General features: G+C 44.8%; 2 protein-coding genes across 6 annotated transcripts; one reads left to right on the top strand and one right to left on the bottom strand.

Moving 5' to 3' along the window:
- Positions 1–7,408: 7,408 nt before the first annotated feature.
- On the top strand, positions 7,409–13,277 carry LYSMD4 (LysM domain containing 4). Of its 2 annotated transcripts, XM_036278124.1 has the most exons (3): positions 7,409–7,454; positions 8,638–8,924; positions 10,965–13,277. In XM_036278124.1, the coding sequence occupies exons 2-3, from the start codon at positions 8,646–8,648 to the stop codon at positions 11,574–11,576; spliced, it is 891 nt and encodes a 296-aa protein (XP_036134017.1). In that variant the 5' UTR covers positions 7,409–7,454; positions 8,638–8,645; the 3' UTR covers positions 11,577–13,277. The 2 variants fall into 2 exon arrangements, with proteins under 2 accessions (XP_036134017.1, XP_036134018.1); XM_036278125.1 differs by lacking the exon at positions 7,409–7,454 and having other exon boundaries at positions 7,931–8,924.
- Positions 13,278–39,785: 26,508 nt separating this feature from the next.
- On the bottom strand, positions 39,786–131,581 carry MEF2A (myocyte enhancer factor 2A). 4 transcript variants are annotated; one of them, XM_036278120.1, is made up of 11 exons: positions 131,484–131,581; positions 90,598–90,789; positions 86,060–86,263; positions 72,122–72,253; positions 68,856–69,075; positions 68,048–68,107; positions 54,391–54,578; positions 51,367–51,390; positions 47,613–47,736; positions 42,000–42,126; positions 39,786–40,704 (listed from the first exon to the last, which is right to left on the bottom strand). In XM_036278120.1, the coding sequence occupies exons 2-11, from the start codon at positions 90,649–90,651 to the stop codon at positions 40,338–40,340; spliced, it is 1,500 nt and encodes a 499-aa protein (XP_036134013.1). In that variant the 5' UTR covers positions 90,652–90,789; positions 131,484–131,581; the 3' UTR covers positions 39,786–40,337. The 4 variants fall into 4 exon arrangements, with proteins under 4 accessions (XP_036134013.1, XP_036134012.1, XP_036134016.1 ...); XM_036278119.1 differs by lacking the exon at positions 72,122–72,253 and adding an exon at positions 71,919–72,056; XM_036278123.1 differs by lacking the exon at positions 51,367–51,390.
- Between the last annotated feature and the right edge of the window lie 12,598 nt (positions 131,582–144,179).

Raw genomic sequence — 144,179 nt, 5'->3', positions numbered from 1 at the left:
GCATATGTTCGAACCCTAACCCTCAATGGGCTGTTGGAGGTAATTAGAGGTGATCATGAGGGGGATCCTCACGGTGAGGTTAATGTGCATGTGCAAATGTGTACATATATGTACATGTATGTATAGAATGTCCTACCATGTGAGAATACAGCAAGAAGGGGGCGATGGGCAAGCCAGAAAGAGGGCCTCCGTCCAAACACAAACATCCCTCCTTGCACCTTGAGCTTGGGCCATTGACAGTAAGAAAACCATGAGCTTTGGCATCCAAGAGACAGGACTTTAAATTCAAACTCGGCCCCTCCCAGCTGTTTGTTCTTGAGGGAAAAAGCCCAAGGCCAGGAGTGCCCAGCTAGCTGGACTCAGGGTGACGTCACAGCGCCCCCTGCCGGCCGGGCGCCTTGCTCTGTGCCTCCAGTCTAGCTGCCTGCAGAAAAAATAATCCTCCTAAAAATGTAGATACGGTAACCCAGAGCCTCAATCACCTCTTCCGTTTTTGTTTTGATCTATGATGTCGTGCATTCAACCCAAAATAGCCATCAGTGATTTTAAACATCTTTACATGTGTTTATTGCTAATTTCTATGTCCTTTTTTTTTTTATTTTGAGAAATGTCTAATCAAATTCTTCATCCATTTTTAAGTGGGTTGCCTGTTTATTGTTGAATTCTTTATATATTCGGGATATTAGACACTTGTCAGATAGACGCTTTTCAAGTATTTTCATCAACCATCTGGGTTGTCTTTTCACTTTCTTGATGGTGTGATTTCATGTGTAATGTTTGTACTTGCGATGAAATCCAATTTGTCTCTTTGTCTTTGATAGCTTATGCTTTTCATGTCACATCCAAGAAAACGTAGCCTCGTCCGCGGTCACACATCTGCAAACCTGTTTGTTCTTCTACAGTTGTTTTAGTTTTAGCTCTTAGATGTAGTTTTTTTTTTTTAATTCATTTTGAGTTAATGTGTTTATATGCAACAGTGGTGCAAAATTAATTTGAATATTCAGTTGTCCCTGTAGGATTTGTGAAAAAGACTATTTTTATGTCCATTGAATGATCTTTTTTTTGTTATCCTCACCCAAGGACATTTTTTCATTTTTGGGTTTTTTTTTATTCAGATAGAATGGGAGTGAGAGAGAAGAAGAGAGAGAGAGAGAAACATCGACGTGAAAGGGACACATCGAGTGGCTGCCACCCTCACGACCAACCAGGGCCGGGGACAAACTGCAACTGAGGTACATGCCCTTAGCGGGAACCAAACCCAGGTCTCTCTGGACTGCAGGCCAATGTTCTAACCACTGAGCCAAACCGGCCAGGGCATCATTGAATGATCTTGATATCCTTGTCAAAAACCAATTGCCCTTTAATGTGAGGGTTTTCTGGGCTGTCAGTTCTAGTTCGTTGATCTGGGTGTTTATTCTTTTTTTTTTTTATCCTCACTCGAGAACATTTTTCCAGTTTTTGTTCAGATAGAGTGGGAGAGAGAGAGAGAGAGAGACATCAATGGGAAAGGTACACATCGAGTGGCTGCCACCTACAAGGCCCACTCAGAGCCGGGGACAAACTGCAACCGAGGTACGTGCCCTTAGCGGGAACCGAACCTGGGTCTCTCTGGACCGCAGGCCGATGCTCTAACCGCTGAGCCAAACTGGCTAGGGCTGTATGTTTATTCTTATGGCGATTTTGATTACTGCAGCTTTGTAGGAAGAGGTGAAATGGGATATTGTGAGCCCTCCAATCTTGTCCTTGCATTTCAAACTTGTTTTGGCTCTTCTGGGTCCCTTGAATTTCTTTACAAATTATAAGATCAGATTGCTCATATCTGAAAAAAAATTTTTAAGTTGGAGCCCAGCTGGTGTGGCTCAGTGGATTGTGCATCGTCCCATGGACTGAGAGGTCTCGATTAAATTCCCAGTCAGGGCACATGCCCAAGTTTCAGGCTCGATCCCCAGTAGGGGGCGTGCAGGAGGCAGCCAGTCAATGTTCTCGCTTATGATGTGAGAGAGAAACATCGACTGGTTGCCACCCGCACAGCCCCAACTGGAGCCAGGGACAAACTGCAACCGAGGTACGTGCCTTTGGCTAAAATCGAACTCCGGACTCTGTCCTCCACAGGCCAACGCTTTAACCACTGCGCCAAACCGTCCAGGGCCATGTGGTTTTGTCTTTATTCTGTTAATATAGTGTATTATATTGATTGATTTTCATACGTTGAACCAACCTTTTATATGCTGATTTCTGGGACCATCTCAGTGTATCATGATATATAATCCTTCCTATAAGCTGCTGGATTCAGTTTGCTAATATTTTGTCGAGAATTTCTGCATCTATATTCATAAATATCATTGGTTTGTCGTTTTCTTGTCTTATGATGTCTTTGTCTGGCCTGGTATCAGGGTACCACTGACCTCACAGAATGAGCTAAGAGGGGTTCCCTCTATGTCCTGATAGCGTCTGTGAAAGATCGCATTCTTTATTCTTTAAACATTTGATATCATTCACCAGTGAGGCCATTTGGCCTTGGATTTTGTTGTTGCCACAAGTTGGTAGTCCTAGCAACGTGGGTGTGGGTGGGGTGGGAAAGACCCAACTTTTATCCTCTCACAATGTAGCCCAGAAGCGGCTGCTGGAGAGCACGTAAGGGGAACTAGACCATGATTCACTAGAAAGTGTCAGTCGCCTGGTCATCAATGGGCCATTCGTCACCCAAACTGATATTGGGCTCGTTGCAAAGCTACGACACGGGCCAAGACCTGGAATCAGGTTGTGCCAAAAGAAAAGTGTGGGTGCCTTGGGAAAAAGAGCACACACCTCACATCCCCCCTTCTCCAGAGCGCCGCCAACCCCACACCGGCCACCTTTTGCAGAGGGGGAGGGTAGGAAACTCAGCAGTTTCAAGTCCAGTTTAAAAGTGGACATTTCCCAAAAACAGTCCCCAAATAAATCCCATTGTGAGTATGATTTTCATGTTTATCAAAGATGGAATTTCAACTCAGCAGGAAAAGGAGGAGCTACCTAATAAATGGTTCTGGCACCGTGGGCCATCCAGCTGGAAGATTATCCAGCTGGACCCAATTTCACGCCATGTGCAAAAAAATAGATTCCAGAACAATGAAAGATTTAAATGTTTTGTTTTTAAAGTAATACAATTCAAATGCTAAGAAGAAAATATAGGAGATTACACCTACATGAAAAGTTCTCTGCCAAAACAGGCAACCCCAAAGCTATGAAAGAAAAGGAAGCACATCTGACTTTATAAAAACGGTACGTTTTTTGAGTGGCAAAAGGCACAACAAATTCTACGTACAAGCATAACTTTGGAAAAAGAGATGTGTTGTGCTGGAGACAGAAAAAGGCAAAGAGTCCATATCGACTGGGTCGCATCATATGGAATTTGCTGGGGTTTTTTTGTTTGTTTGTTTGGCCAAAAGAGTAAAATATCAACAACTTCATATAGTTCAACCGAATACAGTATTGAAAGAAAAAAAAGGGAGAAATAACCAAATGAAAACATTGGCAAAAAGGAAAGCAGTTACAGCAGAGATTTCTAGTTGCTTATTATAATTACCATCCCCCCTCTACTCTTATTCTTCTCATTAATAGACTCCTGATTTTACTCAGGGTAGGAACTCAAAAATTAAATTTCTCAGCCTTCCTTGCAGCTAGGTGAAGCCACGTGACCAAGTTCTGATGCAATATATGTCAGCTGAAGTATTATGCGTAATGTCCAAGAAGTTTTCATAAAGGGAGGGAGTTTGCCCTCCTTTGTGCCTGCCTCTCTTCTGCTGCTTGGAATGAGGATGTGATGCCTGGCACTCTGGCAGCCATCTTGGAACATGAGGGCTGAGGACAACAAAAATAGCCTCTGCTCTTTTGGGCTTTTCTGCTATATACAGCGGACCCTAATCCAGTTAACACAGCAATTCACAGAGGAGCAAATGTAAACAATCAACACACATAAAAAGGTCCTCAAACTTGTTAGTAGTTAGAAAAATGTAAATTTAAGAAACAGCATGTTATTTTATACCTAGCAAACTGATAAAAATAAAATAAGCATTAGTACGTATTGCAGGGAAAGGGGTTCTCTAAAGAGTGTTGCTGCAATGAAAATTGTTGTGGCATCTGTCTGAAAGCAACCTGCCGGTTTACATGGACTCTTCAACGGAGCGATGGCCACTCCTGGGAGTCTAACGCAGAGGAATAAGAGACTCCATATGTGAAATTTATTTTAATAATACTTTCTGTAACCTAATATATCTAAAATAGTACCATTTTAGCATGTAATTCATGTAAAATTATAAATGAGGTCTGTCCTCACCCCATCCCAGGGAACTGGGGAGGAGACGGGGAAGTGGAGGTGTTGAGTTGGGCCCTCTGAACCTGGCAGGATTCCCAGGCATGCCCAGGAAAGTCAGAGCTGGGTTTAAAGGTTGGCATGGGAGAGAAAGCGAGGTGACTGGAAAGCGGGGGTGGGGGGACATTGAGGATTTGCTCCTGAGAGGGACAATGTGAAGATGTTAAGAGGTACCCGTGAACCCTTTAAACACCTGGCTGTATACACCAAGGTCTTGGGGGTGGCTCTCCAGGGAAACCGCAACTGGAGACTGAGTTCCCACTAGGTGGCGATGACAGAGCAGTCCCAGGCTCCAAGCAGGAAGCGGAGGTTCACGCAGAAGTCAGCCTGCAGTGACTGGGGAGCTCGGGGCCGGGCGTTGGGTGTCCCATGAGGGTACTCATCTGGTCTGAAGGGTGTTGGCCCCTGCTGACATTGCCTAGGACAGTCTGCCCGGTTCATCAGGCTCCTGTTCATGGTCACCTACCCACACCCTGGCCCCAGGGACAATCCAAAGCTGCTGATGAACTGGCTTAAAACTCACCTGAAAAACCTGTTCCCAGATCAGAGCAGATCTGAGCCCCTAAAGAGCCCCACAAAACATCTCCAGCTACCTAAGTTAGGGCCAGAAGGTACTTTCCTTTAAAAATCCTCACCCAAGGACATTTTTGCGTTTATCATCAGATAGATCTGGAGGGAGATAGGGAGGAAGAGAGAAAGAGAAACGGCAATGTGAGAGACACGCATTGATTGGTTGCCTCCCACACAACCGTGATGGGGGCCGGGAATCAAGCCCACAACCCAGGTCCATGCCCCTGACCGAGGCTGGAGGCTCTAACCACTGAGCAAACTGCTCAGGGCCAGAAAGTACTTTTTAATGAAAATTGACTTTTATGCATTTCTGTAGTCACGTAGTCATGGTAATCATGATAGCCCCACCTTCCTGCAATGCTGGCTGTCTACCAGGTACCTGCCCAGCGCTGGACAGTTAGCAGCACCCTCTTTAACCCTCACAATAACAGTGTCCATCTCAGATCCCATTTTACAGATGAGAAAAGTGAGGCTGCAGAGGCCACAGAATTTTCCTATACGTCCTAAGGGATTCAAAGTTGGACATCTGACTTCAGCACCTCTGGCTTTCACTGGGTGCACCCCCTCCTCCTAACAATGTAAATGTGTGCAGCAGAAACAATGTTAAAAGTGCGATTGTACATCAATGAAGCAATTAAAGTCACCCAGGAATAACCACTAGAACATTCTTTATAGCTCTCAGGTGGATGTGGGGTGATGCTGTGGGGTATCTTTCCCTCCCCTTGTTTTCTAGCAATTTCAAAACAGTGCCTTTTATTCCCAAACATCCTTCTACGAGATTATTTGAAATGAGTGTGCTTTATTCCCTAAATGAGCTCAGTGAATTCAACCAAATCCCTTACTACTGGCCACTTGGGGTTTCTTCCATTTCTCACCATTAAGAACAGTTTTGCAGCAAATGCTCTTACATTCCCTGATTATTTTCTTGGTAAATTCATAAATGTGGGAGACAGAATCAAAGAAGATGCACATTTTAAGTTATTGCTGCAGAAGGCTACCAACGTCCCAATTGACATCCCACCAGCAGAGCTCGAGAATATTCTTTACCCATCTGCCATCACAGGCCACGTAATCCTTTTAGGTCAGACTTTTTCCAGCTTCTTGCAGCTATCTGAGTTTCCATTGATTTGACCATCTGCCATGTTAATGCCTTTTTTTTTTTTTCCTGCATGTATTTCTTTAGTGAATGAGTTGCATCATTTGGCAATTTTTCTACGGAGTGTTTGTTTTTTCTTATTGAGATTCGAGTGCTTTTTATATATTAAGACTATTCACATATCAAAGATGGCAAATAGTTTTACCCAATTGGTCATAGGTCCTTTAACTTTTTAATGATGTTTTGCACTGTGCCCAATGCAATATATTTCCTAAACATTTTTTTTCCCCTACCACTATCCCATGAATTCTTGAAGTTGGCGATGTCTTTGGAGCTATGAGCTTCAACGCTCACAGCGATGCTTCTTCCAATTCCTAACAAGGACTTGACCAACACTTGGAAGAGCTCAGGAGGTTTTATTCTTTCTATTATGGGTAGGAGGCTGAACCCTGATGACCAGTGGGTTTCCCTGAGTTACTGGACAACCCACAGTCTAAGAAACCAGACCAAGACTACCAACTTCCGGAGTAGAGGTGGCAAATTATTGTCACCTTTCCTGCCTGTACTGGTTGGTTGGTTCTGGCTGTCTTGGATACTCTGGATGAGCTGTCTGTGGCCCTGTGATGAACTGGCAGTGACAGCCAGGGACCGGGTAGGAAGCATGTGCCTTGTAAACTGACACTGGGAAAGGTAGAGGGTGTGTCCAAATACTACAAAAAGGGGATGGGTGCTTCATCCATTCATCTACTGTGGTCTTGGTGTCTTATTAATTTGATGAGGTCTCTTTCATTTAAGGATTTTAATCATTTGTGGTGTTTGTTACATTTATCTTCCTCAAATTGCCGTTTTTGCTTTTTAATCTGGGTTGTCTTTCTTGGATTGAAGTTCTAAACGTTTGCCAGCCTACATGTGATAAATTAAAATTTTTTGGTCCGTGTTGTGTTCAATGTTTATCTGGGTGGACTTTTTTATTCGCATGGATCGGGGCGGAGCAAACTCCAACAACAGAAGCCCTCGCGCTGGGGGTCAGCCCGTGACGCCCACCGTACGGACCGCCCCTCGTTACAAGCGATTGACACACGAGGCGGGGCCAAAGGCCACTTACAGGTGAGAAAGCTGAAAGCTGGGAGTGAGGCATTGCAGCGAATTACAGCCTGTGGCAGGCAGGAGGGCGGGGCGAGGGTCAGGTCCCAGAGCTGGACCCCGCCCCCGTCCCGCCCCTCCTCAGGCCCCGCCCCCAGGCACGGGCCTCGCTCCCTGCAGGTCCGGTGCTGACCTGTCAGGACAGCCAGACTCGTTTTAGTGCCCGCCCACCGCTGATTTCATTGGCTGCTTCGCGTTCCGCCCCAACAAGACCTGCTGATATTAGCAGCCAATAGGCATGCGCAGCAGTGTCGGCAGCCAGGCGGCGGGTCGCGGCGAATCCTGGGAGCTGAGGTACCGGGGCTCGCTGGGGTGGTCTGGTACCCGTTTGGGGGTGCTAAGCGGACCCTTACGACGCGGTGGCTTAGCCCTGCTGCGGGGGAAAGGGGTCCGAGGCAGGCCACCCTCCTGCCTCCGGAGGAGCGGCCACCACGGCCGTAGGGTCTGGCCCGAGGTTGTTGGGGTTGGAGGTCAGAGGTCGTGCCTTGTGGCAAGTTGGAGTCCGGTCAGCGCAGAGGCGGGCCGCTCCCCGTGTTTAGTGTCAGCTCCCGTTTGGGGACCCCTCTCCTTTCGTGGAGGAGACAGTGCGGGAAACTGAGGCCTGGAGCCTCCAGGGCCCCTCGCAGGCCCGGAGCTCGGGCGGCCGGGCGGGCGCGGCCCCAGGGTCGGGCCGCCGCAGGTGACCCTCGGGGCGGGGGCGGGGCTGGGGAGGGGCGTCGTCGCGGGCCCCGGCTGGCCCCGGACGGGCCGCCCTCCGTGGCTCCCGAGGGCGGGATGCCCGCTCTTTGAGGCTGTCATTCCCCATGTGTGAGGTTTCACTTCTGGACCCATTGGGAAGCATTTGGAGCCGGGAAAGGGGGCTGTTGTGGTTTTTGCACTCGGCTGGAAGTGACAATACAAACCAGACGTGGGGTGTCCTGAAGGCAAAAGGACTTGGGAGAAACGGGACGCGTTTCTGAGGTTGGCAGGAATGTTCCCAAGTTGCCCTCCGTAGTATATAACGTGAGCTGTTTCAAAAACCAGAGTGTTCGGTTTTTAGCTCTTCTAAGCAAGGGGCCTTAGTGACGGGACGTTGAAATGGGTCAAGTTGAACAAGAATTTGTTTTGCACAGCGGTTCTGACTTAATTCTCGCTGCAAGGATCCCAGCCACTTCCTGACTGCTGGGTGACCATGGAGAGCAGTTGTTTTTCTCTACATTTGGGGTTTTCGGGAGTCACAGGGTGCGCATGAAGACGAAGAGGGGATCTTGTGTGTTTTTTTGTGTGTGCAAAATAATGGAATTAGGGTGAAAATGATGTTTTTATTGCCTATCTCTCGCCTTCTGTTTCAGCGTAAATGCATTGTTTTGTACTGCTGGTAATTCTTGAAGATTTACACTGATTTGGAAAAGGTGTCATCTCTAAGATACTTATCTGTATTGCAGTCAGAGGAATGGATATGCTTTGTGTCAAATTAACCCTGGGGTTTGGTTTTCAGTTAAGAAAATGAGGCAGAAGGCGGTGTTAACCAAGACCTTCCAAGGCCCAGCCACGGTCTGTAGGACTCCGACCAGCCAAGTTTACGTGTTTGAAAATGGCGATGGGGACTCAGGGGACTCCTCTGAAGAAGAGTCCCACGGAATGGCTCTGCGGCCCCGGGGCAAGGAGCGCCAGAAGGGTGCCCACCACCCTCCCCAGCCTGGAGCTGGGAGCATCGTGATGCTGCAGCGGGAGCTGGCCCAGGAGGACAGCCTCAACAAGCTCGCTCTTCAGTATGGCTGCAAAGTAAGACATCCCACAGGTGAAGGTGTCGCCTGCCCTCCGCCTCTGTCCATGTAGAGGATGTCACTGATGAGTGGGAGCCCTCGCTGCCCCTTCCTGACCAGACGGTGGTTGCGAGAGGCCTCCTCATGCAGCAGTAGGGCCTTCCCTGTTTAGCCAGAGATGGAAGGCAGGTGGAAGTACTTTCAGCTCTGAAGCCTGGGGTCATCAAGAGTGAGGGTTAGGGATCTCAGGTGGTGGGGCTGTTCCCTTTCTGCAAAATATTTCTACTCTTCCCTGTCCCTCCAAACTGAGATTCTGCAACCTTTTTTTTTTTTCCTCTTGAGCACACTTGATTTAAGACTTAATGGGGCCAGAGACATCAGGCAGAATTAATCTTTGGTATACTTGCTTTTTTTTTTTTTGGCTGCTTCTCTTTTCCTGACCCCTTCTTACTGGTTGTAACTTATTTGATCGATAAAGTTTTACCTTCTCCTTGGAACTGCATGATCTAGCCTTTGTAATCTGTGTATCTCTGTAACCCTGTTTCTCTCTAATTATGTTTTTAGCATTCAGAGTGATTAACAATGGCAAAGTAAGTAGGAAAGTATTTATAGAATTGCTGCATTTTCTCCTGGTCTAAAACTGTTTGTTTTGCGTTACTGACACTATGCTGCGACTTTCTGTGTGACTTTCTCTAAGGCTACCTGAGCAACTTATTTTAAAAATATTTTCCTCCTTAAAGTGACTGCCATGTATCTAACAAGGATTAAATGGTTAAACACATGTGTAGGGTGTGGTGATGTTTCCCAGGGAAATAAACAGGCTGGTCTCTAGAAACACATAGTGGGACTGAATTGTACTGAATTTATACATTTGATTCTTAAAATCAGCTTCTATAGGCATACAGTTTGGTTTATAGAACATGAGCTGAAAAAGACGACCTGAATAGATGCAGTGAGTTCCTTGGAATGGTGATGTTTAATGAATCCCTGAAGACTGTATAATGCATCCAATTAGTGGCCAGTTTTCCTGTTGAAAGTAAATACATTTATGTGAGTTTGTTAGGGACTAAGACAAAACGGTCTCAAGCACCTTATGCTTGAGTTCCAGGACATAAAGGTGTCCTTCACCCCAATTTAATTAGATGATCAAAAACAGTTGCTAAATAATTAGGATAGTGGAGATTATTGATTTGAATAAGGCTCTATCGAAAAGTCTGGTAGCTGTATTTACAGTCTCTAAGTAGACCTAATAAGTTAAAACCGTAGAGGCCATCTCTGTTGGCTTTCAAACATTATCTTTGACTTACAGCCCCTCTACCCCCTCTTAAATCTTAGGGTCTGATTATGGGAAGTGTTTGTCATGAACTTTGTTACTTTATAAAACTCCTAGTGGTGGTCCTTTCTCCTCAAGTCCTAATATTGGAGTAGAAAATTTCAGCCCATGGCTTCCAACTTGATTTGTGATTCCCTTGACGTTCCTAATTATCATAGAAGTGCTGCGTGCTGTGCAGCACCTGTGCAGACGGAAACGTGGGAAGATCACCTTAAGATGTTGTTACTGGTAAACTGAGCTCTGGGTGTCTGCAGCTGGCGAGGGCTTCGTGTCTGCTGGGTGCTCCTGTGGACCGCAGCTGCAGAACTGGGTTCTGATGTGGGAGGAGGGCACCAGATGGGGGCACTGTTGCCTCAAAAGTTAAAAGAAGTAGAAAGGGCAGAGGCATTCTTTTTACCACCATGGCGGTTTCACCTAAAAGCATTTTGCTGCAGTCACACTTTAAACAAATAAAAAAGCCTTTTCCAAACTGATCTTACATTGTTCAAACTTGTAAATCTGTGGGACATTTTGATGAGTAAGCTCTGCATTGAAGGTGAATTAAAGCCAAAAAGCAACCTCCTTTCCCCTGAACTAATGTATGTGTAGGTGCAGTTTCCCAGTGTCCATCATACTCAGGTAGGCTGGGCTTGGACCAGCCTCCAGAAAGGTTAAGAGCCACTTTTTGAATGTTAATTCTAAGGAGCTAGATGTATCTCGTGATGTTTGTCTTCATGGCTTCCGTAGGTTGCAGATATCAAGAAAGCCAACAACTTCATCAGAGAACAAGACTTATATGCTTTGAAATCTATTAAGATTCCTGTGAAAAACCACGGGATCCTAACAGAGACCCACAAAGAACTCAGACCCCTCCTGAGCCCATCCTCAGAGACCAGAGAGACCTTCGAGGGGCAGCCAGACCAAGACAGAGCAGCCACGGGCGCCAGTGCCCCATCCAGCCCCCTGACGGAGTTCTTTAAGGGCGTTGACCAGAATATTGAACGTGTGGTGCAATCAGAAATCTTTATCGGTGACAGTTACTGCTTGGAGACCTCTGGTCAGCCACTACTTCCGGCTCCTCCGAAGACGCCGACCAACGGTGCCGACTGTGGAATTCAGTGGTGGAATGCTGTTCTTATCATGCTTCTCATTGGGATTGTTTTGCCAGTGTTTTATTTAGTCTATTTTAAAATACGAGCTACCGGAGAGGTTCCTAGTAGCTTGAACACAACTGCTGTCCCCAATGGCTCGATGGCAGTGAGTGCGGTTCTAGGACAAGCCCCCAAATTAGCGATTGCAGTGCCAACCAGCCCCTCTCCAGACAGCCAGCTCAGGCAGACCACCTGGGGAGGGAACTAGCTGCTGCTGTTCCTAGTCAGCCCAGTGGTGGCGACCGGGCTCCCGCTGTGCCTCCGCTGGCCCTGGCCTCTCCTAGGGCTGCATTTACTCTTCTGCGGCACACGGACATGTTTCAGAAGCCACCAGTGTGCTCTCAGCTAACACTCGTCCGCAGTGTGAGGGTGCTGTCCTCGCCTAATCCAAGGCAGGGGAGCCCAGCCCAGCACCTGCAGCCTCCTATGTCCAGGAAGGGGTGGCAGGAGAAACATTGATGAGACATGTGACATGGCCCCTTTTTCTGAAGGCATTCAGTGGACTGGTCATGTGTGTCTCCACAGTAACACACTGTGGGTCCGAAAATTGGCTGTGCGCAGAAGAATGGCCTTGGCACTGGGCCCCGGAGTGGGAACTCCTGGGCACGGCTTTGGTCGCCTGGCTGTTTGCAGTGTTCCCTGCCTGCTATGGATGGGTGACTGGCTCTGACGAATGGGATTCGTGTCTCCCTGGCAAAGGTGCTGTCCAACAGTGGTGAGCGTCACCCCGTGGTTAGAGCGTGACAGATGACAGTTGTAACAAACCCGGCTTCATACCTGCCTTGCCAGTGAGCCTTTCGGAGGCCCTGTCGCTCTGAAATCAGAAGCCTACATCCCGGGCGCTGTCCTGTCGAGTCAGCGGCAGCTCTGCTCACCGCCTTTAGAGCTGCTTAGTCCGACACGCGGTGTGTTTGAAGCTGCTGCTGTGCGGCCGGTGCTTCCGGCAGAGCGTTGGGGCTGGGCCCAGCTTCGCCTGGAGAGCGCCCCGCAGCCTTCACTAACTAGATTCCCCAGGCCGGCTTTCTTAGAGGGAGCCCAGTGGAGATGGAGTGCCCGTCATGGAGGCCCCACCGTGACATAAGGCCAGACAGTGGCTGGTCCAGCATTGCCACGAGCAGCAGCCCCTGCGCACACCTGGAAGCTGGTGCAGGGAGAACCGGTGCTTCCGGTCGCTTCCCTGACTCCATTCTCAGGAATCCCAGAGCCACAGGCTGAGTCCAGGGCTCCGTGTATCCCGTTTGGTGAATAACACTATATACAGTGTGGCTCAGATGTTAAAAGAGCAAACACTTAATGCAGGACATAGAGGTGACCCCTTGCTGTGAAAAGCCATAGAGGGAGGGACCGATGCCTGTCCCCCAGGGGCTTGCCCCTCTTCTCCCATTCATTCACAGTGGTGCCCAGGGTGGAGGTTCAAGGCGGGCATGGGTTGGCCTCTGTGGCCCTTCAGTGGAGCAGGGTGGATGCGGTGACCGCCTGCTTTGGCAGGAGCCCATCGGGGTCCCACTGAGGAGCGGGAATGGGCTGAGGTGGCTGGTGCTCCGCCTCGGGTTTGTCTCCGGGGAGGTGAACGTGCGTGGTCGATGCACTTGCGTCAGATCTCACTGCAGAGTAGGGAGTGGCGTAGGAGAATGCTTGAGATCCCGTTTCTTCCCAGTTCTCTGAGAAGTGATGTGCCCTGGGTTCCAGGAGTAAATTTGAAGTGTCTTCAAAATAAAATATGTTCTTCAAAACCAAAATGGTCTTCTGGATAAAATGAACCTGGGAACCTTTGCTACAAAAAGTATGTTGATCGTAGGATTGCTTTTGCAGCCAGATGTTTACTGTTCCCCTGAGGGCCACGGGGTTCCATTTGTCACCATTGGCTTCACCAGGCGGGGCTCAGAGTCCTATGGGAAGTGATTTTTGCCAGGCAAAGAATGAATAACTGTATCCTATACTTTTTTCAAATGGAATAAAATCATTTCTTCTGTGAAGGAAAATTGATTCCTCTTTTTCTTTAACTTGGGGGTTGGTAACTCAGAACCAAAAGACACGGGACAGTGTTGGAGAGGGTAGAGGTGTCCATGTCTGGGGTTGTGCGCAAGGTTATCCTGACAGGTGCCGGTTATCCCACAGTCCTGCTGAGGGGTCTGCATAATGTACTTTAAAAAAAAAAAAAAAAGATTGTTTTATTAGGTAGAGATATAAGATGCCATGAAGCTCCTTTTCCGCCTATTTCACTACATTTTTGGTGTCTTTGGGGAGTTCATGTTTTAAAGAAATGATTAAATTTGTTCAATGCAGTCCTTTTGGTTGAACTGGTGCTTAATGTTGAACTGGAGTGGTAGGGAGTCGGTGCTATCAGAAAGATGCTCTTTTTCCCCGGGAGACAAGGCTGCAGAGACTAAGCAGAAGCTGTGCATCACCCAGAGCAGGACCGCCTGGCTGAGGCCACGCCACAACCCTGCATCAGGCCGTTTGTTTGTTTGTTTTTCATCAAATAGAGTGGGAGAGAGACATTGACATGAGAGAGAAACATTGACGTGAGAGAGAAACACTGACGTGAGAAACATCGACTGGTTGCCTCCAGCATGACCTAGCCAGGGCCTGGGACAAACCGTACCCTTGGCCAGAATCGAACCCATGACCTGCGGGCTCTAACTGCTAAGCTAAACCAGCCAGGGCAGACAGGCAGTTAGTTCTTTAAGCTGCCTCTGTGTTCCCTGTGAACACCGTCTGGCTTGAGGGAGAAAGATGTGGGCCCTGTAACATTTTTCTTCTTTCTCCTCGTTTTATTGAGACACAAGCACGGTGTAAGTTGAATACATCGCATAATGACTTAGGTCGTGAAGTGATTGCCGCAGTAAGTTTAGTTATGTCCTTATTCTCACAGATACAAAAAAAGAGGTTTCTTCCTTGTGATGAGAACTCTTAAGATTCACTCTTAACTTTACTATGTATCGTACGTACAGCAGCGTTAACTGTAGTCACCATGCTGTACGTTACAGCCCAGTACTCATTGACCTTATAACTGGGAGTTCGTACCTTTTAACCACCTCCATTCAGTTCCCCTCCCCCTCCTCCCTGCCTCTGGTAACCACAAATCTGATCTCTTTTTCTATGAGTTTGGCTTTTTCTCTTTTTTAGGCTCCACATATAGGTGGAATCATATTATATTTGTCTTTCTGACTGACTTATTTCACTTAATATAGTGCCTTCAAGGTCCATCCATCTCAAATGGTAGCACTTCCTGTTTTATGGCACAATGATATTTCATTTTGTGTGTGTATAACTTTTTCATCCGTTCACTTGTTGATGGACACTTAGGTTTTCTCTGTCTTGGCTGTTGTAAATAAAGCTGCTGTGAACGTGGGGTGCAGAATCTCCTCGACATAGTGTTCTCATTCCTCTGGTATATTCCCCAAAGTGGAACTGCTGGATCGCATGGTAGTTCTAGTTCTAATTTTTTGAGGAATCTTTATACTCTTTTCCATAGTAGCTATACCAGTTTACAATCCCTTTTCTCCACCTCCTCCCCAGCTTTTGTTATCTCTCATCTTTTTTTTAATCCTCACCCGAGGATATTTCTCTATTTATCTTCAGACAGAGTAGGAGAGGGAGAGAGGGAGAGAAAGGGAGAGAGAGAAACATTGGCATGAGAGGGACACATCTACTGGTTGCCTCCCGCATGACCCTGACCGACTAGTGCCAGGGACGAACCGAAAACAAGGTACATACCCTTGGCCGGAATTGAACCCGTGACTCATTGGTCCGCGGGCCAACGCTCCCGCTGAGCCAAACCTGCCAGGTATCTCTTATCTTTTTGATGATAGCCATTCTAACACGCATGAGGTGATATCTCGTTGTGGTTTTGAGTTGCATCATTAGTGATGTTGAGCACCTTTTCATGTACTTGGTGGTGGTTTGTATTACTTTTTTGGGAAAATGTTCAGGTCCTTTGCTCATTTCTAAATAGGTTTATTTGTTTTTTTGCTATTGAGTTGTATGAGTTCTTTATACATTTTGGATGTTAACCTCCCCCCTTATTAGATATAAGGTTTGCAAATACTTTTTTCCATTTCATAGGTTGTCTTTATATTTTGTTGACTGTTTATTTTGCTGTTTCGAAGCTTTTTAGTTTGATGTCACTTGTTTATTTTTGATGTGTGGCTTGTTCTTGTCATACCCCAAAAAATCACTGCCAATACCGATGTCAAGAAGCTAACTTCCTATGTTTTTTTCTAGGAGTTTTATGGTTTTCAGTCTTATATTCAAGGCCATAACAATCCATTTTGTAGTTAATTTTTATGAGTGGTGTCAGATAGGGTTCTACTTATTTTCTTTTACATGTAAGTATCCAGGTTTCCCAGCACCATTTATTGAAGAAAATGTCTTCTCCATTGAGTATTCTTAGCTCCTTTGTCAAATATTACTTGACTGTGTATGGATATGTTTATTTCTAGGCTCTCGAGTCTCTTTCATTGGCTTGTGTGTTTTTATGTCCTTACCATACTGTTTTGATTACTATAGCTTTATAATACACCTTGAAATCAGGAAGTTTGACATCCCTTGCCTTGTACTTTGTTAGGATTGCCTTGGCTAGTTATAGCCTTTTGTGCTTCCATTATAAATTAGGATTGTTTTTTCTACTTCTATAAAGAAAAAAATTCCTCTGGAATCTTGATAGGGATAGCATGTGAATCTATAGATGACTTTGTGTGATATGGGAACTTTAACAATATTAAATCTCCCAGTCCATACAGGAATGAATATCTTTCCATGTATTTGTATCTTTAGTTTGTTTCATCAGTATCGTCATTTTCAGTAGAAATGTTTCATGTCCTTGGTTAAATTTATTCTATTGTTTTTGATGCTTTTTTAGATAGAGTGGGAGGTAGCGAAGGGGAGAGAGAGAGAAGATTCAACGTGAGAGAGACTCATTGAGTGGTTGCCTCCCTCACGACGCCAACCAGGGCCTGGATTGAATCCGAAACCCAGGTACGTTCCCTTGGCTGGGAATTGAACCTTCAACTCTTTGATCTGCAGGCTGGTGCTCTGACTGCTGAGCCAAACTGACCAGGGCATTTGATGCTATTTTAAATGGGATCATTTTCTTTATTTTTTTTTTAAAGATAATTCATAGTTAGTGTATACACTCTACTGATTTTTGTGTGTTGATTTTTGTATCCTGGAGCTTTATTGAATTTATTGATTGGATCTAACAGATTTTTGGTGGAGTCTTTAGGATTTTATATATATGAAATTGTCATCTTCAAATAGAGGCAATTTTACTTCTTCTTTTCCAATTCTTATGCTTTTTATTTCTTTTTCGTGCCTGGATGCTCTTGGCTGGGACTTCCAGTATAGTGCTGAATAGCAGTGGTGAGAGTGTTTTGCACCTGAGCTCAGAGGCAAAGTTTTCAACCTTTCACCGTTAAGTATGATGTTAGCGGTGAGCTTGTCATATTTGGCCTTTATTACGTTGAGGTACATTCCTTTTGTACCTAATCGGTTAAGAGTTTTTGTCATGAATGAATGTTGAATTGTGTCAAATGTTTTTTCTGCATCTATTGAGATGCTCATATGATGCTTAACCTTCATTTTGTTAATGAGGTATATCACACTGCTTGATTTGGGGATGTCGAGCCATCTTTGCATCCCTGGAATAAATCCCACTCGATCATGATGAATGATCCTTTCATGTGCTGCTGACTTTGGTGTGCTAGTATTTTATTGATAATTTTTGCACCTAGATTCATCAGGGATTTTGGCTGGTAGTTTTCTTACATTGTCATTTTCTGGCTTTGGTATCAGAGTAATGCTGGCCTTGTAGAATGAGTTTGGGAGTGTTGCCTCCTCTTTGATTTTTAGAACAATTTGAGAGGGATTGTTGTTAATTCTTTAAGGGTTTGGTAAAATTTACCAGTGAAACCATCTAGTCCTGGGCTTTCTTTGTTGGGATGGTGTGATTATTGATTCAGTTTTTTTGTTTTTTTTTTATTTACTAGTAATTGGTCTCTTCAGATTTTCTGTTTCTTCCTGGATCAGTCTTGGTAGGCTGTTTCTAAGGATTTTTTTCAGTTTCCTTAAACTGGGTTGTCCCAGTTTGGGGCATATAGTTGTCCATAAAAGCCTCTTATGATCCCTTGTATTTCTGTGGTGTCAGTTGTAATGTCTTCTTTTTCATTTATAATTTTGTTGAATTGGGTCCTTTCTTTTTTGCCTTAGTCTAGCTAAAGATTTGTGTTTATCTTTTCAAAGAACCAGCTTAGTTTTATTAATTTCTATTGTTTTCCTGTTCTGTTCTATCTAATCTTCATTATTTCCTTCCTTCTAACTTTGGCTGTTCTTCATTTTTTAATTTTTTAAGATGTAGAGTTAGGTTGAATTCTTTTTTTTTTTTAAGTTGCTTTTAAAAATTATAGTCGACATACAATATTACATTAGTTTCAAGTATATAAAGTACTAATTTGACATTTATATATCTGATGAAATGATCACCATGATAAGTCTAGTAACCGTCTGTCCTGTACAAAGTTAGTTTTCCTCTTAGAACTGCTTTTGCTGCATCCCATCTGTGTTGGTATGTTGTATTTCCATTTAATTTGTCTCAATGTACTTTTTTGTTTCACCTGTGATTTCTTCTTTGGTTCATTGGTGGTTCAGGAGAGTGTTAATTTCCATGTGTTTGTGAATTTCTCAGTTTTCTTCCTGTTACTGACTTCTAGTTTCATGCCATTGTGCTCAGAGGAGATAGATACTTGGTGTGATTTCAGTCTTCCTGCATTTGCTAAGAATTGTTTTGTGGCCTGGCGTGGTCTATCCTTGATGTTCCCTGGGTGCATGAGAAGAGTGTGTCTTCCTCTGTTGTTGGGATAGGATATATATGTATGTCCCTTAGGTCCATGTGTTCTACAGTGTCCTTCAAATCTGCTTTCTTACAGAGCCTCTGTCTGGATGATCTGTCCACGGTCAAGTGTGGAATATTCCTGTCCCCAGCTGTTATTGTATTGTTTATTTCTACTTTTAGCTCTTAGTTTCTCTTTACATATTTAGGTGTTCTAGTGTTCGGTGCATAAATATTTACATTTTTCTGTCTTCTTGATGGATTGACCTCTTTATCATTATATAATGATCTTCATTGTTGCCTAGTACCATTTTTAGTTGAAAGTTTATTTTGTCTGGTACAAGTATAGTTACACCTCTGTTTTTTTGTTTTAATTTTTTTTTTCTTATTGGTTTCAGAGAAAGAGGAAGAGAGAGGGAGAGATAGAAACATTAATGAGAGAGAACATTGATTGGCTGCCTCCTGCATGCCCCGCACTGGGGATCAGGCCCACAACCTGGGCATGTGCCCTGACTGGGAATCGAACCAGCGACCTCTTGGTGCATGGGTTGATGCTCAACCACTGAGCCACACCAGCTGGGCATCGTTTTTGTTTTTGGCTACCCTTTGCATACAGTATCTTTTTCCATCCTTTGTTCTCAGTCTGCATCTCTAAGGCTAACATGAATCTCTTAAAGGCAGCTTATCTTTGGATTTTTAAAATCCATTTTGCTATTGGACATCTTTTGGTTAGAGATTTTAATCCATTTATGTTTAAAGTAATATTGTTGTGCAAGGCCTTACTACTGCCGTTTCATTCATTGTTTTCTGGCTCATTTTATTTTTATTTTTATTATTTTTTTTTAATCCTCATCCGAGGACATTTTTCCATTTTTTGTACAGACAGAGTGGGAGGGAGAGAGAGGAAGAGAGAGAGAGGGAAACATCGATGTGAAAGGGACACGAGTGGCTGCCACCCGCACGACCAACCAGGGGGCCGGGGACAAACTGCAACCGAGGTACATGCCCTTAGCGGGAACCGAACCCGGGCCTCTCCGGACCGCAGGCGGACGCTCTAACCGTTGAGCCAAACCGGCCAGGGCATCTGGCTCATTTTATAAAACCATTGTTTTCTCTTATCCTGCTGTATTCTTTGTGTGTTTTGGTTTCTTTCGGTACCAGTGTGCTTTGACTTCATCATGTTCTTTTGTGTGGTTACCACAGGTTTTCTTCTTGTGGTTACCATGTGGCTTACATAAAATATCTTGAAATTATAATACCCTATTTAACAGGTAACTTATCTTCTATATGTCCCTAAACATTATACTTTTACCCCTCCTCTCCTCACATTTTAGGCTACTGATGTTAAAGTTCCTGTTTTTCATATTGTGTAACCAATAGCAGATTATTGTGGTCAAGGTTATTTTTACTACGTGTGGTTTTTAATTTTTAAACTAGAGTTATAGTTAGTTAGTTACATACCACCACTGTCGGATCGCAGAATCTAACTTGGACTCTATTGACCTTTGCCAGAGGGTTCATGCTGCCTTCTCATGTTTGCTGATGTCACCACATCCTTCTGCCTTCGGTGCGCTCGGGCCCAGCGGGCTCCCTGGCCAGCGGGCGGAGGTGGTTTGGAGGCCCGGGCCTCACCCGGTTCAGAGCGAGTCACCACCACTAGGTTAGGTTTTCAGAGAGCGAGGACGGGGCGGGTCTCTGTAAGGGGAGGTGCTGGGACTTGGCTTTCCCAGCCGCAGGGCGGGGTTGAGGCTGTCCCAGACCAGGGCGGTGCAGGAAGCTGTAGTCACTGCGGGGGCGGCGCTGCCGGCTTGCTCCCTGTGTTTCTCCCCCGACCACCCTCCACCACTGCTCCCCTGTCCGTCTTTACTGAAGAGCAGAGAGAAGCTTCCTCTCCCCGCCCGGCCTGTGTCCACCGTCCCTGGGAAGCTTCTGTCGGACACGCACCGGAGTTTCTTGGTGTGGAAACGTGTGGCGGAGCTACGGCCCAAGTTGTGGGAAAGGTGGAGTGAAGTGTCGCTCTCCCTGGCAGGAACACCAGGGCATCTGTCCCCCCATGAAAATAGGGTGTCAGAAAGGCAGCGGACCGACTCCCAGCGGACGGCTTCGTCTGTGTATGGGGTGACGTGCGGGAGCGCTGCCACTGTGCCGGGACCAGTGGGGAGCGCGCACCGCAGGGAGGTGCGGCTTGGAAGAAATCGCTGGCGGCCGCGGAGGGAGAGAGGGGAGCAGACCTGTCCGAATAGCAGTGCGGGGGGGGGGGGGGGGGGGCAGCGGGGTGGCCTCGGAGGGAGAGATGGGAGGAGACCTGTCTGAATATCTGAATAGCAGTGGGGGGGGGGGCAGCGGGGTGGCCGCGGAGGGAGAGAGGCGAGCAGACCTGTCCGAATAGCAGTGCGGGGCGGGCAGGAGGCAGTGTTCTGGGGAAGGATCAAAGGCAGGTGAAGATTTCTCTTTGGGAACAGACCACACGTGCAGAGTCGAGGCCACTCTCTAACCCGTGCAGCAGGTAGATGCCACAGAGCTCCAGGGACTTTCTGGGGCTTCTTCGTCGCAGGTGAAAGGCTGGGCTGTCTGAGATCAAGCACAGCTGGAAATGGGGCCCAGCTCCAGAGCATGGTGGCCCTCAGGACTGCTCTTAGTGCATGACCGCCGAGGCAGGGTTTCAGGAGGAGGCAGCAGAGAGAAGAGTTAAGACATCTGCAGGTCCGTAAGGACACAGCCTTGCAGTGATAAGAAGTCAGATCCACCGCCTGACCCCTAAGGGGAACCATAGCATCAGCATCACCCTGCTGGTGTCCTTGGTGGTGCCCTGAGCCAGTGAGCCAACCCGGCTCCGTGCCTGAGACAGCATCCTCATTGGGGGCAGTGAAGTAGCTGCCCTCAGCCATGTCCCTGCATACCCAGTGCCTCGGGCCGGGCTCCCCCCAACTCATTTCCAGGTGGGAAGGACGGCCAAGCGGGGTGTGGGCGTGGGAGAGGGGGCAGTGTCCATTTCTGCCTGTCTCCATGAGCCCGCGGGGGATCGTGGGGCTGCTGAGGACAGTGGGGCTGGCCACTGCCCGCCTGCTCGGCCCATTGGGCCCCGTGGCCCTGGGAAGGACTCACCTGGTGGCAGTGTGCAGCTCCGACCTGTGACCTGTACCCACCCCATGCTGCTCAGAACTGCAGGGACCCTGCGGGTGTGTTGTGGAGGACTCGGTCCTTGTGACACCCCGGGGGAGACTCCCAGATGGGGAGACACTGTTATTACACACCCCGTTTATTACCCTGTAGAAGGAACATGCGCCGTCACTCGCTCACTCACAGACCTTCCAGATCGCCAGTTTGTGCCGAGAGGCCGCGCTAGAAGGACGTGCCCACCCTCCGGGCACTTACACCAGTGGGCCAGCTGAAGCCTGTGCAAGAGTGAGGAGGCAGGGTCACGTTCGGTCCCATGAGAGGGACGTGGGTCAGGGGACGTGGGTGATGGGACCAGACAGGTTTGCTGGCGGAGGTGGTCTTTCCTTAGGATGACACCCAAGAGGAGGGTGGGACTTCGTAGCACTGTCTCCAGGTGCCGTGAGTAGGCTGTTGGCCTGGCAGGAAGGAAGTGTAGAGGGAGCAGTGAGGACGCTGCAGGGCGCTGGGGCCCGTTAGCTCCCCCCCCCCCCCAGGTTAGTGTGTGTGAGTGACTGGGAACTGGGACGGACAGGGGCAGCCATCGGCGTCTGTGAGCAGCAGAGACCGTCGAAGAGAATAGCGTGAGCCATTTGCTTGCGAGGAGCCTGGACGTGGTTTTCTTCATAGTTCTTCTCATATGAAAAAAATTGAGCTGTTATTTCTCTAAATACTTTTTGTGATCATTCCTGTCCGGTTACCTTAGGTGGCATTGGGAGGTGGACCGCTTGCTCAGCAGGGCGTCCGTCACGGTGATCGGCTTCCTCTCTGAGGGACTGGGTCGCCCCATGCCACTCCCTACATGGCACTAATTAATTAATTAATCCTCTGTTAGTCCTCTCAGGGCACCTGTCATCACAGGGCTCTTTCACCTCTAGAGGTTGTTTGGGCCTCTGGTAGCTCTTTCCTTTCATGGTGGTTTCATGCTTTTGAGCATGTGGAATAAATACATTCAGAGTAGCCGTTTCAGCGTCTTTGTCTGATCATCCTGTCGTTCGTGTCATTCCGGGTCTGCCTGTAGTTGTATGTTGTTTTCCCTGGTCACGGATTGAATTTTCTTGTTTTTCTGCACGCCAGGTAATGTTTGATTAGGTGGTGGATATGGTGAATTTTGAGTCATTGGGTTCTTGATTTGGTTGTCTTTCTTTAAAAAATTGTGGGCTTTATTTGGGACCTAGAAATCGGTTTGATCCTTCTGATGTTTGCTTTTAAATTCTAGGAAGCCCTGGCCGGTTGTGCTCAGTGGTTAGAGCGTTGGCCTGCGGACTGAAGGGTCTCAGGTTCAATTCCAGTCAAGGGCACGGACTTGGGTTGCAGTTTCAATCCCCGGCCCTGGTCAGGATCGTGCAAGAGGCAACCAATCGATGTGTCTCTCTCACATTGATGTCTCTCTCTCTCTCTCTCTCTCTCTCTCTCCCTCCCCCCCTCCCTCCTCTCTTCCCCTCTCCCAGCATCCCTCCCCCTCTCCCAGCATCCCTCCCCCTTCCCCTCTCCCAGCATCCCTCTCCCAGCATCCCTCCCTTCCACTGTATCTAAAAATCAATGGAAAAATATCCTCAGATGAGGATTAACGAATGAATGAATGAATGAATGAAAATAAACTCTGAGGGCAGGTCCAGAACAGCCTTCAGTCGGGCTGCCTCCGCCTCACTGCCGTGGTGGCGCTCTTGTTTTTATTGTCAGGTTTCTTTCTTTGATAGGAAATAATACCTGTGGTGGTCTAGTTCCTGGCACTAGCATGCAAATCAGCCATAGCTGTATTTTTTAAAAATATGTTTTTGCTGATTTTTTTAGAGAGAGAGGAAGGGAAAGTTAGATAGAAACATTGATGTGAGAAGCATCCGTCGGCTGCCTCCTGCACACACCCTTCTGGGGATGGAGCCCACAACCCGGGCATGTGCCCTGACCGGGCTTCGAACCGGGATCTCTCAGTCCATGGGACGATGTTCAGTCCACTGGGCCACAGCGGTTGGGCTCCCATAGTCATGTTTTTTAAGAACAAGATAATTTTTCTTTTCCTTCCCCTGGCTTCACCACCAGGGCAGGCCAACTATGTGTTTTTCCTTGTGGAGGTGTAATTGACATAGGACATCTTGTTATTTTGGGGGGAACAACATAGCGATTCGCTATTTGCATAAACTGCAAAATGGTCACAAGGCTAGTTAGCACCTGTCACCTCACATAGTCACACACACGATATTTTTTCTTGTGTGACTTTCAGCATCGCCTCTCTCAGCAGCTTTCCAGTGAGCGACACAGTGTGTGGACCAGTCGCCATGCTGTACTTACACCCCAGGACTGACTGACTTCACAACCTTCCCCGTTTCTCCCACCCCAGCCCCGCCTCTGCCACCACCGATCTGCTCTCTGTATCTGTGGGCTTGTGAATTGTTTTCAGTTACACTGGGCATTCACTGTCATGGTCGTTTCGGGTGTACAGCACGGCAGTTGGACGTTTATATAAGTTAGTAAGTCCAGGGCTCCCCGGCACCGCCAGGCCATTCCAATATGACGACTGTGTTTCCTATTCGGCATACGTCCCTGTGACTGTTTTGTGACTGCCCATCCGTCCTGCTTACTCCCTTCACCTTCTCCCCCAGTCCCCACGCCCGGCCCGGCAGCGATGGTGACACAGCCCGAAGACCCTGCTCCGCCGTGTGGTGGGAGGTCTCTCCCCTCTGCTTGGTGGGGTTGTGGATGCCGCCTGCCCCGAGCTCTGGGAGTGGGTCACCTACGTTTCTCTGTTGGCTCTTGTCTGAGCCTCTGTGGTTTCTTCATACGCACGTGCAGGTCAGTGCCCAGCCAGCCCTGGGAGTCTCAGTCCAGCCCCCTTGCCACATGCTCTCCCCACAAGTCCTGGGTGCCTTGGCCTCCTTGCACTCCAGACTCCATCTCTTGGACTCGGCGAGCCTGCCGGGCCCTGCTGTGGGACGCTTTCCAGGCAGTGGGCCGGGCGTCGTCACTGCGCCCGGTGGCTTCTTTGTTCTCGGGGAAGGCCTGCGCCGCCTGTTGTCCGGTGCCGTGTCTCTGGCCAAGTCTTTGTTTGACGTGAAGGAAGACATCTGGTCCGAGTTATTCCCTGTGGCCAGAAGCAGAAGTTAGGAGAGAGTCGGGAGGGGCAGCCACACTGGTGGCATGAGGGGCAAGACTGCTTCAGAGGCGGAGCTGAGGCTGAGCCTGGACTGGGTCGCGTGACAGGTCAGAAGGGGCGGTGGTCTTGGAGGGCTCAGGACCGCGGTGCTGAAGGCCTGCAGCTGATTTGCTTCCGCAAACATCACTGCAGCCCCGTAGGTCCAGTGCTGGGCTCCCTGGTGAGAGGGCTGTCTCCGCAGAGTGGCTGGAGAGGTCGCCTGTGGCCTGGCAGTCCGGGCAGAGTCCGGGCAGTGATGTGCTGTCCTTATCCTTGTGCCTCTTCGAGACCAGGGTCTAGCCCTCCTCCCTGAGCCTCTCGCCCCTGGCAGCAGGTGCTGTTAGGACAGGTCGCCGCTGCCTTCCTCATCTCGTCTCCTCCTCACCACTGCAGACCTCGGCACCTGCCCTCCCCCTTGGTGTCCACGAGGCTCGGCGCCTCCCCTGTTTCCAGGCCCTGTCACACGCACAAAGTAATAAAGCCTGCACAGCGCCCTGGGGGAAAGGGAGGATTTGATGATCTTTACGTGAGTCCTATGGTGTAGATAGAAAGAGATTAGTAGTGGAGCATTTTATTCTATTGTGGGTTTTGTTGTTGTTTTTCTTTGTCTTATTTTATTTTTTCCTTCTCCATTTATCCCCCCTGTACCCTCCTCCACCACCCCCACAGTCACCACACTGTTGTCCATGTCCATGAGTTCTTTGTTTCTTTTTTTGCTGAATCCCTGGGCCCCAGAACCCTCCACCCCGAGCCGTCAGCCTGCTCTGTGAGTCTGGTTCTGTTTGCATGGCAGTTCAGGTCGTTAGATGCCACATGTGAGTGACATATGATACTTGTATCTGACAGGCTTATTTTACTTAGCATGATGCTCTCCAGGTCCATCCGTGTGGTCACAAAGGGTGAAATTTTCTTTTTTACAGTCAAGTAGTATTCCATTGTGTAGATGTACCACAGCTTTTTTATCTACTCATCTACTGATGGACCCTTGGGCTGTTCCAAATCTTGGCTATTATAAATGATGCTTCAGTGAACATAGGGATGCATATATTCTTTTAAATTAGTGTTTTGGGTTTCTTCGGATAAATTCGCAGAAGTGGAAATGCTGGGTCATAAAGTAGTTCCATTTTTAAGTTTTTGAGGTAACTCCACATTGCTCTCCACGGTGGCTGCACCAGTCTGCATTGATGCTGACGGGAAAGGTCTAGGAGAGAGAGAGATTGACACACCAGGAAGAGGGGTTGGCTGTCGGAAGGCAGACCTTGAGGAGAGAGGCTGGGCTCCCATGAACATGGACAGCCTGGCCTGAGGTAGGAGCGAACGTGTCCCTCAGGTCCTGCAGGGAAGGCAGAGCACGTGGGGACTGTGCGTCTGGCTCCTGGGTTCCATGGGGGGAGGACCGGTAGGTCTCATTTGACTGCACCTGTTTTCTCAGTGGAACATGGGGAAGGAAGTAATCAGCTGGGAAGAGGAGGAGGAGGTCTTGGAGGTTTGAACAGGAAGGAGAAGGTATAGGAGTGATGGTAGAAAATGAGGACGTCAGCAACTAGGATATCAGAGTTGCACTTCTGGGCAGTTTGAGAGCCTCGAAAATGTGTGGCCGGTAGAAGTAAAACAAAGTCCAGAATTTGCCCCAAACACGTAGGAAACATATGGTAAAGGTGGCACTGGAGTCAGTGGGGTAAAGATGAACTTTTGACTAAATGGTACTGGGATAACTAGATAGCCAGTTGGAAAAATAGAAAATTAGATCCTACATAAGAATTAAGTCCCAATGGATTAAGGATCTAAAAGTAAAAGATGAAACCATACCAGTACTAGAAGAAAACGTGGGTGAATTCCTCTCTAACCTTAGTGTAGGGAGAGAATTCTACATCTAAGTCAAAACCCAGTCAATACAAGAGAAGATTAATAAGTTTGTCTACATAAAAATGATAAAATTTTGCATGCCAAAAGTACCATGGATCCATAAGTGCACTTACACACTGGGAGAAAATATTCACAGCTTCGGGCTAATATCTGTCATATGAAAAGGACTCTGAAACATTGAGGGATAGCGTCTAAAAACCTGATAGCCACGCGGGAACAGGACATGAGCAGACAGTTCACACACTAAGAGGAGATGGTGGCCCTCAACGGCGTGAACATCTTCACCTTCAGCCCGGGGAGAGAAAGGCAGGTGCACACATCAAGAGATACTTCTCATGAATCAGACTGCTAACACGGAACAATGACAGCATTGTGGTGGTGAGGGCGTGGGGAAGTAGGCATTCTTGGGCCTTTCTGGAGGAAATGCACATGGCAGCAGACCTCTGGGGGCAAACTTGGCATTGACTCCAAGGAGGCACATGGACTTCCTCCAGGTCTCACTGCCAGCACCCTCCCAGCAAGGTGAATCTCTAACAGTGTGGAAATACATACGCCTAAGATTTGCGTGTTCATGGAGCCTTGCAGAATATTGGAAACAACTTAAATGCATGTTCATGGTTGAGTGTACCGTGGAATACTATACAGCTATAAAAAAGAATGAGGAAGATGTCTATGAATTGAGCACTCTATGGGGTGATCTCCAAGTATATTGTTTTTTGGTGTAGTTTGGTTTGGTTTCACAGAATTTAATGAAATCGAAGTCATCAAATTTCCCATTGTGGTTTGCACTTTGGAGTTTCTCACTCTAGGTCAAAAAGACAATTTCCTATGTGTTTTTCTATGTCATTATTCTATTTTACCTTTCAGATATTTAATCCATTTGGAGACAGCCTTCTTTGTCATGTTATGTAGGAATCCAGTTTTATTTTTCTCTATGTGGTAAAATAATTTTACAAAGAGTATTTAGTAAACTGCTCTCTCCCCAGTGATTTTGGGAATTAACTTTATTGTACATTAAATGAACACGTAGGTCTATGCATGAGCGCTCAGTTCTTTTCTCTTTGTTCATTAGGCTTTTTTGTACTAGTATTACCTGGCTCTTATTTTTGTGGTTTGGCAATATGCCTTCATATCCGGTAGGGCATTCCCAACCTACCCCTTTCATCTTCTGTGGACTTTTTATATCTTTTAATATGGTGAATGTATTAGTACCTCCATCCCATCACATCATCGTCGTTTCTTTCCTTGTCGTAAGAACCTTTAAGATCTAGTCTCAGCAACTTTGAAGTATGTAGTACAGGACTGTTAATAGAATGGAAACTGCATTAGATGACCAGGAATTATTCATCTTCATGTTGTAACAGCAAGTGTGTGCCCTTTGACCTCATCCCTTTACCCCCCACCCCAGCCCCTGATAATCGTCATTCTACTCTCTGCTCCTACAAGTTTGGCTGTTTAAGATTCCACATATAAGTGATATCATGCAGTATTTGTCTTTCTCTGTTTGACTTATTTCACTTAGCAGAATGTCCATAGGGTCCAAAGGACAGGATTTCCTTCTTTCTTGTGGCTGAACAGTATTCTGCTTTTTGGTATTCACGAACACACACACCCCCCTCACATGTTTTATCCCTTTATCCATTGTTGCTATATTTTGGCTATATATAATGCTGCAATAAGCATGGGTGTAAAGATATCTTTTTGGTACCCTGTTTTATTTCCTTTAGATAGATACCCAGAAGTGGGATTGCTGGATCACATGGTAGTTCCCTTTCTAATTGTTTGAGGAGCCTCCATACCATTTTCCACAGCCGCTAAAACAATCTACATCCCCACCAACATCCGTGAGGGTTCCCTTTTCTCCACATCCTTGCCAACGCTTGTTTACTGATTCATGGATGATGGCAGCCATTCTGGCAGGCATGAGGTTTTAATTTGCATCTCTCTGATGATTAGTGACGTTGAACATTTTCTCATTTTTCTATTGCCCATCTGTATGTCCTCTTTGGAGAAGTGTCTATTCAGGTTCTCTGTCCATTTTATTTTTGAAGCCCAAATAAAAGACTTTATTAAGGTCACATTCAAATGTAATAGCATGGGTCCAGATTTATTTTATGCTTCAAAAATATTACAAGGGGGGAAGGTATAAAATCCATGGTAAACATACACAGATTCTTTGGATGAGGAAATGGATACTGCAGCAATGAGGGGAAGCCAGCATCTAGGTATATGTACATTTTAAGCTAGAAAGCTTCCCAGGCGCTGAGAGCTGCAAATACTATAAAACATTACAGTGACATGTACGCCAGGGTCTCCAAGGTCTCTGCCCATTTTTCTAATTGGATTGTTTGTGATTTTTCTGCTATTAAGTTGAGTTCTTTATATATTTTGGATATTAAGCCGTTACCAGGTACATGGTTTGCAAATGCTTTCTTTCTGTAGGTGGTCTTTTCATTTTGTTGACTGTTTTGCTGCACAGCAGCTGTTTAGTTTGGTGTCGTCCCACTTGTTGATTTACGTTTCATCGCTTATGCTTTGTGACATTCAAAACATTGCCAAGGCCCATGTCACGGAGCTTCTCTCCCTATGTTTTCTTCTGGTTTTATGGCTCTGGGTCTGTGTTTAAGCCTTCCGTCCGTTCTGAGTTCATTGTGGTGAGTGGAGTACGTTGGGGTCCAGATTCACTCTCCTGCATGGGGCCGCTGTTTCCCCAGCACTGTTCATTGAAGAGGCTGTCCTTTCCCCAGCCGAGTGTTCTTGGCTCCCTTGCCCACACTAGTTGACTGACGATGAGGGGTTTATTCCCGGGCACCCGGCTCTGTTTCATCGTCTGTCTTCATGCCAGAGCCGTGCTGCTTGGGTTCCTGGAGCCTGGTAGCACAGCCTGAAATCGGGCCACGTGGTGCCGCCGGTGGGGGTCTGTCTCAGCTGCTGGGCTCCTCCAGGGTCTCTGTGGCTCCTCCAAATTTGGGATTTTTTCTTTTCTGTGGAAAATGCCACTGGAATTTGATACAGAACACACTGAATCTGTACATGGCTTTAAGTAGTACGGATATTTTCACAGTATTCCTCTGATCCATGAACGTGGGTTATCTCTACTGTTTTTTGTTTTTTTTATTTGTTACGTCAAACTCTGTAGTTTTCAGTGTACAGAACCTTCACCTCTTTGGATAGGAATAACTCTGAGTATTTAACTGGTTTAGGTGATCTTGTCGATGGAATTGTCTTTATTTCTTTTTCAGATGTTTCGTTGTTAGTGTATAGAAACAACTGTTTTCTGTATTTGATTTTGTATCCTGCAACCTTGCTGAATTCTTTGATTAGTTCTAGGAGTCTCTTGGTTGTCTTTAGTATTTTCTCTATATAAGATCATTTCATCTGCAAACAGAGACCATTTTACTTATTGATTTCCTATTTAAGATGCCTTTTATTTATTTTTATCAGGGAGATATGTTGTATTTTGTCAAATGCCTTTTCTGCATCTGTTGAGATGATCGTGAGATTTTTGTATTTCATTCTATTAAGGTGGTTTATCAATCACATTGATTGGTGTATGTTGAATCATCCTTGTTCTCCAGGGGTAGATCCTTCTTGGTCACAGTGAATGATCCTTTGAAATGTGCTGTTGAATTTGGTTTGCTAATATTTTGCTGAGAATTTTTGCATCTATAGTCATCAAGGATGTAATTGTCTTTCCTTATAGTGATTGTCCTTACCTGGCTCTGGTATCAGGGTAACGCCGGCTGCATAAACTGAGTTCGAGTGTGTTCCCTCCTCTTCCATTTTTTGGAACCGTGTAACAAGGATGGTTGTTAACTACTCTTTAAGTTTTTGTCAGAATTCACCAGTGAAACATTCTGGTCCTGGTTTTTCTGTGTTGGGGGTTTTTGCTTACTGATTCAATCTCCTTACTCTGTATTGGTCTGTTCAGGTTGTCTCCTTCCTCCTGATTCAGGTTTGCAGGCTGTATGTTTCCAGAGGTGTATCTGTTTCCTCTGGGTTATCCAGCTGTTGGAGTGGAATTGTCCCTAGCAGTCGCTCAGACGCTTTATATTCCTGTGGTATATCAGTTGTAACGCCTTCGTCATTTCTGATTCTGAGTCTGCTGTTTTTCTGAGTCATTGTAGCTAAAGGTTTGTGTTTATCATTTCATACTTCCCCTCTGATCTTTCCTCCTCTAAATGAGGGCTTATGGCTCCTTTCTCTAGTGCCTGGAGCAGTAAACCAAGGTTGTTTCCATGAGCTCGTTCCTGATTCTTATCTGCGGTGTTGACGTGTCCCTCTGAGGACTGTTCTGCCGCATTCCACGTGCCAGCAGAGTTGTGCTTCCAGATATTTCTTGATTTCCCTTTCCATGTCTCCTGAGACCCATCGGATTTTTGGGAGCAAGTTGTTTAGTCTCCATTTATTTCTGCTTTTTCCAGCTTTCTCTTGTCAGGAACTTCTGATTTCTTGCCATTATGACTGAAAAACATAACTGGTCCGATGGCATTCTTAAGTACGCGAGGCCTCTCTGTGGCCTGTCACGTGGTCCAGGGTAACAGATGTTTCATGTACACTTAGCAGAATGTGTCTGTGGTGTTAGATACAATGTTTGTTTATATCCATAGGTCTTCAAGTTCAACATTTCTGTGTTGATTTTCTGTCTAGATTTTTGTTGAGTGAGGGATTGAAGTCTCTCTATATTCGTAATGTTGTTATATCTCCCTTTAGACATGTTAGTATTTGCTTAATAAGGTTATCTGATGTTACATATATGTATTTATTATTATTGTGTCTTTTCAATGAATTGACCCCCCCTTCTTGTGTAACTGTGTTTTGGGCTTCAAGTCATTGTGGCTGATTGGATGGCTTTCAGTGTCCTCTGGTGTGGCTGGTTGGATGGATGGCTTTCAGTGTCCTCTGGTGTGGCTGGTTGGATGGATGGCTTTCAGTGTCCTCTGGTGTGGCTGGTTGGATGGATGGCTTTCAGTGTCCTCTGGTGTGGCTGGTTGGATAGCTCTCAGTGTCCTCTGGTGTGGCTGATTGGATGGATGGCTTTCAGTGTCCTCTGGTGTGGCTGATTGGATAGCCCTCGGTGTCCTCTGGTGTGGCTGGCTGGATAGCCCTCGGTGTCCTCTGGTGTGGCTGATTGGATAGCCCTCGGTGTCCTCTGGTGTGGCTGATTGGATAGCCCTCGGTGTCCTCTGGTGTGGCTGATTGGATAGCCCTCGGTGTCCTCTGGTGTGGCTGGCTGGATAGCCCTCGGTGTCCTCTGGTGTGGCTGGCTGGATAGCCCTCGGTGTCCTCTGGTGTGGCTGGCTGGATAGCCCTCGGTGTCCTCTGGTGTGGCTGGCTGGATAGCCCTCGGTGTCCTCTGGTGTGGCTGGCTGGATAGCCCTCGGTGTCCTCTGGTGTGGCTGATTGGATAGCCCTCGGTGTCCTCTGGTGTGGCTGATTGGATAGCCCTCGGTGTCCTCTGGTGTGGCTGATTGGATAGCCCTCGGTGTCCTCTGGTGTGGCTGATTGGATAGTCCTCAGTGCCCTCTGGTGTGGCTGGCTGGATAGCCCTCGGTGTCCTCTGGTGTGGCTGATTGGATAGTCCTCAGTGCCCTCTGGTGTGGCTGGCTGGATAGCCCTCAGTGTCCTCTGGTGTGGCTGATTGGATAGCCCTCAGTGTCCCCTGGTGTGGCTGGCTGGATAGCCCTCAGTGTCCTCTGGTGTGGCTGATTGGATAGCCCCTAGTGTCCTCTGGTGTGGGACGTCTTTCCGCCCCTTCGCTTGGAATCTGGCTGTCCTCAGAGATGAGTGTCTTGTAGCATCTAGTTGGGCCTTGTTTTTGTGTCCAGCCAGCCAGTCTGTGCCTTTGATTGGAGAATCCAGTCCATTGACATGTGGAGCAGTAACTGATGGGTAAGAATGTACCAATGCCATCCGATGTTTCCTGGCTGTGTAAGCTCTGTCTCTCTCTCCTGCTGTTCTCCTTGCCTCTTTGTAAATTGATGGTTTTCTGTGCGGTGTACTTGGATTCTCCTCATCTTTGGTAATTTAATTTGGTCACATAATAAAGATTATCTTTTTACTTTCCCCACTTTGATCGTTTTTATACACCATGTACAATTTTAAATCATTGATCCATTAATAATTATTTTGAATTTTTTGTTTCCATTTCTGGATCTCCGTTTCTTTGGGCCCAGTTCCCGGAGACGGAGCTGTTTCCTGATTCTTCACGATCCCTTTAGCCGTGAGCAGGGCCTGCACATTGGAAGCAGTAGCCCCCTTCTTGCAGACTTCATGGAATGGTCTTGGTAAGGGGAGCCCCTTGCCTGTGGATAGGGGCACAGGGGACCATGTTGTGACCCCAGATCCAGTGGTGAGGCGCAAGTGCAGGGCGTGTGGCAGCACTGAGTCCCATGGGGGTGTGATGTCGCTTTGGTGCAGCCCGCTGAGCCCACCTTCTCAACTGTGTGCCCCGTGGTGAGCGTGCCGGGGTCTGCGGTGGTTAGAAGGGCAGTTGGGCTCCTAAGCCGTGTGTCTGGGACTAGTAGCCAGGGACCAGGGTAGGCAGTGATGGGGGCTGGAACCGGTGGTGTGCGCCCACATAGTGGTCAAGGTTGCTTGCAGACACACCTAAAGTGATGGAGGTCAGGACAGGTATCGAGGGCTGAAGCCAACTATGGGCTCCTGGCATCCGTGGAGGGACCTGGGTGTCATTGTGTTCTGTGGCTCCGCATTCTGCCCCGAGCGTGCAGCGGAGGCCAGTGGCCGGGTCGGGCCGGGGTGAGGTAGATGCTCGGCAGCAGGTGGGCATGGTGTTGCTGGCCAGTCACAGGAGGCAGGACCTGCTCTCTGCCTACCAGCAGCTGCTGGGGCCCTGATGCTGGCGGGCTCCCCCTCCCCCTTGGCGTGCACACCGAAGGGAAGGCTGGCGCTGGGCACTGGGCTCAGGCAGGTAGGTGCACAGCTGGAGGGCTGTCTGTAGTTGGTATGATGTCACTGGTCAGCGACAGCGGGCAGCACTGAGTCTAAGCCCCAGAGCAGCTGCAGGTGGCCCTGGCTGTTGCTGTGTTTACCATGGCTGCACACTATCCTCTCCAAGTGTTTGTTCTGCAGTGGTGGCCAGTGGGCTCCCAGCTGGTGGCATGAGGTGCCCAGCTGGAAGGGGCTAGTTCTGAGCACGGAGCCAGTGGTGGGGTCAGCCCGGAGCACCTCGGCCCAGGGCCCTGCACTTGCGTAGGGTAGAAGCCCGGCTGGCTGAGCGTGGCTCCCGGGCTCAGGTGTCAGATGTCTGACGCACGGCCAGGGAGACCTTGGATGGCTAAGGGCGAGGGTCCAGGTCCTGGCACCTGGGAGGAATGGGGAGGAAGCATGGAGGAACTGTGGTCTGGCTGGGGTCAGAGGTCGATCCATGAGGGGAGGCCTGAAAAATCTCTACGAGGAGGAAGCTGCTGAGCTTGCGAGAGGGTCTCTCAATGCCAGCTGGGGGAGCAGGGCGACCAGGCCCCGTGGAGTCAGCTTCCTGGTCTCGTGCTTTCTCCGCTGTGCTGTTGCGGAGACTTCCCAAGTGGTTCTAGGTCTCCTGGCCTGTTTTTAGTGGATAGCGGTCTAATCATTGATCTTGGGGGAGGCTGGGATTTCCTCTGGCGCCCTTCCCCCCACCCCCTGGATTCTCCTTGTTATGCTACTTGCTTGCTCTGGTGTGGACTCCCAGAATATGTTGGCCAAGACTGGAAAGCTGGCATCCTTGCCTTGTCCCTGACCTTAGGAACAGCACTCAGCCTCTCACTGCCGACTGTGATGCTAGCTGTGGGCGTGTGGTGCATGGAGTCCTTTACTATGTTGGGGACTCCCTCCTGTACTCAACCTGAGCATTTCTGTATGAAAGGGGGGGGTCGTTTTGTCAAATGCTCTTTCTGCATTTATGGGGTGATCGTAGGATTTTTTGTTTCTCATGCTGTTACTGTGGATCACCATCTTTGTATCCCGGGGATAGATCTCACCTGCTCATGGTCAGTGATCCTCTTCCAAATTCAACGTGCCTTTGAAGTTGGTTTGCTAATTACGTTGAGAATTTTCATTTGCCAGGGATATTGGCCGTAATGTTTTCTTACATTGTCCTTACCGGGCTTTGGTTATCAGGGTAATGCTAGCCTTGTAAAATGAGTTTGGGGGTGTTCCCTCTTTGTTTTGGGAATTGTTTAGGAAGGATTTTTAGTTATTTTAAATGAAGTAATGTGGTCCTGGGCTTTTTTGTGTTGGGAGGTGTAGAGTAAGGAGATTGAATCAATAATCAGACTTCCTGGTTCTTCATGCTTCGGTCTTGGTAGGAATTCACCCACCTAATCGAGGTCGTCCCATCTGTTGGCATTTATTTCATGAGCCTCCATATGTAATGTCTTTTTCAGTTTCGATACTTTCCCTTTGTCTGGTTCAAGATTTATCCATTTTATTTTTAAACCCAGCCCTTAGCCTCACTAATCTGTTCTGTCTTTCTGATCTCTATTTCATTTATTTCCCCTCGGTGTGTACTGTTTTACTTCCTTCTGCTAAGCCTAGGCTTATTTTGTTCTGTTTTAGTTTTCCTTTAGTTGTGAATTGAGCTTGAGATCTTTGCTGTTCTTTTCTTTTTTTTTTTTTTTAAGAAAGGGAGGAAGGAAGAGATAGAAACACCGATTGGCTGCCCACTTCCCCACAGAGGATCGAGCCCACAACCCGGGCAGGTGCCCTGACCGGGATTCGAACTGGGACCTCTCAGTCCGTGGGACACGCTCAGTCCACTGAGCCACACCAGCTAGGCTCTTGCCTATTTTTTTACATATGTGTTTATTACTATAAACTCCTCCTTTAAGAACTACTTCTGTAGCAGCCCATAGGTTTTATACATTGTTTCCATTTTCATTTGTTTCCAAGTATTTCTTGATTTCTTTGGGGAAGCGTAGACCCAGCGCTGGCAGGGAAAACAGTGGGGACTGTCAGCTGTCATAAGACGTGGACACCATTCCTTCCAGACAGACGCTCCCGTCAAGGTACATCAGACACATCCACACGGGCGTGCTGCTCAAAGGAACCGACCAGTAGTCTTCCAGACAAGACTGAGGGACCGGTACAGAGAAACAACTACTAAATGCCCCGTAGGGCCCTGGAACAGGCACCAACAGTAGCGGGAAAATGGTGACATTCAAATCAGGTGTTTAGGTAACAGGACTGTCTCAAGGTTCATTTCTTGCTTCTGACAGTGGTTACGTAAATGCTAACATTAGGGGAAGCTGAGTGACGGATACATGGAAACCATTCTTATTCCAACTTTAAGTTAAAAAATTAGTTTAAAATAGTTTTAAGAAAGGTAAAACGGGACAGGACGGGGTTATGCAGTGAAAGCCAGTTAGTACGACTGACTTTTCTTCCTCAGGGACTTCCGTCTGCTCGAGGAGAGCCAGCAGGCAGACGAAGTGCAAGGAGGTGACTGGGGTCTAGGACACGCCCTGTGAGCCTCTGGAGAGAGCTGTCCTCGGTTCCCAGGGCTCCTACTCCGTGCGGCCTGGGGGCACCGGGCCACCGGCCCTCAGGAGCCCTCTCCCCAGTGTTTCCGTGCCTTGTGGGGCTCCTAACTCTCGTGGGAGACGGGAAGAAACACGGCTTTCCCCTCAGTTCCACGCTCAGTGGTGCTCTTCCGTGACAGGCAGACGGCACAGGCTGGAGCCAGCCACCTGGCAGAGGGTTCCAACTGAGAAATCCTTTCTGAGTCAGCTTAAAAACAGGATCAAGGCTACAGGAAGGCACTCGGGGAGCTGACTAGGAAATCACAATCAATGGATTTGAAACAGCTGCAGGTTGGTTCGAGTACTTTCGCCACAGAACTCAACGAGCCTTCAAAACCCACCACGAGCCTCACTGTAGCCAGCCAATAAAAACAGCATAAAAACTTAGCTTTTAATTGACAGCAAAAATCTGCTTAGCTAAGCTTAGAAGGTACCTACTGCTTTTAAAAACAAAATTCATGCCCTGGGGGTTTGGCCCAGCAGTCAGAGCGTCGGCCTGTGAACCAGGGAGTCCCAGGTTCGATTCTGGCCGAGGGCACGTACCTCAGTTGTGGTTTGTCCCCAGCCCTGGTTGGGGTCGTGCAGGTGGCAACCAGTCGATGTGTCTCTCTCACAATGATGTTTCTCTCTCTCTCCCACCCTGTCTGAAGATAAGTGTAAAAATATCCTCGGGTAAGGATTAAAAAATTAAAAAAAAACTTCACTTAGTAAATCTGTATTCTGCTGTCACTAGCTCAGCATTATGTATGCATTTTGGGTAAAATAAGTAGAATCTCCTGATAGCCACCACCCCTGCCCCCAGGTCAGTGGCATGGTGTGCAGAAGGCAGAGACCCTGGCGGCCGGAAAGGGTCGTTGGCTGAGGCTGCTGGGCGCGGCAGCGGGCAGCTGTGGGGGGCTCGGTGCAGACATGACAGAGGCTGGAGTACACAGGAAAGAGCCAGTCCGTCTTTACTGTAGTGAGTGCAGGATACAAACAGTTTACAACAACCTCTAGCATTTTCTTAACCATTTGATAAAAAGTTCACTATAATATTTATTGTATAATGAAGAAAAAACACATCAGGGAAAAACTGAGATTAACTTATTTTTCATCTCGAGGATGGCAACAAAGTCCAGCTTGTGCCGCCAAACGGTTTTACATGATCAAACCGTGTACAGCTTCTTGTGTGAACTGTTGACTACAAACATTTACCAAATACATAAATCTCTTTTAAAAAAGCCATTTTAAATATAGCAAAGCAGTGTCTTCTTGCACAGCAAAGTGAAGAAAGTTTCTACAGAGAAATAAAAGTTTTACATTTGTAAAATCTTTTTTCACATTCTAATAATCATCTAGCTTCTTATGATCCAACAGCAGGAGTTTCTGGTTCCTTATTTACTATGTATTTCTTGTGCGCATGATGGTTACTACAGAAATGTGTAAATGCTTTAGTAGTTGTCCTTCTAGTTAAAGGACATGGTAAAACAGATTGTTCTTTTGAACAAACCCCTGATTTAGTCTCTAACACAATGGACATCACTAGGGCTCAAAAGATGGAGTTTTGGTTGGGACCATCTGTAGACAGACAATGGTGACCTTCACTCTCCATGTAATTAGGGTCCTGAAGGAAGTACAGCAGTTGGAAGCTGTACTTGAACCAGTGCAATTCACTCTAAGCTTTTTTTGTTTTTGTCTTTTAGTAATAAAATACTTCATCTGAATGGATAAATTTCTCTTGTGATGGTGTCATACAAAACACATGAGTCTAAAAGGGTAAGAAATGTAGGTTCTAAGTAACCACATCAGTGCCTTGCCCCGCCTGGTCTCCACTAGATGTGTGTGTTCGTACAGGTGTCATGGTGAGGAGTGTCCCTGTCACGTCCATATGCTCCGAGTCACCGCGCTTATGGGAAAAGGGTTAACAGTCTAATCAGTTCCTGAAAACAGATACATTGTTACTTGGTCATTGTGACTGAAATACAAACTCCGAGCCTTGTGTAGTATTTTAGAAAAACAGTAGCTGTACTGATTATAAACCTGCATAGAAAGAAAGACTACTGAGATAAGTCAGAAAAGCCATCTCATAAGGCACACAAGAAAATAGACAGTAAATGCGACTGCTAGCTCCTGTTCCAATGCACAGCAGAAGTTCATGGACATGCATCAATGACGACGAGGATCACGGACACTTTCAAAGCTATGAGTGGCTTACAAGTGGTAAGGATTATCTCGGAAATTCAGTGTTGGGAAGGCTGTCTTGTTTCAGTTAAGGGTGACCTTATGAATGTGCCTGTGAGTGCGTCGTTCAGGAAAATAAGAACGTTTTAAAGAAAAACGAGTCCTTTCCGAATGAGCCGTATGTCTAGACTGATGAGAGCAGGGAGCATGCCGCGCTCCCTTTTTTGGCCTCTATCAAAGTTGACTACCCAAACTGTCATTAAGACAGTCGCGTTTTGCAGCTGTGAATGCACAGGTTTACACCTGCGTGTCAGTCAGAAACCTGACCGGTGATTTGTCACAAGTAGCATGTAAGGAAAACGTCACAAGGAATGCAATTTAGGGGGAAAAGCAAAATGTAAGTACAAATTGTAGGTAGCTGCTCAATATTAAGTTTAAAATATAAAATAGCAGCATTTTTGAACCCTTATTTTGAGTTTCTCAGGAAAAGTAGTAGTTAAAACTCTATGGTACAGATAGATATACAGGACTTTGAATTCTGTTCATGGCACAAGCCCAGACAGCGGACGGACCTGCCTCCCCACTCAGTGTCGTCTCGTGAGAGGGGCCTTGGTCAGAGCCTAGGCTGGGGCAGGCGCCTGTGCCCACGGCAGGGCCGCATCTGTAACATCTGTAACCGGCCAGCATGCCTCCCGAGGGCCGAGGAGGAACGAGCCCTGCGCCAACGAGTGTTCCCTAATCGTTTACCACTTATAAATCCTTTGTGCTCATCTACTTAGCCAGTTCTCTACACTGATTAAATTAGGTCAGCTTTTTCTACTATATTTTTTCCTCACAAAAGGCAAGTTTTAAATAATGCCTTATAAAATCTGTTACAGCACATTTTATATTTATGCAGGATGAACTTAACACCGATTTTTTTGCCACTTTGCTATTTATGTACACGTATAAAATCTATAATGGTGCTCAACCCCTTACAGCACAAAGAGTACAATGCAACGTCACATTCACCACCAGTGAGGGGAGGGGCCCCTTACACAATCCTCTGGAAAGACTGGGCTAATCATTAAAATCCAAAGTACAGTATATTTAACAAAATAGTAAATATTAAACAGTGAATACTCTACTTAATAAGGATCTCGCCTTTTCCCCCCAAATTGGCGGCAAATCCACAAAAATATACTTTTTAATCTGGTGACCATACAATACATAGGTACTTACATCGAAGGTGATAATATATTTAAGATGCTATGTACAGAAAGAGTTTGGCTCAACTTTTAATTTATATATAGAATAATAAGTGTTCATGGCTTTTTTTTTCCAAGGTTCTGCTTGCAAGATATTTTTTTTCCCTCTTAGAATAAAACTGAAAAGTTAAAACAAGATAAAGCTATTCTCTAAAAAAGAAAAAAAAAAAAAAACATACAGCTTTGGCTTATATAAATAATTCATAGCAGAATGTTTTCAAAAGTAGTGAATATAATTTTATATATAGTCATCAATTCATAAGGGTGTTTTCTTTCATATAAAATATACATGAGCTAAAATCAGTTTCTTTAATTTTAAGATATGAATGTAAAAAGAAACTTCTGACATATTCCAATTATAACTTAATATATTAATTTTGTTAATGCTCTATATTTCTAGGCTAGTATTTTCTGAAGATCTCATGCGTTTTCTATTCTCTCTCTTATTAGCTAAAGATCACTTCTTTGACCCAATACATTTTTGCACGTGCAAAACAGTTACGTGTGGGGCTTTTTTTTTTTTTTTTTAAATCATCAACAGCCCTTTACCATGCACCCCTTTGCAAAAGAGACCCATGCCAGGTTGGGTGGTTAATATAAATGATGTGTTATGTACAGTATTGCTTTCTGGTTCCTGCTTTCTACTGCTCTGTTCTACAAAGCACTTTTCTCAAGTACGACAGTCACCGCACAGTTAAATGAAACAAGTAGGCCTCAGTTTCTGCACACTAGTGTGGGAGAATTATCTATGGGTACACGCTTCTCTGCAAAAACTGGGTATCTTAGGAAACAAGTAGTCCAAGGAAGTGTCAGACTAGACTCTGCCTACAGGGTGCTTGGTTTGCCACGGGACACACACCTGCAGATTGACAGGGAGTTTGCAGGTAAGTGCCTGATTCTGTGTATGCAACACGCACACTCGCACACTCACACCCACATACATACATATGTGAAGGGACATGTATGTATGTATGTGTGTACATATAAATATCTTTACCTCATGTCCTTACCGACCCATCTAGACACGCAGGGCAGTTCACTGCAGCAGGGCCAACCAGCAGCCTTAGGTCACCCAGGCGTCCATGCGCATCCGCTTCACAGACGGGCTCTCCCTGTCCTCAGTGTTCGGGGGTCGGCCCAGCACCACCGGGGAGTGGAAGTCCCCCCGTGGATCCTCCCGGTCGCTGCCGTCGTAGGAGCTGCTCGAGCTGCTCAAGCTGTCCACAGGGGAGCGCCCCATTTCCTGCCGGGGCTGGGGGGGTTGCGAGGTTGGCGGCGGGGGATGCTGCTGATGCTGCTGCTGCTGCTGCTGCTGGAAGCCGGACGGGGTCATTCGATCCCGGGGAGGTGAAATTGGTTCTGACTTAATGTTGATGTTTTGGTTGGTGTTAATGGATAAATTCGAACCCTGAGATAACTGCCCTCCAGAACTAAAGGAAAAACAAGAAAGATGTTGGCTGGTTTGTGGGTGAGCCTGACTGCAAAGCGCCCAGTCTGAGATGCTGTCAGACTTCCCCAAGGCGGGTTTTGACCATTTCTGCCGGTGCTTGGCCTCCCCGCCCCCACGAATCCCATCTCCCTGGCAGGGCCAAAACGAACAGTCTGGTGGAGACCTTTAGTGGCTGGTTGTGCCGATACCCTGGCACCTTCGTAGCTGGAGCAGCCAACACAGGGTCAGTGTCTAATGGCTCGGATGCCAGAGGAGCAACATGGCAACTCGCTCTGCTTCCGCCCTGCCCGGCTCTGCCCGGCGACAGGCACCCCTTTGCTCGCGGCAGCTCTGAGAAGTCAGCCCCAGCACAGGAGGGTATGACAGGCTGTCCCCACCGAGCACAAGCCACTCCCACCTTCCTGCAGGGCCCTGTCCGGGGTGTTCGCCAGGAGGCTTAGCCCAGGCCCGAGCCTCTGTCCAGGACACAGTTCCCCAGGAGATCCTCACCACAGGATGCAGGGGAGGGCTGGCTGAGCCGGGGGCTCTGAGGCAGGAGGCTGGGTGTCCGGATGCACTCCCGGGGCTGCCCTGCTCCTGCTTCTGCAAAGCAGCTGCCCCTTCTCCCTCCTGCTAGTGCTGCCTGCTCCCACCTGGGCAGCGCTGTAAAACCCTTTCCATTTACAGGGTGGGTCGAAAGTACGTTTACAGTTGTTTGTATGGAAAATACAAGGATGAACTGTTCCGTGTACTCACAACTGCAAACCTACTGTTGTCCACCCCGTGCGTTCCCTGGGTGAGGCGCAGCGGCCGGGTCTGCACAGCCCACCCGCCTCCCCTGCGAGCGGGCAGCCAGCCAAGGGCGTGGCTCGTCTTCCGCCCCTCCGGGCAGAGTGAGGCCAGTGGGCCTGGACGCCTGCAGGCTGCCTCCTCAAACGGGACTCAGACACAGGGTTTGGGGAGGGGAGCAGGCGGCTGCATCATCGGAAAAGGGGGGTGCATGGGGGTGACACCTGTGCCGGAATCTCGGCAAGGAGGGCCTCGTTCCTCAGCATCCAAGCTGATCTCTAGAGCCACGTAAACAAGAGTTCTCTCCAATTCCTCGGGCCACCTGAACACTTCGTAGAAGCAGGAGGACAGCAGGCCCCGGGACAGGCGGGGGACAGTATCCCCGACCTCGCCTCTGCTCAGGACACCGGGGAACATTCTAGTCGCTGTGGGAGGTTCGTGTGAAAGTCTCAGGGACAGGAAATGAGTGCAGGGGCGGGAGCCGATCCGGGGGTTGCAGTTACTCACACCAAGGAGCTGAGGGCTGCTTGTCCTAAGTGGTGCTGCTGCCAGGCCGACACCTGCCCCAGGGACAGCACGCCCGGGGGGCTGAAGCCCTGCAGGGCCGACAGGTCCGCGCTGCTCAGCGAGTAGTCTAGACACAAGGAGAGAGACAGCCTCTAGCAAAGCCCGTCTTCCGACACAGCTTCAGGAAGTTCCAGGGAGAGGGAAGCCTGGAGTTTCACAACATGAAACCACACACCTGTGTCTAAAACCCACAAAATGTCTTCTGCGAGGTTTATGGGCCTAGCGGTATTTAATGGTCTGGGATTATTTCAGTAAGTTTCAATTTTGTACCAAAGGTTTGTTCATAATTTCACAAAAAGTTGAGATACTTTTCCCAGACTGGTAAATAATTAAAAGGCCACCACTTTATAAAGGCTGTCCCTAAGCAACTTATTTTAAATAAATACACCCCCGCCACCCTCATAAACAAACGGAACCCTTCGCTCAGCAAGCCGCTGTCCCTGAGCATAGGGGACATTCTTGTCCAGCTAGTTCTGTGGCTTCAAGGTACTGCCAGCAACACACGTTCAAGTTGGTGAACAACTGTTACAAGAGTGTGATACAGGTCATTGTATATGAATGCTTCAGTCAAAATCACTTTGACCGAGACTTGGGACATTTGTTCTTCGCAATTATTTCAGTTCCTCATTAACACTTGTCTTTCCCATTTAGTTCTAAGAGGTGCAAAAAACTCGACTTTTAACTTTTTTCTCTCAAGGGAGGTGTTTAAAGAAGTTGGTCTTCCCAGTGAATTAACAGTTTTTTAAAGCAACTAAATGGTGTTTTTCACAGAACTACAGCATATAAGCCAAACATTTATGTGGAACCAAAAGATCCTCAATAGCCCAGGAATCTTGAGAAAGAAGAACAAAGCTGAAGGTATCACACTACCCGCTATCAAACTAGACTATGAACACGGATGGTACTGGCATAAAAACAAATCAATGGAACAAAGAGCCCCAAATAAACCAACCCATGCTTCTGTGGTCCATTAGTATCTGACAAAGGAGGCAAGAGTATAAATGGAGTAAAGACGGTCTATTCAATAAATGGTGCTGGGAAAACTGGACCACTTTCTTTGGATTTAAGACTTAAAACCATAAAACTCCTTGAAGAAAACAGGCAGTAGAATCTCTGCCATTTCTCTTAGCAGCACTTTTATATATCTCCCCGGGCCAGGGAAGCAATCCAACTTAACAAATAGGCAGAGGACAGATGGCCAGGAGTAAGAAAAGATGCTCAAGATCACCAATCATCAGGAGAACACAAGTTAAAGCCACGACGCGCGATCACGCGAGGTGCTGGCGAGGGCGGGGAGAAAGGGAGCCCTCCTGCACTGTGGGTGGGGGTGCAGCCTGGTGCAATCACTATGCGAAACTACATGGAGGTTTCTCAAAAAATTAAAACTGAAACTGCCTTATGACCCAGCAAGTCCACTTCTAGGCGTATTTCCAAAGAAATCGAAAACACTAATTCGAAAGAATATCTGCACCCCTATGTTCATTGAGGCATTATTGACAATAGCCAAGATCCAGAAGCAACCCAGGTGAATAAAGTCTGTGGTACATATGTGCGATGGAATATTAGCCATAAAAGGATGAAATCTTACCATTTGTGACAGCGTGGATGGACCTAGAGGGTATTATGCTAAGTGCAATAAGTCAGAGAAAAATATCATATGATTTCACCTACATGTGGAATTTAAAGAGCAAAATAAAATCGACAGACTCAAAGATACAGAGAACAGACTGATGATGGTTGCCAGAAAGGAGGGGGTCTGGGGGGCTGGGTGAGAAAGGTTAGAGGATTAAGAGGAAAAAATTGACAGCCACAAAACAGTCACAGGGATGCACAGTCCAGCACAGGGAATACAGTCTACAATGCTGTAACGATTATGTGCAGTGCCAGGGGGTACTTTGTTAAGCACTGTGTAAGGCACAGATTGCTGAACCGCAATGCTGCGCACCTGAGCCTGGTACACTCCCGTACAATGTAGACTGATCGAAACGAGGAGCAGCTGAGTTGAAGCAGCAGTGCTGGTTCTTAGGGCTCCATCCCCCCTTTCTCCTCTGTTCTGAGATTACCTCCTCCCTCCCCACAGAAGCTGAGGTTGGGGAGGGGTCCATCACACTGATGCCTTCCACAGTGACCCCTCACGGTTCACCAGCTGTCTCCAAACACCTCATTCCTTCAAACCTGCTCCCCACCTTAGTAGCATTCACCGCACTGCCGGGGCCCCAAACCTGTGGTCCTCTCCGCTCCCCAAGCCCGGTCAGCTCTCGCTCCTGTCTCTCAAGCCTCCCCGGGGCCCACCCACTTCTGCCCCTGCACACACTGCAGCCAGTGATCTTTCAACACCACAAAGGCCGACACCTCACTGCTTAAAGCCTTCTTAAGGCTTCCCAACTCTCAAGATGATGTCCAAAGTCTTCAACACGGCCCAGAAAATCCCTCATCGCTCCAGTCTCAGCTCGAAGCTCCTGGCCCCGCAGCCATCGTCCACAGGGCTCCCGTCCTTGGAGCGCCTCCTCTGACCCGAAGTGCAGGGGACCCGGCCAGCAGCGTGAAGAGCTCTAGCACGGCCGCAATGGTGGCTGCGGAGTCCCGTCAACCACGCGCTCCGCTTCCCGCGGCTCCTGCCCGAGTGAATGTCCCACACTGAACGGTCGTGAGTGCACCCAAGCACACGTTTGAGACCTGCAGTGACCTCGCTGACAGGCACGATGAGGTACCTCACTCTTCATCCCTTTACTGACTGTGGCATGTTTCTGATCTAAATCTATACAGGAAGGTAGATTATATACTAAAGAAATCACACACTAGATTACACACACAAACACGTTTTAAAAAGGCAGAGAGAGAAACGTGTTAAAGATAAGGTGGTGAATTAAACAGGTTCAGTGCTGAGAAAGAAAGCCGGGCCTGAGTCTGTTAGAAGGATGAGCCTGAGCTAGTGATGGACGGTTTCGAGAGTCTGACTCTGTTTTTATGTTCTGGTCATTCCTTCTGAACTTGTAGAAAACAAGTCCTTTCTAATCTACTGTTGTTTCTAAAAACAAGTATAGTGGGAGATGTGCGGTCAACATGGCAGGGTAGAAACCACTGCTCACTCCTCCCACAACCCCATCCAAATCACAGCTAAATGATGGAACAGGCATCACTGAACCACCTGAAGACCAGAAGAAGCCACCTCACTGGTGAAAGGGGCAGAGATGCAGAGTGGCATGTCCCATGCCCTTGGTGTGCCAATGAAGTCACGAGAGAGATCTCAGCTGCAGAGGTCCCCCGCGGGCTCCCTGCCCAGGGCCCTCGTGCTAGGAAGCTATGCCCATACGTCGAGCGTGAGCCTGAGCGCGGCCCCCCGAGAGACATGGAGGGCTGCTGCAGCCCCAGGTGTCCTCCGAAAAGCAGTCTCTTCAATAAATGGTGTTGGGAAAACTGGACAGGTACATTCAGAAAAGGAAACGACCACTTTCTTACACCATTTACAAGAATAAAGACTTAAATGTAAGACCCAAAACCATAAAACTCCTAAAAGAAAACATAGGCAGTAAAATATGACACTGCTCTTAGTAATATGTTTTTAGATATGTGCCCTTGGGCAAGAGAAACAAAAAACCAAATGGGACTACATTAAATTAAAAAGTTTTTGCACAGCTAAGGAAACCATCAACATAACAAAAAGAACCTACTGAATGGGAGAAGATATTCACCAATGCTACATCCCATAAGGGGTTAATATCCAAATGTGTAAGGAACTCATGCAAACACCAAAAAGACAAGCAATTAAAAATTGGGCAGAAGACCTGAATAGACATCTCCAAAGAGGGCATGGCCAGTAGACATGAGAACACGCTCAAGGTCAGGTCACTAATCATCAGAATGATGCAAATGGAAACCACAATGAGATAATGAGATATTACTACACCCCCTTGCTGCATGGCCATTATCACTAAATCAGCAATGGACCAGTGTTGACGAGGATGTAGGGAAGAGGGGACCCTGGTGCAACCATTGTGGGAAGCAGTATGTGGTTTCCTCAAAAAAATGAAAAATAGAACTACCATATTTATGATCCAGCCAAGGAAATCCAGAGCACCGACTGGAAAAGATACATCCAGGCCTGAGTTCACTGCGGTGTTACAAGAACCACGATAGGGAAGCACCTGAGTGTCCACAGAGAGGGGCCAGAAGTGTGCACAGACCAGGGAACGTGCCTCAGCCGTGAAGGAGGAGGGAATCCTGCCCTTTGCGACAACATGGATGGACTTGGAGGATGCTATGCTAAGTGAAATAAGTCAGACAGAAAAGACAAATGCACAGGATTTCAGTTATATGTGGAATCTAAAAACAAAACAAATGAATTTAAAAATCTCAGATACAGAGAACATTTTGAGGATTGTCAGAATAGAGGGATTTGGGGGGGCTGGTGAACATGGTGAAGGAATCAAGTACAGCTGATAGGGACAAACTAGTCGCGGGGCTGTGAAGCACAGCACAGGAGAGCGGTCCGCCGCAAACCTGTCTCGGATGCTCTGCGCTGTCATCGCACCTGGAGGCCCGTGCTCCCGAACATCCCTCTTCTCCTGCATTCTCCAGGCTCAGAACAGCCGGTAACCTCAGGCCTTCCCCTCCATATGTACCAAGTTAGCTGGGACCGGCTCCTTACCCCCACTGAGCGGGGAGGGGAGGCCCGCATGGTGTCACCCAGGGTGGCCATGGTGAGCCCCGGGCTTCCCTCCGGATCTGCAGTTGATGGGCGTGGCCTTCCCCATGCTGACTGTGGGAACGTGGTGGACATTGCCCTTAGACCTTCGTTTCCAACAAAACCCTGACAGTTGCTTAAAGGAACGTGGAATCCGGGCAGCGACAGACGCCGCCTCTGCACCCTCAGGGAGCTGCGGACGGCGGGCTGACGGCCAAGCGCGGGCGATTACCCTGAAGTCCGCTCCTAGCAGCAGAGGGATAAAGCCCTGCTCTGCTCTCTGAAACCCCGGGCCTAGCCGCCCCCCCCCCCTCCTGGGAGGCCTCCGGTCTTGCGTCAGCGGTGAGGGAGGAGCCCACGGGCGTCCGCCGCCGCCACTTGGTGGAAAGCACCCTCTGGACACTGGAGCGCCCTTGAGCGTTCCCCATCGGCCCCTGAAATGGGGTATTTAGGATGAGATGTCTAGATAAACCTACTGAGTGACAGTCCGTCTCAGAGTGAGGACGGGCTGGCTGAGGAGAAGCAAAGGCCCTGGAACCGCAGCCTCTAAGGGCAGGAGCGTGGAGGAAGGGGGGGGAAGCGCACCCAGCCCGCGGCCCCCACGCCCACGCCCGGGGCCGCCCACACCCTCGCCCGGGGCCCAGGGGCGCAGCAGGGGACAGCTCCGGCCCCGCCCGGAAGGGGGCGCGCTGGGTGATGGGCACCCCTTCCTGGGGCACCCTGACCTGCGCCAGCCTGTTTCTGGGGGGTCAGAGAAGTCCGTGCTGGCGCGCTCCCGGGACGCCCCTTTCTGCCCGCGGGCCAGGCTCCGTGCTGCTCACCCCCAGGGGAACCCCACCCGAAGGCCCGGGCTGGCCCAGCGCGCTCACCGGAGCTGTAGGCGGGCACTGCCGAGTACAGCAGCCCCTGCGGGGGCAGGCTGGGCGTCGCCACCGACACGGCCGGCGTGGCCAGCGGCTGGGGGGCCTGAGCGCCGCTGATCCGCTGCGGGTTCTGTGAGGAGAGAGAGAGCCGTTACTGCGGGGCACTGGCGGCCTCCCTGCTCCGGACAGTGCCTGAGCTCGGTCTTCTGCGGACGTCGTTCCCCGAGCAGGGACGACACGAGGCCTTAAAATAAATACTAATGCGAATAACCAAATATTTAACTTTGAGGGACATTTTTACATTGACCTTCCCTTTCCCCTAGTTTTTCCACGCGGAGTTCACTGCTGTCGGACACGCCCTGGCACAGGAGCCTGACCAGGAGCGACGGCCCGGGGTCAGCGTCAGAGGGCTCGAGGCGCAGACGCCAGGCTGCCGGCGGGGACGGGGCGGCTGGACACCTCGGGCCAGCACAGCGCGCGTGGAAGTGCACAGTGCGGGGAGCAAAACCTCCGGAGGGTCCCGGCTCGCGGAGTGCAGCGCGCATCGGGCTTTCCTCCCGGCCCCTGCCGCTGCGCAGTGCCACGCTGTCGGGGCGGTTCTGGGTCCACAGCGAACTCGGGGAGCACATACAGCGACGCCCCTTACCCCCGCCCGCACACACACAGCCCCCTCGTCCCCAGCACTGCACACACACACACACAGCCCCCTCGTCCCCAGCACTGCACACACACACACACACACACACACACAGCCCCCTCGTCCCCAGCACTGCACACACACACACAGCCCCCTCGTCCCCAGCACTGCACACACACACACACACACACACAGCCCCCTCGTCCCCAGCACTGCACACACACACACACACAGCCCCCTCGTCCCCAGCACTGCACACACACACACAGCCCCCCTCGTCCCCAGCACTGCACACACACACACACACACACACACAGCCCCCTCGTCCCCAGCACTGCACACACACACACACACACCCCCCCTCGTCCCCAGCACTGCACACACACACACACACAGCCCCCTCGTCCCCAGCACTGCACACACACACACACACAGCCCCCTCGTCCCCAGCACTGCACACACACACACACAGCCCCCTCGTCCCCAGCACTGCACACACACACACACACACACACAGCCCCCTCGTCCCCAGCACTGCACACACACACACACACACACAGCCCCCTCGTCCCCAGCACTGCACACACACACACACACACACAGCCCCCTCGTCCCCAGCACTGCACACACACACACACACACACAGCCCCCTCGTCCCCAGCACTGCACACACACACACACACCCACACACAGCCCCCTCGTCCCAGCACTGCACACACACACACACACACACAGCCCCCTCGTCCCCAGCACTGCACACACACACACAACACACACAGCCCCCTCGTCCCCAGCACTGCACACACACACACACACACACACACAGCCCCCTCGTCCCCAGCACTGCACACACACACAGCCCCCCGTCCCCAGCACTGCCCGCCGCTGACCCCTGTTAACAGCAGCTCCGGCGTGTGCTCCGGGAGCTCCTGCAAGGGGAGGCTGGCACAGAGCTGTGTGGCAGGAGCCTGGGCAGGGCTGGGGGAGCACGAGCGGGGGCTCCATCGCCAGGCCCTCACCCACCCTGGGAAAGCAGGGAGCAGACAGCGCTAACAGCCGAGTGGGCTCCCGGCCGCCCCCTCGTGTGCAGGAGCCACAGCAGAGCCTCGGCCCTGCTTCTGGGGACACTTCCCGGGCCCGAGGGCCCAAGCAAACTCCACGTCCTGGGGGTCCGTGCACAGGAAGCCCTCGTGCAGCTCGGGGTCGTGTCTAAAGAAGTGAAGCCTCGTAACTGACACTGGGGATCTAAGCCAGATCCATCCAGTATAACTCAGTGCCCTGAGATGAGAAAGAACCAGGCAGTGGTCCGGTTTTCTCCCCATTTTCAAAGGGTAACCAGTAATCAAACGAAGGCCTCTGGACAGATCTAGATAACTTGAACGTGGATGGTTTGATAAGGATGCAGACCTCAGTTTCTTTCTTTCTCGTTTGTATTGTCTGTACAATCTTAAGTGAGAGAACGTCAGAAAGACCACCTGGTCTGTGGTTACACAGCCTGGGTGCTTGTCCCAGACCCACCATCCGGAAGCCCTGGGCTGATCACTGCCCCCGAGCCTGTCAAGGGGGCAGACAGTGGTCTGGTGCGCCCGCCTAGCGGTCCTGGGAGGACTGAGGCAACCGGAGTACCGCACAGATATACAGTACTCACTGCCCACTACCCTCAGCCCGACATCTGTACGACTTCTGACCCACAGCTCGTCCCCGGGAGCGGTCACGAAGTCAAGCCGTTGTAGCACAGCACGGCAAGGCTGCTAAAGGAATCTCTGTAGCCTGGCCCTCACAGGAGTCCAGTAGGCTCCGGAACACCTGTCCTTCCTCACTTTGGTCAGAGCCATCCGTGATTGTATTCTAGAGTTCAAACCAATAGGAACCACTTTCTAAATTGTAACATTGTGTCTGGCACTGGATTGTACAAGAGTGAGTGACTTCCAGAACCACTAGGAGGCGACATGTCGCTAGATAATTCACAAGGAAGCATTCATGACAACTTCTGAAGGGTAAATAGTGAGGTCTAATCTAATATGAATTATTTTATCTCGGATTGTAAACTTCCATTTGGTAATCATCACTGTATCATTAAGTAAAATATTTTCCCAAAAGATAGTTTAAATCTGCACATGATATAATCCAATACTACAGTGACAGCTAATTAGTATATTCCAGTTAACCAGTACCAAACCACATATAAAACTGTGAGTGATCACAAAGTTAAATAAAGAGTGAACTCTTATTCTGAGAACAGAACACAATCTTATTTTAAAATAAACAAACGGTGCAAAACACACCAGCATGCATGTATGTATGTAAACGAAACCAGCAGGTGCCTTGCCCATGCTTCATGCAGCCTGAGCCCCGCCCGTGCTGGGAACTACACTCTTTCAAGTGCATATTCCCCCTGAAGGCCTCCAATCAGCAGCTGACTTTGATCACTTTGAACATGATCACTTCTGTGAGGTTTGGGTTTTAGTTCCCAAAGAAGAAACAGATCAACTGAAAGTTATTTTAGTCAAACTTGTTTTCTAGAAGCAAATAGAAATCATTTGTTTTGGAGAAAAAGATATTAATAGCTACTTTTGCGAATGAAATATCTTCTAGTAAAAAGTAGTAAACTGTGGAGGCTCCATTACCCCTTGTGGTTCAGATCACTCCATGCAGGGTGGAGTGATTCCAACTCTGAAAAGGTGACCTCACCAGAAATGATGTCATCATTTTGAAAGAAAGAAATAACACAAGACCATGTGTTACAATCTGAGGAACTTTGAAGGTGAAGTCATTTTCTAAAAATATGTTAATAATTTGGGAAACTATATAAGGTATTTTTGCATCTTTCCTTTAAAAAAATCTTTTAACATGTTTTGTGATCATGGGCAGCTGTTGGTTTTAAACATTTTATTCCAATGTTCCCTCCAACGAATCAAATGGATCATGACATACAGTTATAAATAGAAAAACTAGACACTGTATTACCAGTAGATCGGTTTAGTTATTCAAAGTATTTGGATAGTGTTCAATAACAAGAAAACAATGTGTGTAGCAAAGGGAACATTGGTTAGGAGAAAACAAAGAAGAAAGTTAGTGCTCTCTACATCTTTCCAACTCCCTTCAAGCAGAATCCACACTCACCAGCTCCAACTCCTCTTCCTCCGACTGTGCTCGGCACATGAGAGGGATACGAGAGTTACTAAGACTGTCGGTACTCGGAAACGAAGTATTTAGGAAAACATGTTATTTGAACACTAGCAGTTGCTGCAAACTCTAGACAGACCATTATATACGCCACGGATACAAACAAACTGCTCATTGTCTCCACACTTGTGGATCTCAAAAGACTGGAAAGACTTCTGAATTCTCCAGGGCCAGGGTTTAAAGACAGCCCCCACTGCACCTCCTTTTCTGCGGGCTGCACCCGCACATGCTACCACCAGTGTTGAAGGGTCCAGTGGCAGGACCAGTCTACCTGGGACTTGAGCACGCTACCCCCGAACCCACATCGTAAGCCCCTTGGCCCGTGTGGTCCGCGTGCCCTGCATCTCCTGCGGCCTCTGTGCTGCTCAGTGGACAGAAAGCCCTTGTCCTTACTGCCCATCGTGAGCAGTGCTATGAACAAGACTCAGACTGGTTAGTAAGTATAACTGCTTTCAATAGCACAGGTTTATGTATGTATACTATTTGCAAATATAGTGTTCCTAGGAATAAAATAAACTCAACAGAGAAAACCCAGACACATGAAGAAAATAAGGCCGTAGGAGAAGTGAGTGATAGTCACACACAGAACAGAGATGACGAGTATGTCAACTCCTTTCCTCTTGCGCCCCCAGAAAACATTACTGCCCTAGAAGTAATCTACTAACTAGCTTTTTCTTATTTTACTTGAACAAGCCAAGTGTCTTGGTCAGCCTGTGAAAGGTGTCTATTAGCATCATCACTGATACATGAAGCAGGTTTATCTGCAAAGAAACGGCATAAAACAGGAGGGAGGCTGGCTGCTGACTATGACGAGAACTGACGTGGACAACACTGCTTTTCCGAATGTGGTGAAATGATCTTCAACTCTACTGTTACAGAATATGCACACACCCGCGGCTACAAAGTCCACATCACAATACTAGGTGGGCCCTGGCCGGTTTGGCTGAGCGGTTAGAGTGTCGCCTGCAGACCAGAGACACTGGGTTCGGTTCCCGCTAAGGGCAGGTACCTTAGTTGCCGTTTGTGCCCGGCCCCAGTTGAGGTCGTGTGGGTGGCAAGCAGTCGATGTGTCTCTTTCACATGGATGTTTCTCTCCCTCCCGCTCTATCTGAAGACAAATGCAAAAATGTCCTTGGGTGAGGATTAAAAAAAAAATACTAGGGGGTGTAGTTTTCACCGTAACCTACAGGGATAAGGTGCTAACAGTTCACATGGTCAGTTCTGAGTATCCCATGGAGAGGCTTCATGATGTTCTTTACAAAATGAGAGTCTTGACGAGTTGCTAAATGCCTACATGTAGTCTGTCCTTAAACTCTGCCGTTACTAGTGATGCGTGTAGACGTGGCTGAGACAGGTCTCCTTTCCCACAGGCCTCACAGGAGGCTCCTGTTCCGAAGGGCAGGAAGGGAGAGGGTCAGGCCACACCCCTGCCCCCCGCTGTGCCGCCCCCTCCAGCACACACCTCGGAGGAGACTGCTCCAGGACGCTCCGGCCTCTTCCCTGCGTGCCGTGAGGTGCACGGAGAAGCAGCCTACAGAGCACCCAGACACCCCCAGATCGTGGCTCCAGGGGTTGGACACAGTCTGGCCAGTGAACACTTGGCCTCCAACGTTCCCAGTCCCGTAGCTTAGCTCATTACCTGCGCCTCTCTACCCAGATAAGCCTGTGCTCAAATGTCCTGTCCCAGCAGGACCCGCCTCTCCCTAGACAGAGTCCGGGCCAGGCAGTGGCCCTGAAATGTCAGCACTGTAAGTGTTCAAGGAGAACTGGAACTTTCTGTTTGCCCAGCATTTTTTCATTGTAAGGCGGGCAGCGCCAGCGTCCAGCTGTCCGTGTCTCTGACTGACAGAGTGCGTCTTTGTCTATGACGTCGAGCTCCGGTCCTGGCCCTCGTACTGCCCCTCCCTCGGCTCCTCACCGCTGCCCGGCAAGCTCGGTTCTCGGGGGATGAGACTGCGCACAGAGGTGTCTGGGAATCTGACGCATTATCCAAATGTAGGACTATCTACAGCCTGATGGCATCACTTTCACCTATGAACCTCAGGTGGAAGTTCAGAAGCCACGAAGCACACAGACCAGCTGGCACACTGCGTGTTCCTCAGGCAGTGGCCACACACAACTGCGGAAAGCGTGCATACAGCCCTGGCCAGTGTGGCTCGGTGGTTAGAGCGTCGGCCCTCGGAGCTGTGCAGGAGGCAACCAATTGACGTCTCTCTCACATTGATGTTTCTCTCCCCCTCCCTCCCTCCCTCCCTTCTTCCTTCCTTCCCTCCCTCCTACTTTCTCTGGAAAAAAAAAAAAATCAATGGAAAAATACCCTCTGGTGAGAATTAACAACAAAAAACTTGCACATATATTCTAATTTTTTTTCAAAAGTAAATGAGGCTGTTACTATAAGGACATTGTCAAGGCCTGGGCTGGGGAGACCTATGTTCTTGAAAGACTTAAATGGGAAGGTTATTTGAGAAGGAATAAACAGAAAACTTATTTGGAGAATCTCAAGTTTTCTCGCTCCTCCCTATTCTACAGCAGTTCTCTTTGGTTTGCAGAATGTTCTATCACATGATACGTGTCTCCTCTCTGAAAAGCGTGTACGACAGATTACTACAGTGCGCACAGTACAGAAAACATGCTCAGGTCGGGTTTCATTCACCAGTTGGGACGAGATCTCTAAGCAGAGGCCCAGCCTGGTGACGTTAAAACTGAGCACAAAAGTAACTCTCCATATTTAGCTTTGATTTTAAATAACCAGTAAGCAGATTTATTTCCTGTTTCTCCATAATCTAATTTCTGTGTATTTAAAATAGACTTGTTTCTTCAAATGCTCATTTCACAAAGAAATAATCATTAGGAAAAAGTCTAGAGTCCACGGAAGTATGGAACATTCCAAAAGAAAACACAGACTGAGTATGTGTAAAACACGTGTTTTAAAGAATGAAACTGGAGGAAGGTTGAACATACCAGTGGAGGCATCATGCCCTTGCTGGAAGGAGGGATGACGACTCGAAGGTCTGGCTTGCGACTGTTCATTCCAAGACCACCACCGGCTGGAGGAGGGGGAGACTTGGCCGGCATGACTTTACCTAAACTATTTGCACCAGCAGCTCCAATCAAATTGGGAGAAGCTCTCGAGTTTACGAATCCATTCCCTGGGGAAAAGAAATACTCATTAACAAAAAGATTCACTGAAATACTTGGGTGTGAATATGAAGCAAATTCTCCCGTTTTGATTTCAAATGAGATTTATAAGAAAACTAGTTAGTTAATCATGTACCTTTGAGTATTTTAAAAATAAGCAAAGAAAAGTGAAATATCTATAAAGCTTCAGATTAATGCCACTTGTTTTCTGCCTTAGTCCTTGGACCTGGCGAGATAGCACTAAAAATTCAAGGCCTCACCTCTCACCGGCCCCCGGACCCCAGCCGCGGGCTATCAGAGGGCGCTGAGCCAGCGCAGGCAGCTGGGAGTCGGTCTCTCTGAGCTGCTGCTCACCCAGCCCCAGCCCCAAGGCCTCCCTGCGGCCAGAACCCCGCGGCCGGGACCCCGCAGCCTCCCTGCGGCCGGGACCCCGCGGCCGGGACCCCGCAGCCTCCCTGCGGCTGGGACCCCGCGGCCGGGACCCTGCAGCCTCCCTGCGGCCAGAACCCCGCGGCCGGGACCCCGCAGCCTCCCTGCGGCCGGGAATTCTTCCTGGCGGCGCTGCCTCTGCCCCCTCGTTCTCCCGCTGCCGTTAGGTCTTCTTCTCTGGATTATCTGACTTATTCCTCTAATTCCTGCTTTTGAACTTTCCCTACTAGAAAGGCCTGCCTCTCTCGGAGGAAACAGGCAGCAGGTGCGTGGTGGTGTGTTCCCGGCAGGCACTCTGGGGCACCAGCTGACTGAACATAAAAGCAGTGACCGGCCCCTTCCCGCTGGCCCTCCGCACGGCAGCAGCCCGGCGGTTCTGTGGGCTGGCTCTGCATCAACTGCCCTGCTCCACACTGGCCTAGTGACAGGCACTTGACTCAGATCCCAGCCAGTAAGTAAACAGCATCTCCCTCACCAGGGAATGGGATCCACCAACATCCGTCAGAACCTAGGGAAAGAAGTAGTTACATGGTGGCGAGGGAAGCGTCTATGTTCCTCTACACATGAAGCATTTCGTTCTCGAGCCGTTTTTAAACTCAGAAGAAAGCCAGGATGGCGGAGACGGGGACTGGGGGAAATGAGAAGCCCTCCCACACTTGCAGCTGAGCCTCTTCGGGGTCTTTCCAGTCACATATAAGTGAGTAAATGCCCTATGCTATTTAAGCTTAATTCAGATGGTTTTCTGTTAGTTGCAACGGATTGTATCCTAATAGAAATGGTTACTGTTCACCAACTTAACATAAGTTCAATGGTGGAGATAATGCCAGAGATTTTTTTAAAAATCAAGTAACAGGTATACCATAAAATGTCATTTATAAAATAGAGGCCATTATGCTATTTTAATTTCTAAGTAAATCACAAACGTAACAGGGCAAAAATAGAAAACAAAATTAACAATAAAGTTTAAAAATATTTTTTGCAAACTCAATTACCAAATCCAAGATACAGTGTTAACTGCCATAAAAAATACAGCATAGGTCACTCTACTATTCCATGTTTTTAAAATAAATCACTTATAATAACATAAAAAACTAAGTTTAACATGTGCATAGTGTGCTTTTAGTAACAGAAACTTTGTACCATGAACCCTGTATTACTTTTCTATTTTGAATAGTCCCTGGTATCTGTCTAGTCTACTACAGTACATAGATGCTCCTTTAAAAACATTGAATAAAAGAATAAATGTACTGGATTAAGAATTCCTCTCCTAGGAGAGTGAACACACTTGAACATAATAAAGGCCACAGATGTCAAAGCCGCAGCTAACATCATATTCAGCTGGGAAAAACCAAAAATCAGGAACAAGAGAGGAATGTCCATTTTCATCACGCTTACGCAACATAGTACTGGAAGTCCTCGCCACAGCAATCAGACAAGAAGAATAAAAAAGGCATCCAAATTGGAAAGGAATAAGTAAAACTGTTATTATTTGCAGATGCCCCAATAGTACATAGAGAGAACCCTAAAGATTCCACTAAAAAAAATCAGTAAAATAGCAGGATACAAAATAAACATTCAGAAGTTGGTTGCAAATTTATATACCAATAATGAACTATAAGAAAAGGAAACTAAAAAAATAATTCTAGTTAAAATTGCATTTAAAAAAAAATACCAAGGAATAAATTTAACCAAGGAGATAAAAGACCTCCACTTGGAACATCCTAAGACACTAAAGAAAGAAAATGAAGACAAATAAATGGAAGCATATGTTGTGCTCATGGATAGAAAGAATCATCATTATTAAAATATCCATACTACCCAAAGCAATCTATAGGTTCAGTGCAATTCCTATCAAAATATCAAGACTGTATTTCACAAACTAGAACAAATATTTCAAAAATTTCTATGGAACCACAGAATACCACAAATAGTCACAGAAATCATAAGAAAGAAGAACAAAGTCAGAGGTATCATGCTACCTGATATCAAACTATACTACAAAGCTACAGTAATCAAAACGGCATGGTATTGGCATAAAAACAGACATGTGGATCAATGGAATAGTGGAGATCCCCCCCTCCAAATAAACCCACACCTATATGGTCAATTAATCTATGACAAAGGAGGCAAGAATATACAATGGAGTAAAGACAGTCTATTCACTAAGTGGTGCTAGAAAAATTGGACAGATACATGCAAAAAAATTAAACTAGACCACATTCTTATACCATATACAAGAATAAACTCAAAAAGGGTTGAAGACTTAAATGTAAGACCCAAAACCATAAAAGCCCTAGAAGAAAACGTAGGCAGTAAACCCTCTGCCATTCCTGTTAGCAATATTTTTTCTGATACCTCTCCTCAGGCATGGGAAACAAAAGGAAAAATAAACAAATGGGACTACACCAATCTAAAAAGTTTTTGCACAGCAAAGGAAATCATCAACAAAACAGAAAAAACTACTGAATGGGATGTATAATGATACATTCACCAATGATACACCCCAGAAGGCGTTAATATCCGAAATTTATAAAGAACTCATACAAGTCAACACCAAAAAAACAAACAATCCAATTAAAAAATGAGCCAAGGACTTGGACAGACACTTCTCCGGAGAAGACGTCAAAGGGTCAATAGACATGAGAGGACGCTCAGCACTGCGAACCAGGAAAACGCGAAGTCAAACCACAAGCTATCACAGCCGTCAGAATGGCTTCATCAGTAAACCCACAAGTGTTGGTGAGGGTGTGGAGAAAGGGAGACTTTGAGCACTGCTGGTGGGAATGCAGACTGGTGCAGCCACAACAGAAAACAGTATGGAGGGTCCTTGAAAAATTAAAAATGGAACTGCTTATGACCCAGCAATTCCACTTCTGGGAATATATCCAAAGAAACCCGAAACACTGATTCGAAAGAACAGATGCACCCCTATGTTCACTGCAGTGTTATTTACAACAGCCAAGATTAGAGAAGCAATCCAAATGCCATCAACAGATGAATGGGTAAAAAGCTGTGGTGCGTATATACAGTGGAATATATTACTCGGCCATAAAAAAGAAGGAAATCTTGCCCTGGTCGGTTTGGCTCAGCAGTTAGAGCGTCGGCCCACAGAGCGGAGGGTCCTGGGTTCGGTTCCCATTAAGGGCATGCGCCTCGGTTGCAGTTTGTCCCCAGCCCCGTTTGGGGTCGTATGTGTGGCAACCACTTAATGTGTCCCTCTCACATCGATTTTCTCTCTCTCCCGCCCTCTCTCCCTCCTACTCTATCTGAAGATAAATGCAAAAATGTCCTCGGGTGAGGATAAAAAAAAAAAGAATGAAATCTTACCATTTGCAATACCCCGAATGGGCCTAGTGGGTATCATGCTAAGTGAAATAAGTCAGAGAGAGAAAGTAACTATCATATGATCACTTATATGCGGAATCTAAAGAACAAGATAAATGAAACAGAAATAGACTCATAGACACAGAGAGCAGACCCGTCTGCCAGAGGGATGGGAGATGGGGGAATGAATGAAAAGTGAAGGGATTAAGACGTACAAATTGGTAGCTACACAATAACCAAGGTGATGTAATACGGAATATAGTCAATAACATTGTGATAACTATGTATTGTGTGCCAGGTAGGTACTGGAAATATCAGGGTGGGGGAACATTTTGTAAGGGATATAACTGTCCAACCACTATGCTATACACCTGAAACTAATACAAAATAACACTATAAACTGTAATTGAAAAATTAAATATTTTTTTAAGGATTCCATTCCTAGTGTTCATTACAAAGTTGGCGCTATATATATACATATATATATATATATATATATATATATATATATATATTCAGAAGAATGAACTAGATGTTCCTGGGGTACTGAACAGGCCCCCTAACTTCTCTGGCTAGGACTTGGCATTCCCACAACAGCAGCAACCATCTAAAATCACACAACAGGCCCTGGCTGGTTTGGCTCAGCGGTTGGAGCATTGGCCTGTGGACCAGAGAGTCCCAGGTTCGGTTCCCGCTAGGGGCACAAAAAAATAAACCAATCAATCAAACCACACAACAGTAGAGAACTGCCTTTACAATTTACACGCCTGTCATGTGTAGAGCACGTGCAGAAGGGGGGACTGGGAAAGGAGAGAAGACCTGCGGCGTCTTCAGCAGCTTTGCACCTGCTTAGCAAGTGCGGGAGCAGCACATCCACAGGCAGGAAGGTGCCAGAACCACGCTCAGGGAAGGGTGGAGGCAACACGCCAGTGGGCACACACCTGGCAAGGGAACAGGAGGCAGAGCAGACACAGGCAGGGCTTGAGCAGGGGGCTCTGTGGGAATGACGACCAAGCAGTCTGAATGGACACAAACCGGCAGAAGGCAGGCACTCCGGCCACCCGGGAAGGAAAGGCGGGCAGAGCCGCAGAGTCCACGGCGCGGCGTGCTCCACTGACCGGCAAGAGGGGACGGTGGCTGTATTTGTTCTGTTCCTTCCCCTCCAGTGTAAGGCAGAAAGGACAACTTCAGAATCCACCAGAACTGGGCGTGTGCGCGCGCACGCACACGCGCACCGGGGTGGGAGACCCGCAAGCACGACCAGAAGCAGCGCTGTGTGCGTGACACTGGCTGAAAACCGCCCTGTGGCCCACCGCGAGAAGACGGTGCCCAGGGCGAGCACCGCTGCAGAGAGCTGCTGCCGGCGCATCTGCTCCGCGTCAAGGGTGTTTGTGTTCGTTTGTGGCGCATCTTAATTTTATTAGCGTTTCTTGAATGAAACAGAAATATTATTTGAAACCACTTAAAATGTATATAGAATTTGGCAGTTCATGAAACATTTTACGAAGAGTATACAAGAAAAAGGGTCAACTGATAAATAGACATATCAATTCTAAAGTTAAAATAATATACAACTATGGATTAAATTCTTGAAGATAATCTGGAGTAAGTAGACACTTCAATATATCTGCTTACACTATATTTAGAGTTTGAAAAACATATGTTATTTAGGTTAATCATTTACAAGAAACACTCAAAACTGATGTTTTGCCAACAGGATATAATTAACTTTGTTGGACCCTAACCAGCATGTTTTCAGGGACAAAGAAACCGGAGCGGTGAGATGTGGCACTTGGGGACTGCTGCGTCTCTTCAGCTGCTGTCATTCAGAGTGTCAGGTTCCAGATGGTGAGTCTCCTCGCTGTCCCCTCCCCCACCCAGTCCTCGCTTTCTCCACAACTTCTACCCAGTGGCCTACCAGTTTCCGTGCATGTCCGTGATTTAGCTCTGCTGCGGGACTGGGCTGCTAGCTGACCTGATGAGGCCCTGGCCCGCCTTCAGCTTCCGTGACCTGGCAGGTGAGGCCCTGCACCCAGGCGACCCTCCTCTCCGCACCCCAGAGCGCAATTCCTGCCCGCTGGTGAGCTTCAGAAAGGAGCGCGGTCAGGAAAGCAATCTCCTCCCTGAGCCGTCCCCAGTGGAGTCCAGCTGGTGTGTGAGCTGGGCAGGGACAACTGCCAAGCAAATTATCTGGATATAAAACGCTTATCGAATAATTTTAGTCAAAAATAGGAAGGTTTAATAGAAACTAATAGAATGTTAGACTGACATTAATAAGCACAGATTAACAGCATTTTTCTTAATTAAATAATGGCATGTATGTCTGTTCTTAATCTCTGATAATACTTAGGAGATTCTTACTTGATTACACTCGAACTGAAGGATAAAGCAGTATTTCCGCTCACGTGCACTAGGAGACGATACAAAGACATCATGCAGAAGGATGCGTCAAGAAGCGCTCGCTCTCATCGACCTGCGGAGCCTGTGGGGCCTCTCCACGGTGCAGTCGTAACTGGAGCCCAGTTGGGGCGCAAGGCCCGAAAGCAGGGCCGCAGCGGGAAGCTGGGACGGAGGGTGCCAGGGTGCTGTCAGTGGCTGGCGACTCCAGGCGGAACAAGACGTTCTCAACGCACCTGTCACTGTGGAGCACAGGACACACTGCCCAGTGGGGTGCCTCCACTTCATCTCTAATGACAAAAATGAAGCTACTGTGGAGAAAGACTGTTGAGGTAGGTACTCTTAGTGTATGGCTCCCCTTGCATGGCCTACAAGTTTAGAAGTTAAGAACCAGCTGTCAATGAGTACACTGAATTTAATGCGATTGTTGTTCAAGTGTGTTTTCGGGTTTTATGGTGAATTACGCCCTGGCACCAACTTGACGGATGTGTTCCCCAGGGCCCTGCACAGTCGTGCCGCCAGGAACGGACAGACCTCGGACAGACCTCGTCTCAGCCCCAGCAGGCGGGCCATCCTATCAGGCTGGCTCCGAGTTCAGAACACCCGATCGCTGAGATCACTCGAGGCTGGGATGCACGGCTTGTCCGGCACACTGCTCTTTTAGGGCTCAACTGTGGGCGACGATATGATGGATGTTCTATTATTGGAAATCTATTCCAAGTTGAACAGACATGCAAAGGATTCAGAAAATCTCAAAGGACTCTGAAAAATTCATCCAAAACAAGGTTCAAGAATCTCATATTTGACAAATGTTTCGTAACAATCTGACAAACTTTCAGCTGATTATTCAATAAACAAAAAGACATTGTAAAAGTCTATAAAATTATGTCTTTTGTATAAAAAAACTGAATGAGGTTTCTAAAATAATAAAAGACCATGGGTTTTAAAAAAACTGATGACATATTTACTTGACTCAATGGAAATTCCTGCATGATGGAGAGAATAAATTTGGCCCCTAAAGATTATAATCGAAGCCAGACAACGCCCACGATACGGCCGTGGCCCGTCCCGGACACTGTGTCCTCCTCGGTCGCTCTGCGAGGGCTGCCCAGCGGGGCCACGTGTCTCCTTCCACAGCCTTCGTGCATCCCCAGCCCCACCGTGGCTTCCACCACGTCTGCACATGACTCTCACCTCTGGGCTTCTGCTCTGCAGCTCCTAACTTCAGTCCACATGCAGCCACCGATGGCCACTCCCCGCTACGCTGCTGTGGTCTGGAGCTCGGCCTGCTTCACACATGCGGTCTGCCGCCCTCCCTCATCCCAGCCACCTCCGGAGCCACACGCTGTCGTCCTTCTTCACCTCCCCGCTGCCTCTGCTACCGTGCGGACCCTGAGGACCCTCCCTCGACCCCAAACAACACCAAGGGCACCCCGAGCCTTTCTATTCCTAGTCCAGAACTCTGTCCTTCCTCACACGTTTAGTAAGTGAAGTGGCTGGAGACCGAAGATTCTACTTTACGCTTGACCTGTAAACGTAGGCCCAGAAGTGAAAAGGCGTTCGCTCCCAAAGCATCTGAACGACGGTGCTACCTGCATGTTAAATGGAAGCCTCGAGAGAACACGTCCTGTAGACCACCATCCCGCCATCGGAGAAGCACACTGCCACGTGCAAGGTGCACGGCTTACAAAGGCGCACGGCCGGCAGGTCGTGTCTGGATATACGACATCGGTTGAGAAGAATTATCACGTTGAAAAGAGAAAGCAATGAGCGCCCACAAATCACCGCCGTAGAAACTACGCTGGAGAGACCACTATCGATGCAGCACCAGAGGTTCAGAAACGAGGACAGGGAAGCGCATGTTCACGCCGTCCCAACATAGATCGCTACTATATCAGTTTGGATTCCCCTCCTTTTCATCTTCCATGTGCATATTTTTTGCAAAATTTTAATATACTTAATTTTCATACTTTTGAATATGTTGATTTCTTCCTATTATTCACTACTATAAATAAAGTTGTAACGAACCTTTGCATATTCTAGTTTATTTCTTTGGGAGAGATTCCCAGAAACAGGATTAGTGGGCTCAGAGGTATAAACAATTTATGACTACTGAAACATCTTGCCAAAATCTTCCAAGAAAGACTGTTACTAATTTACAATGCCACGAGCATGTATGTTATTTTTTAAACTTTTATTAACACATAACAGAAAGGCGCACAAAACAAAAACCTGAAGATCGAGGATTCATCGCAGAGTGCACATCCCTGTAGCCAACGGGCAGCTCGAGAGAAGGACGATGCTGGAACCCTGTCAGCGCCTGCAACTGGGCCCGGGGCACTCCTGTCCCGCCTGCCGAAGGAACACTGTCGTGACTGTCAGTAGCACCTTGTCTTCCTTTACAGTCTGACATCTGTCTCCACTTGCATCCTTCACACTGTAGTTTCCTCACCTGCTTTTCAAGCTTTACGTAGATAGAATCATTTAGTATTTGCATTCTCTTGCCTTCATTTTACGTTGGTAAAATCCATCCTTATTGTGGATTACTGTTATAGTTTCTTCATTTTCGATGCATTACAGTATTCCTTTATACATAACTGATTTGTCCATTCCATGGGTGACAGAAATCTGGATTATTTCTAGGTATGGGCTGTGACATACGATGCTATGCACATTTTGGACATGTCTCTTGCTGCCCATGTGCACACATGCATTTCCCTACAGTTCATACAGATGAGTGACAACGCTAGGTCACAGAATACACGTATCTTCAATTTTAATACATGTCAAAACGGCTGCACCACTTGTACTGCATGAGTGTATGAGAGTTTGGGTTTAGCCATAGCCCTGTCAACACTTGGTATTATCTACTTTGCTTTAGTTGTCCATTCTGGTAGGTGATAGTGTCTGCAATTTAATTTTGTTCTTCCTTGCTTACTGAGCTTGAGCATTTTTTCACAAATTTATTAAATACCAGGATAGTTTCTTTTGTGAAATGTCTCTGTTCTTATGCATATTTTTTAATTGAATTTTTTTGATGATTTTTATGTATTCTCAGAAAGCCCTCTGTTTATAATATGTACAGGCACTCCGTGGAGATATTTAAGGTTCAGTTCCACTGTAATAAAGTGAATATTCCAATAAAGCAAGTCACACAGATGTTTTGGCTTGCTGATGCATATAAAAGTTATATATATATTACATGGTATCAACTTTATCAACTAGTAAGTGTGTGCAACAGCATTATGTCTAAGAAAACAATGTATTTACCTTAATTTAAAACTATTGCTAAAAAAATGTTAACCATCATCTGAGCCTTCAGTGAGCTGTAATCTTTTTGCTGCCCAGGGTCTTGCCTCGATGTTTATGGCTGCTAACGGGGGGGACAAGGGGGGCAGTGGAGGGGGGGAGCAGTGGAGGGGGGCAGGGGGAGCAGTGGAAGGGGGCGGGAGGAGGGGGAGCAGTGGAGGGGTGGGGGCAGGGAGCAGTCGAGGGGTGCTGAAGGCTAGAGGGGCTGTGTCGAGTCCTTAAAGTAAGACAATGGCGTTTGCCTCATCAGCTGACTCTACCTTCCAGGAAAGATTTCTCTGTATCTGTAGCACGAGACGCTGTTTGAGAGCATTTTGCCCACAGACTTTCTCTCAAAACTGGAGTCCCTCTCCCGAACCCTGCCGCTGCTTATCAGCTAAGCTTGCGCGCTGTTCTAAACCCTTTGCCATTTCAACATTCACAGCATCTTCACTAGAAGGAGGTTCCGGCTCAAGAAAACACTTTCTTTGCTCATCCATCAGAAGCAACTCTTCATCCGTTTACTCTAATTCTAGGGTCCAATTTTGGGGGGCCTCAACCCAACATTGGAAGAACGTGCTAGGCTCTCCCAGTTCTCGGTGGGCCCTGAGCTTTGCTCTCTGTCCTCAAGATCTGCGGCTATCACACGGCCTGGGGGACAGCCCGCGGTGGGGCTGCAACGCCGCCTGGAGAAAAGCGGCCATGGACTCCGAGTGTCTGTCTTCGTCATTCCCTGGATCTTGTGCCTGTAACGCATCATCTTGTTAGCTCTCAAATGCTTTCAAGCAGATCTTTAGAATACTTCGCCTCAGTCCAAATGTCCAAGTTGCCATTATCACAGAAGTCTATCTTGCTTTTTTTTATACCTCCATTTTAATTTTATTTATGAAAGTTTTCAAATTAATCAAAAACTATCTTTTCTACGTATCATCTTAAGATCAGAAGCAATAGTTCCCCAAATCTCTGATATAACATAACTGATATGTTACATACTAAGTCTGGAGATTCACAAAGTAGGTTCACATTTTAAGTCTCTGATAAGTCCTGCAGTGAAGAAACCTATTTAGTTTTATTTAGCATGTGATTTGCAAAACACAGACAAGTCTGTGCCTCTGATATAATTCCAAGAAACAATGCTTTGAAAACTGCAGATTAGAAATCATACCCACAGCTTTTAACGTATTTTCTTCTGAATTTCTCTGGGAATTTAATGTTTAATATTTTTATTCATGGAAACTTTATTTAGGCATAAAATGGGTTTATATTATTTCTTTTTCCAAAACCATTGAAGCAAAATGGCACCACTGTTGAAAATGAGCTAATATATATTATCTGACTCTTCCTCACAAAAATAACACTTTAAAATACCTATGAGGAACCACTTATTGGGGTGGGGGTGGGTATTTATAGCAAGAAACACTTTACATCCACATATGCTCTGAGTGTTGCACAGAAATAATCACTTCCAGCTGGCATCTGAATTAAGTGATACAAGATGTCTACTTAGGTTAATCTAACCTCACATGTTAAAAAGTAGTTATAGCACAAATGTCATTTAGGATATAATCCAAATAAGTAGAATTAGACTTAGTAAAGGTAAAATAAGTATACAAAAGTATGAATCAATGAAGAATCAAGACATCCACTCTTGCGGAAATGTGCACTGAGAAACAGGATGTCTCTCTGTCTATGTAAATGCTTTTAAATAAATCACTAAGCACTTAGAATATGTTAATACTTACTTGAATTAAAAATTTTAATAAAAATTCATGTCCACTAATTATGACTATTACCATGGTGACGAACACTAAACATGTTGAGATGGTATCCTGGGGGGGAGGGGGGGGCGTGGGACAGAGCTACGGAAGGAGAGGAGGGACAGGCCGAGCAGCTCTGCACACACCCGTGATCGTGTGCCCAGCCTGAGTACTGGGACCCATGCAGCCCTCTGAGCCTGAGGGTCTGCAGAGGGAGAAGTCTGCACACACCCGTGATCGTGTGCCCAGCCTGAGTACTGGGACCCATGCAGCCCTCTGAGCCTGAGGGTCTGCAGAGGGAGAAGTCTGCACACACCCGTGATCGTGTGCCCAGCCTGAGTACTGGGACCCATGCAGCCCTCTGAGCCTGAGGGTCTGCAGAGGGAGAAGTCTGCACACACCCGTGATCGTGTGCCCAGCCTGAGTACTGGGACCCATGCAGCCCTCTGAACCTGAGGGTCTGCAGAGGGAGAAGTCTGCACACACCCATGATCGTGTGCCCAGCCTGAGTACTGGGACCCATGCAGCCCTCTGAACCTGAGGGTCTGCAGAGGGAGAAGTCTGCACACACCCGTGATCGTGTGCCCAGCCTGAGTACTGGGACCCATGCAGCCCTCTGAGCCTGAGGGTCTGCAGAGGGAGAAGTCTGCACACACCCATGATCGTGTGCCCAGCCTGAGTACTGGGACCCATGCAGCCCTCTGAGCCTGAGGGTCTGCAGAGGGAGAAGGGGGCTTACAAAAAATGGATTAAAAAGAAGAAATGAAAGAAACAGGATTACAGGTACAAAGTTCACATCAGGATGGCAGTCCGAGTTTGAAATTACCAAAAGGAACACAGAAAACTGAGCGGCAAAGACAAAGTCTAGATTTAATGTGCAGAGAAAAAAATAAAATGAGGAAAAGAGAACATGTTCATGGTGCCAGCAGGATGCGAAAAAAATAAAGGCTTGGGGAGAACATCTTCAAATAGCCAAACTCCATGAAATGAAACTAAGTTTGGAAATAAAACCAAGACCTAGTTAAAATTATGAAATTTTAAATGAAACAGAAATGATTGATTCCAGCCTTAACCCGCCTAGAAAGGAAAAGGGAGCAAGATGGATAGTGTTGGGGGAATAAAAACATGTATGAAAAAATGTAACATGCAAACAACTAAAACAGAGTTAAAAAGACACTATTTGGAAATACACATCCAAGTGTGACAGCCTAATGTATAATTGGTAAGACCTTTATGAATTTTTCCATATTAATTATCTGTTTACAAAGATCCTACAAGTCTTGTCTGTTTAATTTCATTAAAATATCAATTAATGCAGTGGTAGATATATTAGGCAGTTATTCCTACTTTAGGTCACTGTTTTATAACTTGTCTTACGAATAATGCCTGTTTATTTCTTTCTCATCATTTTAAATTAAGTTATTAACTCATCTCCATCAGGCTGAAGCTTTCACATTTCTGTGGACTGAGGTGAAGCAATCGGAATTTCCCTGTGAGAGGTGTTCTCAGATGCCTCCAGGAACACACAACGCATTATGAAGCAGAGACGGAATACCTGCTTCTACCTTCAGGTGACTGGTGACCCGGATGACCTAATATGATCATCTAAAGGGATACAGTTATTCTTATAACTCTGACATATATGCCATATTTTTGTCATCGCAAGATCACGATCTATCTTTACCAGCACTTCTGGGTGGGGCGGACACATTGATGACATGGGTTTAAACTGCCAGTCATCGTGGGAGAGGAGCCAAGCAGAAGTACAGATGTGGCTGCAACCACGACAAGATGTGTGTGCTCCTCGTGCGAACACCAGAACAGACCCTGCAGAAGTGCCTCAATTCTTTCGTCATGGTGCGCTCTCCGAACACATTTCAACCATTGTTAAGATGTACCAGTAGTCTGTTGACAGTCTAGTTTTGGTGAGAACAGATGACACAAAAAGCTTCTCCTTAACAGTTTTGATGTGAACACTGAACTAAGGCACAGTAGTCTTTAGAAAGAACAATGTCTGCTATGAAGGAGGCCCTCAGTAAGTATTTAATGAATGAAGGAGTAACTGGACTTCAGGGCAAGGTGTAAGGAATAAAACAGGGCAGTTATAAAAACATGTTAAGTATTAGCAAAAAGTACCCCTCCGAAGGAAATGAAGTCCAAAGAGAGAAATGTCCGCCCTCCCCACTGTCCCTCCTCGTCTAGCAGAAGGCCTCGTCTGAGGGACGCTGTCCCTTTCCCCGTGCGGGGACGGAGGCCTACAAAGTCAGACGTCAGGACTCACTCACCCACTGGGCTGCTTCCAGCTCCGTTCGGCGCTGTGAGGTCTGACGTGCTCAACATCCCACCTAGGACCACGGAGAGAGGGGAGGACAAACAATGAACGTGAGCTGTTCTTGTCTGAATGACTGCAAGCTAAACAGACAGAGGTTCTAAAGAACATGAAAATTCAAGACAGCCCAGTCTGAACTTGGCATTAATGCATAATATAAATGTGTTACATTACCAGCCATTATTACCTAAAAGGTAAATCATAAGTAAGGATACAATAACAACATGACGAATAATACAATGCTTGGTCAATAATAGTATAAGAACACACTGTTGCACAGCCTCTAACTGAACTGCTTTGCCACCCCGCATGTCCGCTCCCTCCTCCGTCCCGGTGCGAGGCCCCGGCACCGGCGCCAGACCGTCCACACTGACGAGAGCCGGCAGTGCCGCCGGGCACCAGGACCCGGCTGCGAAGGCACCGAATGCCCGTTTCCGCCGAGCTGGGCCACACTCGGGCGGGGGACTCGCAAAACACGAACTCCAGCCAGTGAAGTCTCTCCCCGTATCTCAATGTGAGCGGCCCGCACTCAACTCTACACCTCTGCTCACGTATCCGCATCAACGTCCTGTCCAAGGTGGCTTTCCCAGGGGGCCCGCACAGCAGGTGCACACAGGGTTCCACCCACCTGGGCCAAGCCGCCCGACACGAAGAACACGCCGAGAGCCACCGCTTACCCACCAGCACGGCGAGGAGCATGTGAACTGCGTGTCGGCAGTTCGGTTGTGCCCCGTCGTGTTCCGAGCCGGCGGCTCACTACATACCTGCACTGCCGGTGCTCGGCGGTCTCTGCGGGGCGCCAGGGGACACGTTCCTGTGCAGTGCGGCCTGAGGTGGAGAGAGCATGCTTGAATCTGCCAATGTGGAGCTGGCCGCCAAAGATGGGGACACGAGTGAGCTCCCTGGGTTAGTGTAGGACAGAGCGTTAGGGCTGCTCACAGGGACCGTCACCGACATGGAGAAGTTCTGGGGCGGCAAACCAGGCTGCAAACAACACACAAGAAGAGAAAACTGTTAGTTTCATTTTTATCTGTGTTGAATGTATTACCTTATGGACTTTAATTTGACAAGATAACTAGTTATTAAAAGTAGAGAATGGGAATAGGTTCTTACTAAATCAACTTGCAGGTTCAAGCTATTTTCTTTGGAACTATATTTAAATATGAGTATGTGTAACATGAACCTTTTCAATTTTTTATGTATTGATACATCTATACTAAAAGAATGCATACACTATATATTCAAACATTCATAGAGATAAAAACTAGAGGTTAAAACCTAATATTAAAGTACTGTTGTCAAATTTAGACATTACAAAATAAGCTGTGTTACCAAGTAAGCATAAATTAACACTTTAATAAAAACCAATTTAGTAACATTACATTTCTATTGTGAGATTCCAATTATAATGAGGGGGAAAGTGTGCACAAATATTTTAAACTTAATACATAAAATTTCAGACATTATAAATAAGCCCTGGTATGATTTAATTGACTGACATTCTTAATGAACAAAACTAAAAACAAGTCAAGTTATACATGTAGCACAATGCAACCTACTGTAAGGACAGTGAACAGAAACCATCTAAACAGTAAGATTAACTCCTGACAAGCTCTCTTCAAATTGTATGATGATTAAATTATGACATGAATTATTTTCCTTCCTTCCAAAATATTCCACACCCCCTGTAAAATATTTTCTATTTTCCTTTATCATTTCTCCACAGACCATTTTCAATATACTTGTTAACCATAACAAATAACAACACTCTTTATAATTTAAAATGAAAGAAAAAACCTTTCCTCTTCAGACTTTTAAAGAGTGATTTGCAAAGTAAGGTAACACTGCTAATTCAAAGTTGGAAGAACACAGTTTATGTACTCTGTTCAACAGTTTACTTCAGGTAGAAAATTACAATTCATTAACAGATGCAAAACAATGGATATAAGATTTTAAAATTTTCAAATGTAAAACACTTTTATCTATACAATATTTATTCAGCTTAACATTAACTGTATGGTCACCAACATCCATATTAGGTCAAAATTTTATTCTTTGTTTGCTTTATTTTTTAAAGAAGAATAATAAGCCCTGGCCGGTTTGGCTCAGTGGTTAGAGTGTCGGCCCGCGGACTAGAGAGTCCCGGGTTTGGTTCCCGCTAAGGGCACGTACCTTGGTTACAGTTTGTTCCCAACCCCGGTTGGGGTCGTGTGGGTGGCAACCACTCGATGTGTCTCTCTCCCGGGGGGGCCCCACACAGCAGGTTTGATGTTTCTCTCTCTATATTCCTCCCTCTCTGCCTCCCGCTCTATCTGAATATAAATGCAAAAATGTCCTCGGGTGAGGATAAAAAAATTTTTTCTTTAAAAAGAATAACGATATTAGCACAAAACTATCTCCTTAAGTCTATTTTTCATGAGTGGCTCGTGTAGTACAGGACTACTCTGACGAAATAATCCAGGGCGCATACTTCAGGGAATTAACTCTGACAGTGACACAGGTGTGGCGCTGCAAGGACTTGCTCCGTGAGGCCTACGCACGTGCGGAGCGCCCGAGATCAAGGTCTGAGCAGCGGCCAGAGGAGCGTGGCCGGGGCGCTCCCAGTGGGAGCCCTCAAGAGCTCTCCGAGGGGTGCGAGCTCCAGGAAACAGCTTTGTTCTGGTGGAGGCTGAGCATGGAAGACTTTAAAGCAACTGTTTTGCAACCAGTTTAAGAACACTGCTTCCGCCCTGGCCTGTTTGGCTCCGCGGTAGAGCGTCGGCCTGCGGACCAGAGAGACCCGGGTTTGGTTCCCGCTAAGGGCACGTACCTCGGTTACAGTTTGTTCCCGGCCCTGGTTGGGTCGTGTGGGTGGCGGCCACTCGATGTGTCCCTTTCACTTCGATGTTTCTCTCTCCCTCCCCATTCTATCTGAACAAAAAAATGGAAAAATGTCCTTGGGTGAGGATAACAAAAAAAAAAGAACACTGCTCACTGCTTCCTCTCACCCAAATGGAAGCATGGCTCTTCCTCAGTACCTGCAGGGCAGGAAACGCACAGGCGTCGGGGTGCTGAGCCCAGTGGCTCGAGGACATTTGCAAAGAGCCAAAGAGCGAGCTGCTACTGTTACAGCAACTCTACAAAATAATTAGAAATAACTTTGAAACCCCAAATTTTATGATAAATCTGACCACTTCGCACTTTATAGTCTCAAGATCTATTTCAAGGACATGAAATATTTTTTAAAAGTCAAAGGAGGGAGAGGGAAGTCATATGCACCCTACAGTTAAAATCACTGACATTTAGAGCCGGACAAGACTTTAAAAAGTATGTGAGGTGGCCCTGACCGGTTTGGTTGGAGCATCGGCCCATGGAGCAATGAGTCGCGGGTTCGAATCCAGTCAAGGGCATGCACCTCAGCTGCGGTTCGTCCCTGGCCCTAGTTGGGGTCGTGCGGGAGACAGCCACTCACTATGTCGATCTTTCTTTCTCTCCCTCCCACTCTTTCGGAACGAAAATGGAAAAATGCTCTCAGGTGAGGATAAAAAAATTAGATGAGGCAACTCACTGAAGATAAGGAAGCGGAATCCAGAATGTTCTAGGAGCCCTACCCATAGGTACAGGGCAGGTAAGTAGCAATGCCTGGGTTAGAAAGTTTCTCTTCCCTTCTGGCACGGAACATGCCTTACACGGTTTCAGCAATTTTATTCTAAAGTTCTATAAAAATAAAAATTAAAGCTCTCCCCCTCCTATTTATTGTTGTCATCACCCGCTGTGAAAATAAACAAGACGTGTGGTCAGTCTCTTCATGCACAAGTTAAAAGCACAAACCATACTTTAGTACTCACTGCGATTTTATGATTCCGCATCATATTATCAAATTCCTCATTAATTTTTTTATATTTTTCTTCTGTATGTGGAGTTAGCACATAGGAAGTATCAGGGTCTGGGCTGTCGCACCCTCTGTGTTCCTTCTTGTTCAGAGCCTAAATAATGAAGTTAACAAAAAGGATCAACAAATAAAAAGTAGAGGTAAAGTAAAAGTACTTACAGGGCCTCGTTTGAAAATAAAGTCACTATCTTCATTTAGCCTGCTGAGTCTGTCCTCCGAGAGCGGACTGTGCTCAAAGTAATCGTCACCGTCAGGGCTCTCACAGCCGCTCAGGCCTTTCTTTCTCAACGTCTGAAATACAATCGAAAGTTCACACACACATGGTACTAACGTGCCGTGAGCGTTTCTGTAAACTTATTAAGAGAGCACAGACTGCATGGAGCTACACAAGAGCCGCTGCAATGGTTCTGAATGATCACGAACGTCCTCTAATCCTCCAGAAGGTGAACTTGAGACATAAGAGCAATTACGTTCCCATGGTATATTAAGGGCAAAGGAACATGTCTGTCTGGACTCTCCCTTCCCAAACTTCCCAGAGAGACCCACTGCGCAGACGGTTGCCCCAATCTGAAACCCTCAGCCGCGTCTGGTAAGGCAGCACGCACGGCGCAGAAGGGGCAGCCTGTCACAGCGACGCCTCGGGAGTTACACGGAGCCTTCGAAGAAGCGGACACTCCGGCAACTTCGCCTGTCGCCAGTCCCGCTGCGAGTCCATCCCCGCCCCCAGAAGGCAGCAGCACAATCCCCAGTAGCTTCATTCTTCATTTTTTTTCTGAAATACTCTCATTTCCTACATAACTTTTAAGTATAAAGATTCAAATACTTATTTAACATATGACGGCGATGACTCTTGCCTATGTACAATGGACATGGTCGTGACCTCACATATTTTAAAATTCGTAAAATGTAAGTCACTCCACAGGCACCGTCCCTGCTCCTTGTGTGGCTCTTTGCACAGAACTTCGTGGCTCATTTCATCTGCTGAAGTGACTTTCTGGAGACGTTTCTTGAATGTCATCAAAGTATCCCCTGGACCAAAATGACTTTTTTTTCTTGTTACGAATATGGTAAAAACAGTGCACAGTTGGTCTTCTAATGTGCAATTAAAAAGAAAAAATTAAAATCGTCATGAAATGACTTGTCCAATATTTAAAACAAGGACTTGACGATCTATGAAATACTAATATACTTCTAAAATAACTATGTATTTTAAAATCCTTGTGGGTCTTATTTCACAGTAGAATTACTGGTTCAGCAACTTAAATTGCTTTGAGATTTGTTGATTTTCCAGCCAACCCCAGGGAAGTTTTAGGATTTTCCAGGTAAGTCTACCTCACAGAGCTAATCTAATTAGTAAACAGCCTGATCAACAGACTAACACTAGAGAAGTTCATTAATAATTTTTTAAATTTAAGATATTTTTTAATGAATTCATAATAATAGATTTTGGTATCCTTTAAAACAGGACTTACAATAATTGTGAATGCTTATTTTACTCTCTCTTGAAAGAAATAAAAAGTACAAACACATTAAGATTTTATCTTTTTTTTCCTTAGTTTCTCTACAGTGAAATTATTTTAAAATTTTCACTGTACTAAATTTCATTTCTTTCCATGCTTAAAGACTCATAAGAAATCACCAGTATAGACATGTCAGCTTCTCAGATCACTCGGTATGTGCTAGGAACCCCGCACGCAATGCCTGGCACCCCCACCACAATCGCTGACCCTGCGCGCAGAGCAAACACTACAACCGGTTGCCCGACGTCGGCCCCACAGCTCCCAGTTCTGTGGGTCAAACTAATCACAGGGACTTGAGTGTGTCCTCAGCCATAAAAGGTGCTGTTGTGAGAACTAGGATGAAGACCTCACCCTCCCCCACTTTGTGGTGGCTCTCCTGCCAAAGCTCGCAAGTTGCTATCTGCAGTGAAGGTGTTAACTCTCAGGACGCTGGTGCCCAGGGAGCCTGCGCAGCCCTGGAGACAGACAGACAGACAGACAGAGCCTTCACACTGGCTTGTGATTTATTCCTGCCTGAATCCCCAGATAGTTCCCCCTCGTGTTCATGTATCTCCTGACTAGGTCATTCATAGTCTTGCACTTCCAGCCACAGCCGTCGCCAAGTGTGTGTCTCCTTGAACATTTTGTAATTGCGGAAGAAAGCCACTGGCCTGTGTTTACTAACGACACGATTTGTGTTCCACAGGTTAGCCCACGCGCACGCATGAGGAGCGGCCGTGCTGTGCTACCCCCGGCCTGCCGGCCTTCCCGCAGAGGGGTGCCGGTGGCTGCAGGGACTGAAGAGGCTATCAGCTCTGCAGATAACAAGCTAATGTACCCTGCGGGACGCCAACTTGGGTCTTCTTATCACTAGGACATGGAGAGTTGTTGTGAGGACCCAGCTACCATAAAAAGCCTTTTCTGTCTTCTTTATCACCACCACACAGCATAATAGTGAGAGTCCCTCCCGTGTCTCCAGCACGGGCGCGTGGAATGCAGGGGCGGTCAGCGAGGCCGGGGAGGCGCCCCAGCAGCAGCTGCTCTAGGTGAGCACAGGAGAGACGCTCCTCAGTGAGGGGCACAGTCGGAAAAGCCACCACCACTGCGAGGGAGCTGCTTCTACGTGGGGAAAGTCATCGAGGATGCGGACGCTGCATTCTCAGGGGCGGACGCTGCATTCTCAGGGGCGGCTGCTGCCGACCACGGTGCTCCGCTCCGACCCTGGCCTGGGCACGTGCCGGGCGGCCTCCGGCGTCACGCTCAGACTTGGGGAAAGCGCAGCCGTGCCAGAGTAAGCTCGCATTTCCGCAGCGTATACCATTTGAGTTGCTTTTCCTAAGTAATTATATTCTGAGACATACATCACAAAACATACATTGCTAAAGGGATCAGTGGTGATGAGCAGTTAGGTGACTCATCACTTTAGGCTAACTTGATACAACCTGTTCTATGTCCTTTATATCAACGTTCTAAATATTTTCTCCTGAGACATAAATTTGGGGGTTATGTTCTGATTCAAGTGGTTAGCTGGATGAAGACTCAGAACATCCATGTCTCACATGAGGACCATCAGATGTGCCCCAGGAGACGCCTCCTGCAGACCAGCCGGGGGCCGACGACACCGCAGGCCTGGAGCTGGGGTTCCCGGGGCTGCCCCCTCCCGCCCTGGGTCCCATCTGCTCGCACCCCTGCAATAAACTCCCCTGAGCCTGCACTGTTTAAAATGGAGTTCTGTACCTTAAAGCTAAAGAAACTTGAAGAAAACTATCATAATCCTTTAGGTCACAAGTTAACCGTCTCCTTAACTAAGTCATGTTAAGTCCCAAAACAGGTCTGGCTGCAGCCTCTACAACCTAGAGTCCAGAAAGGGTCCCAACCTAGAAATAAAATGACTGAAGATTATTTACTGTTTGGGGCCAAAGGTAATTAATTCATAATGGTACATGCACCAAACAAAGACCCTGAAAGTCATGAGTTCTATTGTTCTATTTATAAAGTATCAGCAACCTTATCTTTCAAGTCAGGAAAACATGTATAGATTATGGGTATATAACACTGCTTGGCAGGCCCTATGCATTACTTGCTCCTATTTTCTAGTCTGTATTATTAAATCTTTTAGTGAAACTAGAAATAGAAAGAATAAGGGAGGAGTGGGAAAGGGATGGGGAAAATGCTGTTGAAACTTTATAAGTATACACGGGTTCTCTTTTATACAGAACACTTAAGAAAAACATATTTCAAAATGAATTATAAATTAAAGGCAGTTACTTTTAAATAGATTTCTTTTAGCTTATATTTTCTCATCAGCATAAGATGGTTACATCTGATATAAAAACTGATCAGCAAAGAATAATGTATTTAAAATTTTATATACACTTATTTCCATTATAGTTATACACACACACGTGTGCACATGCATACTTATATACACACATATACATATATAATCTTTGGTGTTTGTGTACAGAGTAAAGAAATCTAGTACTCAGGATATTTTTCATTAAAATTGATAAATATAAATAAATATATAGCTTACTTCATTAAGTAAACAATGAAGTAAGCTATAATATCTGATGTAAAAACTGGCCGAAATTCCAGAGAACTGGATTTTTTAGAAGCTTGAGCTAGGCTACTAAATTCTGGATCCAGAGTCTATACTGCCTGAGTGTTTTACCAGAGGCCATGTCTGACAAAACTGCGTTTTTACTACAGCCAAAGGACAACTAACACATTCTTTAATATAGGCTCAATTCTATGACGACAACTGTGAAATTCCATTCCAAACTGACAGCATCACAGCACCCAGAAGTAAAGCCATGGGACGGAGCACTCAAAAGGCGTACATATACGTGCCCGGTTCCTAATGCCCGAGGGCTGCCACCTGTGCCCACCCACCGGGCAGCTCGCTGGGAAGCCGCTGAGCAGGAGCTCCCCACAGCCTGGCTGAAGGCTCATCGGGCAGAGCGGGCACAAGGTGTGAACGAGCACTTGAAAATAAAAGAATGATGTCTTAAGTTCCAAGGAACTTAGACTATTAGGATTTTTTTTAATGAGAAAAGTTTTTCCCCATTTTTAATCATTGTTTCCAATTTTGAAGGATACTTCTTACACTTCCTAGACATGTTAATACATAAAAACATTTAATTTTTTAAAATTGTGAGGCATACATAAAGCACCTCAACATTTATATAAAATTCAATGACTGAAAGGAACACCAGTAATTCTCCAGAACCAGACGAGAACAGCACCCTCTACCCTGCCACAATCACACCACCCTCTGCAGGTAGCCCATCCTAACGCAGATGACAACTTTCCAGATTTTCTTTGTAGGTTTACTACAGGCATACATATTCCTAAAAATGTAATTCAGCTTCGCTTATTTTCTAAATATGACGCGAATGGAACACGTGCAGTGTATTGTTTTGCCTAGCCTCTCGTGTGCGTCCCTCTCAGGCTGCATGGCGCTGCAGGGCCCATCTCGCTCAACACTGTATCGCACTGCACGGGGTTGCCTGGGGCGCTGCGGACAGCCCTCGGGGTCGCCGGGGCGCAGCGGACAGCCCTTGGGGTCGCCCGGGGCACAGCGGACAGCCCGCGGGGTCGCCCGGGGCGCTGCGGACAGCCCGCAGGAGTGGCTTCAGGCTTCTGGCCACTACAAACATGGTGCCATGTACACTCTGCAGACAGTCTACTGTGCGTCTGCACATATTTCTGTAGGGTATGTTACTAGGAGTGAAACTGTTAGTTCACAACATGTTCGTCTTCAGCTATCCTAGACATTGCCAAACTGTTTCTCCATAGTGTTATCAATAAACATTTTCTACCTCTGATGAGGATTTAATTTGTATTACTCTGTTTACTAAGAAAATAAAGCACACGTCATATCTATTGGCCATTTGGATTTTCTCTTTTGTAAAGTGCCTGTCAAGTACTTTGCCAAGATTTCTACTGAGCTGTTTCTTTTTTTGTTGTTGTTAATCCTCACCCGAGGATCTTTTTTACCAGTGATTTTCAGAGTGTGGAAGGGGGGTGAGGCACAGAGAGAGGTGAGAGACACACACTTGTTGCTTCCTGCGCACCCCAACAGGCCAGCTGCAGATAAAACCCACAAATATTTTTAGGTTTTCAAGATAAGATTCTGGAAATAATAACTCAAGTGAAAAAATTTTTTTAAAAAGAAAAAATTTTTTTAGTTAAGAAAAATTTTAGTTAGGAAAACATTTTTTTTTTTTCTGTGAAAACAAAGAATGGCAGAAAAATATTCTCCACTGAATTATAAGAGGTAAATTCCAATTTAAGTAATCAGCTTTGGTTTATTCTCTAAGACTCAAGAATGTAGCTTATTTATGAAGTTTTAATTGCTAACTTCAAAAACAATGTTGAAAGTTTACCTTCTGGTGTTTTATTGCTAACGAGTTAAGAACTCTAAAAAATATTCTTTGACTGGAAAAAAATATAATGACATGTCAATGTGCCTATATATATATATAATATTCTTCATAGAATGTCCTTAGGATATACAAGTATCAAAGCATGTATTGAAAGTTGTGAATCAACCCATCAAACGTAATTATAAGGTATGTTTACTTTTCCAAAACATAAGATCACAGCACCATTTGGAATTGTTTATGGGCACAGTACTGACTCTATAATTGTAGATTAAAAAGCAGAGTTACAGCTAATCTATGCCAAGAAGACACCCCTCTTTCTGTAGACTAGAGATCCCTAAAAAGAGTTTCTCTCTCAGAACTAAACTAAAAAAATAACTTCAAAATAAATATAAAAACTATTCAGCCATCTGCTTAAGTTGAAACTGTGTGTCTGAATGGCCAGGGTTAGAAAGCGTGTCTGCAGAGCTACCTTCGCAAGGGAACTGAGATGTCACCTAGACTACACGGATCGCACCTTTCCGCATCCACAGTCCAGCTTCACATGAGTACGTACCCTGCCTCTTCTGCTCTTAATGAGCTTCTAGGTCTAACTGGATGTAGTATGATGTAGTATGTAATATTGGTGGGAAACATCAGAATCTTGGGATTCTAAGTATCTTGAATCCTTCTGAAGCATATCCAACAAAAGAGAGTTATATAGAAAGACAATAAAAACATGTCATCTTGTTAGGAACATAGTAAAAACACAAGCCAGTAACCACCATGCTCTCAGTGTCTGGCACAAAGCCTCGTACATAGTATGATATCTATGCAATATTAAAAAATGGAGAAATAATTATTTCATTCAACGTTTTTACCCTTTATCTTCTTTTCTCTTTAACCCCTTTCAAAAAACAAAAATAAAAACAAAACAAAAAAAACTGCAGTTCAAATCTAACAGTTTATAGCTTGGGAAGTACAAGAGAGTAAGCCAAGGGAGCTATTCTATTCAGCTCTTCCAACAGCTACCCAAACCTTCAGCAGAAAGTCGAGAGCCTCACACACCTCTTTGGGAGCTGGTTCATGTCTCAGGTCTCAGCAATTTCCACCCTTCACGCTAGACGACAGCTATACTCAGCTGATTTTAATTCTGTATCATAACTGTGCTATGTCTCATTTCCTAATCTCCACATAAGCTTCTTCCGCTGACCTAGAACATCTTTCTTCTACCCCTTCCCCTCTCCAACCCAACCCTTCGAAGGACTCAGGTGATGGTATCTCTTCTAGAGTATTTTCTCTGATCCCTCTCCCAGTCCTCTGTACCCTCTCTCCTTCTCTCACTGGTCAAAAATGTGGCCACTGTATCAAAGCACTTCCAGAGAAAAAGAAAAGTGAATCTGATCATCAGCACTAAAACACTCAATCTCTGACAGAAAGACAAAAAGGAACCAGAGGTGGTCATCAATATTCACGAGAAATGCATCACGAAAATGGGAGCTATATCACAAAATAATATATGTCACCCTTCCCCCATGACCTCCTGTTTATAGAGCAACATCGATCTCTGACGAAGAAAATCTGACCTCAAGAAAATACAAACCGCACCTAGAGATGCATAGTTCCTGATAAAAAGCACACAATGAAAACCGATAATTGTGATGAGTAATAATATTCAAATGCACAGTGAAATAAGAACTGAGCAACAAACTGAAGGGCGCCAGTGAGGGCTGGAGGTGCTGGGGGACAGAGGGACGGAGCCCTGAGAACAGCTGCTCACCCCGTGAGTCACTGTCCTGCGCCTCGGGCCCTGCTGGGGATGAAGGAGCAGGCGGGGCTGGAGGTGCTGGTGGACAGAGGGACGGAGCCCTGAGGACAGCTGAATCACTGTCCTGCGCCTCAGGCCCTGCTGGGGATGAAGGAGCAGGTGGGGCTGGAGGTGCTGGGGGACAGAGGGACGGAGCCCTGAGGACAGCTGAATCACCGTCCTGAGCCTCGGGCCCTGCTGGGGATGAAGGAGCAGGCGGGGCTGGGGGTGCAGGGAAGCTGTCACGTCCTCAGGGTCTCACTACTTTCCCTTGCCCTGCTGCTCCACCGCAGCCTGTAGAACACGAGGCCCCTTAACGCTCCCTGTCTACTCCAGTCCTGTCTGTGACATGGGACAAAGAACTGACTGGCTCATTAAAGCTCTCTGAGGACAATATACATAATACCACTGTGGAACCTTAACATAATCACACTTCACGTTCTTTAAGGTCAGCACCAGACAACCTCAGGAGACAAGTCACTGAGCTTTCTTTCTTGCTCAGCTGAGGAACTGGGGTCCATCTCCTACACATCCTCAGCAGAGCCCCCTAAATACACTCAGAGGAGCACTTGGAACGGGGCACAACTGAACTGAAAGGTAACCCATTAGAAATGAGTTCCCTAATTTGCAATTCGCAACACTATTGGTATACTATTTTGAATTGCTTTTAGAAAGGTCTAGAGAGTTACAATCTCTGCTTGAAATTATTTCAGAGGATATTCTTAGGAATAAAAGTATTTGAAAAACTAGATAACCACTGGCAAGAGACTTCACGTTAATGTGAGGTTTTTAGTTTTCACTGCACTTAGGACAAGTCAATTCAAGTCAGTGCGAGATCGCTGAGGCCTTGCCTCAAGTGTCTGACGCAATAGGTCTGAGGTGTGGGCCCAAAAACTAAGATTTCAGTACCTTCTCCGGTGATGCTGATACTGCTGGCAAGGGTACCACTTTGAGAACTACTGATTTTAACACTTTTTTAAAAAAAACTAATTCTTTATTAATTTTAGAGAGAGAGGAAGGGAGAGGGAGAAAAACAGAAGCAGTGATGAGACGGAACATCGATCGACCGCCTCCTGCACGCCCCCTCCACTGGGGACCGAACCCACAACCTGGGCATGTGCCCTGACTGGAATCGAACCTGCGACCCCTTGGTGCATGAGCCACACCAGCTGTCTGAGAACTACTCATTTTAAATAATGTACTCCGAGAATGATTGCTTTTATTACCACCTATTTTTATTTAATGATTGATAGGTACATCTTATATTGATTTTAAGATATATCGTATTACTTTGGAAATAATCTCTTATATTATTTCTAAATTCCTTTCTAATTTGAAAGTGGGGGGGTTATAAAAAAAATGTTTTTCCCTTTAGAATCTAAATTATCATCTTTCTTCATTCATCGCCCTGCCTCGGTTTCCTCAGTTGTGAGGCCTCAACAGAGGAATTAGTGAGATAATATACACACAAACCCAGGTCACATTAAGTACTTGATGAGTGTTATCTATTATTCTTATTACACTTATCCTCACTTTTTCCTGTTCATTGTTGGGGAAAGCTTATTCATGTCTGCTACATGTTATACATGACGGTATAGGTATGGAATCTTATCTGCTCCTGGTGAAACAGTCCAGAGCACCAGAGGACTCAGCAACGGGGACAAAGGGAGGCGGCCGTGGCAAAGATTGGGTTCTAACTGCAGTTCTGCCACTCAAGTGCCACCTGACTCGGCACAAAACATTACCTGGGTCTCCGTTTCTACTCTGAAAAAGCTCACCTAGGTTATGAAGATCAAATGAGATAATGCAAGTTTTTTTAAGCTCTGTAGTATTCCTGTGGTGAATAAAATACCTCTATCTGGGAACAGCTCACCGGATGTGAACAGGTGAGACACGTGGCCATGGCCCCGTGCTTACACCCCTACACGACAGCGCGGGATCTGACTCACACATAGGCTACTGCTGATATTCTCCAGCGCCACCAAATCACAGCTATTTAAAAAATACTCAGCAGGAATATCTAATATTTCAAATATTCTTGCAAAGCAAAAAAAGGGGGATATAAAAGTAATTTCAGCCCTGGCCAGTTTGGCTCAGTGGTTGGAGTGTCGGCCTGCGGACCAGAGAGTCCCAGGTTCAGTTTCTGCTAGGAGCATGTACCAAAAAAAAAGTAATTTCAGGCGTTTACTGTGTAGCAGCTGCTGAAACCCTCATGTGTGCCTTTAGCATAGTATTTATTTTGATGCAGAACCTTTCCGCTGGTTCTGGGCTTTACCTTAGTATAAATTCAATGTATATACACACGTGTATACAGGATGAAACAAAAGGAGGTTTACAGTTGTTAGATGGAAATAAGAATAATTAATAAATAGGAACACAAGAGTAAGCTCTGTGTTCATGTATTCAAAACTCGAACCCCCTTTTGCCCCTCTGTAAGCAATGGCAACTGACTGGTGATTTTCATTTTTAGTTGCTAGTATTCTAGGATATAGCTAATGTTCCTATATAATTGCATAATAAATACAATTCACAGGTTTTAAAATCTTAATTTACTGAAAACTTGAAGGTTATAACATTTTCTTATACATTTCAATTAAATTACTGCTTTTTGTAGGATCAAACAAAAGTTTGCCACTTTTTTTTTGCTTTATTGATTTCAGGGAGAGAGGAAGTGAGAGAGGGAGAGAGAGATAGAAACATGGATGAGAAAGAACATCGACTGGCCGCCTCGACTGGGGATCAGGCCCACAACCTGGGCATGTGCCCTGACCAAGAATCGAACTGGTGACCTCTTGGTGCAGGGTCAACGCTCAACCACTGAGCCACACCAGCCAGACGCCACTTATTTTTATATTAATGTTTAACAACAAAAAATACAATGTATATCTTTGATGATAGCCTTTGCATAATATCTAATAAAAGAAATAAGCTAATAAAACTCATTTTTTGTAAAAATTACATTCATGAAAAGCAGTGTATAAAACATTTTCAAATAAGATGTCATTTTAAACAAAGCAGTGATATTCTCCATTTCAAAAAATCCAGTTATGAAAGTTCTTATGAAGTTTGTTAATGACAACCTTATTTACTAATGTGTAAGTTTCCATCTTCATATATTTATAGTTTCCCCAATATAAGGGGTATATACATCCTACAAGACACTGCAGCCCTTAATTTAAAACACCTAAGTGCCATACTCAAAATATGCAAATGTTGATTTTTTAAAAAGCTACATAGAAATAATTTATCAGCTATAAATAAAATTTTAAAGTTGATTAAACTAGTTTTAAAATACAGGTAATATGAAACAAGGTAAAACAAGGACAACATTATTCTGTAGAGTGTTTCTAATACCCATGGCTAAAAACTGAAAGGTAGATAAGTGCGTGTTAGGTCTTTCTCTGTGTTTATCCTCAGAGTACTCAGATACCAGCAACTTTAATATACACTCGCGGCAGTGCCCCCAGACACCATGCGGCCTGACTCCACAGGCACAACCCACTACTGCAGCTGCAGACCACGCAGGTGCAGCCAACACAGGACACCGTCGTCCTTCCTCTTCACAGTTCATCCCGGAAGGGCTGGTGTGTAGAATACGACAGAAATACATCTCCAGAAGCCTCCATTTTAATATATGCAAGACTGTCAGAGGACATTAAAGGAAAATCCTCCTGATTTAAAGACTAACACAGATGCAACAGGAAATCGGTGAATGCGGGTTAGTGGCCTTATGAAAGAGTTCACGAAGTTTTCAGTTAATTACACCGTTGATCCTATTGCATAAGGAAACACACTACAGCCGGTCACTTAGAGCTGTTTTCATGCCTCCAGGTAATGCCGATGTACTCAGCCACATGACATGGCTGAAGAGTCTAGAACATCACACACCAACGTGTTGGAAGTTTACAGATATAAAATCTTCAGTTGGAAAAAGTCGGTCTTAATGAATTATAAAACTTGGGAGGAAAGAACAGTGCAGTGGCTTGAATTAGAAATCTCTAAATAACATCACTTTGCAGAGCCCACTGTTTGAAAAGAAACTATATGAAAAAAAAATACTTATAGTGGTATTCTAAAAATATCCTTAAATGAGATCTTTGTAAAGCATTCTAAAAAGTGTCTGGCCTATAGGAAGCTCAATATAAGCATCTGTCACTACTCTTATCTGGTGAACTCATTTTGGCTCACAACCACTTTTGTAGCTACATTAACATAAGCCATGACCACAGCTGACAAGAAGAACTTGGATATATACACACTGCTAGTGAGGTTGCAGCCGTATCACCTTATATGTGGGAGACAGAATATCCTACAAGTGTAACCACCATTGTCTTACACACAGGTGAACTCAGTAAGTCAGTAACATACTGGAAAGGTGAACTACGCCTTATAGTTTATTCCACCACAACAAATTAATCTCATAATCAAGTGTGACTTCTATCCTTTGTATTTATGTTATTCAGAACTTTATAAAAAACCTATTGCTAAGATTGATGTTCACTTCTAAGAATGCCAATTAAAAAGAAAATATCAAAATCCCAATTATAACAGGGCTACAAAAGTTCTCCTTCAGACTGAAGCAGATTGTGATATAGGAGACTGCTAAAAATGCTTGGGGTCTACTCCCTCACACGTGGACTGCTGACCATGACAGGATGCAGACGGAGGCAGTCTTCCGAAAATTCTGAGGACTGTATTAGACTACATCTCCACGCTCTCTAAGGAAGTACACTCTAGCCTGTGCGAAGCGCCCTCCACTTCTGGGGCCAAGAACAACACTGCCGCGATGGAAGAGCCGCGCAGTTAGGGTTAAGAAGGCGGCTGCTCCCTTCCATAGTGAGAGGGGCTTGAACATCTGTTGACAGCATTAAAAATCAACTCCATTTCTTTGTTTAAGGCAGTGTAACTTTTTATAAAAAATAGAGATTTCTAAAAAAAGGTATTGTTTTAAACTAAACACACCAGGGATACTCCATCCCCATTTCAAGGAAATCCAGTTAGGAAGTCTCTGACATAGCCCATCGGAATGGTGATCCCCGGAAGTCCTCACTGTATCTACAGAACAGGGAAAGCCTACTGAACAGTTCACACTGCTGTAAGTGGGAAGATGTTCCAAAACTGCTCAATGATACCAATAATGTACAGCTGATAGAACTGTGTAAGGGGTTTAGCTAAAGATGTAACCATGCAGTTTAACTGCAGAGTTCAACAAAAGCTTCAGACACATTTCAGGGGAGGTTCACCACAGTGAGCCATTTAAATAAAGCAGAGGAGATGAGTCCTCGCTATAAGCATGCTATACTTTTCTTTCTCTTTTCAAACAACTGATTAACTGCTGAAAAGTAACAGAAATGCTCTTTCAATACAAGTAGCACTTTTTGCTGTAAGAATTACTGTGCGAAAAGGAATGGCCAAGGCAGAGAAATACAGGGGAAATTTAAAACTCGCTGTCAGAACCGTAATATAATCTGTGGAGGCAAATACATCAGACTCCTACACAATGAAGTCTCTTTATCCCAACTGCAATGATCTGAACAAAATCTAGATTGGAGCGCCACCTCTTCTCTTATAGTCAGTTTTGCATCATCCCACATGGTTTCGGCACTGTCACCAAGGATATACCTAAATTTATTGAAGTCATTTTCTAATATTACAAAACTAAGCCAAAGTATTTATCTTTACAAGTAGTGGGGGGGGGGGGATGAAAAAAAAATGAAGCAAAATCTCTCAATAAAAGCAAAAAAAGACAAAAATAAAGATCAAGCTAATTTAAAATGCTAATAGAAATATACATGGAAAGTTACCTTATTTTAGAAGGGGAAGCATATTAGTTTGCCTTTTTGAAAGTTTTGTTTTAAAACGCTATTTCTGAACAGATAGAAATCATTCTTTAAAAATCCATTTTCTTTCGTTTTGGTTCATTAGGTTGGCAGAATTATGAAAAATACTGAAGGGCAGCAGATAAAGTAAAATGAGGATATCCTTCCCCAACAACTAAAGGACTATTAGCAAAACAGGATTATTGTTTACATCTTTTTCTTTAACTTCATCAGTGTTTAGAGTTATGGGTAATCACTGACATAATGAAACAATTAAGACATTAAAATTGTAACTTCATACTGTCCAAAGTGGTAAGAGTTTCTTAGGACATTAATTTAAAAACTCATCCAGTGAGTGATCATGGAGGAATGCTAGCGTATACTGGGTATATGGTACAACAGCCTCGTTGGTTTTGTCTCAGTGAACAGGGCATGTTTGTAAGCGGTTCCTCATACAGAGGCAATTAGATCCTCCTAAGACATGATTCAGAGAAAAGATGTATCTATAACTGATGTATATCTTGGATGTAAGAAACAATCTAACAGTTAAAGTTATTCAATGAAAGGCCTCAGTATCATCTGCAATTTGGGCGCACGAGCGTTACCTCGACGATGTCCGAGTTGGTTCTGCTCTCGTGAGGCTCGTTGTACTCGGTGTACTTGAGAAGGACCTTGTCCATGTCGGTGCTGGCGTACTGGAACAGCTTGTTGGAGCTGTTGAAGATGATGAGTGCTATTTCACAGTCACAGAGCACACTGAGTTCATAGGCTTTCTTCATTAATCCAAACTTTCTCTTTGTAAAGGTGACCTAGACAATCAAAGAAAAAATCGTGTCTTTTTATTCAGAGCAGCAGAAGAACTTGAATACAGGCCCCTGAACTTGAGCCTCAACACTGAATCAGACTCCCAGATGGAACAGGTTCCTAGCCTCGTGCTCCCTGACTCTGCTGCCCCACCGGCCACAGGACTGCAGTCCGGCACACGTCTTGGGTCTCCAAGGGCTCCGGAAGGGCGGCCTCCTGCGGAGCTACTCCTTTCTCCCTGGCTGCCATCCACTGCAGAAGGCAAGGACCAGAGAAAGAAACAGCTGACCAGTGGCCCCTTACCATCTAGCTGAACAAGGTTCCCATCAGGAACCTCGAATTCTTCCTCAAGGGACCATGACAACAGCACGCCAGGGCCACAGAAAGGGGGAAGGAGGACTCTGGTGCAGTAAAGGGAGGCACACGGCCCGTGGAGCTGCACACGGCCCGTGGAGATGCACAGAGCTGTTTGAGAGCAGGGCTGGGTCAGCCGCAAACGTCACTGAGCAGCCGAGGGCAGCCACTAAGAGTAAGATTAAGTCCAACTGATATGCTGAGAAAGGAGAGAAAATGGAATAGTATAAAATGATCAATTAAAACCACACACACACACAAAAACAAAAAACAGAAAAAGATTATAAGCCCAATAAAAACAAAGAACAAGGGTAACAAATCGAACACAAATATGGTCGATACTATTCCGACTTATCAACAATCACTTTAAAAGTCAATGGTCTAAAATACCAATTAAAAAATAAAGATGGTCAGTGAATCAGTAAACAATGCCTAATAATATATGCTATCTGTAAGAAACCCACTTTCAATATAAAGACATATAGAGTAAAAGTAAAGACATGGAGAAAGATATACTCTGCTAACACTAACCAAAAGAAAACTGAAGTAGCTATATTAATTTCAGACAGAATAGATTTCAGAACAAAGAAAATTACCAGGTATAAAGAAGGGCATTATCTAATGATAAAGGGAACAAGTCTCTAGGAAGACATAATAATCTCTAAATCCTTAAAAGTATGAACCTAACAGAGTATCAAAAATCTGTGAGGCAAGGAGAAATAGATGAACTCATTATTACAGTAGGAGATTTCAATACCATTCTACCAAAAACATTGGGGGAAATCAGTAAGGACATAACTGAGCTCAACGGTATCATTAATCAACTGAATATAACCGTTATCCACTTCATCCAACAACAGTAGAATACACATCACTTTCAAGTTCACATGAAACATTCACTTAGACAGACCACATTCTGGGCCAAAAAACACAGCTTCACAGATTTAAGAGAACAGAAAGCACACAATGCACGCTGCTCTCAGATGACAATGGATGAAATAAGAAATCAATAATAGAAAACAGCTGGAAAACCCAGAACACTTAGAGATAAGAGAGCACACTTCTAAATAACACTGAGGTCAAAGAAGAAATCTAAAGAAAAATTAACTATTTTGAACTAAACAAAAGTGAAAATACAACTTATCAAAATTTGTGGGATGCAATGAAAGCAATGCTTAAAGAAAATTCACAGCACTGAATGCACATATTGGCAAAGATGAGATCTAAAATCAATAATTGAAGCTACCACTTTAAGAAATTAGAAAAAGAACAAATTAAATCCAAAGAAAACAGAAGAAAGAATTAGAGCAGAAATGAAATTGAAAACAGAAAGTCAATAGAGAAAGATCAACAAACCAAAAACTGGCTTTTGAAAATAATAAAATCAGTAACTCCAGCCAGGGTAACTAAGAAAAAAGAAGATACAAATTGCTAATATCAGAAATGTGAGCAGGGACCATCACAACTCAACTGCAGATCTCACATACATTAGAAAGATAAGAAAGAAATAATATTAACTCTATGCCTAACAGATTTATAATCTAGATAAAAGAGGTCAATTCCCGGAAAGACACAATCTGTCGAAAACCCACACAAGAAATAGGTCTATTAAAATTGTCTATTATTGGATCAATAATAAATAACCTTCTAAAACAGAGACCACCAGGCCCAGACAAGTCCCCTAGTGAATTCTACCATGCATTTAAGGAATTATACCAATATTCTACAAACTCTTCCAGAAGAAACAGTACCCCTTATCCGTGGTTTTGCTTTAAGAGGTTTTAGTTACCCATGGTCAACTGTGGTCTGAAAATATCAAAAGGAACAGTCCAGAAGTAAACAATGCATACATTTTAAATTAGGCACTATTTGAATTAGCACAATGAAATCTCAAGCCATCCTGCCTAGGACGTGGATCTTCCCTTTGTCCAGTGTGTCCACACTGTATATACTACTCACCTGTTAGTCATTTAGCAGCCGTCTGGGTTATCAGATCAACTGTCATGTTACCGCAACGCTTGTGTTCCAGTGACCCTTATTTTACTTAATAATGGCCCCAAAGCACAAAAGTAGTGATGCTGGCAATTTGAATATGCCAAAGAGTGGCCAGAAAGTGCTTCCTTTAAGTGAACAGGTATGCAAGAATAGGGAAAAAAAACATAGTACAAATAAGGGTTCAGTACTATTCAGTTTCAGACATGAAACTGGGTCTTTGAATGTATCCCCATGGACAGGGGAAACTACTATACTGACTATAGCTTAAGATAAGACCATTCTGCCTAGAAGATCAGATATAACAAAATAAGATACAAAGCAGGAAAATACTCCTTTACAGTCTACATTTTGCTTCAACTATAAAGTTTTCAATCAGGCATTCATGATTGTCACACAGAGATTTCCCTCCTCGACATCAGTTGTATAAGACATCTCATTCTAATTGCTGAGCTATCAGAGTGGCAGGCTCCAACTTTTTAACAAGGTCATTTCCTTACCTGAAAAGTTTATGTTCCATAGTCACTTACATATTCCTGGTACCCCTTTTTCCTCCAATCAAGTGGAGTCCTTTCCCCTGGGAGGTGCCGTCTCTCTGTTCTCAATTTAAAAGGATGCTCGAGCTCAGGGGATCTTATGTCCTTGTCACTTCTCTGCTTGTATGTTCTTCCCTAATAAACACTGTTTCACATGTACACTGCATGTATTCATAACACAGCTTCCCTTGCCTCCACTACACGTCAAAACCCCGAGGTCTGTGAAGGGAAAATACCTGCAGCCTTGCTCAGAATCATCCTACGGAATTAGGGAATAGGTCTTTTATCAGCCTCCCCTATTTCATCAACCTTGGTAATGAGTCCTACCGTGTGAGCCTTACAACTTAGCCGCCGCATCTGCATGAGCTGAACAAGACCCTCTCCGGTCGGGTCTGTCAGCACTAACCCTCCTGCTGACCTCTCCCAGCCGCTCCGTTACACTGGGACCGGGCAGAACAGGCGCAGTGCTGCTCAGCTCCTGGCGAGCGTCCAGGGCCGCGCTCCAGACTTCTCATCGGGAGCTTTTCCAGTATACTTTGAATAGTTCATTTATAATCTGGGAGATTATTTTCCCTTCTTTTAAACCAAGGGGTTGAAAAAATTTCCCTTAAAGGGCCAGACAGCAGACACAGACCCGTGGGCCACAAGTCTCCGGGGTCACTCCTCAGCTGTGCTGCTGTAATGTGAAAACAGCCACAGACTATGCGTAAACAAATGGGCGTGGCCGTGCTCTGATAATGCATTATTTACAAAAACAGGCAGCCTGCCCACGGACCACACTTTGCCAACCCCTGCGTTAAAACCCTTACAACTTTAGGTCTTCATAGATCAGTACCACTGTAAGTATCCTGAACTTGTAAGGGTTTACTCAGCAAAAGTAGGTTTACTGTCGTGAGTATGCAAAAGAGTTTATTCTTGTATTATTTATTAACTATTGTATTATTTTCCATAGAGACAACTGTGAGCCTACTTTTGCCCACCCTGTACATAAATGATTTAGAGTATCTGTGATGATGAGTTGTAAAAAAAAAAAAATTATCATTTGTTGGTTAACCAGAAAATTTAACTGACCAAAACACATTCACTGATAGTTGTAACTTAGGTATTACCTACTTATGAAAATAGAGGTGATAATGTAAAATGACCAATCTACAGGAAATGAACGCTCAATGTACAGAGTCGATGCACAGTCGATGGCAGTGGTGGAGATGCAGTGATTTTACTTGCCCTCCCTTTGCCTATGTTTGTGTAATTAACACGATTTCTAAAATTTAAAAAAAAAATGTTTCTTTAAAGCACATGATAAAAGTCAAAACTTTTTGATTGCTAAAATATTTAGTCTAGAAATAAAAATATTTATACTTGAAATTAAATTTAAGAAAAATTCAACCATTTTATCCTACACTCCTTTTTCAAAAATATTTACATCAATGAAATAAGTTAAAATTTTTATTTACCTGTCGGTTCCTTTCATCCATTATGCGTGTGATTTGTATTTTCTTCCGCCCCATTTTCAGTCACCTTTTCTTCCTTATATTCCAAATATTCAATTCAAAAATTAATTTTCTTCAATACCCTAATGCATCATACACAGCTTCTATTATTTCAGCTTCTAGTCCAAGGGCTACAACTGAAATTTTCTATAAGATCTAAAGAAAACACAAATTAGAAAATTTAAGTTCTATAAATTTGCAAATCATGAAAATGTTATACACGTCACACCTGTTTTTATGATGCACACTGCCAGAATTATTAGCTAAAATTTCTGATGAAGCCGGAACCAATCCCCTTGGCAGAATAAGCCATAGCACTGTATTTTGTGGGTACAGGTATATAATTCCATGTTCATTTTCTTTTTTTTAATTTATTTTTTTATTATTTATTTTTGTTACAGATGTTTCTCCTTTGTCCCCATAGACACCCTCCGTGTCCATTTTCCTCTGACTCTGTGAATCCTTCAAAAACAAGGATTTTCTATCCCACTTATCTCTATAGTAGAACTGGCAATGATATCATTTCTCATGCTGTGAATGACAGTTGTGTCAAAACCCAGTGCTTTCAAAACTTACATAATAAAAATATTTTTGGAGGGATGGGGGAAAATACTAAAACATTCACAATAATTAACTCTCAGGGGAATTTTATTCAAGAATTTTTAGTACTCTACATGTATCATCTATAAAACTTCAATTGTACTGTTCAAATCCAATATTTTATTAAATCTGGCTTTTGCTCAAAAGTAATAAGCCTTTCCATTTTTATCACTACCGTGGCAAGAAGTCTTAATTCCAGACCCCATCTGAGGATTTGCCTTTCACAATGGTGGAGTAGGTTGCTTCAAACAAACCTTCCTCCAAGAACTAGAAAAGCAAAACAAAAAGTGACGTTTGAAACTACTGCAGAACTCCCAAGGCAGTGAGGATCTGCAGGACTGAGTCTGGAAGAGGCATGTGAGAACAGACTTTAGACTCATCCTCCCCAAGAGTCACTGCATCTTGGGCCGAGAGCCTGAGAAGCTGAGCAGAGAGCTATGCGTGAGGACAACAATGAGACCCAGGGCCTGCCCAGGAGGAACAGCCCCAGTGAACACACCAGGAACCCGGAAGGAACCCGGAGTCTGGGTGTAAAGGTAAACTAGAGACATACCAGGCCACACAAGGAGAGAAGTGTGGCAATCACATCACCGCCAGTCATTCTACAAACTCCTACCCGTCTCAATCCCTGCCGAAACTAAGGTTCTGACCCACCTAGTGTCCTCAACCTAGCTGCACGTCAGTAAACCTTCTCAAAATAATTTAACAAAGGTAAATCTTATCAGAATAAATTATTTCATCAAATCATTTTCTCTTTTTTTTTTTTTAAATCCTCATCTGAGGACATTTTTTTCATTTTTTTTGTTGTTGTTCAGATAGAGTGGGAGGGAGAGAGAGGAAGAGAGAGAGAGAAAAACATCAATGTGAAAGGGACACACTGAGTGGCTGCCTCCCGCACAACCCCAACCTGGGCCGGGATGAATCGCAACCCACGTATACGCCCTTTACCGGAATCGAACCCGCGACTCATTGATCTGTGGGCCGACACTCTAACTGCTGAGCCAAACCAGCCATGGCCATTTTATCATTTTTATATAAAATGTCTAAAAATGAAAAATAACCAGTCAAGATCTGACTGAAAACCAAAATTTAAAAATAGCAAAAAAGCTTGGGCCAGTATGGTTCAGTTGGTTAAGCGTTGTTCCATAAACCAAGAGGTCACCGACAGATCTTTCTCTCTCTCACTGATGTTGCTCTCTCCCTCTCTCTCTAAAATCAATAAAAACGTAGTATTTTTTTTGACATTTTGTTCAGATAGAGTGGGAGGGAGAGAGAGAGAGAGAGAGAGAAACATCGATGTGAAAGGGACACATCGAGTGGTCACCACCCACACGACCCAACCAGGGCCAGAGACAAACTGCAACCGAAGTACGTGCCCTTAGCGGGAACCGAACCCAGGTCTCTCCAGACCGCAGGCCAACGCTCTAACCACTGAGCCAAACCGGCCAGGGCTAAAAACATAATTTTAAAAAAATAAAAAAAATAAAAATGGTGCCCTGGCTGGTTTGGCTCAGCAGTTAGAGCGTCGGCTCGTGGACCAAAGAATATCAGGTTCGATTCCGATCAAGGGTACTTACCTTGGTTTCAGTTTGGTCCCTGACCCTGGTTGGGGTCATGTGGGAGGCAACAGATCAATGTGTCTCTCTCACATCAATGTTCCCCATCCCCCCCCACACACACACTCCATCTAATGATAAATGGAAAAATATCCTCGGGTGTAGATTTAAAATAAATGAATAAATAAACAAGGCCATAGAAATATATCCATAATAGATCCAGAGAGTGTCATTATCAGAAAAGGACTTTCAAATAAGTTAATGTATTCAAAGAATTGAAAAAAATTTTAGCAGACAAGTCTTAAAAATATGAAAAAATATAAAACTAAAATATATGATTTTGAAAACAGAAATTAGGAAATTGATGGATGAGTTAGTTCAACAATAGGTTAGATATAGCTGAAGAAAGAATCAATGACCCAAAAGACTATAAAGAGGAAAACACCTATACTGGAGGCCAAAAAGAAACAAGAATAGAAAATACAGAACAGAGTATGAAAAAATTATGAAAAATAGAGAGAAGATCCAAGATACATGTAACTGGAGTCCCAGAAAAAACTTAAGACATATGGGGAAGAAGAAATATTCAGAGACATAGTAGTTAAAAATTCAGCAATATGACCAAGTGGGATTTATTCCTGAATATAAGGATAATTCAACATACTAAAATTAAGCGAGGTGATACACCACAATGAAGAGAAAAAAAAACGACACATGATCATTTCAAATGATAGAAAAAGAATTTGACAAAATATAATACTCTCTTAATAATAAAAACAACCAACTAGGAATAGAAGGAAACTATCTCAACATAATAAAAATCATATAGAAAATCCCACAGCTTACACCATAATCAATGTTGAAAGACTGATAGCTTTTCCTCCAAGATTAGAAACAAGACAAAGATGACTGATTTTGCCACTTCTATTCAACAAGGTAGTAAAGTTCCAGCCAGAGAAGAAATAAAAGGCATCCAAATTGGAAAAGAAGTACAATTATTTCTGTGTGCAGATGACATGATCTATGTAGAGTCCCTTGAAGATTTCACAAAAACATAGTTAGAACTACTACACAAATTCAGCAAAGTAGTTGGACACAAATTAACACAAGAAAAACAGCTTCATTTCTATACATTAACAATAAAAAGTCTGAATTAAGAAAAGAGTTTTGCCCCACTGGTGTGGCTCAATGGTTGAGCCTCGACCCATGCATGAAGAGGTCGCTGGTTCGATTCCCGGTCAGGGCACATGCCCAGGTTGTGGGCCTGATCCCCAGTGGGGGGCGTGCAGAAGGCGGCCAATCAATGTTCTCTCTCATCGATGTTTCTCTCTCTCTCCCCCTCTCCCTTCATTTCTCTCTAAAATCAATAAAGGAAAAAATTTTTTTTAAAGAAAAGAATTCCATTTATAATACAAAAAAGATAAAATACTTAGGGATTAACTTATTCAATGATATGAAAGACTTGTACACTGAAAAAAAATGTTACTGGTAAAAGAAATTAAAGAAGACAAGGGAACAGCCCTCCTAAGTTCATGTGGACTCTCCAGGAATCCCAGAAAGCCAAAACAATCTGGAGGAAGAACAAAGCTGGAGGACTCACAGACCCTAATGTCAAAAATTCCTACAAAATGAAAGTAATCAAAATACAGGGGTGAGCAAAAGTAGGTTACAATGTGAGTGACATTCTTTTGAGTTAATAAATGTATTGTCATACTCATACCTTGCATGTCTTTTTCCATACCAACATCTGTAAACCTACTGTTGCCCACCCCCCGTAGTATGGTACTGGCATAAAGACAGACATTAGACCAACAGAACAGAATATAGAGAGCCCAGAAATACATCCGTGCGCATATGGTCAAATGTCAGAAAGTGGCAATGGACACCATCAACACAGTAAGACACAGAATGGGAGAAAATAATTGTAAATCACACTATCTGATACAAGATTAATATCCAGAATATGAATATGTGTGTGTGTATACATATATGTATTTAAAACCTAATATTCAATAATAAAAAAAATAAACCCTCTAATTTAAAAAATAGGCAAAGAACTTGAATACACATTTCCCCAAAGAAGATATACAAATGGAAAATAAACACATGTAAAGATGCTCAAAATCACTAATCAGTAATCATTGCTGCACAAATGCAAATCAAAACCATGACAAGATACCACTTCACGCCTATATGGCTATTATCAAAACAAACACTCACAAAAAAACAAGTGTCAATGTGGATGTGGAGACACTGGGGTCCTTGTGCACGGTTTTGGATGTAGAACGGTACACTTGCTGTGGAACACAGTATGGTGGTTACTCAAAAAAATAAATATAGAATTACCCTTTGATCCAACAATTCCACTTCTAGGTATATACACAAAAAAATTGAAAGTAAGGACTCAAATAACATATTTGTACATATGTTGATAGGAGCATTATTCACAGTAGTCAAAAAGGACAAACAACCCAAATGTCCACTGGCACATGAACGGAGAAGCAAACACACACACACACACACACAGAAAAAACAATCATGGAGAAGTTAGTATATACATACTATATACATAAAGTGGAATGTTTTCAGCCTTAACAAAGGAAACCCTATCATATGCTGCAACATGGATGAATCTTGAAAATATTACGCTAAGTAAAGTAAGCCATTCAGAGAACAAATACTATATAATTCCACTTATATGAGGTATTAGAGCAGTCAAATTCACAGAGACAAAAAAGTAGAGCAGTAGTTCCCAGGAGCAGGAAGGAGAGGGATGGAAAGCTGGTGCTCAAGGGGACAGTTTCCGCAGGGGATGATGGGACGTCCTGGAGCTGGAGGGTTGGCGAGCTGTGCACGGCAATGGGACTTAACGCCACTGAACTGCACACTTGAAAATGGCTAAAATGGTAAATACTATGTTATGTATATTTTACCACAAGTTCAAAAATATAAATATTCTAAAAAGTATGAGCACACCTTTAAAATAATTGCAGGTTTCAAATTTTAGTAGCACAGGAGTGTCAGTAGAAATAGCGACATTTGAAAGCTGACTTTAAATGAAAGCCTATCTTCAGCAGTCAGGCATTTTTCCCCAAAGAGAAAGTAATATATCTTACCCTAGGGGATAAAAATGAACCTATTTCATTAAATCCCCGGGCCTATAACTGTATTCAGGCAATATTAATACAGTAAAAAAATCTGTTTAAACTGAACTCTCAGTTAACTGAAATATTTTTAGTATGTCGTTTATTTTAAATATCAGGAACTAGAGTTTAAAAAAAGATTCCCAATATTGTTTTGTTGTCTTAATTTAAGAGAGATCATAGAATCTAGCACTGAGATTCAGACAAGTCATACGAATACTGGTTACAGATGTTCAGTCTTTTAAATCAATTTTGTTTACTGTTTTCAAGAACCCTATTGCTTAAGTACATAAACATTTTAAGAGCATGGACTTTAAACAGAAGGTGAACTTTGCTTTCAACTTGGCCCTTGTTAAATCAACACCACTACTCTTCGAGTTCGTCCATCAGAACACACCATTTTGATGATTCTAGTAAATCAACTATTTGTAAATTTTATCAAAAGCTATTAAAATAAACTTTCTAATCCACTAATTATATACAATTAACAACAATGCTTTTAACAAACAGATTATCGATTATGAGAAAATCTGCAATGATTCATTTTGGCCACATTAAACGTGAGACGGTCATGGATCATACAGCTCCAGATGCCAAAGAGGAGGCCAGATGCAGGAGTCAGGCACCTGGGGGGTGCTGGGCATCTTGATGACAGCAGCCTTGTGGGGAGAGGGCACCCACCTGGGGGTAAGATGCAAGATGAAAAGGAAGTGAAAGCACCAGGGAAAAAGCATTTATTATTGTCTTTAAAAATGAACAGCCCAAAACTATCCTCTAGATAGAAGGTTTTTAAACAATTTGGCACACATTTGAAAAATATTGTTTCAAAAAGAAACCTGAATTTCAGCTTCCCTTGAAAAATCCATTCTACTTTCAAAAATTCTAAGGAAATAATAAAGACAATGACGAAAAATATGTATATGGAGGTTCATCCCAATGCAGTCAAAACAGGAAACCATACAGGACAAATAGTATGCAAGCACACAGGGACAACCTAGCTATGCAATAAAATACGGTAGCTAGTAAAAGGCCTGCACATTTTACAACAGGTGTTTACAATGCACTGTTGCGGGCAGAAATCTGCAATCCCAGTGTGCGTTCAGAAACCCTGTTGATACGGTGTGCACCAACAAGCGATGGCTTTGCACGCATATCCATGTTACTGAAATTAGTAACCTGTGTACAGTTCAAATTTTTTATTTTATTTTCTAAAATAAATGCCATTGAAGTGGTAAGAGGAAGAATGATTACAAACAACAAAAAACAACGACTGCTTTTAAAATTTAAAAACAGCAACCCAGAAAGCATAAACTTTAAACATCACTAAAATGTCGCTTCTACATTAGCCTTCTGTGCTCTTTCCGACTTGCTCGGGGTTTCAGGGCGCCGTCTGACTGAGGGGGACTATTAGAAGTGGAGTGAAAAACCCTGGGTCCCAGCCTCAGCCATGTCCCTACACTAGTTGCATAACCTTTCTAAGTAAAAGAAACTTTTTATAACAAAAATTGAAATTTACACACTACATGCACCACAGGGGGCCAGAATAAAATACATTTGCTGACATCTGAGAGACAGTGATTCCTTATCGCTGTTCACAAACCCACTGTGAGCACACTCAGAGTGGGCACACTCTGCCACTTCACCTACTTCCCTCGAAACATGTTAATGCCTTTTTTGCATATACAATAGAAATAAGAGAAAAAAATTAAATGAAAAACATTATCTGGTCATTAATTTCCAATAACTGAACGTCAAATTGGTACCTAAGGTTACACCTTATTTAAAAAAGCACACTGAACATGAAATAGATAAAAGTACTAATATATATATTGGTATATTAAGTTTATACACAGTTTACATCTTCTTCCTTAAGCTCAGCAGACACTCTTATTTGATGTCTTCCTTTTCCTGTAAACAGCCTGTCGATAAAGAGGGAAGGAGGAGTCAATACTGCCCCAGGACCCGTTTTCATCTAAACCTTTTTCCTTACCGAACTTCAATCAAGCTACTTGAAAAAGTACACGATTCTACAGTTTGCAACTTACCTAGGAAATAATTCTGTTTTTAACCCCCTACCCCTTTAGCTAAGAGAAGCTGAAATCCCAGGAGAAAAGTGCACCATCCGAAGTCTCAGTTCAAACAGCCAGACACTTCCAGCTCCTCCGGGGCAGCTGTTCCCTGACGTCAGTCATTCATACACTGACTTCTCAGTGTCTCCTCGTTACATACCAGTCCATTCATCTTTACATCAATTCCCTTCCTCACTTTATAAATGTATTTAAATACTAAGCTTATTGCTATAACAAAATTAGTAAAGCTTGCCACAAATGGAAGATAGCCTTAAAAATAAAAGCAGTTAAATATGAAGTAAAATGGAAGCAATTAAATACAATGTTAGTGTGTATATATGTGTGTATCAAGGTATAATTACTTAGTTTCCATGATTATGTGGTAAATACATGCATACATACATATATACACACATATATATGTGTATATATATATCACATGTATAATATATGGTAACCATAAATAGCATGAGCATATGGTAACTACATACATACAGGGTGGGGCAAAAGTAGGTTTACAATATTCATATGGAAAAATACAATAATTAATAAATAATACAAGAATAAATTCTATTTTGCGTATTCACAACTGTAAAGCTACTTTTACCCCACCCTGTATTTATATATAACATATGAAACATCTAATATGTACATAATCATGTAACCTGATTTGTAAAAATGCATACCTGAAAATAATTTTCTCAGTTAGAATGGGGTTGTAAAAAATTAGTATTAAAGAGCTCCATTTCACTTAGGAAGATAACTCCAATTTTTAGTTTCATGTCAGCCAGATTAAAAACAAAAATCCCATCTCACAGGTGTGTGCACTAAGAACAAGGAAAGATTTGGCCAACCTTCTTCGATAGGGCCAACAACCTTCTTTGATAGGACCGAAATACTGAAAATTAATTGTTAATCAAAAGAGTAAGTAACTTTTGTTCAACAAACTGTTGCCTCAAGATGTGAAAATATACTTGGCAATTTTCACACAGTGATGAGAAATGGGTACCACTTTCATTCACTTCTCCCATTCAGTTTGGGGAAATAGTTCCTTTTTTAACCCCCGCCGAGGACACGCTCAGAGAGAGGAGGAGAGAAACAGGTGAGAGAGGGAAACCGGCAGTCCTGTCTGCACCAGCAGCCCTTCAGTGCACAGGATGCCGCTCACCCAGCGGAGCTGGATGGAAAGCTACCTGAAGAAACCTTTTATCAGACCTTTCAAATATTTTTCATAATATTCAAAATATGTTCACTGTCAGTTCACCTAAGTTCATAACCATCAAATTCAGACAATGAATTATGTTTTCTTTATTTATTAGTTGGGGAAATGGAGAAATGAAGTTTTTCAAGGGTCCTGGTAGTAACAGCAAAACACTTTACACACATCGCCTTCTTAAATCCGTACACCCTGTTCACGAGATAGGCATGACCATTATTTCCATTTTAAGTCTGAGAAAACTGATGCCGAGCCAACAGATACCACGCCAGCAAGGTCAGACCTGGCAGGCAGCGGGGCCAGGACTCGGCCCGGCTCGTGACTCGGACAGCTGCTCCGCGGCACCCAGAAAGCCCCACACCAGTCCTCCCAGAGCTGGGCTCGCAGGCTGGCTCCGCCTGGGCCGCCCTCCTCAGGACCCTCCCCACTGCCAGCAAAGGAGCTATCGGAGGGAAGGGGCCAGGCCCCAGCCCAGCCAGGTGCGGCACCCCCCCCTTCTCCCCACTCGGCCTCCGAGGCACTGCCACCCACGGCTCCGGGCTGTGGCTGCCTCTCCTCCTCGCCCATACTTTGGGTCTAGGTATTCTCTGACTACCATATATTCTTGCCCAATTTACACTTCACATATGCCTTACAAGAACATAGAAAGAATGTCTTCAACAGATGTAGTAATATATGTAACCGTTTTTTTTTTTTAATTTTAACTTTTGCCCTGGCCGGTTTGGCTCAGCGGTTGGAGCGTTGGCCTGAGGTCCAGAGAGACCCGGGTTCGGTTCCCGCTAAGGGCATGTACCTCGGTTGCAGTTTGTCCCCGGCCCTGCTTGGGTCGTGCGGGAGGCAGCCACTCGATGTGTCCCTTTCACGTCGATGTTTCCCTCTCTCTGTTTCTCTCTCTCCCTCCCACTCTATCTGAACAAAAAAATGAAAAAATGTCCTCAGGCAAGGATAAAAAAAATTTAATTTCAAAATTACTGAAAGTTGCAAGAATAGTATAGAGAATGCTTCATAATAGTTACCCAGATTCACCTAATTTTTAACATTTTGCCATACCTTTTCATTCTCTTTCCCCTTCTCTCATGGAGTGAATGAAAGTGAGAGAATGTACTATATATCAAAAATATAGAATTTATATTTAAAATGTATTGCTTTGAACCATTTGAGGGTAAGTTGCATATATCATGCCCTTAAAACCCTCAGCCCTTAAAATGTGAATTTACTAAGAACGTGAATATTTTCTTATATAACCAAAGTACAGTAATCAAATTCAGGAAACAGATCATTGATACAATAAAGTTTGGGGAGTCATGTTCAACTGTGCAGGGGTGGCACCCTGACCCCTGCACTGTTCCAGGATCGGCTGCACAACTTCAGCTGAGGCTATCGAAAAGCCTCAGGTAATACTGCTCCTGTCCTAGCGAACAGAAAGCGCCGAACAATCTGCAGAGCAAGCTTTCCTTGAGTTTACCCAAAGCTAAGGCTGTGGCAGCCACGGGGAAGGACCGCCAAGGGCCCCAGCCCCTCTGCCAGACTACAGGCTGCTGCCACAGAAGCTGCACGGAGAAATGAGCTGCCAGGTGACGCATTTCAAAGGCTGCATGGGCTGCAGGGTTCCCAGCTCTGGAATCCCAGGCAAAGGGGACTGTGTTCCTCTCCGCGGACCTGTTACATGTGCTCACAAGGAAGACTGGGGGACAATACAAAAGATGTGAGAGCCCCCTTGGTGACACAGATGCAAACTTCTGTCCACTTTCCAGGCGTGTTACTCACTAGATACCTGACTCTGGGCCACAGTCAAGGACGCTTCTCTTACCCTTAGTTTTCAAATCTGTAAAATGAGAATAATGAATTTCATATAGGGTTTTGTGAGAATTCATAGAAATAAAGTACCTGTTCAGCACTTGGCATATAAAAGGTGCTTAAAAAATTATACTCATTATTATGACTCAGTCTATTCCAACCCCAGTACCCATTTGTTGATCACAAAATTAATGAGGGCAGCACAGGCTTAGCTGCACCTAGGGAACCCCTACAAGGCAAAGAAGCCGAGAAAAGGTGGGGTGGTGGAGTAGGAGGCAGACACACACAAAAGAACAATTTTGAATTCTGCAAATTTAATAAGATATTTAGAGAAATTGTCAGATATTATAAACCTACTAAATTTTACATTTATAATAAGAGGAAAGGCTGGTTACGTGGAAAAAACCTGTAGTTCTCTTCTATGAAAGAAAGAATCGCCTGGGTTCAAAGTTCATCATTAGATTTTCATCAGGAGCACTTACTCTTTTTAGCACATTTTTATTTTATACCACGGACATCACAATAAGTGGACTGGATTTATCAACAGGATTCTTCATTGTCTGAGGGACTTCCGACTACAGAAAGAAACACTCATTCCCTGTGCTTTTTCTAATGTGTGCTTTCCTTGATGTATAAATGCACTTTAAAAATAAACATCATTAATTAAATACTTAGAAGATAGCTAATATTCCTTTAGTTTCAACAATAAGAGATGAAACAAAATAAACTGGGAGCTTTAGAAGCAAGCCAGAGCAAAGATGTCTATGAGTAATCATCGCCTTTTTCCTGCCCCACAGGCGCAAACACTGCCTGGGGACCATGCTAGCTTCAAGGACACTAAATAACTTTAAAATGAAACAGAACATGAAAATGACAGAGAAGACAGAAGAGGGACCCAAGTTAACCAACTCTGGAACAACCCTGACTCTGAACTTCTTGTTAAGTGAAATGGTAAACCCTTACTGCTCTGGTTAGCCTCTCTGTTACTTGAGAAGAAAGCATCCTACCTAATATATACATGCAGATAGTTTAAGAGCTGATTATCATCTGTTCCCAAAAGGATAAGTAAATTATAGATCATTATAAAAGTATCAGGTAGGTTATTTTCATATCAAACCATAAATATTTTTTCCTTGCTCTATCACTTCATTCTATAATTTTTATCCTAGATATACAAAAGATGTACAAATGGTACACGACCGAACGCTTCCAAGTCAAAATACCAGATGATACACACAGAAGGCTAGAAAAAAAAATGCCTTGTAAATAAATATAAACCATACAACAAAACATGTATATAGCCTTTAAAATGAAAGAGTTTCCTATGCAGTTCGAAAGAAAGCTATTTCTGACATCTCATAGGTACCCAATATAGCAGTCTTTACAAAAAATGATAATGTGTGAAATGAACACAATGAGAAACTGCTCAACAGCAGTGTTGGGTGACAAAAGCCGGCATTCAGAGATGAGCAATCAATTCTTATAATATACACAGATCGTAATCATATTCAGAAAAATGGCTAATTAATAAATGACTGCAACAAAGATAAAGTAGGAGACAGTAGAACAGTAAGCTGGTTGATTTACTCATTGCTTCCTAAAATTCTCGATTACCTTACAAAACTGCTTCAAAATTCTCACACATCCAGCCAACCAATCAAAACTCAGTATCTTTTTTAGACAGGTTCTGCTGGCATAGGGAGACAGGTCTTCTTTACTGTAGTGAGAAATCCATGGCCACAGCTCTCAACAGTGTATCCACCAACCCAAAGAAACCTCAATACAACATTTCTTTACAGGCAATCAGCACCCAAAAGACATTCCCAGAAGTGAAGGTAGATGATAGGTGATTTCTTTTTTTAAAGAATGTGCTTCAGCCCTGGGCGGTTTGGCTCAGCAGTTGGAGCATCGGTCTGCAGACCAGGGAGTCTCGGGTTTGGTTCCCACTAGGGGGTACATCCAAAAAAAAGGGGGGACTTCAAACTGTCTTTCTGCAGCAGGATTAGGATTACTAATAACAATAATGACCCCAAAGCTGGATCTTGAGGAAGGAGCTACACTGTTGATACTAAGCATATCACTGATTTTCAGCAGACAGTTAACAAGTACTGGTAACATGAAAGTCTTGAACTCTGGTGCTAAGAGAAACCAATATTTAAAATGCATTATGCTATGCTACCTCATTATATTAATTTTCACTTGTCCTCTCAAATTAAAAAAAAAAAGACGACGACAATTAAATGACTGACTGATTTGAGCAAGATGCTGTCCTATACAAATGCTAACAATTATCTATGGGTTATTAAAAGCTAGTGAATACATCAATACAATATTGTAATTGTGTGTGATTTCCTCAGAGATATTATAAAATCAACATGAATTTGCTGGATAACATCTTCATTTTCTTTCCTCTAAAATAATTTTTAATAAAAGAAAAATCTTACTTTGCATACATATAAGAGCTACCTATTATTTATTTTTAAGTATTTCAATTTGCTCAGCTATTTATCCGTGAACTTTAATGTATAATCTTAAACACTGACGATCTATAATTTATGTGTAAGAACAAGACTGTAGTTTGGTATATAACCATGAAATCCAAACATGTTCCTCAAGGGAAAGTTGTCATTCTTACATCAACACAGTTCTTATTTTTAAGTAATATACTAGAAAATATACTAGCCTTGAAATCAGGGCCAATTTTAAACCCTAGGTCTGCCATTAACTAGCTATTAATGATCTTGACCAAGTCATTTAATCTCTATGGGTCATGGTTTCTTCATTTTTAAAATGGAGCAGATTAAACACACACTTCATGTAAATATTAAGGTAAATGAAAAAGTAGACTAAAGCATCCAGGGTACAAGCAATGCTTAGTACACACAAGTCTTCCGTAAAGTTCAATAAAAACTTCCTCACTCAGTCATTCTCAGCTTCGTCTGCTTGGTTCAGACATCCCAGAGGAGTAGCAGACAGCAGTGGTTAAGAGCCTCAGTTCTACCCCTTGCTGAAAGGTAACCTTTGCCCTGACCTGTGTGGCTCAGTGGTTAGAGCGTCGGCCCAAGCACTGAAGGGTCTCAGGTTTGGTTCCCAGTCGAGGGCACGTACCTAGGTTGCAGGTTTGACCCTCAGCCCCACTGGGGGCACGTGTGGGAGGCAACCCAATCGATGTGTCTCTCTCATCTCTCATCACTCTCTTTCCCCCTCCCTTCCTCCCTTTCACTCTCTCAAAAAAAATCATGGACAAAAATATCCTCAGGTAAAGATTAACAACAACAGCAAAAAGAGGTAACCTTAGTTATTTAAATTCTCTAATATTTTTTATTTTCCCATTCTAGTTGACATACAATGTTAGTCTCAGGTGTACAGCACAGTGATCAGACATTTATGTAACGTACAAAGTGATCACCCTGGTAAATCCAGAATCCTTCTGACACCACAGTTACTACAATATTACTAACTATAGTCCCTATGCTGTACTTTACATCCCTGTTTTTATAACTGGCAATTTGCACACCTTCATCCCCTCCCCTTTTCACCCATCCCCCAGCTCCCCTCCGGTCTAGCAACCATCAAAATGACCACTGGAATTATTTAAGCAGCAGCCGAGGAAAGGGTATCAGTCAAAAAAGTCACAGAGACATTTTTGGATGGGCATTATCCACCACTAAACTGAACTTAAAAATCTTCAAGAGCCAACTTGAATCCAACTTCAATTCACGGAGTAGCAGAGGACACGCACAATTTCAGTAGCAGAGGACACGCACAATTTCTATCCAACTGCGCTTGGCTGCACAGGAGGAACTAAAGATGTGGAAGGATCACAACACGAGGCTATGTCCTCCTCCAGTTCCCACATCAGAGGGCACTTTACCTGAGGCTCCAATGGGCTGTGGGGATATAAAGACCACAGGCAGTTGTCAGCTAACTTCGAGCTCAGACCTCCTGAAAGGTCTCGGCCCCGTCCCTGCCTACCAAGAATCAGGTTTCCAGTGTATTTGCTTCCACCTGCTTCCACTACTACCCTTGCTTCAAGGTAACCTAAAAAAGATACATAAATAATAAGATTCCTCCCAAATTCTAGATTACCCACAGGCTGGTCCTAAAAAAAAAAAGGTAGGTAGGTAGATGGGTGGAGTTTAGACTGAGGTTCTCACGACCCTACTGCTGTTTACTAGTGCACAAAGCAATAATAACTACATATTTCAATAAAAGGATCTATAAAACTCATTGGCTGAGTGCAGTGAACTTATCCTGGCCAAACAATAAAACTAACAAATCATAATAGAGACTATTGCCCAAGCAACGGTAATTTCTTGAAGCTCCACAGATGACTGTGATGGATATCCCTGGTTCAGAGAAACTGCTTTATTGTGTCACAACGAAACTACTCCTTCACTCCAACAGGGCTATGCGTGAGAGTGAAGCGATAAAAACCACATACATGAGTCAAGTCCTGCCTGTATCATATCTACACACGTTGCACTTGATACACACATTTATATTCACTTCTATAGAGAACTACCTTCTCTCCCTTTTCCTTGAATTACATGGCTTTCTTCGTCTCTTTCTTTTCCCCACATTTGATACAGATACGAGAAGAACGGAAGATCCCTCCGAGTTCTTCTATGAGGGGAAAGAAGAGCTTAAACAGACTTGAAGCAGGGAGAACACACATCCTGGTTTACCTGGGACAGCCAGCTTCATGTCTCTTGTGAGGGTGTGATTATTAAGCGAGACCCCTCATTTTCCAAAAGATCCTGGTTTGATACTTTAGCCTGTTTTCATTTCTATGTGATTTTTTTAATTGCGTTATAATTCACCTATGCCATAAAACTCGTCTTTTTTAAGTATACAAGTCAGTGGGGCTTTTTTACATATTCACAAAGTTGCGCGACCATCCCCAACATCTAATTCTAGAATACTTTCATCACTCCACAGAGAAAATCTATGCCCATCAGCAATTATTCCCCATTCCCCCCTCTCCCCAACTCCTGGCAATTACTAATCTACTCTCCGTCTCTCTGGATTTGCCCAGTCAGGATATTTCATACATTAACCATAATGAGCGATGCTGCCATGGTCAATGGAACACAGGTTTTGTGTGGACTCTGAGTGTATAGTAGCCAGAAGCAGAACTGCTGGGTCACATGGTGACTATGTTTAACTTTCTGAGGAACTGCCGACTGTTCTCCAAGGCACCTGAAACACTTTACAACCCCACCAGCAACATACAAGGGTCCCACCCTCTACACATCCTCACCAACACGTATCTTCATTACAACCCTCCCATTGGGTGTGAAGTGGTACTTCATGTGGTTTTCGATTTGCATTTTCCTAATGACTAATGATATAACACATCTTTTCATGTGCCTATTGGCCATTTGTATATCTCCTCTGGAGAAAAGTTATAAGTTGGGTTGTCTTTTCATTGTTAAGTTGTAAGAGTTCTTTATGTATTCTAGATACCAGACCCTGATCAGATATGACTTGCAAATATATTCTCCTATTCAGCAGGGTGGTTTTTCACTGTCTTGACAGTGTCCCTAGAATCATAAAAGTTTTTAATTTTAATAAAGTCCATTATATCTATTTCTTCTTTGGTTGTGTTTTGGTGTCATTTCTAAGAAACCACCACCTACTCCAAGGTTATGAAACTTTAACGAAGCTTTAAGTCTATACAGTTTTAGCTCTTACATTTAAGTCTTTGATCTACTCTGAGTCAATTTTGATAGGTAGTATAAAATAAGACACTGACTTTGTTTCTCTACATGTCGGTATCCAGGTGCCCCGGCACCACTTGTTTAAAAGACGATTTTCTCCCCAGTGAGTGTCCTTGGCATCCTTGTCAAAAACCAATTGACCTTAACGTGTGAGTTTATTTCTAGACTCTCAGTCCTATCCACTGATCTTTCTATGCCCATCCCTATGCCAGGACCACACTGTCTTGATCACTGGAGCTTTGTAGCAAGTTCTAAGATCAGGAAGTGGGAGTCCTCAACTTTGTTATTTGTGAAGGTCATTTTTTGGCTATTCTGAGTATACTGAATTTCCATGTAAACTTTAGGATCAGCTTGTCAATTTCTGCAACAACAACAACTACAAAATGCTAGCTTTTCTTTTTATCCTCGCCTGAAGATATTTTTCCATTGATTTGTAGACAGAGTGAAAGGGAGAAGGGGAGGGAGGGAGGAAGATTCAACAATGTGAGAGAGACACATCAAGTGGTTGCCTCCTGCACGACCCTGTCCAGTGCCAGGGATCAAACCTGCAAGCCAAGTATGGGTGCCCTTGACCGGGAATTGGTTCTTGGGCAGAAGCTCCAACTCTGAGCCAAACCAGCCAGGGCACCAGCTAAGATTTTGATATGGATTGCATTCAATCTGTTTGAGGAGAACTGCAATCTTTTTATTTTATTTTTAATTTTTTTTTTTTTTTTGCATTTATTTTCAGATAGAGTGGGAGGGAGAGAGGAAGAGAGAGAGAGAGAGAGAAACATCGACATGAGAGGGACACATCGAGTGGCTGCCACCCACACAATCCCAACCAGGGCCGGGGACAAACCGCAACCGAGGTACATGCCCTTAGCGGGAACCGAACCCGGGTCTCTCTGGTCCACGGGGCAACGCTCCTACCGCTGAGCCAAACCGGCTAGGGCGGAGTACTGCAATCTTAATACTACTGAGCCTGTCGATCCACAGACAGAGTAGGTCTCTGGTCCACTGCGGCTAACTCTTTCTTTCAGGGACGTCCGTGGCGCACGGGTATCACACTGCTTTTGTTAAACTTACTCCTGAGCATTTTATTCTTTGTTGCTATGGTAAATGGAACTGTTTTCTGAATTTCATTACAGATTTCCCTAGTAGCAGTCTTGGTTTCAAAAACTTTCTATATGATTCTTGGTTTCAAAAATTTTCAATAATATAAAAAATAGTAATTAGAAAAGTTTACTGCATTTGAGTATGAATAGCCTGGGTCATCTAATTATTACCTACTAGAAGGGGGAAATTTTTTTTATCTAAACAAGAAAGAAATCCTAGTAGCTCTCCACTATTCTAAAAGATCCCCTTGAAAAATCAGAATCAAGCAATGCCAGTGATTTTAATCCCAGTTTCGGTACTGGATAGTGCAACTCCATTACACACACACAATTATGCAATATATTTCTTCCTTGTAAAACATACAAAGAAAAAACCCACTCATACCATACATTCTCTTTGTCAGGCAAACTTGAGGGAAACTATCTTACTGTAATTTGTGATGCACTCAGAGGTTCTTTCCCCTTACAGAACTATCTTTCAATTACTTTTAATATGAGAATATTTTTCTTTGTTCCTTTTCAGATAGGATGTTTCGCCCTGGCTGGTTTGCCTCAGTAGTTAGAGTGTCAACCCGCGGACCAAAAAGTCGCAGGTTCGATTCCGGTCAAGGGCACGTACCAGGGTTACGGTTCGTCCCTGGCCCTGGTTGGGGTTGTGCAGGAGGCAACCAGTCGATGTGTCTCTCTCAGGTCTATGTTTCTCCCCCATCCCCATCAGAAGATAAACAGAAAAATATCCTCAGGTAAGAATTTTAAAATAAAATAAAATAAAATAGGGTGTTTCCATTAGTGTTTACAAAAAATTAAATCTGGGCAGAAATTCAAAGTCTGAATTAGGACTATCACTAAACCACCGGCTTTATGGAAAACTACTAACCATTTCATTTCAGCCAGAATTGTAGCCACACTTGTATGTAAAGCCAGTTCTTTTGCTGTTGAATCATTTCTTTACTTTTTTTTTTTAATCCTCACCGAGGATATTTTTCCATTTATCTTCAGATAGACTGGGAGGGAGGGAGCGAGAAGGAGAGAGAGAAACATTGACATGAGAGGGACACATCGACTGGTTGCCTCCCACACAACCCCAACCAGGGCCGGCGACCAAACAGCAACAAAGGCACATGCCCTTGACCGGAATCGAATCTATGACCCATCGGTCCACGAGCCAATGCTCTAACCACTTAGCCAAACCATCCAGGGTGAATCATTTCTTTACAGAGTGGACTAATAGCTGTCATTGTGTTCATACAACATATTTTTAAAAAGTGTTGAGGAAGATATGGAGAAACTGCAACTCTTATTGCTGATGGGACTGTAAATTACAGCTACTTTGGAGAACAGTTTCACAGTTCCTTATAAGGTAAAGCATATATTTAACATATGACCCAGGAAATCCCACTCCATGGTATTTGTCCATGAATAATGAAAGCTTATGTCCACACAAAGGCTTGTACTCAAATGTACATAGAAGCTTTATTCATAATGCTTCAACCTGGGAACAACTACGAGGTCCATAAAAGGTAACAGAGAAGTGGTAGAAACATAATGGAACACTGGGCAGCAGAAAAGATGGAGCAAACTACTGGTAGACCCAAACACGAACGAGCAACAGAAAAGACGGAGCAAACTACTGGTAGACCCAACACGAACGAGCAACAGAAAAGATGGAGCAAACTACTGGTAGACCCAAACACGAACGAGCAACAGAAAAGACGGAGCAAACTACTGGTAGACCCAAACACGAACGAGCAACAGAAAAGATGGAGCAAACTACTGGTAGACCCAAACACGAACGAGCAACAGAAAAGACGGAGCAAACTACTGGTAGACCCAAACACGAACGAGCAACAGAAAAGACGGAGCAAACTACTGGTAGACCCAACACGAACGAGCAACAGAAAAGATGGAGCAAACTACTGGTAGACCCAAACACGAACGAGCAACAGAAAAGACGGAGCAAACTACTGGTAGACCCAAACACGAACGAGCAACAGAAAAGACGGAGCAAACTACTGGTAGACCCAAACACGAACGAGCAACAGAAAAGATGGAGCAAACTACTGGTAGACCCAAACACGAACGAGCAACAGAAAAGACGGAGCAAACTACTGGTAGACCCAAACACGAACGAGCAACAGAAAAGACGGAGCAAACTACTGGTAGACCCAAACACGAACGAGCAACAGAAAAGATGGAGCAAACTACTGGTAGACCCAAACACGAACGAGCAACAGAAAAGACGGAGCAAACTACTGGTAGACCCAAACATGAACGAGCAACAGAAAAGATGGAGCAAACTACTGGTAGACCCAAACACGAACGAGCAACAGAAAAGACGGAGCAAACTACTGGTAGACCCAAACACGAACGAACTGCAAAAACATTCTGGTGAGAGAAAAACAAAACACTAGCGAGTACATATTATATGATTCTGCTTAGGAATAGATTTGCATATTTTGAGCCACCACTAAGGAATATACAAAGATCCAAAATTCACATATTATGAAAGCCAGTCCTAAAACTGGAAAGCTACATATACATAATTTTCTGACATTACAAAGGTAAGAACAAGAACAATCAGCATTATCTTTAAGTCTTGGTTTCTTCATCTATAATAATATAGTAATAGTTCATAAACTTTGTAAATTTAGTTGTAAGAATTAAATAAGCATATAATATTCTTAGTGTAGCCTGGCATACAGTATAAGCTCAATGAGTACTAACTAATTACTGGGGCTGTTTTTTTAATCATCACAATAATTATAATACTTATGGGGAGGACAATATATTCGTAAATAGATGACCCAGGAATCAGACAAAGGAGCAGACGATGTCACTGGAAATCAATCAGTTAACAATATTCCTATTAAAAACGCATCACTTTGTTCACATCGGAAAGGCAAACATCACAGCAAAAGCCAAATTAGAAGTTTTGGAATATATCTGAATCATTTAATATCTGACACTAACATTGAAAAAAAAATTACTGTGAAGGTCTTAGAAGGATTTATAAGCATATAACTAGATACTAAGTCACAAGAAACAATATCTTTAAGTCAATAAAACTCACAGAAGCAAGCATTCAAGGAAGAAAGTGAGTTCAAGCACCCAGGGACTGTTCCAATTACAGGAGGCGAGAAGAAAGACGACACAAACCTCAGCAGGTGTGAACAGAAGGAGCAAAGCAGGGTGCAGGACAGACAAACCCAACACAAGCACCGCCCTACCTTGAAAATAGGAAAGCCTTTGAATTTAACATACAAAAAAAACATGCAAAAAGAAAGGCAAGACTAATCCTGTCAACTGAAATAATGCACAATTCCAGCCTGAGGAAGGTTTAAAAGCTGGTTCTTATATAATTCCCACTAAAACATAACCTTTGCTAGTGGGTAGAGAAGGGAGCATTTGTGTCGTATATGATCGTAGACTTATGCCAAGAAATGCCCACCGTCCCCCTCAATATCCCATGAACTGTCCATGAGGCCCAAAACAGCTCTTCACACAGCTTCTGCTCTTTTTTTTTTTTTATCCTCACCCGAAAACATTTTTCGATATTTTGTTCAGATAGAGTGGGAGGGAGAGGGAGAGAGAAACATCGACGTGAAAGGAACACATCGAGTGGCTGCCACCTGCACGACCAACCAGGGCCGGGAACAAACTGCAACCGAGGTACGTGCCCTTAGCGGGAACCGAACCTGGGTCTCTCTGGACCACAGGCCGACACTCTAACCGCTGAGCCAAACCGGCCAGGGCAGCTTCTGCTCTTTTTAAAGAAATACCACACAGCTTTACTGGGATGTAATTCACATACCATACAATTCATCCACGTGGTGTACACATGAATGTTCTTATATCCACAGGAAAGTGCAATCATCACCACTGCCTAAGTGAACATTTCCATCACCCTTAAAGAAACCCAGTACCCACTCCCATGCCCAGCCCACACCCAGCCCTGAGCAATGGGGCATCTACTCCTTCTCTCTACGGTTTGCCTCTCCTGGACATCTCACGTAAACTGAACCACACGATGTACGGTATTTTGTGACTGGCTTACTTCACTTAATGTTTTCCAGATCCATTCAAGTCGATCCATCCATGCCATGGCATGTAATCTGTACTTCACTCCTTTTTATTGTCAAATAATATTCCATGGTACAGCACTATCACATTTTATTGATTCACTCGTCAGTTGATGGACATTGGGTTTTTTCCCTACTATTTGCCTGATATGAATAATGCTGCCTATGAACAATGGTACACAAGTTTTTGTGTGGAAGTACGTGTTCATTTCTAGCTTCTGTTCTTAATAAAAATTTAGAAAGACTTCAGACTTTTCCTATTATCCCACTTCATATGGTAGCTAACACCTTCCTCATCATAATACATGTATTTGTTGTTATACCACAAGTTATTAGGCATTTTAGGTAAATTACTAGTACCTAGTCATTTATTCACCCAAATAATTTATCATCCCAATTCATAATTAGCAACCATAGTGATAGTTTTCACATTAACTGTTAATATTCATATTTATAAAATGTTCTGATGATGCTGTCCTTTTTTTTTTTTAATTCTCACCCGAGGATATTTTTCTAGTTATCTTCAGATAGAGTAAGAAGGAGGGAGAGAGGAGAGAAACATCAATGTGAAAGAGACACACTGATTGGATGCCTTCCGCCCGACACCAACCAGGGACAAACCGCAACCGAGGTACGTGCCCTTGACTGGAACTGAACCCGTGACTCATTGGTCCACAGGCCAACTCTCTAACCGCTGAACCAAACTGGCCAGGGTGATGCTGTCCTTCAAGTGGAGGATCTGACTTCGCAAATGCTCGAGTTCCATCTGTTCTGCTCCTCAACCTCACCTTAAGGCTAACACTACTAGTATTCCTTGTCAGGCACAGTTACTGGACCCATCATTTTTATAGTCCTCCACCACCCAAACTCGAAGAAGCAGCAGCACATTTTGTCCACACACAAACACAAAAAAAATGTTTAAAAATGAGCATACTTTAAAATGTGACACTATGCATTTAACATAATGGCAAAATATACACCACTTTGATTCAACAGTCTGACTGGCAAACTGGCAAAGTCTGTCCAACAGATGTCCATATCAATAAAGATAACAGCCAGGATCTAGAATAAGTTCGGACACTGTATTCAAGATATTCTGCAACTTCCTAAAGTTTTGAAATCAAAGAGGCCTCAGAGGTCTTTTTAGGGACACAAACTCTAAGGTGTATAGAAACGACATGGAATCCAGGAATAAAATCCAAGTTACCAATCTAATCCACATTAAAATAGGGTTCTACCTATTTAAATAAAACAACCAACTAAACAACAACAAAACACCTGAGCTAATGAAAAAAAAAGAAATCCAAAAAGGTCCACAACTTGGGATTTCTCTTGCAAATAAGTTAATACATCTAAAGTGCTGTTTTGAACCATGAAATAAAAGCGGGGGGGAAGGCTGCTTCAGATCATCCTCATAGCAGCAGCTTTGCTTACCTTCTGATGTGCTTAAATGGAAGAGAATTGGGGAGAATTCCAACTACTGCCCTAATAATTGCAATTATTTAGTACCTGTTACATTGACAACACGTTCTAGGACAACTGTGGCGATGGCAAGTTACTACAGTACTTACTTCTCTGCTAGGCAGATCTCTGGGGATGCATGCGTCCAAGTTCCACCTGGTCGATCTCATAGCAGGGAAAAAGTTGAGAAGTACTGACCTAGCTAGTAGGGGCAGAAATGACTTAAAGTTACCTTTTCAAAACCTAAGCTCAGTTCAAATTTTGCAAAGTGCAAAACCTAGGGTCATTTGAAAGACAGCAATTGAATAGATTCACTTGGTATATATTTGCTGAGAATGTACATGAGCCCTGGCCGGTTTTGATCAGTGCTTAGGGCGTCAGCCCACGGCCCAATGAGTCCCGGGTTCAATTCCAACCAAGGGCATGTACCTCGGCTGCGGTTCGTCCCCGGCCCTGGTTGGGTCCTGCAGGAGGCAGCCAGTCAATGTGGCTCTATCACATCGATGTCTCTCTCTCTCTCTCTCTCTCTCTCTCTCTCCCTCCCTCCCTCCCTCCCTCCCTCCCTCCCACTCTATCTGTTGATAGATATAACAACTCGGGTGAGAAGTGAAGAAAAGAGAGTGAGAGAGAGAATCTATGTGAAAAGAATGCAAGAACTAAGTCACAGCACAGAAACCTCACTGCAGTGTATATACGCCTACCGCCCACAGGATAAGGTCAGATATGACACACAGGGTAAAACAGATACAAAGTACTATAGGATTTCTACAGAACACACTACTTGGAAGGAATCCGGGGTTTGTGGAGAGCACAGCACTGGGTCTGGCTGGGAAAGAAGATCAAGAAGTGGGATGTAGAGGAAAGTGAGGAAAGGATATCAATCTTCATCCGCATCTGCTACTCAAAAGGATGCATTCCCACCAATTCCCATCAAACGATCAGATTCAAGAATGAATCTGTACCGTGCTTTTTCATAAGTGATGTTGAGCATTATTCTTCAAGGAATCAAGCGTTATCAATAAGAAAGGATTTACAGAGCGTCGTCAGTATCCTGTATTGGCATATTAAAGGAGGCCTGGTCACTCCCAAGCTTTAAGAACTTTCAACAGCTCTTTCTTACCTAAAACACAAAGTCCAACCTGCTCAACATGCAAGAAGTCCTACCACCGGCCTCAAGTTCCCTCTTCCCCAGTTTACCATCTGCTTCTGAAAAGCCCTCCATTCTACTAGTGGTTTGACATCCACTTTCCGATTCTAGTGCTTCCACTCAAACTCTTTCCCTGTGTAGAGTGTCTTTTCCACACCTCTGACAATCAAATTTGACATCCAGTTCAAATACCAATTCTTCCACGGAGCATCCCCTGATCACGTCTAAACTCTTCCTTCCCTGAACCCCCTAATCCATTCATTGTGTCCAACATTTACAAATCACTTGGTAATTAATGAACCATAGTAGTTAATGTGGTTTTACCCTCCCTAAGCCATTACCCTCCTAGAAGCAAAGAACTATGTCTCAAGTGTTTATATTTCAGAATGAGCAATACAGAAACAGTTTAAGTAGTAAGATATATGGGGTAGAGTTCAAAATAGGGGGTGAAGGAGCCGCACTGTGGACATTGCTTTGGGGCTACCATATTTACCAATTGAAAGCAAAAGGGGAGGGCAATAAAAAAAAAAATGTATAAAGAGCCTGTCGAGTCATTATCTAAGACAGAAAAAAAAGAAATGAAAGCTCACCAATGAGGTTCCAAAGACAGACAACAGGCCATGGGTACTTTTGCCTTTCAACTTTTAACTCCATTAGAAAGCCAGGTGGAGAATTCCAAGGACACATCATTAATAGAGAAAGGTTTTAATTTATATTATGAAAAATTTCTGATGTTTAAAGGCAATATGCCCTTTAATTCTGATTGACAATTTCACAAAAAGACATGTAAAATGACCAATGAAAAAAGTCAATTTCTACAACATAAAACACTGACAAAAATCTTTTTTAATTCTAGGGAAAAAATGCTTAAGGTAATACATATTTTAAACAACTAAATTTTAGAAACCAATCATAAAGAACTCCCATGCATAATTCCAACTTTTAAAATGTCTCATGTTAAAAGGAACGAAAGACAGAACAATCAACTTTAGCTACAATGAACAGCTATAGCACCACCTTATCAAACACATGAGTACAGGGTCAAGAAGTAACACCACACCTACCATCTATTACAGTTAAAGGACAATGATCAAGATCATAAAGTAAAATTGAAAAAAACAAAAAAGTAGAAAAGTAATGAAAAGAAGTACAAGTAATTTAATTGCCAAGGAAATTAATATCTATCAAATCAATCATACATTTAGAATTTACCTTTACGGAAAACTTCATATACTAAATTGCTATTAGAATAAAGAAGCCCTTGGCTGAATATATGCCTGTAACTCATTTGTGTTATAATAAAAAAGCAAGGCATTTCTGATATACATTATAGAAACAAAACTTTGAATTAATAACCTTGCTTTACCAAAAAATAAATAAATAACAACACTCAAGACTCTTGCAATCACTCACATTTGCATGCTATCAGAATGCAGAGTATTTATATTTAATTAGCTTATTTCTCATACAAGGTACTTCTGGAATCTCTAGCTCACCAGTGGAGGTTGACTACCTATGTCTTTTCTTTCTTTCAATATATTTTTATTGATTTTTTAGACAGAGAGGAAGGGAGAGATATATATTGATGTGAGTGAGACACACTGACCGGCTACCTCCTGTATGCCCCCTACTAGGGATCAAGCCCAAAACCTGGGCATGTGCACTGATCAAGAATTGAACTGGGACCTCTCAGTCCAATGGATGACTCTCAACCCCTGAGCCACATGGGCTGGGTGAGCCTATGTCTTTTCTTAACTAAAAGCTTTGTAGTACTGACAGCATAAATCAGCGATTTTCAACCTTTTTCATCTCATGGCACGCACAAACTAATTACTAAAATTCTGTGGCATGCCCTGGCCAGTTTGTATCAGTAGTTAGAGCATCGGCCCACTGACCAATGAGTCGCGGGTTCAGTTCTGGCCAAGGGCATATACCTTGGTTGCTATTCCTCCCCGGCCCTGGTTGGCGTCATGCAGGAGGCAGACACTTGATGCGTCCCTTTCACGACGATGTTTCTTTCTCTCTCTCTCCCCCTCCCACTCGATCTGAACAAAGTGGAAGAATGTCCTCAGGTTAGGATTTAAAAAAAAAAAAAAAAACTGCAGCACACCAAAAACTATGTATACTTTTGCAAATCGGACCAAAAAAAAATACAATTTTGATTCATTCACACCAGACGGCTATTGTGTTGGCTGTTGTCATTTTTAAATTTGACAATCTAAGGGAAAGGACATCAGCGCCCCTGACTACATAGACAGGTATTGCATGTGTTAAAAATTCTTGCAGCACTCTGGTTAAAATCACTGGCACAAATCAATAGAGTCCCACTCCCTCTCCCCAGAAAGTAGAGACTTTATTCAGAACAATGGTGACAGAATATCTAAGTAACTCTAAAAATACTTCCCTAAACCCTATGAAAAAACAAAGGAAAAGGAAATTCTACACAAAACCACACTTTCAGCACAGCTTGAAGACAGAGAGTGCTGACAGTACAAAACAACTGACTGAAAACAGAAAACTCACCAAATCCCAGCACTTGATGTCTCCGGCTGTCCCTCCCTCCACCCCTGCTCAGACACAAGGTTTGGTGGCAAGGGGGCTAGCAAAGCAGCCTACGGGGGCCTTTGCAAGGACCACCAGAAATATTACACCTACCCTACGTCTGAAATGACTGGAGACGAGTCTGAAGGGCCAGACTGGGAAGGAAGTTCCAAGCTCTGGCAGCCCAAAGGGACAGGCACAGCTACGAGGCTGCCTGCCACGTGAAGGGCAGGACTGCCACCCGCTTCTGGAGAGGAGGGGGAAGGGCGGGGACAGTCCTCTGGCAACTGGACAGTGAAGGGGAAAAAAGGGGGAAATTTAAGGTCTTGCAAGACCAAAGAGAATCATAACACCAGAAGTTTTACAATCTTTCTGTGACCATTAAAACAAACAAATAAAAACCACTGAAATAACAGGACAGTTCTTTTTTTTTATCCTCACCCGAGGACATTTTTTCCATTTTTTTGTTCAGGTAGATTGGGAGGGAGAGAGAGAGGAAGAGAGAGAGAGAAACATCGATGTGAAGGGGCACATCAAGTGGCTGCCACCCGCACAACCAACCAGGGCCAGGGACAAACTGCATCCGAGGTACATGCCCTTGGCGGGAACCGAACCCGGGTCTCTCGGGACCGCAGGTCAATGCTCTAACCGCTGAGCCAAAGCAGCCAGGGCAACAGGACAGTTCTTTACTCACAGAAGAGGGCACCATTAAACTAGGAATACCATAAAACACCCAATACCATAAAAACGAGCAAAGGAAAAGTGAAATCCAGAAAATCAGAAAACAGAATTAGACACATATCAACTGAGAGGAAAAAACAAAAACAAAAACAAAAAAACCCTACCATAAACAACCCCAAAGTAGAAATAAAAAGGTAACTCAATACTCCAAACAGAATTACATATATTCAAACGAGCATCTGAAGATATGAAAACCACTTTGAATCAGAAATGCAAACATTAAAAACAAAAAATGGACCAAATACAAAAGAGCTGGCTGAATCCAGAAAAGAAATGGGGAAAAAGATTACAGAAGTGATAAATAAACTGCAGGAGAGACTCAAATACAAAGGAGCTGCCACCGTCCACCGCGATGTCCTGAGCTACTCCACCCACAGTGGTGTCACGCTGCACCTGATGTCAGGTAACTCCCCACCCACTGCTTCACAGTAGCTTACAAGTCACGGCCCTTCCGACACTCACTCACATAAGCAAACCTATGGTTTTTTAATAGTGAAGTACCATATTTGACACATATTTTCTTATGTATTACTTAACCATTTAGCATGTCTAAAACCACGCTGCTATTTTAAGTAGGTTCATTAGGCTCCTTCTATTTAATGTGTCAATGACAAAGCTTTCCGAGTCTGTTCCTCTGACTCCACTGCCCCCATTACCTGTGGCACTTCCTGCACACCCTCGCCTCACCTCGCTCAGGACTCAGGAACACAGCCCGTGACAGAGCCTGGCGGCAGATGTGCACGTGGGTCGGCGCACACACGGACCTCCTGAGCTCTACCGAGAGGTCTAGAAACAGTGACGCCCCAGTGGCAATGAGCACACCTAGCACCCAGAGCGTGGTTTCTAACTGCCCTCCCCCAACAAAGCCAGGGCTCGCTGGAAGAGGATGATTCCAGGATTGGGACAGGTCAAGTACAAGTTGAGCCAGCAGTTTCTCATAGTACCAGAAAGTGAGGAAGTTCTTCAAAAAGGATGGAGCCAAGTCAAAGTCACAACAGTCAACCAGGGGAGCTTTCAGTGGCCAAAGCGGGACGATCTCAGCAATAAAATAAGTAACAATGATGTGAAATTATAACCTACAAAATAAAATATCTTTCAGCCTATACTAATATAAATAAGTGAATAAATAAATGACCAAGAAGGGACAATTCCTTACTACAGAAGAATTTCCACTGATAAAGAAAAAAAAACTACAAAATCATCATTAGGTAACTATTACCGTAATAAGCACTGTAGATAAGTTCCCCTGATGGATGCTAAAATGAGTGGGTGCAAGTCTAAAGAGAAACAAGAAATTTAACACAGACTCTGCCCTAAAATATTTATCATTTTCAAAGAGAAAAACAAACTTAAAAATGGAGAAACCGGCCCTGACCGGTTTGGCTCAGCAGGTTAGGGCATCGCCTGCAGGCCAATGAGTCTGGTTCAATTCCGGTCAAGGGCATGTACCTTGGTTCTGTTTTGTCCCCAGCCCTGGTCAGGTCATGTGAGAGGCAACTAGTCAATGTGTCTCTCTCACATTGACGTTTCTCTCTCTCCTCGCTCTCCTCACTCTCCCTTGCCTCCCACCCACTCTATCTGATGACAAATGGAAAAATATCCTCAGGTGAGGATTAAAAAAAAAAAAAATGGGGAAACCAGTGGAGGCCATCTTAATTATGTAATCAAAATTAACATTACCAGTAATGAGACACTGACATCATGTACCCCGATATAAAATGTACCTCCTAGTATGACATCATTACTCTGGTAGTATAGCCAAAAATGCAAAATCCCAAATGAATCATAAGAAAGCATAAAAGAAACCCATACTCAAAGACGTCCTAAACAGTAATAACCAGTACTTCTCAAAAGCATCCAGATCACAAAGACAAGAAAAGAATGAATATCAAGACTTCTCCTTACACTTTTTGTAGGTAAATCCTCAGTTCCCTGCCCACTTCATTTCTTCACTCCCACTCCTCTTCGAATACCCATTTCATGGCCGAAGCCTCAGCCGTGTCACGGGGGAACCGTTGCACTCATGACAGTGACAGACTTCCCACTCTGCCACCTCTCCCGGTCCAGCCAGGCGCTCTCTCACAGGGAGACACCTCCTTCTCCAGCCTGCTTCTCTTCGGTGCAAAAGGCCGTTAATTTTCAGTTCCCATGCGCCTGATGCTCACTCCTAACTCTTTCTGTCACCTTGCGCAGGCCCACCCCATCACTGAGTCCTTTCATTCTACCGCCGATGTCTCTCTCAAATCCACTTTCTCCGATCATCATCGCACTGTAGTCCAAGCCACTGTACCCCTTTCAACTAGTTTGCTGTAGCACCCTTTAATTATTCTCCCTGCCTCGCAGCTTTAACTCTGCCCAAAGAATTCTCCACAGTACAATCAGTATTATCTTTTCCATTAATTTCCTCCCAAGCGTAAGAGCTTCCATTTTCCCTAGGAAAAGGTACCAATTCCTTAAGAGCTTACGGTTGGTCACAGCCTGGCCCCGTGCACCTCTCGGTCCCATCCTGCACCACTCCTGCAGCGCCTGGCCCCCACGCTGTCCTCTGCGTTTCTCCAACAAGTCAAGCTCTTTACGTGCATCTTGTGTCCTTAACACAGGTCTGGTAAACAACACCCCTCTTCACAATGCTGTCCTCTTCACTCGGCAGGTCTCAACCTAAATTGAAGGTGTCACTTCTGGGATAAATTTGTCTGCCTCCTTGAAACTGGGTGAATCACCCCTTCCCTGTGTTCCTGGAGAACTCTGTACTGCCCACATCAAACACTCAGTGAAGTGGATCACAGACATACATATGTCCACACTCCCATGCATCGGACTACAAGCCAAGCCTATTCACTGGCCTGCCCATCACCTAGCCCCATGGACTAACGAACAGGTCATGACCATTTCTGTGAAATAAAGCGCCGAAGTAACACAATGCTTACAAAGAATTAAGAGCCAACAAACTCCTGGCTCAGGAGCACAATCTTCTTTCCACTATATTTTGTGGCACTTAATTTTACTTTCACAAACAATTCAATGTTAATTAGGTATAAAGCATGTACAGTTAAAAAGGATCTAGATATCATCTCATTTTATAATTAAAGTGATGCCCAGAAAGGTTATTACTTGCTAAACAACAAAACACTATAAAACAGCAATGCCAAGATTAGTCATTTTGATGTTCTTTAATTACATCCTTTAATCTCAGGAATTAGGGTTTTAAATTTTGAAGTTGAAAAACTTTAAAAATTTCATTCTTTCTAGGATAGCAGAGTTACTAAAAACAGAACAAATGAATCAGCAGCAATTCACTTTAAAGAATCCACAAAATTACCTAAAATGTTATAACAAACATAAAAATATTTAATTATGATATAAGAGTAGTAAAGATAATACTGAGTCATTATTATAATTACTTGTTATAAACAACATATGCACATCAACTATATTCAAGGCCTGTGGAATGTATTCACTGAATAAAGATACATATAAAACAGGATTCTTACTCCCAAGAAGCTTAAAATGTTTTGGAAACCACCACCCAACCATTACAGAATTACAGAGAAAAATCAGGTAAAAGCAGTCACTTAAATTGTTAACACTTTCAAAGGAAAAGACTTTCTTCTAAGGAGTTTCAGGAACGTAAAGAGAAATTATAATCTCCTGTCTGTGGAATCAGCATCAACTCAAAATGTCTTAGCCTGGACGGCGAAAGGGCCCGGGAACAGTGCAACTTCAGTACCAACACACACATCTACTGCCCAGTCCTTGGTTTCTAAATACTCTTACCAATAAAAGAAACCAGGACCCCTTGAAGAAAGGGCTCATTCTAAGACAGCAGTAGGAAAAGCAGACGATGATCTGGAATAATGTATTGTCTCAAAAGAAGGAAGTGCTCCGAAAAGGATAAGAACACATCAAAACAATCAATGAGTTAAGCTGAAGGAACACCCAATGACCAAATGTGAGTTAGTGTGGATATCAAAATGAATACCGTACTAACAAATAATACAGTATAACCTACCTAATAAAAAGAGAGTCTATGAATTTATATTGATATTAAATACACAAATGAGCAGAAAAAGCCCTTCTTTACAATGGACTAAAATGCCAGCTAATAAGTGTGGAAGGAATCATGGAAAACACCATTTTGAAACCACAGCAAGAATCATCAATGATGCTACAACTATTACATGAACATTTCAGAGAGGACAGAATATTTACAGTCTCAAAGTGTCTCCCCACAAATTTTTCAATAATAACAAAGATGACAATGATAACTTTATATGGAGAAAACTGGCAGGCAAACCTTAACTACGTGATCCAAGTAAACATCACCAACACAATGGGTCACACTGACGTCACACTGCCTCCTTAATGTGTGCTGAGGATACATCATCACGTACGGGGCAATCCTGCCAAAAATGCATAGCCGGAACCTAACAACAAAGCAGCAGCATGACAAACCCACACTGACAGACATCCTATAAGACAAAAGGCCTGGATTCTTCAGAACTTTCAATGTCAGGAAGAGGAAAAAAAAAGGTTGAAGGGCTGCTTCAGATTAAGAGACAAGATATGAAAACTATAATGCAATGACAGCTATAATGCAATAGATAATATTAGATTAGAAAAATGCTATTAAAGGATATAATTGGCACAATTGAGATTCCACCAGGAATTGTATACTATAGTATCAATTTTAAACTTCTTGACTCCATCATACTATGGTTATGTAAGAATATGTCTTTGTTCTTCGAAGATATCAGCTGAAACAATTAGGGGAAAGGATCGTGATGTGTGCAACCTCTCAAATGGTTCAGTAACAAAAATATTTAGAAGAGTAAGAGGAGGCAACAGATCTACAGAGTGGATTCCTGCTATTCCTTCACAAGACACCATCTAACAGGCGTTTCCTTGTTATCACAGTACACAGTGAATTAACGCAGCATTTCCATCTATCCCTTGTAGAGAGTGCTGTTTTGCGTCAGCTCAGAAGCCGCTGACTTTAACTGAGCAAACGTCCATCTTTGACACACTCCAGGTGTAATCAAGGAACTTCAAACTGTAAATAAAATAAATATAAATATCTGTTTCCAAATTTTGGGGCCACTCTAAATATAAAGAATAATACAGCTAATATGTCAAACATTGACAATTGGTGACTCTAGGTGACAGGTATATGAAAGTTCATTGTACCGTTCTTGTAACTTTTCTCTAAGTTTTTTTCCAAAACAAAACTTTTTTGGCAATACTAAAATTTTACTTTGGGGAACTGAGCCATTTCTGAACAACCAAATCTTGATTCCCAGATTCTTTTCTCCCTCTCCCTTCATAATCCATGTCAAATTAAGTGTAACACCATTAGGGAAAAGGTTTTCAGTATCAAAATAAACATTTTGCTAAAGTAGTCCCCAACTTGCAAATGGGATATATTCCAAAAGCCCATTTGTAAGTCAGCTGTTTAAAATGTGGAATGAGTCCTGGCCAGTTTGGTTCACTGGTTGGAGCGTCGGCCTGCGGTCCAGAGAGACCCAGGTTCGGTTCCCACTAAGGGCACGTACCTCAGTTGCAGTTTGTCCCAGCCCTGGTTGGGTCGTGCAGGAGGCGGCCACTCGATACGTCCCTTTCACGTCGATGTTTCTCTCTCTCTCTCTCTTCCTCTCTCTCCCTCCCACTCTATCTGAACAAAAAATGTCCTCGGGTGAGGAACAAAATAAATAAATAAATAAATAAAATAAAATGTGAATGATTTTCACTGTTACAAATAGTGGTTAGGAAAAAACAAGCAAAAAATAGTGGTTAGGCCCTGGACAGTTTTGCTAAGTAGTTAGAGCTTGGCCCAAGAGTTCCATTTGAGGTCAAGGGCACGTACCTGGGCACATTCCATCTCTGGCCCCTAGGCCTGGTTGTGCGGGAGGCAACCAATCAATGTGTCTCTCACATCGATGTTGCTCTCTCTCCCTTCCTTCCTCCCTCCCACTCTATCTAAAAATCAATGGAAAAAATATCCTTGGGTGAGGATCAGAGAAGGGAAAAAAAAAAGTGGTTAGGCTCCTAATGTTGGCCACAAAAGCTCTTTGCAAATCTGTTAGCAATATAGTATTGTACTTCATGTATACTATGTTAAATTGCAGAGTCCCCTCCCCCTGGTCTTTCTGAAATAAAACAAAATTAGATGGATAAGCTGAAGGGAAAAAATGGAGGGGATGTTGGTTAGTAAGGAGCAACTAATAACTACACTTTCTCGCACTGTTTTACAGGGACAGGTACTTCAAACTGGAAATACGGCCCCCAGCAAGACGGCTGCTCGCGGCCCAGCGGGAAGGCAAAGGGAGCATCAGCAAATGGCCCTTGTGCCCCACAGCTCTGAGATTATTGCCTTGACCCAAAATGCGGATGACAGTATGTATGTATACAAACTCATAAGGTGGTATTTTACAGTCTGGAAAATACCTTTATAATTTTAAAGGCAGCCTGGGAAAACTAATTTGTGGCTGGTCATTTTAATTGATTAAGAGAACTTCGACATTTACTGAGCATCCACTATACACCAGAATAGACTGGAAGGCACCGGGCACACAGTCTTTGATGTAGGACAGCCTAGCAGACAATGACATCAATTACAATTATCCAAATATTATAAAATGGTATTTATTCTATAAACAGTGTGTGTATGTCAACAGCAAGGGAGAAAAACTTTGTCTAGAGAGATTAAAATTGGTAGCACAGATGACATTTGAGCTACAACTTCAAGAATAAATAATATAATAGGTATATAAGCAAAGGAACGGACCAATTCCTCGCAAAAACATGAACAAAAGATACAGAAGCCCTCATTCAAATATTTGCTGTTCCCAAGAGCCAGGCAGTGTGCTAATGCCTGGAGACAGCCACCAGCGAGACAGACGAGGGCACTGCCTTCACGGAGCTTCTACTCAGGTAACGGAGAAAGACCATAAAGAAGCAATAATGAAACAAACAAGATATGTATACATTACAATAAGTGTCTTAAAGGAAATAAACAAGATGTGTGAGACAGTAACTGATGAAGTGCAACATTACACAGGATGGTCTCAGTGACGCAGTGAAAAGGGTTTAGTCAGACCCGTCTTATGAAGATCATCTCAAGCAGTTATGACAAAAGGTGAAAAGGACCCTAAATAAGGACAGAGAGTTTAGAGAACACGGCAGGGTCCGTGTGGCGGGCACCCGATAATGAGGGGAGAGTGACGAGAGGAAGACAGAGGAGGAGCAGATCATTCGGGCCACTCGGGCTCGGGAGGCAGTACCGGGTTACTTCGAGAGGGCCGGGAAGCCACTGGCAGGGTCGGAGCAGAGAAATGACAGGATTTAGCTCTTAACATCATGCCCAGAGCCGCTGGTGAGAAAAGCTTTGAAGAGCAAGAAAAGCAGCGAGAAGCCCCGTGAGGAGGCTGCTGCGGGAGTGAACACGAGAGAACGAGGCCCTGAAATCAAGAGGCCGCAGTGAGGACCAAGGGGCGGGCGGCTCGAGGTGGATTCGAAGGCACCACAGAAGTGTGACTGGACTCAGGTTGAGACGGAAGAAATGAATCCAGAAAGGTACCCTCGGCTGTCGCTCGGGCACTGCCAGTCCCTGAGAGAGCGAGCGAGCCGGCACAGACACAGAGGGCTGGGGCTGGAGGGAGGAAGAGGGCTGGCGGAGAGGAGTAGCTAGCTGTATTTTAGTCACATGGCTAATATGTCTGAAATTCCAACTCGATTTCCAAGTGGATATCAAACTAAGAAAAAATTCTAGGCTAGAAAAATTAAAGTGGTCAGCATCAGCATTCATCAACAGCTGGCCTTAACTGGGTCGGAGAAACTGAAGGGTCGTGGCTGACAATGACCCTGGGAAGACAGGACAGAATCCTATGATGAAGTGAACCACGACTAAAACAATAGCGACAGCAGTAGTAGCAACGCCAGTACTGGTAGGGAACAAAAATCACTGCGTTAGGTACCAAGCACTGTGCTAAAGCCTTTACAATCCACAGCTCATTTCATCCTCTCCACAACCCTATGAAGTAGGTAATATTATAATCACTATTTTATACACTGAGCTGCAAGAAGACTGCGAGCTTGCCAAAGAACACAAAGTACTAGAGGGGATATTCTAACTAAGGCAGTATGACTTTAGAGCCGATCTCTTACGCCTTAAATGACTGCCTCTCTACTGACTTTCTAAGCCTTCAAATTTTTTCTTCAAAGAAGAATGGCACTTAGATCTGCATTTTAGAAATATAACGTCCATCTCTAAGCAAAAGATGGATTGTTAGGGGTGGGAATAAGAGGTGAGACAAGCAAACACAGGGCTAGTCAATGCAAGAGCACCTTGTTTTAATAAGCCAACAGTTACCTTCCCAGGTTAAATGAAAAGGACCCCTTTTTCCAAGGGTCACAAATCATAACTCAAACTAATCCAAGTCAACCTGCATAAGCATGCTGCTGGTAACAAAAATAACCTGGTCAAATGGTCCAGCTCATGCAGTATAAATTTACCACCCACTACCAAAATATTTCTCAAAACATAACTTTATTGATGGTTGGATTTTTTTTTTAAGTTCATAAACTAAAGTTTATATTTTTGTATAAGAAAAAAATAAAATATTGGTTCAAGACAACCATAAAAAGATGTGCCGTGGTTGATGTTTATCAGAAGTCTGATTGACTAGTGTGTTTTTCACGCATGTTAACAATTCCTCTGGCTTTCAGCACCATCAGTTATTCAACTCAAGAAGTAAGTTACCTGCTGTCACACACCAGTATTCAAATATTGGCATTCCACCTCAGAAACCAGCTAATTTTTTAACTTATATGCTTATGATTTCATCTCAAGTGATTACTAAGACAACTGGATATTAACTAAAATATTAAGTTCAATAAATACCGATTAAATTCAGTAAATACAAATAATGATTAAAATCAGTAAATAAAAATGTATATTAAAATATAGTATTTATTAACTATGTGTCAAAGACATCAAGTGCTATGAGACTTTACATGGGTTTACATGCAATTATAATAAACTGGACACAAGTCCATATATTATGGAGTACACAGATAAAATCATTTAGTTCCACAAAGCAGGTAAAATGAAGTATAAAAAGATTATACAGGATGGAGCAAAAGTAGATTTATAGTTATTCATACAGAAAACAATACAATTGATAAATAATAAGATAATAGCCCAGCCAGTGTGACTCAGTGGTTGAGCGTTGACCCATGCACAAAGAGGTCGACAGTTGGATTCCCAGTCAGGACACATGCCCAGGTTGTGGGCCCAATCCCCAGCGTGGGGCAGGCAGGAGGCAACCAATCGATGTTTTCTCTCATCAATGTTTGTATTTCTCTCTCCCTCTCCCTTCCTCTATCTCTAAAAATCAATAAAGAAAAGATGTTTTTAAAAAATTTTTAAATAATAAACTGCTTCTCAGACTCACAACTGAAAACCTCGTTTTGCCCCACCCTGTAGACACCTACTAAAGCTATTTTTAAAATATACCTATTTCACCCTAGCTGGTTTGCCTCAGCGGTTAGAGCATCGGCCCATGGACTAAAAAGTCACAGGTTCAATTCCAGTCAAGGGTACGTGCCTCTGTTGCAGTTTGTCCCCTGCCCTGGTGGGGTCATGCAGGAGGCAACCAGGCAATGTGGCTTCTATAACATGGATATTTCTCTCTGATTCACTCTCTCCCTCTCTCCTTCCCTCCCTCCCTCTCTCCCTCTCCTTCCCTCCCTCTCTCTCTCCCTTTATCTGATGAGAAGTAGAAAAATATCCTCAGGTGAAGAGTACAAAAAAATAAAATAAAATATACCTATTCCAGCCCTGGCTGGTGTAACCCAATGGTGAGAGTGCCAGCCTGTGCACCAAGGGGTCCCAGGTTTAATTCCCAGTCAAGGGCATGTACCTGGGTTGCAGGTTCGATTGGTCCGGGCGTGTGTGGAAGGGAACCAATCGATGTGTCTCTCTCACATGGATGTTTCTCTCTTGCCGACCCCCTCCTTCCACTCTCTCTAAAAAAAAAACCAATGGAAAAAAATCCTCAGGTAAGAATTAACAAAAAATAAAATAAATAAAATTATACCTATTCCAGCTGTGTTATAAAAATATTTTTCTAATTTTAAAGTTTAATTACTGTCTCTTGAAGACACAGTTAATTCCCAAAGGACACATTTCACTGAAGAGTAGGGAAAATACTTATATTTAACTCAATTTTTAAAAAAATATTTGGGGAAATTATGGAGGTTAGACTCAAACAATGATGGCAGATGAAAAATCTAATGTAGAAGAGCCAACTAAACATTTTACGTATACTTTAACAATGAATTTCAGAGGCTGGGATATCGCGTCCCAAATAAATACATGTGCAGTCTCCTGAATGTATACACTATAGAAAATCCTTTGGTCACACTTTACACATACAAGTAACTAGACAAAGTACCTATATAAGCGATGGAGGTATGGAGGAAGGAATAAAGGGAGACTAGGCAATGTGCATTTTTGAGCATTAAGCCGTAGGCAGTGTGTTAGAAACTCTCATACCATTACTTCATTTAATTCTAACAATTCCAAGGGGCAGGTAGTGTGATTCCTTCAGGGGTTAGAAATGTTGCATAACTTTGTCAGCAGCAGTGCTGAGATCTGAACCAAGATCTGATGGCAAACTGAAAGTCTTCCTTTAGGAGGACTTGCAAATCAGCACATGTTCAAGTGTTCCTTTGTTGGAGGTTTTCTAACCGAAAGATTGATATGATTTTCCACATTTATACTTCTCTAACTACTTAAGCATTGAGAGGGCACTCCTTCATTTACTAAGTGTGTTCACAGATTTTCTTTCTAATCTAGAAAAAAGCAAGTGATCATTTTTAATCCACAAAGCCGTATTTTCATTGCCCCATCACTGATAAAAGAAAATTCCAGCTAGACTTTATAATATTCATAGCTTCCATGAGTGCATCTTCAAAAAACAAAAATGGGGGAATGGTCTGATTACCATGCCCACAGGCAATCCAGGACCATCATCGCTGTTTGACCTCTCACCAGAATAAAAGCAGCCAAGAGAAAGGAAAAAAAAAAAGGAGGCTTTTCAAAACCTGACTGACAGCATGCTACTTCCCAGGAACAAATTTGTTTACAGCGTCCTCCTCGTAAACCACAACACAAATCTACTAAAGATGTAATTAAATAGCTCAAACTTTAAAATCATGTTCTAATAAACATTTCCATAATTACTTAACCACCCTCAGAATACACTTCACTATTTCTCTCTTGGTAACTAAATTAATGACTGATGTTGCTACTGCTTGAATATTAATAAAATTAATATTAACCTGCACAACATTCTAAACGGAAAATGCAAAGCTATGATGCAATTGTTTTGAAAAAATAAACCACTCCAAATAACTCAACATCTTGAAGAGATTATTTCCAATTGCATTTATAAAAAAAAAAAAACTTTGTCACACATACCTATGAAGGAAAAATAAAAACTCCAAGAAAATGGAAGGAGGTTCTTCTCAAACCGTAATTCAACACAGTGAAATTACACTTATTACTTCTGAGCCCCAATGAGCTATTTTCCTTCCACTGAACAACCTCCACCACTCACTTACATCCCTTAACAATTTTTTAAAAACTTTTGCTGGAAAGTAATTTGAGCTAAATATAATCTTATCACCTTTGTTCCAACATGAAAAAAAGAAACAGTTTAACACGCATGTAACAATAGTGTGGATGAAATAAAACAGATGAGCAAATTTGTTTAGGAACATCACTATTTCTTCCACAAAGTGACTTCAACAAATTGATCGCTTTAGTAATTAAGATCTATTGGAAACGATTTTGCAAACAAAGTGTTAAAGACTGAGCTACATGGTATTTAAATCCCAGTTTTGGCTCTTCAGAATACTTTGATTATTCTACCACTGTTAACACAACTTTTTACAACAATGCTCAGTGAGAACTGCAAGCGACTCCAGAATCAATCAGGACACCATCACATAGAACAAACTAATTTCAGTATCTTATGCCAAACAACATGTTCATTACATTTGCTATAAAGTCTAACTAAAATTGGCATCCACCTTAGTGAAAACATTTTTTTACTTTTCTCCTAAAACAAAAGTTACCATACAGTTAAAGATGAGTAGACTAAGCCCTCCAAAAATATACACCCCCCAAAAAAAACCAAAAACCAAAAATTGGACATGCAAAAGCCATAGCACAATAGTTATTTTACCCTCCACCCCTCAATTCATATTTCTTAAAATAAATGCCATATTTATGCTTTAAAATTTTTTTTACAGCTATTTTGTTTATCTTTTCCACAGACTGACTGTTCAACTACGGCCAAGGTAACAGATTTTAAAACTGACAAATTGGAGTACTTGGCAGTTGCCAAAACAACACAGCTGGATTCTTAAAGGGAAAGTACTCGCGTGTAATGTACACCTAATTGCGCTTTAAAGAACCTTCTCTCCGTGTACTAATAATACATGATACAAGACACAAGGGAAACATGCTGCGGTTAAAAATAATAATAATAACTTGAAGAATCCGAGACAATATTTGTTTTCAAACACATATACTATTGTTAACACATCACAGCAGGCCTCTCCGATAGCACAATTACTGGAGTCCCAACTGCATTGTACACTGAAACACACGTTAACGTTATCTCCGGAATCACACTTTTCCAGTCTGCACTTTCACGGAGGGGGGAGAAAAATTAAAATGTTTTTCTAATTCAGAAACGTTCCCTCTTCCCAAAGTTGTTTGCACGATGTCACCTACTAACTTAATTCTCGCTGTGCCAAGACGGATGACACGGAATAAAAAAAGCAAAGTTTCTATCACGCAAGCCCGTCCCCGCGGCCCCGGGAACTGCTTGGGCGTCGGGGGCAGCAGGCTGTTCCGCCCTCGGCCCCTCGGTCCCTGCGATGTTTCCCGGCTGGGTCGGGTGTCTGCACCCGCAGGTGCCCCGGGCCCGCGCCCCCCGGGCGGGCGCTCGGGCCCTCGGACGCCCACCGCTGACACGACACCCACGGGGAGTTCGGACCTCAGTGTTCCGCCCCTGGAAACCCACCTTCCCCCAAAGCAGAAGTGAGGGGACTTCTCCGCGTCCAACCCCAGCGCGGAATGCCCCCCACATGGGGGTCAACCCCTCCGGGGAGACCCCCGCCTCGGAGCGCGATCCCGCGATCCGAACCCCAAAGGCTCCGGGCGCCCAGGGAACTCCTTCAACTTTCCAAGCGGTGACGTCCACCGCTGTCCCCCAGCCCCAGCGCCCAGCGCGCCCCGGAGGCTCCACCGGCCCAGTCCCAGCTGCCCAGTCCCTCCCTGCCCGGCGACACCACTCTGTCCCCGGGCCCGCCCTCGGGGCACCCCGCCCCCACTCCTGGGGCGCCTCGTCCCTCGGTGTGGAGCCCACTCGACCCCCTCCGGCCGCCCACCCGCACCCCACCCGCCCCAGCGCCGCGAGCCTGCGACCCGGCCTCCTGCCAGCCGGACGCCGCCCTGTCCCGGTGTCCCCGCGGCCAGCGGGCTCCCCTCCCCGTCACACCGCATCCCGCCCCGGCGTGCCTCAGCCCCTACCCGGCCCCCTCGTCCAGAGGTCGCCCCTCTGACACCCCCGGCCCCCAGGACCGAGCCCCACCGCCGCAGGCCCTCACCGCGTCTCCGGAGCAGCCGGCGGGCACACACACGCTGCAGCCGGGACCCGCCACCAGCGCCCCGCGTCGCCCGGAGACGCCTCCTTCAGCCCGGGACTCGCCGGGACATCCGCGCACGGATCCCCACACCGGGGCTATTTTTAGGAGACAGGCCCGGGCCAGACCGGAACTCGTTCCTGCCCGCGCGCATGCGCACTACGCGGCCCGCGGTGTCCCTCCGCCAGCCTCGCCTTTCCCTTCCTGTCCCCCGGCTCCCCGTCTGGCTTCGCCCCTAAGCGTTCTTCTCCGAGCTGCCTGATCCCCTTGGCGGGGCCTGGAGTGCTTGGAATGGGAAAGGCACGGGTGCGGGCCACGGGAGTCGCAGCGATTGGGAGCGAGCGCGACTGCAAGGACAAGAGGGGCGGACTATGTTTTTCCGGGTGGGTTAGGAGGCACATCAGCCAGCACAGGAAGGGAGATGACGGCGGTCTGGCGCCGGGTGCGGGACGGAGCTCGCTTTCCCCTGAAGGACCGTGTTCTCCAGGGAGGGACACTGGTCACTTGATGAGGGTTGGGGCGTCTCCCAGGGCGGGGTAGCCGGACAGCTTCGCGCACGCCGCCCCCACCTCCCGGACCAGCCCCAGCAGCCTAAGTGACGCGGCGCGGGGCAAATGGCTGCGCGTGGCCGCGAGCGGCAGCCAACCCGGGGCGCCAGGGGGAGGGGCTCCCCGGGGCGGGGGCGGGGCCTGGGCTCCAGCGAGAGTTCGCAGAACCCGAGGTCCCACGCCAGGCGGCATCCTTCTGGACGGCCCAGACGCCCTTCTGGACGGCCCAGACGCCCCCTGCCGGCTCACGGGCCGGGGCCAGTGCCCCGTACGGCACGCTTGGCCTCTGCGGACCCGGGCTTCCGCGCAGGAGCCCACACCCTGTCTGTGGTCAGGGCTGCACCTGTGCAGCCCCCAGGTCAACCTCACTGAGCAATCACAGTGGCACCCAGGCCCCCGCCTAGGCGGCTTGGACCCGGGTCCGGAGAGAGCAGATCTTCAAGGGGCTTGGCAAGCCGGCCACCCCTTTGGGACCAGCCAGCCAAGCTCACCAAGTACTGCGAGAGACACAACTTCCTAATCTGTAGATTACTAATAGCTAATTACTAATCGGCATAGCCAGTATGCCTTGAGCGCTCAACTGTGCGCCGCAAGTAGCTCATTATTTCTTACAACATCGCCCTGAACTAGATTCAGTTTCTATTCCCATTTTGCAGAGGAGGAAAGAGAAGCAGAGCGCTCAAGTAACCTCTTGAGGTCACAGAGCTTAAGAGGGCTCTGAGGACTTGAACTACTAACCGCTCTGCATACTGCCTTTTCTGAGAGCCGTGCGAAGAAGATGCGCTTGGGACAGCTGTTCTGTTTTGTGGGGTTTTTACTGTTTTCTGGAGGGGGGTCATTTGGAGGGGAGCCATTGTTGGTCTTTGCGTCCTAAAGGCTGCTCAAACTCCGCCACATGTCTCAGGCCACGCTGCTCACCTCCTGTGCAATGGACACAAAGCCGGAGCTTATGAGCAGACTCCAAGAGGCTGTGGGCAGAGGAACTGGGAAGTTACTAAGGAAGCTGGAGGCTCGCAGGCTTCCTCCCTTGAGGAGGAGGCAATGCATTGGGGGAAAACCCAGCTCAGAAGAGGCGCATAAACACCAGACACTGGAAAGTAAGCTTGGAGTGCTGCTCAGAGCCTCACAATGTCAGTGTTCAGAGAAGCCAGCAGCAGGGACTGCAGGGAGGGTTTTTTTTTTTTTTTAACACGTTAACATTGGGTGTAACTCAGCAAGTCGTGTGGAAACGCATGCTTTTTTAATCTGCCAGAAGCTGTAAACCCAGCTGGATTTAGCTTCCCTGTTCCAGGAGTGTGACACTTCTCCATCAAAGCCTGGGATCTGAGGCAAGGGGACAGTGAGCAATGACTCCCTCATTCCCACCCTGGAAGGAGAGGAACAGAGTGTTCCAAAGGAGGTTTTCACCCTCTCATGGCCCCACCCCATCTCCCACCCTGGCAAAAGCTGACTCTCTTGGGGCACAGAAGAGTCAGCTCACATTGACCACCTCCTACCCATTCACACGCGATGGGTCACTCCGGGAAGCCAGGCAGAGAACTTGGCTGTGAGTCCAGCCAAAGCAGAGATGAAAAGAGTGTTTCTTTCCATCACCTAAGAGAGCACCTCTCTCCCCACCACCCTCTGGGCAGCAAGGCAGCCGCGGAAGAATTGCAGGGAGTGGTAAGAAGGAAGGAAGGAAGAGTAAGTTTAAGAATTCTGCCCTGGCCGGTTTGGCTCAGCGGTTAGAGCGTTGACTTGTGGTCTGGAGAGACCCGAGTTCGGTTCCCGCTAAGGGCATGTACCTCGGTTGCAGTTTGTCCCCGGCCCTGGTTGGGTCATGTGGGTGGCAGCCACTCGATGTGTCCCTTTCACGTCGATGTCTCTCTCTCTCTCACTCTCACTCTCTCTCCCACTCTATCTGAACAAACAATGGAAAAATGTCCTCGGATGAGGATTAAAAAAAAAAAAAAAAAAGGATTCTGGAGCACAGTTAAATCCATTAGCTAGACAGGATCACTCTTATTTGTAATTAAAGTCACCAATTTTAGGGTATCATCACAGCCTCTGTTCAAGCCACCGAAACATACCTGGGCTCCGGCGTCTTCAGCAACTCCCAGCACACAGCGTGACAGAGACCATGTGCGAGCACTTATGTTTGCTTTTACGTCTAAGGAGCAGCACCTGTCCATTCTCCCACTCTCTCTGGCCTCTTTAGAGCACTCGGGTGTGTCTGAGCTCAAGGGACTCTCACTGTACAGCAATACTGAGGCGAGGAAGAGCAGTTCTTCAAAGAGGCCGGCAGGCCGTGGGGGGAGATACACCCTAAAACACAAGCCACCCTGTGACCACCAGAGAGGGGTTTCCTAGGGTACTAGGAGAGCCCAGATGGTAAGAATCTAAGGAAGCGAGAAAATTAGGGAAGGCTCCTTAGAGGACGCAATCCACAGTGAATCTAGAAAGCCTGGGATGGATGAAACAAGGGCCCTTTTATTATACTTGATCCGCAGAATAAAGCCCACCCTCCCTAGGAGGTGGGCATCCCTCACCTTCACATGTTCCTGCCAGGCACCTCACCATCCCCATTCGGAAATCACAGAAGTTTCTCAGCACGCAAGTTACTTCCTTATGTCTGCAGGATAAACCCCTTTATATTCATCAGGTCTCCACTTAGGCATCACTTTCTCTAAGAACCCTCCTCTAATACAGTGTCTGAGTTTGAAGATAAGTATTCCTTTATGTGTGTCTCTCCCGTCCCCTTTAAAGAGGAAGCTCCTTGAAGACAAGAGCTCCTTAATTGATGTGCAGTGTCTAGCACAGTGCCTGGCATGTAGCAATCGAATGAATGTTTGTTAAATATTTATGAGCAACTGCTGTGTTCAAGGACCCTTGGGGTGTGGCTCAAGAGAGAACCACAGCCCATACAGTGTGCCCGGGGCCTGGAATCTGGATCACTTGCTGGGAAGGGGGGGAGGGGAAGCTGAAGAGTAGTTGGGAGGACATTTAGATTTTTCTGAAAGCAATGGGAAGCCACTGGTGATTTTAAGCAGGTGATTTTAAGCTGTTAGGCATTTTAGAAGTATCGCTTGGGGCGGAAGTTGGAGGTGGAGGGGGTTGCAAGACTGGAACAGGACAACCAGTTAGGAGACACTCAAGGTGTACTCATTGCTGTCTGAAGACCCCCTCCCTGAAGATCTCCCCAGACTGTCCCCACACATGCTGATGGCTCCGTCTCTGTTGAGGACATACTCTGGTCCCAGAAGAGGGCTCAAGTCAGTGGATAAATACCCCAGCTTCATCACACCTCATGCTCCCTAAAAACATCTCAGAAGGGGCGGGGAGTCCAAGTGGATTGACCCCCAGTCTCCTCAAGAGTGATCCATTTTGCCCTGGCCGGTTTGGCTCAGCGGTTAGAGTGTCGACCTGTGGTCCAGAGAGACCCGGGTTCGGTTCCCGCTAAGGGCATGTACCTCGGTTGCAGTTTGTCCCCGGCCCTGGTTGGTTGTGTGGGTGGCAGCCACTCGATGTGTCCCTTTCACATCGATGTTTCCCTCTCTCTCTCTTCCTCTCTCTCCCTCCCACTCTGTCTGTACAAAAAATGGAAAAATGTCCTCGAATGAGGATAAAAAAAAAAAAGAGTGATCCATTTATTTGCACACTTTGTATTGTCTCCTCCCTTCCCCTGTCTCGCTTCCCCACTCCCTCAACCGTACTTCCTGGGATCACCTCCCAATAAATTCCCTGCACCAAAATCCTTGTTTGGAGGTCTTCTTTCCAGGGGACCCATTTAAGACAGAGGGTAAGTAAGACAGGGAAGAAAGAGGACCTGAATGAAAACAGTTGCCTGGTGATAAAGAGAAAGCAAGTCTAAAAGAAATAGACTAGTTAGTAGGTAGAATTGACCTGCCTGCTGACCACTGAATCTGGGGTTACAGACAGCAGAGGAGTCTCAGTGGCCCCCAGGCTTCTGCTTTTGGGTTCCTTGGTGGAGAACCCTGGAGGAAGATGAGATTCACAGGGCTAGGGGAAGGCAGTATGAGGACTTCTGCTCAAGTTGAATTTGAGGTCCCGTGGCACAAAATAGCCTTAGCCTAGTGGGGTTGGAGACGGATACAACTAGATGAGAATGGATCATTTAGGGAGGACTTCTTGAAGGAGGATACGTTTAAGCAGAATTTTGAAACTGAGGTATATAGGAACAAGAAAAAAAGGGGAGGGGCTCATAAAGGAAAAAAAAATAAGTTTATCCAAACCAAGTGAAACTAGGGCAAAAAGTGATTGGGGTAAAAAAGAGTGTCGAAGGCATTTTAACTTGTGAGCAGCTTGAACACAGGAGTCATACCAGACCATGTTCAATCTGTGTCCCCCACGCGTACACAAAGTAGATATTTATTAAATATGCTGTGAACCAGGCCAAGTGTCCCGATAAATATTTTTCATGCTGTCTCAATCTTATATGAGGGTAAACAATTAAAATGGAAGGTTTTACGTGTTACCCCAAATTAGCAGATGCTCCAAATTTAATTCTGCGTAAGGGCGTGTGTCTCGTTGAGAAATATCACACATAAGAGAAACTATATCTGCTTGGTAAGGTCACTTACTTTACTTGTGATTTTGACTTGTAAATCCGACGTAGGATCTAATGACTTCTAGATATTTCAGAAAAATCGAAATTCCGCATTTTAAATTAAACCTAAAGATAAAAACATAATCTGCCCAGCCAGTATGGCTCAGTGGTTGAGGGTCGACCCATGCACTAAGAGGTCGCCAGTTCGATTCCCGGTCAGGACACATGCCCAGGTTGTGGGCCTGATCCCCAGTGGGGGGCATGCAGGAGGCGGCCAATCTATGTTCTCTCTCATTGATGCTTCTATCTCTCTCTCCCTCTCCCTTCCTCTGTCTGTCTAATATATCAATAAAGAAAAAAAAATTATTTTAAAAAGATAAAAACAGAATCCACTTGGAACTGTACACAGCAAGTTCTTTGGAGTTAAAATCACTGGGGCATGTGTGTATTTCTCTTCCGTTGCAAGTTCCGTGATACACACCCAGATCTAAGTGCCATTTTCCAATGAAAGAAACCAGGCTCCTAGGAGAAATGATTGATCCCAGGACTGGAAAAGGAGAAAAGAAAATCAACTAGACAAACCCACGTGCCAGAAAAGCAAGGAAATGCATTTTAAAAATGATGAGGCCATGTCAAAGGGACACTGGGGTTTGCTTGAAAGAGTTGCCCATAACCAAAGCTGGGACCATGTAAGCAACGTGGCAGGTCATGCCAGTATTGGGCTATCACCCACAGAACAAAATAAACATCCGCGAGTCCATACTGATAATAACTGAATGAATGAATAAACGGGAGAGAACGTACCAACTTTGCTCACAGGAGAAGTCCAAGGAAAGCATGCAGAAGAAATGAAGACAATATAAAATTCGGAAAACACCACAGTTAGTAACTGTAGCAGGCAAGAACTATTAATGGATGCAGAAATTCACAGGCAAAAGAATGACGAGAAACAGGACATTTGCATAGTCTCAGAGTAGCTCCCTACAAGGTGTTTATTCAGAAATCCGGCAGACACCCCTTAACCAAGTGAACAAGCTTAGTGTCACCTGCAACAAAGCATATAGACACCATGTACCCCATGCAGTGATGCAAGAGGGAAGGGCTCGTTCCTCTTTGGCATTCCTGCTATAAACATATTCCCTAATGAGAAAACATCAACAAACCCAATTTGAAAGACATTCAATGAAATAACTAACCAGGATACTGGACACTCATCAAAAGTATCCAGGTCATGAAAGACAAGGAAGAGACGGAGGACCTGTCACAGACTAGAAGAGAGACCAAGGAGACATGACAACGAAATGCAGACTGGCATCCTGCGTTGGCTCCTGGTACAAACAGGAGACATTAGTGAGAAAAAGGATGAAATTCAAATAAGTTCCGCTGATAGTGTTTGGATCATTGGACTATCCTAATATAAAGTAACATTTGAGCCCTGGCCGGTTTGGCTCAGCGGTTAGAGCGTCTGCCTGCGGTCCGGAGAGGCCCGGGTTCGGTTCCCGCTAAGGGCACGTACCTCGGTTGCAGTTTGTCCCCGGCCCTGGTTGGTCGTGCAGGTGGCAGCCACTCGATGTGTCCCTTTCACATCAATGTTTCCCTCTCTCTCTCTCTTCCTCTCTCTCCCTCCCACTCTGTCTGTACAAAAAATGGAAAAATGTCCTCGGATGAGGATTAAAAAAAATAAATAAATAAATAAAAATAAATAAATAAAGTAACATTTGAGGAGGCTGGGTGAATTTTCTGTAATGTGTTGGCAACTTTGGGTAAGTCTAAAAGTATGTGAAGATAAAAAAGAAAACTTTAAGGGATGAAGTATTTTAGTATTATATAATTTATTCAACTCCCAAATAATAACCCTCATATGGAATGAATATATAGTATAAAACATTTTCTCAGTACATAGAAATAGTATGTTCAACTTCAAATTGCACAATATTAAAACTACTGGTAAAATGTTTATATGTATGAATGTTTGGAGGTGGCCAATGTTCTGAATGGGGGGAGGGGAGAACTAAAAAATAATTAAATGCTTCCAGTTATAATACATAGCAACAGGGCTCATGTCTGCCATGTGGTTCTTCCTAAATATCAGAATGTACCACACGCGTATCACTTCTCACGTTGCCCATTACAGCTTTTCTGAAGCATTCAAAATGTTGTTTTTACTTTTCGGATTTGAATATCACATAGGTTTTTATTCTTGAAGGCCCGATCATGAAAATGATGAATTCAGGTTCTCCACGGAGATAAAAGACCTCTGCTCAGTTTATATTCTTACACGTCAAAGTCTGCATGAAGATGAAATAAACTTTAAAAAAGCCAGAACCCGAATCTCTGACGGTTGGATGTTTTATACAGTCGAACTTCAAATAAACCTTTCAATTTCTATTTTGTGTTGTCATTTTGTGAGGTGGTATTTTTCCTTCCGCACAGAGTTTATTCAGACTTGGAGATTCTCTCCACAACCAACAATGCATTCGCACGTCAATTATAATAATTCTAAACCTCGAGTATATTTTCTTTTGACTTTTTGTGTTCCATCCAAAAAAAATGTTGCTTTTCACATATCCCCCCATATCCCACCCACACCTACCCCTTGTATACAAGATCATGATCTCTCTCTACTGTCTTCTTTGCCTCTGTATTTTTGTCCCAGATAGGTCTTCTAAATGCTGGTACTGTCTAGTTCTCCCTCAATAATTTCTTCCAAAATGCATCCCAAGCTGTACCATGCTCTGTCTGCCCTGCTCATGGAATGCCCATGTAGGCCTAGTCTGGGCCAATCGATTCCTAAGATCTCACACAGAGGGAATGGTCTCTCTGTGATAGTCACATTATACAAATCACCCCCAAATTGCTATTTATATGTTAGAATTTTAGACTGTTGGAATGTGAGACAAATCTTGGAGGAGACACTGAAAAGGTACAACCACTCTAATCCTCCTTTGTTTATTATTTTTTTTTCTTTAGTGATTTTTTTTTTTTTTTTTTTAGAGATAGAGGAACGGAAAGGGAGAGAGAGATGGAGACATCGATGAGAGAGAACATCGATTGGCCGCCTCCTGCACGCCCCCCACCTGGGGATCAGGCCCACAACCTGGGCATGTGCCCTGACCGGGAATCGAACCGGCGACCTCTTGGTGCCTGGGTCAACACTTAGCCACTGATCCACACCAGCCGGGCTAATGGTCCTTTGTTTAAATCACACGTTTACCATTTTCCAGGTGTGTAAATCTGGGCAAGTTGCTCAGCTTCTCCAAACCTGTTTTCTTCCCCAAACTTACAATTCTCTTCCCCATAAGATGACAGCCATCCTTCCTTCAGGTTGCTCTGCGCATTGAGCAACCCACGTAAAGCACCCACGTCATCTCCCTGTACCATGCAAGTAGCATCCACGTGTGTGGTTGCCCACTGATTCCACAGACTTGCTCTGAGCCACACTGTGATCCGGAGGCCGCTCTACATGCCGAGAACACAGAGAAGATCCGTGTTCTCATGACGTCATGGCGGTACCCAGGCGGCAGTGATAAGGGCGAAAATGAAAACAGCACAAGAGCGTGGGGACAGGAACTGAGCGATGCCTTAGCTGGCATTCACAGAAAGCTTCTCTGGGGCAGTGACATTTAAACTGGGTGACAAAAGGAGTTGGACAGATGAAGACCTGGGCAGCAGTGTGTCAGGTCGAGGGAAGAACAAAGTCTCTGCGGTGGGACTGAGCTTATTTTGTTCAAACAGCAAAGGGAAAGTGTGGCTGGAGCCCGGGTGGGGGCCTGGGGTGGTCTGTAAGCCACTGGAGGGCGGATGTTGCTGTTTCCTGTGTGTTACCTGTGTGTTTCCTGTGTGTTACCTGTGTGTTACCTGTGTGGGAGAGCAATGGCAAGGCAAAGCATCCAATGCCCAGCATGTTGGTGTAAATCGCTCCCTTTGTTTTCGGAACAGACAAGTGAGGTCGCTCTGTTAGTCTATTAGCCATTTTTTAGCTGCAAGTAACAGGAATCTAAGTCAAGCCAAATTAAGTCAAACAGTAAAAGAAGGAGAACTGATTGGCCTGTTTGATGGAAAGATTCAGGGGTGTTTCCAAGCCCAGTATTGCTTATGGTTAGACTATGTGAGTGGCACAAATTCGGTCTCTGCCCGTTAACGCTGACCCTGGGCTCCTGATAGAAAAGATACACAGAAGGGACATTGTCACTACCAAACCTAACAGTGTATTGTGAGCCCTGACATTCCTTGTGCTGTCTTGAAGTCTTTGAACTTCACAGGGTCCCAGAGTCTTAACCATGAGCTCCCCCTTCTCAGCAGACATACATGCCCCCTGCCCAGCTGGTTCCCCCATCAGCCAGACCGGCCACACCCACCCGACCCTAAACCTAATGTCCTCTGCCCCTGTCAGCCCACAGTTATTCAGAGAAGCACATCACATTCTCCTGCAAGAACCAGGGGTCACCTCGCCCCCTGTCACTACAAGGCCTTTCTTCTCTCTTGCTGGTTGGTTCTGCTTCTGAGTGTACCACCCATGGGGCCTGCAGGGCGTCTGGTGCCCTCCTCCCCAGGCGTGAGCCTGTGTGACTCACACACTGCAACCAGGCTCATCTGTCCACTGTCAGGTGTCCTGTGACAACCACCTCATATTTCTTAGGGTGGGGTCCCTTCTGCACCAGCAGGGTAAATAGGAAGTGATCAGAACACAGACTTCAGTGGCTTTTCTGAGCATAGTCAAAGCCATGGCTCTGGTTCATCCGAGCCCTAACCTTGAGAGTTCCTGCTGGGGGGTCCGGGGGGCCTCCACACACGCTGGCAAAGCTTCTGCACAGGGACGATCTTGAACACGAGGCCTGGCCCGCGGGTGCGGCGTCTTACTCACCTCGGGCCTTCGCCAGAGTCTAGCCGAGGACCTGACACGTAGTAGGCTCCCAACAAATGTTCCGAGGGAAAGAATGGATCTTTGTCTCCCATCAGGCAAAGGCAAAGTGTGGAACATTCTGGGCTGATGCAACCACTTGAAAACTTGGTTTAAGTTAAAGCCAAAGTGACCAACCCAGAAAATCCCAGAATGGAAAATCTATTTTATCCCGGGCTTTACAGAGGAAGGAAACATTGGAGGTCAGAAACCATGGTTTTCAGTGTTCACATTAGCAAACTATCAAAATGACCTTTTTTAAAAAAAAAAAAAAAAAAAAAAATGAGGCTTCATTTTTAGGCTTCCATTTTCAATGAGGCCCCTGTTTTTGTCAGAAATTTCAACCGCTCCTGGGTCGTTGCACAACCCCCGGCTTCTCTTGGCCTGCAGAACCTTGGCACCGCTGATTTTTTTGGTACTTGCTGTAGGCAAGATTTTTATGAGGTTTGATCCTTGTCTTGACTCCATTTGATCATTTCTATCTGTAGCTCGGCGCGGAGATTAAGGCAGGCGGTCCCCCACCCCCACCCCCAGCACCCGGATGGCGAAAGACGCTGAAAGTGATAAAGTATTTATCGCACACACGTATCTCCAGGAACGCGAGCAGCCTCTCCGGGAGCTGTGCTTCGGCACGTCGTGGGAACGTGCACACGGCTTCCAGAGGCTGGGTCCTGCTCCCTGAGAACTCTCTGCAGTTGTCCTTGAGAACTGCTTGGATCAGATGGACTCGGGGTGCCCCCCCCCAAAAAAAACCAAAACCACCAAACCGCTCCATCAAAATTCTTCACCCGAACCCCGTCTTGCTCTTTGGAGCTGTAACGGGGCCCATTTGGGGGCAACCCCTCTTTAGAATACCAGGCCCAACACGGAACACAAAGGCAGTTTTCACCTTGTGGATCGAAAGTCGTCAAAATGCCTGTTAACACGCTAATTGGCAGAGGTCTGGAGAGACAGGCACTCTTACACGTGATGCCAATCTCCTTGGAAGGCAATCTGGTTAATACCTGTCACAACTGTATACGTGTATACCCTCGACCCAGAAGAACTGACTCCATAGAGGTACTTACATACATTTATTGTAGAATTTCATATAGCAGAAATAATTCAAAAAAGAATTATCTATCAAAGTGATATCTGTTACACGCACTGTGTGTGTGTGTGAGTGTGTGTGTGTGTGAGTGACCCTAGACCAGTGGTTTTCAACAGGAAGAACATCTGATAATATCTAGAGACAACTGGGGGGTGGCCTCTAATGAGCACAGCCCGAAGATGCCATTAAACATCCGACAGTTCACAGAGCAGCCCCCCTCTCTGGCGCGGAGCACGATACTGTACAAAACCGCATTGTGCTGAGGTTGAGACCCTTCTCATAGATAATCTGGAACGTTTCATAAACAACAACAGTAGCTGCCACTCAGAAGTGAACCTGGAAGACCAGATGTAACCCTTTGTCCTGATAAAAATTTCATATATGCAGCATCTACATTTAATGCACTCAACATTAAGCAGTTTTCAAATGCACACTCCTGGGCTCTCTCCGGCAGGGTATCAGAAGCAGGGGGTTCCCAGGGAGGCGTTTCTCGACTTTCTTTGGTCTCTGATGTCCTCCTCACTTAGGGCCGATGACAGACACAGTGAGTGAGTTTGAGAATTTTTAAAAAGGGCTTTGAGTTCACCAGTTCCTAGGCTATTTCTGGTCACCCAGGGACAAAAATATCACTGATGTGTTGACTTAATTTTTTTTTGTTATTATTTTTTTTTCCCTCACCTGAGGACATTTTTCCATTTTTTGTTCAGATAGAGTGGGAGGGAGAGAGAGGAAGAGAGAGAGAGAGAGAAACATCGACGTGAAAGGGACACATCGAGTGGCTTCCACCCGCACGACCAACCAGGGCTGGGGACAAACTGCAACCGAGGTACATGCCCTTAGTGGGAACTGAACCCGGGTCTCTCTGGACCACAGGCTGATGCTCTAACCGCTGAGCCAAACTGGCCAGGGCTGATGTGTTGACTTTAAAAGGAAAGAGTTGCCTCTGCCCATACTGACTCTAGAACATGGCGGTGCAGACAGATAAATACTCTTTCCTTTCCCTGTCTGTATCGATAACACAAACAACCTCAGGGATATATTTCTTCTATGGCCTGAATGGGCCGTGTTTAGAATTTAAATAATAAATGATCTTTCAGATAATCTTAAACACCGATTGCAGTTGAGCATATAAGAGTCGACCTACAAAAATTTGCCAGGATAGTTCTACAAGGATGTTCATTGCATCATTGTTTATAAATGGCAAGAATTGAAAAACTAAGACAAGGGCTGAGAAGAAACGTGATATGAACTCAATCACAGTCATTGTACAGAATATTCTGTTGACCAGAAATGATCTCTAAGATATAATACTTGATGAAACACCAATCTGAAAGAATATATGTACCCCCATGTTCGTAGCACCACTATTTACAATAGCTGAGATCTGGAAACAGCCCAAGTGTCCTTCAGTAGAAGAATGGATAAAAAAGCTGTGGTACATATACACAATGGAGTACTATGCAGCTGTAAGAAAGAAAGATCTCTTATCTTTTGAGACGACATGGAGGGACCTGGAAAGTATTATCCTAAGTGAAATAAGCCAAGCAGAAAAAGGCAAATACCATATGATCTCACT

The sequence above is a fragment of the Molossus molossus genome, unplaced genomic scaffold (assembly GCF_014108415.1).
Source record: "Molossus molossus isolate mMolMol1 unplaced genomic scaffold, mMolMol1.p scaffold_m16_p_24, whole genome shotgun sequence".
NCBI lineage: Eukaryota > Metazoa > Chordata > Mammalia > Chiroptera > Molossidae > Molossus > Molossus molossus.
This window is presented reverse-complemented; position numbering and strand designations above follow the sequence as displayed.

Bases quoted from the DNA above. Each gene is read 5' to 3' on its own strand.
- MEF2A (XM_036278119.1), bottom strand. From the start codon at position 90,651: ATGGGGCGGAAGAAAATACAAATCACACGCATAATGGATGAAAGGAAC. The intron at 54,579-68,047 runs GTGAGTGAGTCC...TCTTTTCCCCAG, and splicing joins AGCTGGAAGCAGCCCAGTGG to GGAATGGATTCGTAAACTCG. The intron at 42,127-47,612 runs GTGAGCGCGCTG...CCTTGTGTCTAG, and splicing joins AGTGCCCGCCTACAGCTCCG to ACTACTCGCTGAGCAGCGCG.
- LYSMD4 (XM_036278124.1), top strand. From the start codon at position 8,646: ATGAGGCAGAAGGCGGTGTTAACCAAGACCTTCCAAGGCCCAGCCACG. The intron at 8,925-10,964 runs GTAAGACATCCC...TGGCTTCCGTAG, and splicing joins CTCTTCAGTATGGCTGCAAA to GTTGCAGATATCAAGAAAGC.